This window comes from Cornus florida, unplaced genomic scaffold (genome assembly GCF_030987335.1).
Source record: "Cornus florida cultivar Cherokee Brave unplaced genomic scaffold, ASM3098733v1 CherokeeBrave_3.0.0_Hap2_Chr01, whole genome shotgun sequence".
Lineage (NCBI taxonomy): Eukaryota > Viridiplantae > Streptophyta > Magnoliopsida > Cornales > Cornaceae > Cornus > Cornus florida.
The window spans coordinates 111,197,358-111,341,536 of NW_026775571.1; the positions used below are offsets into that span (position 1 = coordinate 111,197,358).

Consider the following 144,179-nt stretch of genomic DNA (forward strand, 5'->3'; position numbering starts at 1 on the left):
TGCAAATCTAAGGGGTGAATTTTAAAAGAAATTCTATGGTGTGAACCTATGTTTGGGAGTATCGAATCCGTAAATTTGAAATTGGGAGCAACATAGGATATCATTGAATTGCAACTGGGAATAGACATGTTTTCTATCATTACCAAATTTTTTGATGGATTCTAGCAATGAACACTCTTGTAGCCGGCTTCAAGCTTTCACACCTCTAACTCCTAATCTAACGTTCTTATCATGAAAATAATAATAATAAAAATATTTTTATGTGTAGGGATAAAATTTTTGAAGCAAAAACACTCAGCATAAAATTTTGTTGTGGAACCAACATCACTGTGATCTGAAATTTATGTTGTTTGGATAGAATTGTTATCAAAATTAGTAAGTTTTAATGTGTTGAATGGATTCAGCTATTTGTTACAGACCACAATCAGGCCCAATAACAACCCGTATAAAGCCAATAGTCCAGGGGTTATATTTTTGTCTTGGATTGTAAAAACTACTCCCTTTACTTTCGGAAAAAGAGATTGTAAAACTATTATATTAGCTATTCGAATTTAATTAATTGATCAAGTAAATTATAAATATCATAGGTGACATTTATTAATTAAGTAACATTTTAGATATATAAATTTTAATTTTAAGCTAGTCAGTTAATCAAACTATTGAATAGAAGTAAATTTAATCTGTGTAATTAAGGAGTGAAGTGGAAGAAGAAAAGCGAGAAGAAAGTTGTACTTTAGTCTGAAATATACTCCAGTATTTTCTTCAAATTACAAGGTAAAATTAATCCTAGGGACTAGGAGATATTTTTTCTCATAGACAATCAGTTTCATTTTCGCTAGTTTTTAATTAGATGAAATTGTGAAAAATAATAATTTTAGAAAAATTAAAGTTCAATATTATAGGCCCATAGTTACTAAAATCGTTGAAAGAAATAAGAATAAATTGTTCAAAGCTATACAATGATATTAATTTCTGGCAATATCACATATAAACCTTATATTGTTGTTTATAAACCATTGAAGGAATAGTGCATGTTAATTAGCAAAACCAATTCCACTGGTTTGATTACAGATCCAGTTTGCGCTTTAAATGAAATTATATGTCATGCAAAAACATTTCAATAGAACAAGTTAATTTTACATTTCGGCTTCGTTTGTTTCGGTTTAAAATATTTTTTTAAAAAAATATATATATTTTTACGTAAAATATATATTTTTTATTTTTACTTATTCGGTGTTCGACAGAAGTTTAGATCAAGGTTGAGGTCAAGTCTATGGGACTTCTCAGGTCAAGGCTGAGGTCAAGTCTATCGGACGAGAAGTGTAAAATAACTTGTTAAAAATTGATGGATAAATTATATTTATTAAATTTTAATATATTTTTTTTCGTAAATTTTTATGACAATCAAATATCAAAAAAAAAATGAATGCTCCGTTGTTTGGATGTAAAATAATTTATTTATTTATTTATTTTTTTTGTCAATTTCACATGACGTGATTTTATATTTAAAACTCAACCCTTGTGAAATAAAAATTTGCTATCTTGCCATTTTTTGGACCCAAAACTAATCTACATTACTAATTTTTTATTTAATTTTTTTGAAAAAATTATTATTTTTATCTACATTACTTTTATAAGAGTGTGAGTGTCCAATTAAAAAACGTGTTCATTTTTTTTTTTTTAAAGGTAACGTCTTGTTGTTTTATTCGTGTCTTGTTGACTCGGAAACAATTAGAAAAAAGCATACGCTTTCATATCACAAGACTTGTCAAAAAAAAAAAAAAAAAATCTGGATTGATAATATGATTGGGGATAAGACTTGAGCTCCAATGCATCAGAGTGGCTTCTGCTACTTCCAATGGCCACCATACCTTCCACAATAATTACTAGTATTTAACAATATAAATTGGCGGGACACATCATTATTTGTACGGACTAACTTAATTTGTTACATTTAAATACAATTTATTATTTTAAATGTCGTTATATCCTTTATTTTTTAAATTAATTAGTTATACATATGGCCAACAAAAGCAACTCTGTTAAAAAGTATTCCAATGGTTGGATGAGTAAGTGGGAGTGAGTTCTCACTCAATTCGACAATTGGGTGGTGGAGAAGACCTTTTTAATCTTAAATCCCTTTATTTGGGGCCTTATTGCCATTGTTTTGAAATCCTGAAAAATTGATAAAAGTATGAATATATGTCATTCAGTGAAGTAAACACGTAACAACGACAGGTTCTAAATTTACAAAAAAATTTATTAGATATTATTTATTAGAGTTGTAAAAATCATTATTCTATAATACTTCTATAAAAATATAGCGTAACGTAGATCAAAGACTGAGTCTAATTTTAATATTAATTGTAAAGGAGACGGATGTTTCGTGATTCTACCAAAAAACTTGAACGTGAGACTGTATCGAGTCTAATTTTAATATTGGGATAAAGTACATAGATACCCCTTGAGGTTTGGGGTACGACCATGCAAATAAAAGTTTGCCTATTTTTTGACAACGACACCCTCTTAGAAAATTTATCTTCCAAACAGAGCATTAAACATGTAAAAAGTCCACTTTACCCTTCACTATTTTATTAATTTTAATTTTAAAATATCAAAATATTTAAAAGACTAAATTATCCTTTTCATCTCTTTCTCTCTCCCTATATATATATATATATATATATATATATATATATATATATACACATAAACAACCACAGTCACCACCACCCCCAACCTCCATAATCACCATCTACTAAAGAAGACGCTGAAGAGGAGCTCTGCCACCACCACCTCCTCGGCCTCAGACAAGCCAGGTTTGACTTGGATTATGGAGTTTTTTGAGGTGGCGATAACTGATCACCGGCGGTGGAGCCGTGAGCAAGAATCGGCGTTACGCATGGAACGGATGGATTTCCAGCGTGAAATGGACGGATCAGTGATGAGAATGATCTATGGTGAGCACTGATTTTCGGTCTGAAGCAAATGGATGAAGGATTGACACTCCCTACGCCGGCGTCTTTGATTATTGATGGTGGTAAAGAGTTGATGAGCCTGCAGCGACGCTTTGAGGATGAGATTGATGGTTCTACCATCATCAAATCTAAATATGGACAGTTAATGATGAGATCGGTGGTCTGCCGTCGATAATGAAGCGACGGGCTGGGGGAGGTTGAGGTCTGATGATGAGGTAGTGGCGGCTAAATAATCGACGACAATCACGACGATTGTCACCATTGTCGCAATCATCACCGCCACCCCTACTGTCACAACCATCACCACAATCTCTTTCCTATCTTCTTCTTCTCTTTCTTCTTCACCTTATCTCTTAAACTACGACCGCTCCTCTTTTCCCCCTCTCTCTGCACCCACAATTGCAGCCACAACCACCATCCATCTCATCTCCTTTCCTCTTCTCTCCGTTCTCTCTTCTCTCCACCCACCACCACCGCCATAAATACATAAATATATATACATAGTGGTGAACTGTATATATACACACAGATGGGTTTATGGTCGGGTTAGGGTTTGAGATGGGTTTGGGTTAAGGTTTAATCCAAGGGTATTTAAGTTAATTAAAATATTAATTTTATTTCAAAGGGTAATAAGGTCAATTCACCATCTTCAGGGGTCTCTTTGTCCATTTTTCAAACTTGAAGGGGCGTTCAAACTTTCATCTACATGGCCTTATTTATTGCCCCAAACCTCTAAGGGCATCTCTATACTTTACCCTTAATACTAACTGTAAGGGGGTCGGATGTTTCGCAATTCAATTAAAAAACTTAAGCGTGAGACTAACACTTTGATATAGGACATAATTATGAACCGTCACACTTCTATACAACCAAAAAAAAAAAAAAAAAAAAACTCTATAAATGTCTTATAATTCTTTTACAACAATGAATTTGTTTAATCACTTTTTAAATTTGATTTAATATTGAGGCATAATTGAAAATATAAAAAGGTAAAAATAATGATGAGTGTAAATGTGTAATATATATACATGCATTATTACAACAACAAATAATATATATTAATGCTACCATATTCTTATGACAATTATGTTATTAGGTTATTGATATTTGTATTATATCAATAGTTAAAACACACATATATGGATATTTTGTTTACATTTTTTATTGTAAAATTCTATTTGTACTTTTAAGAAAAAAAAATTGTGCCATACTTGTGAGTATTGATTGCATTTCTCTTATTTTACTATTTGTGCACGTCTGTCTCCTAAAATAATTGTGTCATATGTAATTTTATATATAAGCAATACCTATCTTTCTACATTAGTTGGGAATGTTCTCCTTAGGCCCTATTTGGGAAGTGTTTTGTAATGTTCCCGGCCCGTTACAGTAGCCCATTTTTAGTCCAAAACATATTTGGCCCGCCTTGTTTTGTTTTCAACAGTACCAGAACACTCCAGGATTTCAGGCCAAAATTAAGTTGAAACACCATTTTGGTGTTCTCGTTTGTTCCGTATTTTTTTGGGCTACACAAGTCACTGTAGCAGAAGGAACACATTGGGCCAACCCAGCACAGGTACAACATGAAAGTTGCAACAAATGGTAGGGTTTGTTCTGCGCTCTCGTGTGGCGATTCTGGAGGTGATTCCACTGTTCGTGCTTCAAATCGATGATGTTTTCCTACACAGTGCATAATGTCGGGCTTCAACTCGACGAAAACCAAACTGGGCTTGAAATCGACGAAGCTTTCCTACACAATCGTTTTTTTGTCACTGCTATGGGCTTGAAATCGACCACAACGAAATAAATCTGAAGCTTTCCTTGAGAGCGTCTTCTTCTCATTGGTGAGCTCCTCTGCTTCTTCTTCTCAACATAGTTATCCTTGTTTTCTGTCTAAAATTTTGAAGCTGTTTGAAGTTCGGGCTTCAAATCGACCACTGTGTATGAAGATCTGAAGAGAAACTCCCTCTGTCTCACCTCTGCGTTTTCCAGCAAACCTAAGTTTTGCCGCTGCCTTTTGTCACTCCGGTGAGTTCTTCGCGAAGGGGCCGAGCTCTCTCTTCATCGCGTCTCTCTCCACTCTCGAATTCTCTTCTCTCTGTCCAGAATCTCCCTATGCTCTCTCTTTATTTCCTTATCTCTCTCATCTCGGTATGTTAATACTTCGACTAATCCACCCATTATTAACCAAGCCCCCTCACACCATGTAGCCATACATAACTCATTTGAAATTATTGATTTAGTTGAGTTACACGTTCATGAGATCAGTTCCTCTCCTGAACTTTGTGGTATGAAACCAAAGAATGAAAGTTTTGCCTCCACAATAAGCGATGTCATGCGTGAAATGAAAGACACTGCTAACATGAAATGTGATCGAATTGAAAAGGTTATAAAAAAAGCTTCATCATCTAATATGAAAACAGTCCATGAAGAATGTTAGGTTGAAGTAAAATCTCCGGACAAGACAAAAGGTGATTTTAAGTTACGTTGCAATAATTTGAATAAGTTGGAGGACGTTGATATGAAACAATATGCTAAGGTCACCCAGATGTTACGTAATGATGAAGTTTGAAGGGATTTCTTTCTGAATGTCCTTCCTGATGATAAGAGGGTTGGTTGGATCATGAATCTTTGATTTGGTGTGTTGCTTTTATTATGACTTTGGATGACTGTGCTATTAAGTATACTTTATTTGGTGTGTTGCTTTTAATTCTTATTTAGTTTTATTATGACTTTGGATGATTGCAACATTAATTACACTAGTATTTATGTTATTGGGATAATTGCAATAATGACAATATCAGTATTTGGCTTGGGATGATTTTATTTGTTGTCTTGCTTTTATTTCTTATTTAGTATTTTGCTTGGGATAATTATAATTTATGTTGTTTCTTACATTTTGTATTATACAGATGGATATTAGGACAATAATTGAGTTGTATGGTGATGATGATGATGACGAGAATGAATGTGTCATCATAATGGCATGTATGTTGGATTATTATACGAAACATTACCATAAACAACCTTATAAGGATTCACTTTTAAGCAGGGAAGCATATATAATGGAGATCTTGCACGGACATGGAAGTATATGTTTTGAAAACTTCAAGATGTCCACCCTTATTTTTTTGAAGTTGTGTGGGGAGCTTAGGTCATTAGGGTTGAAAGACTCTACAGGTGTAAATGTTTATGAACAAGTTAATATTCTTACTTACTTTAGCTCACAATGAAATGAATCGTGTGGTAGAAGAAAGATTTCAACACTCTACCTATACAATTTCAAAACACTTCCATTCGGTTTTACAAAAAAGAGTGTGATTTAGGAAAAAAGATTATTGTCTTCCCATATTTAACCAAAGTTCCTAACCATATAAGGAAGTCAAAAAAGTACTACCCTTTGTTTAAGAATTGCATAGGGGTAATTGATAGAACTCATATCCATGCGAACGTACCTATGGACCAGCAAATACCATTTCGTGGTAAGAAAGGGGATACCACATAAAATGTAATGGTTATTTGTGATTTTGATATGATGCTTACGTACGTTATAGCAGGATGGGAAGGGTCTGCTAATGATTCCAAGATATTGAACGAGACCATTAATAATGAGGATATGCATTTCCCACAACCTCTAGACGGTAAATGTCATACTTCCTACAATTTTGTAATAGTTATTTTAAATATCATGGTACAATTGTTTATAGTTTGTAAAATGACAGGAAAATATTATTTGGTAGACTCCAGGTATACTAATCAACCGGATTTCTTGGCTCCCTACAAGGGTCAACGGTACCACTTCCAAGAGTACCGTAGAACTTCTTGGCAACCCCGAGGTAAAGAGAAATTTACAATCACAGGCACTCGTCTTTGCAAAATATCATTGAACGTTGTTTTGGGATTCCCCATATAGAAGCAAATGCCCCTATATAAATTTGAAGTTCAGGTTGCTATTGTTTTAGCCTCCTACACACTTAACAACTTTATAAGAAATGAGGCGCAAGTAGATGCAATATTTGATGATGCAACTGTGGAGACAATGATAGATAAAATATTTGAAGATGATAATAATGATGTTCAGGTTAATGTGTCGCGGTCTCGCTCGCGATCGACCAATTGATATTTTAGGTAATCATATTGCTAATACTATATGGAATACAATTCAGCACCCTTTAAATTGCATTTAGATGTTTATCATGTTTGGATAACTGTAATAACTACTTTATTTTAATTATTTGTTAGGATTTGGATAACTGTAATAATTACTTTATTTTAATTATTTGTTAGGATTTGGATAACTGTAATAACTACTTTATTTTAACTATCTTTTATGATTTCGATAAATGTAATAACTTGTGTTAACTATATTTTAACTTTTTTTTTTTTTTTTTATGATTTGGATAAATGTAGTAACTTGTATATGTAGTCATGTATGAGATACAGGGTGACGAGCCATCTTGTACATGTGGAAGGGGTCGAATGAATCTTTATATGGTTAGAACTTCAAAAAATTATGGACGTTCATTCTATAGATGTCCAATTTGGGAGTATACAATTTTTTTTGCATTAATAATTTTTTATACGTACATCTTATTGTCACATAGGCATTATAATAATATACAAGTCTTTCATGTTTTAGTCACATGCTCGTGCATTTATATGGTTAGATGACATGCACCAACGTCTGCAAGTGGGTGGTTATGTGGAACAAGAGTTGGAGGATATATTTACTGTTATGCAAGCTCAACAAAATCGGCAAAACTACATTATCTATGGTGGCTGTTGTTGTCTTATTATAACTATATTATTTATGTTATTGCTTGTGTTGTTGTTATTGTTGGTTATTGTGATTGTTGATAAATAATGTAATATATTAGTTCAATTTTACTTTATGAACTTTTATTGTGCCTGTTGACAAATGATGTAATATTTATGAAACTTATGTCTGTAATATCTTTAAACTTATGTAATATGTAATATGTTAAAAGTTTATTTCAGTTCGATATTTAAAAAATGTGTTCTACAATTATCAAAACCATATGCAACATTCAAAGGTTTTACAATTTAGAATATATTTTATTGGTTTTTATAGATTAGTTAATAAACTAACATAAACAATATATATATATATATATATATATATATATATATATATATTAAAATTTATATCAATTATATACTAAAATTATACAATAATTAAATTTTACTTTATATTTAATAAAGTTATAAATAATGTATTGATGAAAACATTATTTAAAAACACTTTTTACCAAATATATTTCATACTTTTGTTTTACTGATTTTGGTTACACTTTCAGTCAGCCAAATATGTTTTGATCTCATATTTCTTGAAACGAAATACCTTGTTAAACATTATCTATCATATTTCTGTTCTAAAATTCTCACTGCAATTTTTCATCACCAAACATATTTTGTTCTGTTTTAGAGCAAAACATGACAAAACACTTATTGTGTTCTAAACTAAAATAAAATACTACAAAACACAACACAACGAGGCCTTAGCATTGACATAATGACATACATTAATGATACGCTTGATTCATAATAAAATGGGTCAAACAATTTGAAATGATTTTGACACATGTAAAAATAAATTAACGGTTCTGCTATTATTTTTAATTTACTTTTTAATATTATAAAAGAATATATGATACAATTATATTATCATCACACACTTACATGTAAAAAGAGAGGTTTTTGGTGAAACGGACATGTTTAAGGTGATAAACGGCGCTGTGTCTGTCCTTTCCCGATAGGCCCGGTGGTGGTGTGCTCGAATGGGGAAGGCGTAGGCCATAGAACAGTCTCTCTCTCCTCTCTTAATTTCCTCTCTCTGTCTTTCTCTAATTTCGGATATTACTACCAAAAACTGATTATTTTTTCAGAAAAGATAAACCCTAACATTCACCTCCTTTTCATCACTTTCTCTCTCTACAAATCAGCCTCTAGAGAGAGAAACACCTTTCCCCGTCGGTGAATTCAAGGTCCATTAACGGCGGTTTGCTGCCTAGGTTTTAGAATGCTTCCATGACTTGCAGTAAACGGCCGGAAGTGGAAAAAGAGAAAAAAAAAAAAAAGTGGTTTGTTTTCTCAATACGGTGACTGCTTCAGTATACTTTGGGGGTTAGACTTTTAGAGAGAGTGAGAGACATATACATATCTCGAGAACTTGAGGAAGCAACATCACAGGAACCAAACTCCGAAGTAGGTCTTCTAGATCTTACCTCCTCCTCTTTGATTTTGTTTTTTTTTTTTTTTGGATCCATCTCCACATTGTTGGTAGTCTTTCTCTTCAATTCGTTTAAAGTTTTTGAAATGGAAAAGTTAAATTTTGTTCGATTCAGGAACTGATAGCGGTTCTTGTAATTGTGAATATTTTGTTGATTCTCCTAAACTTTTCAATGGAGATGAAAACATTTTCTTATTTGTTTGCAGTAGAGTTTTTGAATTTATCATTGTGGTCATTGGCTTCTGAATATAATTAATTTATCAAACTTAAAGTTGAGTGCTTTTCTGCTAAAATAGTTTGATTTATTTTTGTTTCACTCAGAAACTCATCCATCTGGCAACCACTAAATGTTCTGGAAGGAGCTGAACACATATTTGTTAGCTAGCTTCGGGTGAGTTGTTTGTCCGTATACTTGAATTCTGTGAACAACCAATACTTGGTGATTAATTAGTACTCTCTACATGTGTGTGTGTGTGTATATAGTTATTCAGGACCATTCGTTTTTTTGATGGTTGATGATCTTTAAACGAAGTGATGTATTAATATCTGCAAATCTTGGTCAGCAAAGCTTTAAATACAGGCTTAAAAGGGCACTGATGGGCAACTTCTTGTACGCAATTACTGCTGCATAACTTTTGTCAACCACAGCAGAATTGGATCAGATCAAAGGGAAGTAAGCAATAATACTAATCTCTCTTTCTTCATTTTTATTTTTCCTTTTTCGTTTCCCCAAACTATATCATCTTCAAAAAGCTTGAGGTTAGGGTTTAAAGTGCTATACTTAGCATACAAAAAAATCACTAATTTTCTAGTTTATGAGGTACTAATTGATGAGCCAGTGTAAAAGCTGTGTACGTCACTCAGCATCTGATTTTTTTATTTTCTTCACATGCTTAGACTTATAGAGAGAATCTGAGCAAATTCGCAGGCTTTGCGTTTGAAATTACTGCAAAAGGCTTAAACGGTGCCTTGCTTCTGACAATAGCGGGCTGTGGATGAACGTGATATATCGAAGCGCAAAAAGAGTCCTTTATATGTCACTAGAAAAGCCAAAGTACTGTGTGTAATCGTCATCAATGCAAAGGAGACCACCCACACATTATACAGTTGCCCCCACCTGCACAAGCACCCACTTCTCTCTCTCCTCCTCCTCCAACTCCAAACCCTCTTTCAGATCCCAAAAATCCCAGTCTCTCTCTCCATCCACTTTCTCTCTCTAAAAACTGGGTCTTTTTCTTGGTTTTGTTTTGTTGAGAAAGGCATGAAAGTGGTACGGAGGTGGACGAGATTCAAATGCAGGGATGTAACAAGATGAGTCGGCAAAAGGGGGATGAGCTATACCCAGATGATGAAGAAGATGGAGAGGTCAAACGGATGAGGGGAGCAATTGACGGCGGAAGCGCTGGCCTTGGCCGGCTCTGTGGGTGGCCGACATCGCGGATTGTTAGGGTTTCTCGGGCATCGGGAGGGAAAGATCGGCACAGCAAGGTTTGGACCTCCAAAGGGCTTCGGGACCGTCGAGTCCGTCTCTCAGTTCACACGGCAATACAGTTCTATGATCTTCAAGATCGTCTCGGTTACGATCAGCCCAGCAAGGCCGTGGAATGGCTACTGAGTGCGGCTGCTAGTTCCATTGATGAGCTACCTTCAATTAACACTTCGTTTCTGGACACTCCTAAGCAAATGAATGATATAAAGAGGTTTGATTTAGCTGATGCAGAATTAGATGGTGGTGAGCAAAATTATCAGCAGCAACAACATATTTCTTTATCGAAATCGGCTTGTAGTAGCACTTCGGAAACTAGCAAAGGCTCATCTTTGTCCCTTGCTCGATCTGAAAATCGCATAAAAGCTCGAGAGCGAGCAAGAGAGAGGGCAGCGAAGGAGAAGGAGAAAGAAAATGAGTCTTGTGTCATCAATCATCCCAATGTGAACCCCATTTCTCAGACCTCTTTCACTGAGCTTCTCACCGGTGGCATAGGCAGTATTGGTAACAGCAATACGAGTCCCAGTGGATCAGCTCAACAAAACCATCGTGGTGGCGAGTCTAATATGTTCCACAAGTCAACAAGGCAGTGGTCTTCAGCTCCCATGGATTATTTCGCCTCCGAACTTCTTGATCCGTCTTCGTCCCGAACACATCATTCTTCTTCTGGGTTTCCCGGCCAAATTCATTTGGGGAATTCCCTCCCACAGTCCATGACCATTCCACCTTTCAGCGTTGGAGACCACCACCCAGAGCAGCAGCATTTCTCTTTCGTCCCGGACCACCTGGTCTCGGTGGCAGCCCCAGCTGGTGGGGGCGACTATAACCTCAACTTCACAATCTCTTCCGGCCTTACTGCTGGTTTCAACAGGGGGACCCTTCAGTCCAATTCGCCGTCTCTGATGCCTTACCTTCAGAGGTTTTCTTCTGTAGACGGATCAAATGTGCCCTTCTTCATTGGCACTGCGGCTTCAAATGCTGCAGCTATGGAGAATAATCATCACTTCCCACCTGGACTTGATGGCCGCTTGCAACTCTACTATCGTGACTCCGGCCAGCATTCCGACCAGAAGGGGAAAGGAAAGAACTGAGTTTCTTCAATGGCTAGTTCCTCCTGGCACATCTTCGAACTCTGGTAAGTGGTGGTATTGAGTAGTACTAGTATAATTTTATTTGCAAGAAGCTTTTTGTGCTTATTTGTTTGTTGCTCTTTCTTCACATGGGCTTCATTCAGTCTGCTATACTGTTCTATAGGTTATTTTATTTTATTTTTTATATTAATTATTTTTAAATTGCTATTTTGCATCAGAGTTATGGTACCATCAATGGTTTGATTTCTTGATATTCTAAAAAGCACCGCTATAGGGGATTAGTTATATATATACTGGTATTGTCTTTTGTGAAACCTGTGCGTGGATTGTCTCATTGTTTGTTCTCTTCTTGGTTCCCCTTCTTTCTGGCATATCTTGGCCAAGCCAGGTGTTGGTCACTATGTGGAAAGAACGCAATTTTCAGATTCCAATGCACAATTTTAAAATCCCAAACACTTGTGTGCCCTAGCTTCATTTCAATTAATTCCATTTGAATTTCAGTTGCACCATAGCCATTCCCCGACACTTGTCAATGGAACGGTGGATTGTTAAGCTCTAGCAGCGTTTCCTATATGGTTTGGGTAGTTTTTGGTTGCTGGTCAAAATGAGGGACTACCTAAAACCTAATTGGTCAAAACCATGCACGTAGGTAGGTCTACTTTTTTGGACTTTCACAATGGGTGTCATAAAAGAGGCTTAAATTTTCTCCTCTTTTTCTTTGTTTCACTTCAATGAAGTTAAGAAACTTTAATGGAGATGACATTTTCATTGGAGGAAAAAACTGTTTGTGCACCCCGTTCCTTAAATTAATTCACATTTAAATTTCTCTTAGAGGTTCATGTCATTTTACAGTTTTTATTGCATTGAAAAGATTGGAAAGTAAAGGCTGTTTGTTATTGATTTGAAGAATTCACTTTCAACAGGTAGTTTTCATTTCCTGAATAAGTTTTGAAAAGTACTAGTCTTGTAGATTAATTTTCTGAAAATGATTTTCAAAAATTTTGAAAACAGAATGCTTTTCAGAGAATTACAAAAGATAATTTTCAATATTCATACCTTTTCTTAACTCAATTTCATATAACAATTTTAGATAACTGTTAACCAGAAAAAGAAAAAGAAAAATTTCTGATGTATTTTTTTGTTTTCTAATTCTATGAAAATAAAAGAGTATTATCAGAAAATTGAATCAGACCGTTAATATATTTTTTAAAAAAAATTCTTTATTACAATTTCTAGTGATTACCAATGTCTTTCTTCACCATATGTTTCCCTGTTTTCTATTTTGAACAACAAACCTTAGTTTTAGAGAACACTACTGAACAAGAAATGTCTGAGTCATTTAACCACTTAGAATTTTCTTGGTCAATGGGAATGAAATTTAGGCTCATTTTGTTAGGAAGAAAATAATATTTGAGAGTTGAAAGTACAAAGCAAAGTGAACGAAAAGAAAATAACCAGTATGAAATTGAACTTAGGGTTATTCAGTTGTGTTGATGAGGGGTATTACCGTAGTAGTGACCGAGTTAACTAAATTATAAAACAAGGTGATGATATGATAAAATAATGCATGCTTGATGGTAGAGAGAAGATTCTTTCATTGCAGTGATTTTTCTTAAATTGTTAATTAAAATATAATTTTTAGTTATAATTTGTTTGTCAAGTTATAGTGACCCCATAAGAAAGAGGAAAGGAAAATATAGATGAGATGGAAGGTAAGGCATTGAAACAGTCTTGTCCACTTAAACTGTCTTCTTCTGTCCTTGAAGTCTTTGAAGTATCCAAATTCTCTAGACTAGATGGCAAAATAACCTTTTTCCTGTATAAACCTGGTATGAATAATTATAGACTTGATCATCTGAACTGAGTTATGATATTCTTCCAACTTTTAAAAAGAAATTCCTAATCTCAGACGGAGAAGAATGACTCTGAGTGACCTTGCGACCCTTAATAAGGGCAAATGGTTTTACAAGTTGTGTGTGCCATCATCTTGGAAAAGCTGCCTTTCAGTTGAATCATTTTTTCAGTCTTGAGTGTACATTCAATGGTGAGAAATGGAATCTTGCACTTAGCAGAAGATCTAGTATCTTCCTCCTCAATGCCAAATTTTTGCAGGACCTGGAAATCCCACTATCTTATGTACATCTAGCCCTCTCCAACCCCGCAATGGCAGAAGCCTCATGCAGTAAGTTTGCCTTTGCCCACTAGCTTTTGTGTAGTCTAGATGCTGGTGGCCTGGTCAGAATAGTGATCAGCATCTAAAGAAGGGTTTTCAAGCCATGGATACTAAATGGATGTTCACCTGTTATATATTTAGTTTTGAAGAATTAGGGTAAGGACAGTTTAAGTATATCAAACAAATTAGGTTGCTGGTGTAATTATATAGTAAACCATGTTGAGGTCCTAGCTTCAGTGGCTCTTGGACTCTCTCTCTATGAGCCATTCTCTTGTGGAATTCACAATATCAATTATCAAAATTGTTCCCTTACGACCTCCTTACTTATCAAGTAGGTTCTGCGTGTAATGGTCTTGTGTTGACAAAATGGTTTTTATGTAAGTAGGTTTTGTCATTGTCCTTATTTTGGGGGTGATATAGATTAATAAATCTATTTGAACTGCCTTAAAATGATTTTTTTTTTTTTTTTTTTTTTTTTTTTTTTTTTTTTTTTTTTTTTTTTTTTCCTACTTCAACAACAATTGGGTTTGAGTGTTTATTTTTCCATCTTTCAAATAAAACCTATATTTTTTTGGGAAAGGTTTGGTTTCCAAATTTCTGCTACCTTGATTACAAGATTGTGCATTACTAACAAAATAAAAAAGACAATGTTATGTCCTATCTTCATCAGTACAATGTTTGTAATGGAAAATGAAGATTCTTTTGAAAGAACCTTACTCTATAACCTTTTAGCTTTTGCAGATGGTTTAAATTAATTTCATGCAATATATATATATATATATATTTAATCAATTTTCGGTTTTGAGTTACTTTTGTATTTTCTCTTTGAGATGAGGTGTGAACTTGGGCCACTTAACAGGCTATTTGCAACATTCTAGATAGTCTTATGCCTCCATAAACACAAGCTCCAACCCTTGGTTTTGACCAATCTGGTGGATAACTATCTCATTAGTGCTGTTTATAGTTGCCCTTATTTCAATTAATTTATATGATTACTGATGCTTTTGGTTTTGGCATTTTATAAATTTTATATGCAATTTTTTTTCTGTCCTTTTAAAGGTTCCTAGTTACCGAATTCCACAGCCATGTTGCATGTCTCACTTCACGTTCTTCAGTTAAGCTTTTTGAGAATTTCCTTTTGTTTGACCCTATTAATTTCCAGTAACACGTGGATCTTCTATCTTATGAGTGCATTGCTTCCAAACAAGGACAACAGGGTTAGTACAAGTTTCACTAGGAGAAGATGCATGACCATCCTAGTCTAAATTTCTTAGTCTTAATTATTTCAAGTAGGATAGCTTTTGGAGTCAAATCAAGGTCAAATTTTGTATATGCAATATATATAAGTGGCGGAAGTAGGTAAAGATTACATGCTATCCTCCCATTCATCTTGTGATGATAGTAAACAAATTAGCAAGAATTGCGATATTTAGGATATAAAGGGGGGCGGTCCATTGAGTTATTATTGTATTATATCAGAAAATAGACCAAGGTTATATTTTATCTGATTAGGGAGCTGGATAATACAGATGCCTTAGCCTTCAATTCAGACTGTGCAGCGGCTCTATTGATCTTGTTTTTCAATTTAGTATGAGTTAAGTTTGTTCCAATGATGGTTTGGGAATTTATTGTGATTTCATCAGGAAACATTTACAAGATGGGAAGTAGGCTAGTCACCAAGGGTGAGATGTTTCTGGAACAACTGGTTTAGACTGCCATCTTCCCTTTATCCTTTATTCAATGGCACAAATGGTGGAGAAGCCCGCTGGAATAATTTATATATGGAGGTGCATGAGAGTCTAATTAGCATTTTGTATTTGGTTTACACACATTCACCGGGAAGTTCATAAGATGCATATCACTAATCTTAAAAGTACACATACAACAGTTGGATTTACAGCTGCTATTGGTTCATAATATGAGAGGTATAAATGACTTTGTACAAAATACTGATTAAGGTGTGATATGACTTTTTTTTTTTTTTTTTTCCTTCGTCTTCAAACTTCATATGGTTTATATGTGTAAATGAAAAGCATTTAGCATTTTATTTTTTATTCTGATGTGCTTGAAGCGAAGATCCAAGTTTTATGATTTTATAAAGTTTCGACTTGTCCAGTATGTTTCTCAAACAAATGCAATTATATGTATGATTCTTTAAGAAAAATGTGTTGTGACAGTTTCAAATTCTCTGACCTCTTGATATGGTTGTGATTTCATTCATTGAAACAAAAAATCTCTACTTATGGAGAGCAACAATTTCTATTACGTGATCTCTAGATATAATGTGTCTTGAAATAGTTTCCTTGAGCAGTTTGAAAAGCTTCTTGTAGTTTTGAAAGGACCATAATCATAGTTTCATCTATCATGGGCATATATAAAAGATTTATAAACCCCCTCAACTAATAGATTAATTATGGAAATATATGTATATATATATAAGCTATTGATGCAATAAAAAGGATATAAGAATAGTTATAACGTACCTATAATTATTCTTTTTCTCCTCTTTAGTTGGTGTTTATTTCCCCTTCCTCCCATAAACAGCCACAGGGCAGTTAAAGTTACACTTCAACGATACAATATTATTTGGAACTGGCTTTTTTCCCTCACTCTCTCTTCCTTTTGGAGCCCTGAGAAATCATAATGAAAGCCATAACATTATCTTGGTATCCAGCTCCTGGCACAGCATGATTCAAATATTACTTGCCCATATTTGGTAAGATGACACTTCAACTGCATTTAAAACGTTTAACCTAGTGTAGTTAGCCTCTTTAAGCCATTACTAACAGTTGAATGTTCTTATCTTGTTTGTTCACCAAAAGTAATATATTGAAACAGGAGACTATAATAAAAGATCTAAACTTCTGGTTACATTAACAATGCTATTTTAACCATGAATTTGATTGGTGTCTCTAAAACAAAAATGGATGCAGCTTTTTTACCTTGAAAAGTGTAGAAGTAAATAATATAGTACATTATTTGAATTTTCTAAATAATTATTGCTTTGCTTTTCCTTCTTCAGGATGAGCTTTCAATTTTCATTTCGTGTTGATATTACTTCTAAGGGGTTTCCATTGTCATTTTAATAGCTTCATATTTATATGTATACAGTGATACATATATTTTTTTCCTCTTCATTTTCGAGTAAATTATACTGTGATACCCTTACTATTGCTGACAAAATACGAGGCACATAAACTATATTGGCAATGTTTGATGCAGGTGTCTGAAGAAGTAGTAGCAAGTTGCGAGTGAAATCATGCCTTCCCTACCTTCAGTTGTATGTTATAATTGTGCTTCTGATATTGTTTGTTCTGCGTTTTCCATTTTGAAATCATTCAGCTGGCATTAACCTAGCTAAATATTTTTATCTATGCATACAAGGTGGCGTTTCCATGAGATATAACAGAATTGATTTGAATCGCTTCCTCAATTTCTATAATGCCCATTCTTAGCAGCTTTCTTTTCGCAATATTTTGAATGTTTGTTTTCTTTTGTTGGCTATGATCTTTTTTTTTTTTTTTTTTTTTTTTAAAAGGTAAATGTTGTTGGCTATGATCTTAATCCTGAGAACAGTTAACTAAAGAATGGAAGTCAGCTTAGTTCATCATCTAAAATCATTATCTTCGGTTAAGAACTCAACATACATTTGTGTTGCTTGTGCAGTACTCCCTGTAATTTTGCATTTATACATCAGATACTCATCACTTTTATTTTTCAGTTAAATTCCACGTGCCACGGATTAGATTTCTTCCAGTTCTTAGAATTCACATTTGTTGTAGCCTTCCTTTGATTCCTCGACTACTACTGATCATAGTATGCTTAAGTCATGGATGAACTTAAAATGTTTTGATACGTATTAGTCATTTGATCAGATAGCTTGATAAGTGCAACCAATTTAAAATCTAGAGATGACCAAAATAAACATTGTGCCTGTCGTGCCTTTAATGTTTTTCCCTGGGCTTGGTGTGCTACTTCAACTTGTTCCGAAAACGTTTAAACAAATTAGTGAAAATGACAGTGAGTGATTTCTTCCGGCAAAATATCGCATCCAAGCTCTCCGATTTAAAACTTTGGTACTTTGTTTTTTCTCCCTACCCTCAAGGAGGAGGTGGGCTATATATAGTATTTAGGACTTACCGATCAACACGGCTCTAACACTATGCTTAACTATACATATTATAAACAAATTTATATTTAAGTTTCAAAATAATTATCTAATCTTGTGTCTTATAATTTACTCTTTCGTAAACTAAGACTATTTGGTAATTTGGTTGGATTGAAACTTATATTTTTTTTTAAATATTTATTGTTTGATTGAGGATTATTAATAATTTAAATAATATAATTTTTTATTTTAAACAGGTTGGGTCAGTGTTAATGGTTCCTGAACTTGTTTAATAAACAGATTGAGTTAGTGTTAAGGGTTCCTAACACGAATACTAAATAGGTTGAGTTATTTAGTAAAATATTCTTATATCAACACAAGACAATTATGATTAGCGAATACAATTTGCCACCCCTAGTCAATAGTAGTACCTTATTTCAGTTTCCATATGAAGAGATACACCAATGCATGTAGCAAGTTAGCATCGTGACAAAATTTGAGAATTATAGCACTAAGATGCTATGAAAAATAAATGTCAATTGAGAGAATAAGGACACTATGCTTATATATTAAGGGTACGTATTTGTTTTCTTTTAAGAATAGATGGTACTATCAATGAAGACAAACGTCGGCTTCTACAGGAGTGCTATCACAAAGTATATTTTGAAGATGAACAGAAAAACAAAACAAACCTAAGAGCAATCTGGACTGGGCTGACCCTAATTTTGGGCTTCCCTAACTGCCCCAAATGTATAAGAAAATGTTGATGAATGTCTTGAAAAACTTCAAAGTTAAGATACAATAAAGGGCTTCTTTCAATAGGCATTGATGATTCAACAGCTTCACACATTGAATACGACTCAAAAACAGAATGGAAGTCATAATCAAAATGCTACAGTAATTTATTTAAAAACAAATGCATGAATTTCACCAAGAGTGGGGGGACATGGGCAGCCATTATTGGAGTAATCTTATTAAATGCACCTCGAGAGTCAACACCCACTCAGCTTTTACCTTCATCATCATCATCGGCACTCAAACATAATTAAAGTCTTCTCGTGGTGGTTAACAGCAGCATGATTTGATGCCACCAACTGCTAATAAAACAAGTAATTCTGCTTCAGTTATTATTGCCTTGGTTTTAGTAGTATTTCTTATCAAAATCTCTGCTCATCTACCAAAGGGTGCATCATAATCAGCCAGGTCCTAGCAGCAAGCCCCCATCCAAATCACTAGCAGATAGTCCATGTGCAAATCAAGTCATTGTGGTACCCTCTTTGCTCATTTAAAACCATCTTTTTTTCCTTTTTTTTACTACAAAGAATGAGAAAACCCCACGAGTTTGATGAATCACAACGCCACCCACCAGTAAAAGGGTCCTTACCTCATCTTGGTCCTGCATACCCAAACTACCAAGATAAATAGTGATCCAGAGGAAGCTAAAAAGGTTCGAATGAACAACTACATTGAAATCGCAATGTTGAAGAGAAAATTGCACATCAATCTCCTGATAATTGAATTAATTAACTACGCTCTTACATACAGTATATGCATATTTACAAGGAAATGAAACCGTCCTACATCTGATCGACGGACCACAAATTAACATTATTTTGATGCTAAATAACTGTCTTGACACTCAAACTACATGCTGAGATAGATATCATTCTGAACAATATTCTGAATGGCGGAACATGTTCTTTTAGATTGCAGAACTAAGGAATCAAAGCATCCACACAACGGAGTAGTAGATTCTCCTAAACCATTTCCTTGACCAACTCGAGACCAAAGTGATTTGAAAGATTTTTCTAGCTAAAATTGGAGGGGGGCAGAAAAGTGATTGCGAGGAGAAAGAAAGATGCTTCATCCAATAATTGTGAAGGCATCTGCAAAATTAGTACCAGAGCAAGCATGACAAGTTTCAAGAGTTGATTTTCTACAAGGAACCAAACTAACATTGATGCACTTAAGAAACACGAGTCACAGCTTCTGAGGCACAAACATGCTATCCTAAAAACTTTTGAGAAGAGGGAAGAAAAAAGAAAAGAAAAGGAAGCACTCTACCTAGTCAAGTACATCCCATATCATCTATTCAACTCTTTTAGGGCAACCAATGCCATGAAATAAGTTCCTTGGGGCTAATAATTATGATAATGTAACTAATGAAATTTCCATAACATTGACAGCAAGCAGTGCAACAACAAATAGTATTAGCCATTTGTGTAGTATATGCAAAGTACACTGTTAACTGCATTTAATAATTGCATCAAATAAGCATAACAAATTCATAACTACAATATTCACATATTTAAGAAATGAAAAAGTCTACAAACTCAAAGGCTCACATCTCTTACAGCATCAATCTAGTTGCATTATGTGCAATTCTTACAAGCATATGCCTGAAATAAAACAAAAAGAAGCCGCATTTCATCCATCAGTCAAGCAAAGAAGTTAATAGATTTGCACCGAATAATCAACCAAGCTGACGTTTCAGGTGCAAGCAGGACGCAATATTTGGCTTGACGGAGCACTGTCATCAAATTAAGCTTCGTGCAAACAAAATTGTATGCTTTCTACACTCTCCTTAAAGAACTGTCCTTTCCCTGAAGATCCCATAAAAGTTCAACACATTAAGAGTGATCAAGCAATTCTGAATAATTAATGAAGAGTTGCATAAATCATAGAGATGCATACATCAGAGAGATAACAGGGCAGGTCCCAGGCTAAAAAACAGTGAAGGAAATGCACATGACACGACTCCCAGCTATACTTTTTTTTTTATAAGTGACTCCCAGCCATACTCTAACCTCAAGTCCAATTATTTGAGCAGCTCGATGTCATAATAAGTCTATCTAAGCCATCTTTTACCCAAGGGCCAAGAGGCACCTAATTTGATGAAAAAGGACTTCCAGTTAAATTAAATATAATATGAAAAAACTAAAGCGTGTGTGTGTGTGTGTGTGTGTGTGTGTGTATATTTTGTGAAACAAAGGGTTTAAAATTTTAGATTGATTACTTCCATTAACCCACTGTTTACTGGATTCGGGGAGTTCTACTAAAGCAGATGCATATCTAATAGGATCTTTCTACTATGCCACATAGACAACGAAGACATTTATAAAAACTTCAACTTGTGTTGCAAATTACATTGCAGATTCAATAATTTGAGTGATCCCACCACGAAAGAGCAACTGACAAGCAATTTTTTAATAATATATATGTATTATCAGAGACAAAAGGGAAGATCCAAAGCTAAACTACAGAGAAACAAATGTACAGATACAACCCAGCTCAAATATTATTAGGGTGCCTTCTAGCAATGATACGTAGCATAAATATTAATTCATGGCACATAAGCAAGTGCGTGGCCTGTAATTTTGTATATTGTTCACAATTTTCCTAATGTAGAATCAAAAGACACCAAATTACCTCAGCCATGCATTGCCCTCAGAAGGAATTCATCTCAAGACAATAGGTTCTTCTTTTCACCAACATCTTTGCTGCCGTCCCGTATGGCTCCTCAAAAGCAGTCGAAACCCAAGACCCATCCGACGCCTCCTTCTTTGCTACCAATTGCTCGCTAGGCTTGATTGCAACCAATGTTGCCCCCTTCAGCACAGTCCCATCAGGCAATTCCAAGTGTGGGGCATACCACAGCCTCATGTTCAGAGCCGGAACAAGGGTCCTCTTTGATGCCGATGATGCGGACAACGGCTTCACCCTCAACTCCTCCAACTGATCCCTGTTCATACACAACACCCCCTGCCCATCAGCATCGGTCAAAACCAAGTTATTCAATGTCTTGTGCTCTGCAATTATCGGCTGAAGCAAGTAGTGCCTCGCTGACGCAGCTATCAACGAACTAATTGTCCAAACAACCCGCAATTTCAAGCCCCCATTCGTGTAAAAGGACTCAGGTATGCTCCCATTATCGTCTCCACTGCCACCACAATTCATATTACCACAAAACCCATCAACATTTCCGTCTTGTGAGAGCAAGCACTTAGTAGGTCCTGGATAAATCACTGAAGAAGCACCAAGGATCACACAATTATCGAGTGTTGACCCGAAATCGGCCCTCCATTTTAACAAAGCACCGTCATCTATGCCCAATTCACCACTAGGAAGCTCAATTCTGAGAAATTTGATCTCGTCAAAATTCTTCAACACTTGGGTAGGCGAATGGTGGGTCACCCCACCCTGGTCAATATCGTCATCGACGCCAACCGCGGACCCACGGCCAACAGCGAGGGAGGACGAACCGGAGTTCGACCTTTTTGGGCCCAGAAATTGACCAAGGGCTTGGAGGGGTTTCACGATTCCACCGAATACAAGCCGGAAAAGGTTGGAGACCGCACCGCGTGATTTATCTGACGACCCAGATGCAGAGGAAGCGTCGTCGTCGGAGATGACGCAATCAACGCGGACCACCACGTTCTCCACCTGAGGTACCAAGCTGTGGAAGCGCCGCGAAACAACGCCGCATCGACCTAGGGCTTTGACGTCTCCAATCATGTTAAAGACCAGGAGGAGCAGAGAATCCGGCAATCGATCGAAATGGTCCATGCCGGCGACGGAAGTGTAGGGTTCCGGGTAGATTCTGGTTGTCAGATCTGGGCGAAGAGAAGACATCGGAAGAAAATAAATATGAATATATAGATAAGTTTGTGTGTCTATATATCTATATATATAGAGAGAGGAGGGAGCTCTGAAAGTGGTCAAATTTGAGGTGGGGTAGGGCGTGTGGAACTGAGGAAAGCTTCGTTTTGATAGAGAGAGAAGGAAGCCCTAAAGGAGAGTATGAGTATCGATTTGGGGTTAGATCTAACGATTCTCAGTTTATCATTTTACAGGGTGAAAGAAGATCGATCTAACCCCGATAAAAACATATGAAATTGGGGAAATGGTTATACAGGAGTTTTAGAGAGATACCTGTTCTGCCTCTGGACAGTTTTACTGAGCAGAGAGAGGGAGAAAGGTGAATGGTGAGATAGATCCACGGTTTTGTCTTACAGAGGCGCGTTGTGAGAGAGAGAGAGAGAGAGAGAGAGAGAGAGTAGCGTGTGTGTGGGTGTGTGTGTGTGAGAGAGAGAGAGAGAGAGAGAGAGATGGAGTTGGATATAAAATGCGCGTAAAAGTACAAACGATTTGGTGGAGATTAGGCTTGCAAATATTGATTTGTTTTTTAGTTGGGCAAGTTGGGTTCTAGTATTGAGGGTCGGCCCAATTGAGACCACTAACATTGACTTTAGAGTACCATGGGCAAGGCCCACCCACACATTACTCGCCATAAAACTTGACCAACCTCTACATAAACACCTACATATTATTCATACGCTGTTTGTTGGATTGAGGGATATATATATATATATGAGTGAGTTTCTGAGGTTGGGGATGCCAAAACCCTGCAATTTTGTGAGTGTTGCTCGAGTAGTTAGATTAATCCCTATATTAGGGAGCTCTTGTTTAACATTCTTGTCATAAAAAATAAAAATAAAAAAAACCTGTAATTTTGTATTTGAAGGACATTTGTACTATTAGATTTCCTTTTAAAAATATTTTTTATTCAGAATGAAATTTTCAAAAAAATAAAAAATTCAGATACCTAATTCAATTGACAACTCAAAATGAGCATTTTCCAAACAATATTTGCCTTCGTAAAATGCATTGAATACATTTTAGTTTTTATGATCAAATTTTTATCTGAATTCGAGATGTGATAAAAGCAATGTATATGACATACTAATTAGAGCAGAGAAAACTTTTCGTCGTATTTTATTATAAATTATCTTGTTATTGTCATTATATATATATGTTGATGTTATATGAATTGCCGTCAAGCATAAGTATGTGATTAAGAAGCTAATACATTAGCTAAGCTAAGGGTTTGAGATAAAGAATATTGGAGCTGCAAGAAAGACCTTATAATGGAGTTCTATAGAGATTGACAATCACACTACACCATATGATTATGGAGTGAACCATATTCAAGACATATATTAATTATTTTAAAATTCAAATTAAATAATACTAATAATAATAATAATAATAATTGTGGTTGGCATGCTGATAGCTATAGACCACCAAAATTAGTGCAAATAAGATCTTAAGAGTGCATGAAATATAAAAATAGATGCTGAAGATAAAAATCGATGAGATATATGTCTCATATTTGTTTTACTCTCCAAAAAAAGTTGCATGGAGGTCTATTTTGTGAGTTACAATGTCGATAAGTCCTAAGACTAAGCTAGGTTTGATGCATTCATTATTTTTTATTTTATTAAAATAGATCTACAAAAATAAAATAAAAATCATGGAAGTTCAATTATATTGGATTTCACGATATGATGGCATGTGGTTATATTTAGAGGCCCATCCAAAATTTTCAGAAGTTTCAAGTAAATGACGGACCATACGGTGCCATGCAGTCTGTACTAAAATATAAAAATAACGTTGCATCAACTATACACAAACACAAATGACTTGAACCTAAATAAATAAATAACAATAACCCTAAATTTACACAAATTGGTAGTTCATAATTAATAAATGTAATTTTGGTCAACCATGATTGCACTCTACTAGCAACCCAAATTTAAAATCCACTATACCATATTAATTTTTCTAATTTTATACTCGGATAGATCTTGAATTTTTTACATCCATTTAGCGACATCAAACAAGAGATGTACATGTTACATTTTAGATCCATACTAATTAATTTTTGAGTAATTATAAGCAACATGAAAGAGAAAAACCTATCTAGGCCAAGTTAGAGTTAAAAAATAAAGATTACTCTCTTATATAGTATAATTGAAAGGGCAAAAAGATTAAGGAAAAAAAAAATTAAAAACTCTCCAAAATTGGAGGGAGAGAACAAAAGAAAATAATCACATATCGAAGAATGCTTCTTGTATTCTATATTTTAGCACTTTTATTTTGAAAAATTACATTTAGATGTATCTGGTAACTATGAAAAACGCTTTTAATGGTTACCAAATTTAACTTAGAGCTTTTGAATAAAGTTAGGATTTAGAGCTTTTAAAACTGCGTATGAGTGGAGGTTGAATATTTTTAGGTAACTTTTTTTTATTAGTCAATTATGTCATTTTTATTTTTTATAAAGATAATTATACATATTTCTTAATAAATTTATTATTGTAAAATTAGCAATAGAAATGTTTAAAAATATATTGTTAAAAAATAAATTAAAAAATAATTAATTATGAAAAATACTTATTATAATGTGTCACCAAGCAAATTTTTGACAACTCTACTAATAAAAGTTTTTTTTTTTTTTATTCACAAAGTAAAAATTCATAAAACTATAATCATTTTAAGAGTAAGTCAAAACTTCCTTAACTACTAATTTTAACCAAAATACACACATTTAATTACTAGTGTTGAAATTTTCATTAATCCATATTTTACTATGTATTACAATTTAGTACTTCAGTAATCTTTTTTACTCATTTATACTTTGCTATGTATTCAGATTTAGGATTTTGGTAATGGATAAGAGAAAGAGTTTTTAGTTTCCGGTTTGTGTGACGAAAGAGGAAGCACCGTATTTTTTATTTTTTTCTATATATTTTGCGTTTTTTCTTTTCTACCTTTTCTCTTTAATAAAATCCAACTCCGTGTTAAAACCACGCATGTATATTATTTAAACCACCTAGGTATTACCGTATTAGGCTAGTTTTTGTTTTTGGTGGGAAACCTTCAATTATTTTGGAATAAACAGCATGCATGAGATCAAATCCTACGACAGTTTCTTGGTTAGTAGGGTTGAGATATTGCCCACTGAGTTCGCACTAGCTAGGTTTATTTAAATTTAAAATATAACCTATGTACGGATATACAATTATATTTTCTTGCTTGTGATGTAATATTTAAAAGAGAACTTGATTATATTTTCTCATAGGTCAGGTCACATTGTCACATGACCTCATGTAATGGATAACATTAACTATTTTGTAGTAGATCTAGCTGGTTCATTCTTCCAAATTTATAAACTCCCGTTTTACATAAGGGAATTACAATATACAGTTTATCAAATTGACCTCATATATATATATATATATATATACACACACACACACATATACAAATACATATAGTTTTGGAAATGTAACATAACAAGAATATATCTAGCTAGCAAGGGATTTTGTGCCCTATAACTTGAACACTGGGAGGGGAGGCAACCCAAAGAACAATTATAAATTAGGGTTTGTTTGGTTCGTAATTCTGAAAATAGTTCTCAAGAATTTAGAGAATTGAAAATAGTTTTCAGAGAACATTAATAGACAATTCTCTAAAAACAAACTTTTTTATAACTGAGTTTTTTGAAAATAATTTTTATAAAACTGAATCAAGAGAGTTTTTTATACAGTTTTCTATTTTCAGTTTTATGTTTTCAGCAAACTATTCTCATGGTTACAAATCAAGTAACACCTAAACTTTTAATCAATCTCTCAAGTGGCGATGAATTCACATATCTTTAAAATAAAATTTTATTTACCAAAGTCAAAATTCATTTCAAATTTTTTTAACCCAAAAGCAAGATATTATTAAGGTACCAAAAGATGAAACAAGAAAGTTCGGCAAAATTTGAGTAAGGGTAACAAACTGTATCACAATGTTAAAATGTCATCCATGGTAATCTACAAAGAGAGCAAGAGAGGGTCTTTTAGAATTGAATGTGTAAAGATCGTGGACAAATATATCCATTCGAATCCAATAAAAGGAAGACAAAGTGCCCTTCCAGAGCCCACATGCCCTAAAACTTAAGGGCTCTGTTGCTGGAGCGTGCAACCCACGTGTGAAATACAACCCATCACTGATTGAAGATAGTGTAATACACATACACGCGCGCAAATGATGGGCTTGTTGAAAGGAATTCGATCAATTCATGATCACAACAGTTTGAGTTGGGATATAGAAGTCATTATCAAGCCAAGAACTGTATTTGCCAATAACCCATAGCATATGAAGGCTAGAGACCAAAAGAATCATATAGGTTACCCTTAAAATTGATAACCTTAATTGGCACATGCATGGCCAATGGTTTGCCATTAAAATGACCCACAACCACTCATGGCCATGGACCCCCATCTTTTGTAAGGTATAGTAACCTTGGCCACTCATTACATCCTTAAATGAGAAGGACAACGTGAATAATGCCTTGTTACATCAATTCATCATAACATGATTAATGATTTGTTTTTGTATTATCTAAATATAGGTTGTGGCCCATCCCATCTTTGATGTTGGATCCACAAACGACCCTTTATATATATATATATATATAATTCATTGGTTGAATAGTAGTTATATATGAAATGTGTGCTTGTTGGCTTTGGTGAATATGTGTTCATTTGAGAATTCCATCAATGGGAAAGAATGCATTGTTGGAAGCAAAACCATCCTTCGTGAATTTCAGTCTTTCAAACAAATCACATGATATTAGTTCTCTGTCTACAAACTTTAACATTTGAGAGGATCTCACATGCATGTGCGATCTTTGAGTATTTTTATTTGACAATTTCAAAAATTAGATTCTATCTTGTAAGGTCGGCATCACTCTCATACATCATGAGTTGTATATACATGTATTGTTATTTGATTTCTTTTGATAAATTTAACAGGAATATTTTCTTGATGTCCAAAATGCGACTTTTTATTTTAGTATGTAAGGTGGAAAAAATGTCCTAAGAGTTATTTATTTATTTTTTTGGGCCTACAATTGATTTGCAGAGAGGAACACAGATGAACTTTGTTTACCTTTGATAATAAACTACGAACACACTTAAAAGTTTTTTTGAGAAATATAGTCATTGCATTGTTGAAACCAATATATTGATCACAAACTCTACTGTCACGGGACACCATTTAAATTTGGTTCAGCTAAAAGGGAGGTTTGGTAGATCATTAGGTTATTAGAAGGCTAATTCAAGCTGATTTATGATGCAGTCAACAAATGGTTAATCATTCATTGTATATAACCAAATTTTGCATTTCTTCGTATCTAGAAAAGAGCTCAATACTATTTCAATTTGTAACAACAACAAATTAGTATTGATTGGAGTACGTCTTCTAAGATATTACAATTCACCTACACCATATCTAAGTCAAATATTAGAGTCTGTTTAGAATTGTTTCTCTACTATTTAAAAGTACTTTATTTTAAAAAATTGGGTTTAGATATGTTTGGTAACCATTAAAAACACTACTTTTTGAGTAAGTTGACTACTTTAGGTAATTCTTTTTTATTAGTCAATTATGTTCTTTTTTTTATTTTTTATAAAGACAATTACGCTCATTCTTTAATAAAGGTGCTATTATCAAATATAATAACTTCCTATTAAAGGACATTATTGTAAAATTAGCAATAGAAATGTTTTGAAAAATATAGTTACAAAATAAATTTAAAAAAAAAAATTGATTATGAAAGGTACTTATTATAATGTATCACCATACACCTAACATGCTTTTTACTTATTGTAATTTTTTTGGCAACTTTATTAATAAAAACATTTTTTTTATTCCAACAGTAACCCCAAACGGGCTTTAATGATAAATTTTGTACATATTACTATTGTGGCGTCCTATTTGCAGGAGGCAAAACGCTAGCGCTGAGAATAACTACATTTACATGACATGAGTAAAGTTTGGGTTTTAGAGTCTTTAGATTTGTTGTCATCAGTAGAGTTGGGTTTTAAAGTCTTCCAGTACTCCACATTTGTGTAGAGAGGACTCCTTGTAGAATGGTGAAAGATTCATTAAAGAGTTTGAATAAGATGGTAGAGAATTTCTGAAATAGTAGAGCATTTTCTGAAATATTGTAAATATCAAGAATATTTATGTAAACAATTCTAAATTGTAGAGGACTTGTTTAGTATTGTAGAATGGTGAAAGGTTCGTTAAAGAGCTTGAAGAAGATAGCAGATTGTTGAATTTTATGAAATAATAGAGAATTTTGCAGAGTTGTAAATATCAAGAATATTTATGTAGACAATTCTAAAAGATATCTCACATCATTGATTGTAATGCATCACAGTTGTCCTTGTGGAGGTGGAAGTCTATAAATAAGTAGGGGTCGTCTTAGAACACGACCTACTAAGATTAAGGTGAGTCACTCTAGTAAACCATGAGTAAATAATGGAATTGTATTATTTCACTTGCAAACAAAGTGACCAAACGTAAAATATAAAATAAGGATTACAAGGTAAATTTTTAAGGGTTCACCTTAAAAAATGTTGTGGAATTTCATGACATAGGAATTAGAGGTACAATTTGGAAAAGTACAATCCAGCCCGATCTCGAGATGGGTTGGATAGACTTGGTGTTAAATAAGTAATCTAAATCTAAATGTTTTTGGGTGGGAAGGCTAAGTTGTTCAATATATATATATACAAATTACATTTGTTTCTTTTCTCAATTTGAAACATTAAATTTTTTTAAAAAATTTTTAATTTATGTGGTCAAATGGTTAGTATTATGACTGAAGTATTCAATTTTTTTTTTTTTTTTTTTTTTTTCCGACTTCCCACTCTAATTCTATTTATTTTATTTTATTTTAAATATAAAAATAAATAAAATTATTTGTTATTAAATAATTTTTATTTTAAAATTATTATAAAAAAAACCCCTAAACCAATACACATGGGAGTAAACCCTAACACAAGTCGCCGCCGTTGGAGACCAAATCAAGAAAGGAGAGATGAGGAAAAGCAGCGACTATTTCGCTGCTATTTCAACAACAAGATGCTGCAAGAAACGCGACTCTTTTGGTCGCTTCCTTACATCAACTATTATCTTTATTCTTCGACGACTATTCGGTGCAGCGTTCGGTCACTGCAATAAAAAAGTAATAACGGTTATGCAACACATTCATATTGAAGACACAACATCCATGCAACATATATATATATGTGTGTTGCAAATTTGCAACATCAAGTAAAAATTTGAGAACAAGTTATAAGTCCTAAATAACAAAATGCTCTATTTTTAAAGTTTATTTTCACTTTGGTTGAATTAAGCAAAATATTTACTTATGAATTGAGAATCATTGTTCAGGTCCAAAATATCCAAAATAAGTCCTAAATAACAAAATGCTCTATTTTTAAAGTTTATTTTCACTTTGGTTGAATTAAGCAAAATAATTAATTATGAATTAAGAATCATTGTTCAGGTCCAAAATATCCTCCATGTTCTTACTATTATCCTTCTTAAATTAAATAATTCATTCACTCAATTTAACAAAATGTGGAACCCATTCTAGAACTCAGTTTAGTTTCTGAAAAAGTCGTATGAATACAGAAGAAGTTGTATGAATACAGAAGAAACCCACACCCGTGAAATATTAGTTTCTTTGGAAACAATACCAAATTCCACTTTTTTCTTAAGAACCAAACAGAGGGAAGATGTTAATTATTAACACTTCTTTGTTGTTTAATTTTTTATCTGTTTATCTTATTGATTCATAGTATAAACAATTAAATGGGGTGTGCTCTCTTAGGTCTCCATCCATAATTTTCTTAATTTCATATTGAGTCCCTGCAAAACAATATCAATTTCCTAGCATGCATTAGCAAGTTGTTTAGAATCGAGGTCATTCACTGATCACTTTACTATATTTAGAGATAAAAAGAGATTGTGACATAAAACTATTCCCATCACAACATAATATATCATCTACTAGTAATATTTTTATCACAAGTCAGAACTCAAAATTGTCCAATTTTCTTCCTGGTTCTCTAAAATCCACGATACAATGCCTAATTAATTGAATGTGTATACCTTAGATTTTGTGGGTGTGAAAAGAGCTAAGCAGAGAACCAAACTACATGACACTGAGAGCAGCCTCCCGAAAGAAACAGCCGTTCAAGCTCAACAAATTGTTGTCAAATTATCATATGTAATTACTTTGCTTAATTCAACTAACATCAAAATTAAATTTTTATAATAGTCCAATTTGTTATTTAAGGAAAAAAAAAAAAGAAAAAAAAAAAGGGTGAGATAAAGATAGAAATTTTTTGGGCCATTATTAAATCTCATTTAGTCACGTCCTTACTGTTGATGTGAACCAATAAAAATGGCATGTCTTTTTTCATTATCAAATACCATATCTAATTTAGTAAATGAAGATGTACCTATCATATCTGATTTGATAATTAAAGATATGTATTTATTTTTTATTGATCCACATTAGCAGTGAGGACGGTGTACATCCTCAGCCTAAGTATTGCCCATAAAAAAATATATATATATATTTGAGGCCTTTCTATTAGGCAGAGTTTAATAATGGGAAGAAAATAAAAATTTAGGAAGGTTATAATATAAATAAATAAATAATTTTGAAAGTTTTAATATAAGGAAATACAAATTTTGGGACCTTTCTATTGACTAGTGTTTGATAAAAGGAATGAAATAAAAAATTTAAGAAGCTATAGTATAAAGAAAAAAAAAAAAAAAAAAAAAAAATTGAAGCCTCCCCATTGACTGGGCCTTAACCGACTAGCTAAGTCACCTAAGGGTGGACTAGTGGAACCGGCTTGAGTGTAGTTTTTCCTTTATTTAACACATTTATATTAATAATTATGCAGTACATTTATATCAAATATACAATACCTATGCAACATACAATACCTATGCAAAATATTATATCGTGTGTGTTGCAATATTATAATAATATTAAATAAAAAATTTAACATATTTATATAGTTGTTGCATTGTTATTTAAAAGTTGTTGCATTAAATTTGTTGTGTTCTATTCCATAAGACCAAAATGACGTAGGAAGGGGATATTCCATTGGATTAAGAAGGAGTGATAAAAAAAAATAATAATAATGAAAGCTGTTCTTGATAATTCCAGAAGAGGGAAATTTTGAGAAATATCTAGGCTTTTTCAAAGATATTAAAGATATATATATATATATATATATATATATATATATATATATATTTTACAAAAAATCTACTTTTGCAAATCTAATAAAGATGAGAGAAGTCCTTTAAAAAAAATCTAGCCTTTGTAAGTATTTTAAAGAAAGGGTAAATTGGTGAATAAATTATAATTTTTATTGTAAGAATTGAGAAATCTATAGAAACTATAGAGATGTCTCCTATAATTTTTAGTATCATATTTTTCAATCATAACTATATTGTTGAATTTGTTGTAGGCATGTTTGAAATGGGTGAAACTACCTTCAAGCATGTGAAACTAAAATAATAATTTTTAATTGTTAAGATATCCCTAAAACAAAAAATTCAATTTTTTATTCATGTGGTTATATGGGAGATGCGGGTAGAAACTAGGGGGGAAAATACCATTCCCATTGTAGAAAGTAACTCATTTCACTCTTCAAAAATATTTTTAAAAATTTTAGGGCATCTCACCGATATGTTAAAATATATTTTTTTTATAAAACAACGAGTTTATTTATTTATTTATTTTTTTCTCCAGTAATATGTTAAGATATACTGTAATATTTTCTATGTATAAAATTATTGTGTATTTTACACAACTCTTTTATAGAGCTATATCAGCATATTTCTTTTCTCCTCCATCTTTCTCATTTCATTAACAAATCACCCCTATATTAAGTAGGATGTGAGTCATGGCATGACACATGGTTGTTATTGGGCAGATATATTTTTTTAACAAAATAATAATTTCTGATTGATTTAAAATAAATAAAAACTAAGAGTATCTCCAATTGTTATATATATATATTGTAAATCTGATATGTCATAGATTTACACAAAAATATAAAGCAAGCTAAAAATGAGTAGTCAAAATTTTTTGTGTAAATCTATGACATATTAGATTTACACAATATATATATATATATATATATATATATATATATATATATATATATATATATATAACTGTTGGAGATGCTCTTATTTATTTTAAATCAATCAGAAATTATTATTTTGTTAAAAAAAATAATAGTAAATTTAAAATTAAAATATTACATTAAATGTATAGTGGTACGAGCTTTTAATAAAATTTGAACAATACTTAATCCTCATCGTGAAAATGTATATCATCGTGATCGTTGATGTAGACTAATAACAAATGGACATGTATTATTTTAATTACCAAATCAAACAAAGTAATTAATTCACCATGTCTGATTTGGTAATTAAAGAGAACATGTTCATATGTTATTGGTCTCCATCGACAGACAATATGTTGTGCATGACAAGAACCTAAGTATTGTCTATAAAATTTTAAGAATAATAATACGGCAACCGAATTTAATCATCGAATAACACCCGAAATTGCCACATCACTCACTCATTCATTAAATGGAAAATTCTACCATTTTAAAAAAACTACTTTACCCTCAAAAAATCATCCAAACCCTTCCACGTTTTCTCTCTCTCAAATAATCATTCAAACCTTTCCTTATTTCATCCAAACCCTTCCTTATTTTTCTCTCAAAATTCCTCCATCTCTGTCACTGTCCTACCCTCCTCTCCACCTCCACCGCCACCATATTTCTGTTCAGTGTCCTATCCACCCCTCCACCGCCACCATCTCTGTGTTGCCCCCAATCCTCCACTGCCACAATCCCTTAGCTTTACATTTCTCCCTAAAAGACTTTCAAATTTGTTCATTCTCAATGACCTATCAAACTTTTCAAATTATTTATTCATTTCTACTGTCTTCTTCATTCAAAGAAGACCCAAATTAACAGTACACCATGACATAGATGAGTAAAGCCATTTTCCTTCACAAAGCCCTAATGAAATTAGAGATTAGGGCATAGATGTGAGAGATGCTGTGGAGGGAAAAAAACTCCCTCCAATAAGAAGCGTACACGTCATCACTACACATATTTACATTCCAAGGACATATAAGGCCCATCATGCTCAAGCCCAAATTGAGGATATATTTAGCCCAAGACCATTGTTATTTGTCTTCCAACCTCCATCAAGGCCGAATCAAGAGGTCATCAGCCCAACTTGTTAATATTTAACATCTGGTCCGTTACTCAAGCCCAGCCGGATCAAAGTATGTTCAGCCCAGTTATTCAAGAATGCACAAGTCCTACCAGTTGAAGGATTTACCGTAGAAGGAAAATTCTGAGATAGGAAGTTCTGTACAAGGCAGGTTCTATGTATGGAAAATTAGACAATGGAAAAATATACTTAGATGTAAAGAATGTTTATATAGAAAGAATTGGAGGACAAGTAACGCGAGTCCTACCATAATTTTACCATCTTTTGTATATAAATAGAGGCTTAGACCTCCAATAAAGGGATCAAGCAATTCTACGCTTCGACATATATTGTACTTGTTTATTTTTACTATTGATTGAGTGAGTTGTTTTATTTTTCTTAATCATTATTGGTTGAGCGAAATTTTGCACCTACACTTTGGCGCCGTCTGTGGGAAACGTATAAAAATATACTCCCACTTGTTCTTCAAATCAAATCCTTAGTTGTGTCTGGAATGTCAAACGGAGAGTCAGCTATGAATCAACAGATAGAATTGATGCAAAAGATGCGAGAGGAGTTCTTGCACCAATTTGTGACACTCCGGCAAGCAAACGATACGAATGTGGCCCAGATAGCTGCGCTTCAACAGCAAACTCATACGCTGCACACGGCAATGGCCAGGCTAACGCCACAACCACCACCAGGCGATGCTGCAGTACCACCCCCCACCCAGAATTTACCTCCAGTTCACGAGCCTCCGGCCAACGGGACACCACCCAACGGGGCTCGACCTAATGAGGTTCAGCAACAGTAAGGGACGAGGTCCGAGGCGGTTGCTTCGGATAATCTCCTGCGTCGCACACAGGACGAACAGGCCGAGTCCAGCCATAGGCTTACGGTATGGTCCAATGGCGTTCCCGATGGCGCACGCGTACAAGATGCCTTCGACGAAAAGAAGCTATTAAGAGTTCAGACACCAGCCGAGATAGCTAGAGAGCACAAGAACTCTTTGGTCAAGACCCCCTTTACTGACGATGTGTACCTTGTGGAGAGACCAAGGAAGTTCACTATGCCATCCTTCACCCAGTTCGATGGGGCAGGAGACCCCTCTCGGCATCTCGATCATTATGCGCAAAAGATGGCACTGGACGATCATAACGATCCATGGATGTGTAAGGTTTTTCCTACCAGTTTAACCGGAACAGCGTTAGAATGGTTCAGGAATAGGCCACACAAGTCTATCCCTGATTATGAGACCTTGTGCACTATGTTCTTAGCCCAATATTGCGGAAATAAGAAGTAGAAGAAAAGTATCGCCAGCCTTTTCACCATAAGGCAAAGGAAGGGAGAAACTCTGCAAGATTTCTTATCCAGGTTTTACATGGAAGCCTCGGAGATAGCAGATTGCCACCCTACCACGGCAATCGAAACATTTAAGTTGGCAATGATCCAGGGAACCAAGTTTCACACATCCTTGATCAAATATTCTCCCCCCCCCCCCCGGATATGCAGACTCTGAACGCTAGGGCACAAATCTACATTCGGTTGGAGGAAAACGTAGCCCACCGTGCACAGCACGCTACCCTCGTCACAGTGGAAAACAAGTCTCGAGAGAAAGCTGCAAGCACAAAGATGCAGAAGGTTCCTCATGCCGCCACACAAGTCACCCAAGCGCCTGAGAAGAGGCAAAGGACAGAGGACAGACTTACCCCTCTCCGTACTACCTTAGCGCGACTATTCCAAGAGAATAAGACGAGGTTCGCAACTCCTCAGCCCATGAAACAACCCTTGGAGCAGAGGGACAAAAGCAAACATTGTGCCTACCATAAAGACTATGGGCATACCACCAATGACTGCAAGTCCCTTCAGCGACAGGTAGAAAGCATGATAGCGAGAGGAGAGTTGATGGAGTATCTCGCCTCGAAGGAGTACGTAAAACCTCGGGAGGTTAACCCTCGATGGGTAGAGGGCGGTCAGGTAAAGGTTATCCATGCCATACACGGAAGGTCAGAGGATGATGAAGAGTCTGAAGAGTTGTACAGATCCAGGCTGAGAGAGGCTCATAAGTTACGAAGATTGTCTTCGGTAAACACGGTTACACCAGGCAGCATCAACATTGGATTCGGTAACAATGATCTGTCTAGAGTCCAGCGCTCGCATGAGGACCCATTGGTCATAAGCCTCCTAGTAGCGAATTATATGATCAGGAGGGTGCTGATAGATCCGGGAAGTAGCGCCAACATCATTACAAAAGCAGCCTTCGATCAGCTGGGGGTTTCACCATCGTCCATCAGGCCAACTTCCAGCCCCCTAATGAGGTTTGATGGTACTAAGGTGAATCCGCTTGGGGTGATCGATCTATCCGTTACTGCAGCAAAGAGGACTCTGAAGGAGAACTTTGTCGTGACGGAGATTCATCCATCTTATAACCTCATTATGGGGAGAGGTTGGATCCATCGTATGAACGGAGTCCCCTCTACCCTTCATCAAGTAATGAGGTGTTTATCCCCAGATGGCAGGGAGGTCATCGACCTCTGGGGAGACCAGGTTGCTGCAAAAGAATGTTACATGCTAACGCTATATGAAGCAAAGAAGGCGTCGAAATCACCTCAGTTAGAGGCGAATCCCAAAGACGCAATCAAATAGCAGTTACAGTATCCTCTGCCCAAGTATCTCAAGGCAGAGGAAGAAGCCGAGGCTGAAGCACCTACCGAGGAGTCCCTCGAAGCTATAGAGGTAGTCCTCGGAGACCCTCAGAAGGTCACCTACATTGGCTCATCTTGCACAGCCGAAGAGAAGGAAGCATTGATCAGGGTCATTCGGTACAATTCGGATGTCTTTGCCTGGGATCACTCGGACATGGTAGGGATCGATCCTACGGTCTCATGCCATAGTTTGAGGGTTAACCCAGAATTCAGGCCAGTCAAGCAGAGGCACCGACGGTTCGCACCTGAACGGAATCGCATAATAGCCGAGGAAGTAAATAAACTATTACAAGCAGGATTCATTCGAGAGGTGCAATACCCATAATGGCTCTCAAATGTAGTAGTCGTTCAAAAGAAGAATGGGAAATGGAGGGTATGCGTAGATTATACCAACCTTAACAAAGCTTGCCCAAAAGATAGCTTCCTTCTGCCCAAGATTGATCAAATGGTGGATGCTACAACAGGTTATGAGAGGCTCACATTCCTCGATGCATACTCCGGCTATAATCAGATTCCCATGAATCCTGAAGATGAGGAGAAAACCGCTTTCATCACAGAGACGGGCACTTACTGCTACAGAGTAATACCCTTCGGTCTAAAGAATGCCGGAGCCACCTACCAGCGACTTGTCAATAAAATTTTCAATAATCTACTGGGGAATACAGTTGAAACCTATATCGATGACATGGTGGTCAAAAGTATACGGAAAGAGGATCACCCGAAGCACCTCCAGGAGGTCTTTGATACTCTCAAGAGGTACAATATGAAGCTGAACCCCACCAAGTGCTCCTTCGCCGTCTCTTCAGGACAGTTCCTCGGGCACATTGTAAATAAAAGAGGAATAGAAGTAAGCCCAGCTCAGGCAAAGGCACTCATACAGAATCAAGAGCCAAAAACCCGCAGGGAAGTGCAAGTTCTAACTGGCCGAGTTGCGGCCCTCAGCCGGTTCATATCCCGATTATCTGATAAGTATAAACCTTTCTTTGACGCTATTCGATCCAAAAACAAAGATATGTGGGGACCTCAGCAGCAGGAAGCTCTCAATCAATTGAAAAGCTACATGACAAAACCCCCAATCCTTTCTGCTCCAACGCCTGGAGACACTCTCATCCTGTACTTGGCAGTATCAGCTGTAGCAACAAGCGCAATGTTGATCAAAGAAGGAGGCAAGGTTCAGCACCCAATCTTTTACACAAGCAAAACGATGACGGATGCCGAGACACGGTACAACAAGACGGAAAAGATAATCCTGGCGTTAATTTATGCCAAGAGGAAACTTCGACATTACTTCGAATCTCACAGCATAGTGGTACTTACAAATCACCCTATACGGGCTATCCTAGCTAAACCAGACTTGTCTGGTCGAATTACAAAATGGGCTATTGAACTTAGCTTTTTTGATATCACCTATGCACCAAAGGTATCTCACAAGGGGCAGTCAGTAGCGGATTTCCTACTAGAGTATGAAGATCAATCTGAGGAGCCGACACTTCAAGAGCCGTACTGGGAGTTACGGGTTGATGGCTCTTCCAACCAGAAAAGGGCAGGGGCCGGGATTGACATCACAACACCCGAGGGTACGAAGCTGCAGCAGTCAATTTGGCTAGATTTCCCCGCTACTAATAACGAGGCCGAGTATGAGGCGTTGCTTGCCGGACTTCGGCTAGCTAAACAGCTACAGGTACGGTGTTTAAAAGTTTTTAGTGACTCACAGCTTGTGATCAATCAAGTGACAGGGCACTATTATCCCAAGGAGGAACGTATGAAGTCATACAAAGATGCTGTAGAGAGTGCCATCCGGGAGTTCGATCAAATCGAATTCCATCAGGTACCACGAGATGAAAATGCCGAAGCAGATCGATTGGCCGCAGCCGCATCATCTTCAGACGAAGAGTTGATTCGGCTTGTTCCAATCGATGTCCTCGAAGAACCTAGCATTAATCCCCGACAAGAGGTGATGGTGATCCCGGAAGTTCCACGCGAGCCATGCTGGATTGATCCAATCGAGGCCTACCTCAAGGAGGGAGTTCTCCCAAATCAAAAAGCTGAGGCAAGGAAGCTTAGGCTTACCGCGGCTAAGTACTCAATCATCAATAACCAGTTATACCGAAGGTCATTCTCCGGTCCTTATCTCAAGTGTTTAACCCCTACTGAGGCTCTCACAATTCTAAAACAAATTCATGAAGGAGATTGTGGAAATCACTCGGGAGGAAGATCCCTTGCACACAAAATTCTAACCCAAGGTTATTTTTGGCCATACTTGGCTCGGAATGCCGAAGAATACTCAAGAAGATGTGACAAGTGTCAGCGCCATGGTCCAATAAAGCATCAACCTACCGAAGGTTTGCACGCCATGGCTAATCCATGGCCGTTCGCCCAATGGGGGATTGATGTAGTAGGACCGTTACCCAAAACCGTGGAAAAAAAAGGAGCATGTGCTTCTGGCTACGGATTACTTCACCAAGTGGGTGGAAGCTGTAGCCTTCTCTAGCGTCACCCACGAAGAAGTAAAGCATTTCGTTTGGAGCAACATTATTTGCCGGTTTGGGGTACCAAAAGTCATCGTAATAGACAATGGTAAGAACCTCGATAATAGAAGTACAAGAAAGTTCTTTAACGAACATGGAATCCTGCAAAAATTGGCTGCAGTTAGTCATCCACAAGGCAATGGGCAAGCTGAAATAACTAATCGCACGATATTTGGGTGCTTAAAGAAAAAATTGGAGAAATTGAAGACAAAATGGTACGAGAATCTCCCTCAAGTGCTCTGGGCCTATCGAACCACTCTAAGACGACCCACGGGAGAAAGCCCATTTGCTATGGCATATGGATTCGAAGCTGTTATTCCTACCCAGTCCATAATCCCAACCCTTCGGACATCCTTGGTACTGGAAGGGAACAATGAGCAATAACTCGAACATAGCCTTGATCTTGTGGACGAAAGGAGAGATGCAGCAGCAATTCGGCTCGCGGCATACCAACAGCAGGTGTGTAACAGTTATAACAAACGCGTCAGATTCAGGAGCTTTGTGGTAGGCGATTGGGTTTTGAAGCAAGAGACAGCTCATGTAAAGAAACTGGAACCTAATTGGACCGGACCCTACAGGGTTACCGAAGTAGTGGGGAAATGAGCATATCGTTTGGCCGAAGCTGGCGGACGTCCCATTGCGTGTCCTTGGAACGCAATACACCTTAAAAGGTATTTCCATTAGATAAGTTTGTCAATTTTGCTACAAATTCTTCACAAATAAGGCTGAGTATGTCCACAGTCAGCCAAACTTTTCTTTATTTTGCTTCTATATTCAGTACAATTCTACTCTATTTATTTCTTTCTATAAAAATGGGGGCCATACTACTCTATGATTATACAACTTTTATACATGCAACTTTTATGTATGCGTCGCATTAGGCAATTTTAATGCATGCTAAGTCGCACTATGCAAAGCAATGTTAGAAGCAAGCTGTTAAAAAGCATTCGTCACAATGATTTTTAAGAAAAAAAACATGAGTTATGGCCTATGGTTAAAACTTTCTATCCCACATCGACAAAAAAGTATGTGCTACATTCTGCTATATATGGGAATATTCAAATGAGGGCCCACTGGTATTTAAGGCTGTCAAGCTCAATACCAGAGGCATTCCTTACACCGACCTTTTTGACAAAATTTAGTCTATATCCCACATCGGATAGAAATAGAAAAGAAATGCGGTTAATATATGCATAGTCCACTACATTTGGTTGCCAAGAAGGGAGTATCAATGGAGGAGGAAAGTCTCCAAAGTCAACAAATAGGAAACTTCACAGCCACTGTTACTCGCTTTCTTGGCCTCTTATCATTTTTGAATCATCGGCCTTATGATAAGTTGTTTGAGAGAAAATATAAACAAACTTCCCCTCAGGCTCAGCGCCGGGGAGTAGTTCATTCGCCTCGGACCCTAAGTGTCCGGCTTGGCAAAACCTCCCCTCAGGCTCAGCGGCGGGGAGTAATTCATTTAACCTCGAACCCTAAGTGTCCGGCTCGGCAAAAATCTCGCCTCAGATCCTAAGTGTCCGGCTCGGCAAAGCCTCCCCTCAGGCTCAGCGCCGGGGAGTAGTTAATTCGCATCGGATCCTAAGTGTTCGAGACAGCTTCGGACCCTAAGTGTCCTATTCAGCAATATTCCTCCATGACTCAGTGCCGAGGAACAATACGCCTCGGATCCTAAGTGTCCGAGATAGCTTCGGACCCTAAGTGTCCTATTCAGCAATATTCCTCCACGACTCAGTGCCGAGGAACAATACGCCTCGGATCCTAAGTGTCCGAGACAGCTTCGGACCCTAAGTGTCCTATTCAGCAATATTTCTCCACGACTCAGTGCCGAGGAACAATTCGCCTCGGATCCTAAGTGTCCGAGACAGCTTCGGACCCTAAGTGTCCTATTCAGCAATATTCCTCCACACTCAGTGCCGAGGAACAATTCGCTTCAGACCTCTGGTGGCCGAATCAGAACTTTTTCCTCCGGACTCCAAGTGTTTAATACCCTGTGGATGTGGATATATCATAAGTTCATCATGATCCACCCCATATCAGGAACATACGAGAAAGAAAGAGTATGTATACGTCTACTGCAGGCAAGTCAAATGCAAGAAGAGTTCACTTAACAGCTAGATCATTGTCCATATGAATCATCCTGAGATATCAATTAAACTGTTAAAAGGATCTCCTTCTTCCCATCATCCTTGCTTTTTCTCGGATAGCATAAATCCAAAGCATAAAGACAATGTGTTTTGTTTGTCATAAAAACATTACCAGTCAGAAAAGTATGAACAATATCAAAAGCATACAGCAAAAACAAATCAGGTATTAAAAGCCGAAAACAAAAATTATATTTATTATCCCAAACATACTGTCAATAAAAACAAAATATATGGTTCTACTTCCTCTTCGGATCGAAGGGAGTAGATTCAAAAGCATCCACTACAGTAGGACTTGGGGTAGGAGGAATTGAAGCCGCAGGGGCAGAAGAGTTAGGAGTACCCTTCAGGTGCGCCTTCACCATCTCGGCAAAGCGGATTTCAGCTTCCAAAGCCTGTGGCCCTTCATCATATGGGAAGTGCACCCCCACCTGCTTGTCAAAAGCGTCCGGATCCATCGTCCTAGGGCCTGAGCCCTGATTATAGCCAGACCGGAACGCTTTAGCACTAGCCAGGTATGCCAAACAGGAGTAGCGCCCCTGCATTTGCTTCCCCGCCTTGAAGCAAGTAGTAAGAGCCTCGGTCAGGCATTGAATTTCGGCCTGAAGAGAATCCACCTTAGCCTCAGAGGCAGCCAACTGCCTCTTATACACATCCTTCGCTTCAGTAGCTATCTTCAGATTGGTAGAGGCAGTGGTGGCTCTCTTCACTGCATTGTCAAAATCCTTCTCCAGCTTCTTGATGGAGAGGGATTGGGCTTCAGCAGTGGCGCAGAGGGCCATGGTGTGGTATAGACTCTGTATAACAGAGGAACAAATATGAGCATAAATGGAAACATAAGTAAGCAAGAGTAACATAATTCTGAAGGAGCAATACGAACCTCTATGGCCCGGACCGGGGCAGAGGGGAGTAGTTGTTCCAACCCCATTTGGCTGATGGCTTCCTCGTTCTTTGGGAGCCACATCCCTCGGGCCACAGCCAGTGCAGCTGAAGGGTCTGTGATCACAGAATCCCCTGAATGCAGGACTGACTTGTCAGCCCTGGTAAAGGAAGGAGTCCAAGGAGCCCCAGTTTCAGCCAGAACAAATACCCTGACTTCATCTTCAGGTTCGGCCTCTCCAGCCTTTTTCCCTCTACTTTTAGAAGGGATCTTGCCCTTGCCAGAGGATGGGGTGTTGAGGTAAGATTTCTTCATTGGTGGTTCCTCAGCTTCCACCTCACCCTCAGTAGACCTAATAACGACCAAGGGTTGGGCATCTTCAGCTTTCTTTTTTAAAGCCTCAGCCCTCCGTATCTCCTCCTCAGTCATGGGGAAACTATCGAAGGATGGTAGAGACAGATCCATGAGGTCTGCATCAACAGCACTGGAGGCAATATCCTTGAGGTTTGAAAAAGTTAGCAGGTCCTCGATAGGCGAAGGGTCACTCCAGACTCGTTCCTCAAGAAAAGAAAGTCTGTTCCTAGCTGCGGAGGATGGGAATGTAGCTAAATAAACACCAAGAAACTCATAAGTACGGCGAAACATTAAGACTTGGCAAGGAAAACAGCCAGAACACTTGGTATGAAGGGAGGTTAAGTATTCTATACCTAACTTCCCGAATTTGCGCGGGATGGGGAGCGTAATTGATTGGGGCACGAACCATTTTCCTTTAACTCTAACCATCCTTTCTTTCCACTTCTTCTCGGATGAAGGAAGGTTCGTGCATATCCTCTGATGAAGGGGAGAGGTAAAAAAAAAGCGATCAGGCTCGGTCCCATGCTTAGATATATTATAAGTAAGCAGAAGGTCGGCAAAGGTCAAATCCAGAGCCTCTAATTTCCGGCGCACCAACAGTGCCGAAAGGATGCGAAAGAAATTAGGATTTACCTGAAGGGGGGCAAGACCTAACTTGTTGAAACTAAATGATAGAAGGGGTGAAGAGGGAACCGGAGGGTGCTAAGATGCCCTACCGAAAAAAGCAACTCACTCTCTTCAATTCCCTCGCCGGAGGTAAAATCGGCACCCTCGGGATATTCTGCAATTTCTACTCCCTCAGGAATATCAAATTCTTCCATTACCGAAGCAATAGAGAACTTGATGCGGCAAATAAAGATGATTGCTTTCCTCTCTTCATGAGTAAGAACATTATCAAAGCCTGAGGTGGATGTCTCGGCTGGAAGAGGGGAAGTACTTAATTGATTCAACGAAAGACGATCTGTAGAAACCCTAGGAGGGGGAGCCCTAATGCGAACGGGGGAAGATGAAGGTGTGGATTCAGAATCCCCAATGTCTATGCGTTCGGGAGTAGATGAAGTACTCATAATGAAAGATTGAAGAGAAAGATGCGAAAAAAACTAACCTGACAAGGCGATGTAGTGAAGAACGCAGGAGTGCAGCTAGGGCGAATGTAACTCTTGCAGAATCTTGTACGACGGAGTAATAATGAAAGTCCTCGAACCGTCTCTGAAGTAAAGTAAAAAACCGGTTTCAATTCCCTCTTTAATGGGAGCCGTCACTCAATTAAAAATGAAATTTGGGGCAAAGTGTGGAGGGAAAAAAACTCCCTCCAATAAGAAGCGTACACGTCATCACTACACATATCTACATTCCAAGGACATATAAGGCTCATCATGCTCAAGCCCAAATTGAGGGTATTTTTAGCCCAAGACCATTGTTATTTGTCTTCCAACCTCCATCAAGGCCGAATCAAGAGGTCATCAGCCCAACTTGTTAATATTTAACATCTGGTCCGTTACTCAAGCCCAGCCGGATCAAAGTATGTTCAGCCCAGTTATTCAAGAATGCACAAGTCCTACCAGTTGAAGGATTTACCGTAGAAGGAAAATTATGAGATAGGAAGTTCTGTACAAGGCAGGTTCTATGTATGGAAAATTAGACAATGGAAAAATATACTTGGATGTAAAGAATGTTTATATAGAAAGAATTGGAGGACAAGCAACGCGAGTTCTACCATAATTTTACAATCTTTTGTATATAAATAAAGGCTTAGACCTCCAATAAAGGGATCAAACAATTCTACGCTTCGACATATATTGTGCTTGTTTATTTTTACTATTGATTGAGTGAGTTGTTTTATTTTTCTTAATCATTATTGGTTGAGCGAAATTTTGCACCTACAGATGCGAAATTGGAGAGAGAGAGAGAGAGTCAGAATCGGAGAGAGAAAAGAGAAGAAAAATTATGATTTATTTGTTGGTTTGATGAGTCACCGTTAATTTTTCTAGTGAATTGTTAAATTGAATGTTGGATGATGATACAGCATTCCTTGTTCATCACTTGACCCAATCGGATTAACTAAAGATTGTAGATCATGGAGGGGAATTGCATACTTATTGATGAGACGATGAGATTGTGGTTGATATATATATATATATATATAGAGAGAGAGAGAAAGAAAGAGAGAGAGAGTCATTTTGAGCACAAAGACTGGATGATTATTTTGATCGAGAAAACGTGGAAGGGTTGGGATGATATTTTGAGGGGTAAAGTAGTCTTTTAAAAATGATAGAATTTTTCATTTAATGAATGAGTGAGTGATGTGGTAATTTTGAATCTTAATCGGTGATTAAATTTTCAAGAAGCGTTTCTCCTTTCATATACATACATTGAGAGAAAAAAAAAATAACATAGTTTTAAATTTACATAAGTTATCTTTAATGGTGAAAAGAAGTTGAAAAAAATAAAATATTTCATTAATTGTACATGAATACACGTCATAAAAAAAGTGGAACTTTTTGAGCTTGTTTTAATAATTATTTTTTACAAATACAATTGGTTGAATTAAAATTGTTAAAAAATATTTAAAGAGGCAAAGGTCCCACCGGGAGTCGAACCCAGGTCGCTGGATTCAAAGTCCAGAGTGCTAACCACTACACCATGGAACCAATGCGTTAATTGAAAGCGTTTGTCAAAAGCGGGATATTTAGTTTTATTTTTTCACCCTTTGCCCTATCTACCCTCAAAAACACTTCGCTCTTCTTAATGTCTACTGCTAATCTGCCGTACTAGTATGTCATTGTGAGAAGAAAAGAGGACGACGGCCTCCAAAAACGCATTCCCATTCAACAAGAGTGTGTTCTAATCTCTTGAAAACCTAATTTTATCAACCCAAGCGGTCGATCCACTCGCCGGAACCCTAAACTCGACATAAAGTGCCGGAGTTTATTGACGGTGACAAAGACGATGACGACCATCGCAAAGTGAAGAAGGTCAAGCTCGTCGTTCGTTTGCCCTCTTTCAATCAAATTCATCAGCCAATTCTCACCCACTCAATTCAGTTTATTATGGTTCTAATTCAATGCTTTCGCTAGCGGATCTGGTGAAATATCAGGTGATGAATAAATATATACATATATTTGTTAGCAAATAAACATTCTACTGAACTAGTGATTTTTTTTTTCAATGATTTATTTTGTTTTAGTTAACTTTGGAAATCCCAAAAAGTCTTCTTCTTTCTAATTGTTGCTCTATTAACATTGGTATGACTGAAAGTTGTCATTGCAATATCATTGAGCTTTGTGATGATAATTAGCTGAACATATATATATATATATATATATATATATATATATATATAGCGGGGTGGGGCTAGCAAGCAGTTAACTTCCTCTCCGATGAATGGAAATTTGGATGAATCCACATCAAATAGAGGAATATGAATTATTCTTTTCACATGATAAGAGCATCCTTTTCACAAGAACTTATATTGCCTCTTTAGCTCCTTAGTAATATTTGAGAAGAAGAATTTTATAAACCCTCTCCTAGAATGATTTGGTCGATTCTGAAAATGCCAACAGTGATCAAAGGGACTATAATATTAGGATGCTTCGGTTTTTGACATCTGTCTAGCCTGGTAAAGGAATCTAAAGAAGAGACTTGTAACTTTCATCTGGCTGAACCACAAATGCTACCTTGTGTAGAAATTTGGATCTACATCATAGGTCCAAAAGGGCATCAAATTAGAGTCTTCGAATGCTAACTTAGTTGAAAGATAGTTAACACTTGATATCTTCAGTGCTCTGTAGGACAGGTGTCAATCCCTTCAAGAAAACTAGGACACAAAAAATTGGTGAAAACTTTGATACTGTGACAACAGACATGGAATTGAGGTGGAACTGTGAGGTGCTCCTTGAGAAATATTTGGTGCTGTAGACATAATAAATTGATATCAACTTGTCTAGTGCATTTGATGGCTAACCGGATTTTACCAAGTTTGAGATGCTCCATGAGGGTTAGGTTTATTTAGTTTCTCTGCGTAAGAACTCTGCAGCGTTAACAGGTTGTAATCTGATTGTTGTTAATCTTCTTAATCAATAATGTGATAATTTAAGTCATCACCTTAATGCTCTTGTTGTATAAAAATAATATCCCCTTAAAAGGAGAGTCCCACTGTTTTTAAATTTGTCACACCCCATACCCAAGGGTGTGATTAACAAGGATTTAAAGGAAATAGAACTGCAGTAGTAAAGTTTAAAAGAAAATTGATATATTTTTCTTGAGTCCCACATGCGTGTCAAAATCCAAATAAACCTTTCAGTGTATTCACTAATTGATGCTGAGAATATACCTATTAAAGTACTTATCAAAAAATATATATATATATTTACTTATTTAAGGATTAAATTTAAATTTGTTAATATTTCGAACCATGAAACTTCTACTAAATGAAACCTATGTTGGGTAAAAAAGAGCAACTTCACACTTGGCTTCCTCTAAGATCCTCCATGTCAAAATGACTGCTTCAACTGGGGTCCCTGCAGCATTGACTTTGTGTTATAGTTGAACTATGCTTTCTGCTAATGAGTCAAAGAGGGTAGGCATTTCATTCTGTGGGTAGGTGCTGGTATTTTTTTGTTTGCTGGGGCTTCTGTTTGTTGAATTTTGGGCACATATGATATTATTTTGACATGGTTTGATGCTAGTTAACTATTTAAACTGATTTCATATCATTAAGAAGAACAATAATTTTAGTGAGGATCCTGTTCTTTGCATGTCAGACTGATGTCTTGTCATGTTATTATGTTGACGTATGATGTCTGTAGCTGGTGAACATGCCATAACTTGGATTCTGCAAGCGGCACTTTGTGTACCACCTTTGGTTCTGGAATCACCGAAATTGTGCTCTTACATTTTTATCTCGTCGTATAAATCAAAAGTAGTGAAAACCATTGGAAGGAGGGCATCAAAGCAGTGCACCCTAAACTAATCCTTTTGGCATACTACATCCAGGTTCTTGTTTTGGTAGTGTAAGATGAAAAAAAGAACGTGAATTGTGCACCCTCTTCTTCACCTTTTTGTTCTTAATACGCGGCAAGGGGCACCACTCATCTTTTTCCTTGTCCCTGTTTGTGTCAATGTAACAGTGTTACAGATACCTATTGCTTAGGTCATGGTGGTTATGCTATTACAGTAGGTGCACGATTTTTAAGAAAAATATGTTTCAGTGCTCCTCATTAATTTAGGTATCTTTGATGGAATTCGGTCTCTCTCTCTCTCTCTCTCTCTCTCTCAGGCGCACACGCAGCATACACGTGTGGGCATTGGCCTCCTAGCACCATGAATAAGATTTTTTTTTTTAAACCAGAAGTTTGGAAATTTGGTGTAGGAATTTATTTTCTATGTTATATAATAAGTAAAGCTACCTCTCGATACTTTTGCAGTACTTTCTTTTTCTTTCTTTGATATCTGTCCTTGAATACATGCTGAAGAATTGTTTATGTAATTTTCTACAGGAGAAGAGTAGTTGCCAGCTGTAGGAAGGCTTTCGTTTGTGCTTCCAGTGATAGGGTAGAGGTGGTTGATTTTCTGTTTGCATTTTTGAGTTTGCAAATAACAGCAATCCTAAATATTTAGTTCATTGGCTTGGGTGTCATAATTTTAACCACATGGACACCGAAAAACAAGCAGAGACAACCTTAAATGAGGTGGGAAGCTCAGAGTGGTCTGACACAAACAACTCAAATGTTGTAGCGCGGGTCAGGAAGTTGCTGTTTCACCGGATGCTGGTGGGGGTAAATGATGGTCGGTTCTTCTTAGGCATGTTCTACTGCATGGATAAGCAAGGGAACATCATTCTCCAAGATGCAGTAGAGTACCGTAGCATGCGACGCTCCTCTCCTTCTCCAATGGAACAGCGGGGCCTTGGTCTCATTCTCATCCCTCGCTCTTGCCGGACATCTTGTCACGTGGATTGCTCCATTGAAGAGCAATTGTCACTGCTGTCACTTCAGGACTACCAGCAGTATCAGTTCCCAAGTGAATCAATTAAGACACCTCCCTGATTCACTATTATACAGTTATTGTTCTCAAATTATATACGTACTTGTTAGTGTTATTGCTTCAGGAAGAGTAAAAACAGTGTAGCTACCATCAACATTGTGCTTGAAATCTTTTGAGCATAATGAAACTACTTTTTTGAGAAAGAAAACAGAATAGTGACAATGGAATTGTTTATCTTGTGGTTGTTTATCCTGTTTAGTACGTTGAAATGATATGTCTACATTATGGTCGGACGATGAGAACTCTTATCCATCTATATTTTTGTTTGTTACTGAAAAGATTGGATCCTACTTATCAAGTTATACAGTTTGAAAAAAGACCCATCTTATTGATTTTGATTGCAATTGTAAAAAGTTTGTTTAAAAACAATTCTTGTGTATATCATTTGAGTTGTTGAGTTTGTTTTGCTTTACATTCAGTCAAATGCTAGCTAAAAAATAACACATACAATGCCACTTTAAGCGGATGCATCTTGTTTATCAACCACAGCCCACTGTTTACCTCATAAAATGATCCTAACATGAGGAGCTTGTGATTGTTGATCCTCTGTTGTGGTGCTTCAATAATACAAGTACTTGCGGAAGATCTCAGGAATTCTCAGAGAAGTCAGCTGGTTCTGGACATTAACCCTGTTCGGAGATCAATCCTGATCTTGATACACACAGGAACACCCATCAGTGGTTCTCTGGTTATACTTGAATATACTGATGAATACTCGTGACTGTATACAGTCTGCATATTAGTCCACATGGAGCATGTTTACCTTCACTCCAGCACAATATCATATTCCAATTATTATAAATCTTGCATAATTTCTGCATAAAACTTGATTTCTTTTGAAAGCCTCAAGAGGTTTGTGTTCTTTTCTTAGGGGGAAGAAAGAGGGAAAAAAAAAAGGTTTTGACATAGTCACATAAAATGAAAAATAAAATTAAAGAGAAAACTAAAGCAAGGCCTGCAAAATTTGGAAATCTATTACTGTTAAAATTAGCATGAAATAGATGAGTCGAACTATGACAATGACTCCTTTGCTGCAGAGCTATCCTCACAAAAATCCATTCACGATCAACTCATTTACCTAACAAATATATATATAATGGCATCCGTAGAAGAAGAAAAGAAAACATAACATAGTAGCATCAACTGAACTAGTTTCTTTTCCCCCCTCTTTTACACAGTATCTAGAACCAAATTCATCCCCATATTTTGGCATCCAATCACTAAATTTATACAAAGTCCAGAATGGACAACATCAAATGCTTAGTACCAAAAACAAGACTTGATTATGCATATCGCGCTAATATCTTATCTATTATGCACCCAAGATCATCAGAAAGCTTGAGAAAAAGTTAAAAGAGTTGAACATCAATGTTTCCTTCATTTCTTACCCTTCTTCATGTAAAACATTGACCTTGCCCCCAGTTCTATTCATTGGAGAAAATCACCTTTAATCATAGGATGAGTGCCAACAGAAGCATATGGTCAATCTGACTGACCGAAGTAACTAATACCTCTCACTGTAAGGTGTTCCGTAAACAATAAGGTTTGGAATAGTCCGCACAACAGTGTCAATTGGAATGGCAAAGTTGACACCAGAGGATACTCCTGTCCCTGCATCACAATGGAAATGAAGTGCAATTAAAACTTCAAAATGTATCTGTTAGCTACCTTTGGTTTTTCCTTGTTTCCGTTTCCTTATTAATATCTGGGCAAAAAAATTGGAAGAAATTTGAAACTCCAAACACTTGTGGCTCTCAATCTAAAAGCAACACTATGAATGTGCTGCTCATATAGTACCCATAACACCAGATGATAAAAAAATCTACAAGACTCTTTCTTTTCTCCAATTGCATGCAGAAAGTTTGAAATTTAGTATTGAGGCTAGGGCAAACGTGATGGTAATGATTGCAGGTTTTCATCTCTTGCACAGTTGCAGAAAATCTATAATTCCGTAAAATACATTAAAAAAATAGAATAAAGAAAATAAAGCTTTACCTTTGCGAGTGAAAGTGGCCGTATTAACCCCAATAACATGACCATGTGAATCAATCAAGGGGCCGCCTGAATTTCCTGCAGAAATTTCTATGCATCAAAACCTAAGACTTTTAGCTTCTGAATTTCTTCTAAAGGATGCTAGTCTAACAGAACTTCAAATGACAGAGCATAGTATTTCTAGCATGATCTTGAACAATAATTTTCCTACATTGAAGTTAGTGAAGTGCAACACGTATATGTTAATTCAGCAGCTGTTTGCTAAAGGATTGTTCATTTGATAACAGAGTGATCTTCACATCACTCAAATTGAAGAATTGCTACAGAGGCTATACAAAAATGCAATGATGGATTGAATAGAAGGTATTTAGATCCATTAGGTTCTTCGCGTTTCCATCATGTCTTTCCTACTGTCTACAGAAATGCAAAAATAAATTTGCAAGGAAGTTGAAATTTACCAGCATTAATAGCAGCATCTGTTTGTATAGCTCCACGGATGGCTCTTCCATTTGGTGAGGGTATATCCCTGCCTAATCCACTGACTACCTGATAGTAGATTATACATTAGACCAGTTTCATTCTCCTGAGTACTTGTTAATTTACCATCTCACATTGAAGCAGGTAATGTTTGCTGTGCTGTTGAAACTGAATTAAGCAGTTTATTCCCCATCAAAAACCAAGCCTAAGACAAACTATTCTTGAAAAAAAAAATTTAATTTCTCATTTGAGTAATCATAACACTCCAATACATGATTTTGTGTGTGAGATATTTTTCTATTGATAAAAGAAAATACCTACAACTGCTACTATAAAATTTAGTGATGGGCACAAGGAGCTGCAACTTGCTTTGGCCTAATAATGCAATGTACAACATATACTCATTATATTGAGAAGGTACCCCTATTGTTAGAGTGTCCTCATATCCATAAGGATTTCCAATGGCAAAGCAGCTCTGACCCACACGTAAATCACTGGACGTACCGAGAATGACTGGCTTTAATTCATTCCCTTCAACATCAACCTGCAAACAGCTCTAGGTCAAGGATTTTTTTATACATTTCTATATTTATACAGAAATTAACATAATGTAAGATGCTAACATGTACAAGTAATAAATTAAAAAAGGCTATACGGTAAACCATAAACAGTGTCTGAGTCAGTAGGTGATGCATATAATATAGAAAGGGTATGTGAGGCTTCTCTTTAAGACTACTTAAATATGCCAACACGTGTATGCGAGGCTTCTCTTTAAGCCAATTAGTCCATCATCATCTACACACAAAAATTAGGGTAGTTTGTGCAGAACAGCAACTAATACTGGGTTTTTTTGTCAGGATTGATATAAAGTTGCTATAACGCTCATAGATTACTAAAATAATAAGGATAAGAACCAAATTCAGAGTTCGTGACGCTCAGATGTTCTGCTGTGGAGAATGATCAGGAAGGATATGCTTTTGCTCAAATTAGAAGTCATACAGAAATGACACTACATGCATAAGCAAGTGTTCTGCAGAATAGTCGCTTTTTTCGTTCTGTATGTGCTCCTTTTGTTTGAATCAAGTTGAACTCATTAAAGCAACAAGTATTTATTTTTTTCAATATAGAATTAGCTTGGCAAGTGTTAAAGCAACAACTGCTTCAGAAAGTCTCATTTGCAGCTATTACAAGCCCTGGACAGGATTCTGTACAATGAGAACAGAAGAAATCGAAAGGGATTCACCAAGAACTTTGCTTTGGTACTTCATGAAGTGATCACCAAGGTTAAGTACCTAGGGAAGGATGCCAAAGCACTAAACTGTATTGAGATGCAAGACCTGGCAAGGGAAGCACACTTTTAAACAAAAACAATGGCCACTCAGGAGAAGGCCCTTCCAGTCTTGAGATCCCCCTTACTCTTTTGACCGATATCTATAACCACCTACTAGCGGAGGGGAGGACGGACAGGAAAGCAAACTCAGTCAGCGAGATAGGAGCACTTGATTTGTTAAGGGATCTCCTCTATCTAGCTTTCTCTAAACCGACAGGAGCTACCATTAAGAAAAGGAATAGAGCTATGGGTTGTAATTCATTATTTATTTCTCTAACCTATCTTACTAATAATAAAAAAGGGGAAGAACGCTACAATCCAATCTATTCCATTCTGTTCTTCTCCTTGCTATTCTTACTTTATAGTACCATGGGAAGACATTAAAAGAAAGCCATATGAGTCAATTCCCAATAGGCAAAGAAACACACAGGACGATCTAGGAGATACAACTAAAGGTACTTACATATCTAGAGCTAATCATAGGATGGAAGCTAGAGTCTGCCTGGTATGAAATCCAATTGTATTTGAGGAATTGAGTATTTGTCAGTAATTGAAGAAGACAAATCCAAACATGGTGCAGAAAAACCAAATTGCTAGAAATGGAATATGCATCCGGAACATGTTTTTCTCGGTCATCCAAGGGAACCACAACATTGCAACCCAAAACATTATTTTTGTGAGAAGCCCTTTAAAATGGCCTGTAATAGAGTCTACAACACTAGCCCCATGATTCCATGAAGAGTGGACAATTTCTACAAGAAATGTTTTTGTTCTACTGCATGTAAAAAATGACACTATTTTGATGCTCCTAGAAAATGATAAACACAATTCAAACATGTCTAGAAAAATTTCCAAAAGAATTCAATATCGTATATATGCCAGAGCATATAATTAAGCCAAATATAATAGGATAAATGGGCTGTGATAAAAATTAAAAATAAACAGGAAAAGAGAATTCATGGGGCAGACCCCATTCGTATGGGATTAAGGAAATGATGATGTATGCCAAAATAAGTGAAGCATGCAATGGACAATATAGAAAAGTAATACAGTTGTAAATAATTAAACACAATAAAGAAGTACTGATAGGTGTGTTCTTTGACTTCTTTGATCTTTTTCTTGATTTCAGCCGTTTATTCAGTCAATTCACAGTTACAGACGAGACGAAAGGACTTCTTTTGGATATTGCTTCGGGTTCCAATATATGAAATTATTAATGTCAAATTTTGAATTAATCAATCAACATTATATACTTGTCCCATACAAAATATACATCAAATATGGATTTATATATTTCCATATCCTCCCCATATCCAGTCCTGCTTTTTTCAACCTCTCTCTCTCATGTTATTTTAGTATTTTAGTTAAATGGGTGATAAATAAAGAAACTGATCCTGCTTTCAAAAACCCATTAAGGTTCTGTTTCATATTAGTGATTGGTTCAACATATAAAGAAATTCAGAGTTACTAGTTTACAATAGCATAGAAATGATCTAACTTTTTTTAGAATCAACTGTGTGAAAGTATGCAAAGCATACCTTGTTTAGATCTATAAAGAATGAAAAACAAAGAAATTCAGAGCTAGTTTCAATTATATACCTTCAGAACAGCCAGATCGTATGCTGGATCAAAACCAATAATCTTTGCTTCCCTCCAAAAGCTGTTGCCTCCTGCATCCTCTAGAAACACCTGTAAAAGAAAAGCACCTAATATTTTATTGCTATTTATCAAGCCATACTGAATGAAGAATGATCATGAGTTATCCACAGATCCATTCTTTTTTTTTGAAAGGGTATCTAAACATCCAGTTCATTGACCAGATAAAATAGAATGAAGGAGAAGGAAATAGAAAGTGATGGAAATAACAAATAAGAACAGAACCTTACAACGTTGTAGTCCACTGTTATCTGTGGCCAATTTGGCAACAACATGATAATTAGTGACCTGTCATACATAAAAAAGTTTCACTTAAAAATTTTAGAGTACACACCTCAAACCTACTAGAAGGATCAAACATAAAATAAATTTTTGTTTTAAAAAAAGGAAATGTAGTAAATTTTGATAGAAGTTTGGACATGGGTATCTTATAAAGGCAACAATTGCTAAAATATCACATTTGGAATTTGCAAAGAAGTTATTCCCTGTAAATTTATTAAAATAGAGTAAAAATAGAACCACATAGTGAAGACAAAGGACACCGAAAGAAAAGGGTAATCATGATCCAAAGTAACAACAGTTCTCATTATAGAAAAAATATCATTTTAATTTTGTGGAATATATAATGTATAAAAAGCATTAAAGCTCAAATGGTACTAAAAAAAATTGTAATCAATTGCAAGAATGACCAAAATCTATAGATAAAAGCTAAACCAAATACATACTTATGAAGATTTTTGATGATTTAAACATATAGTCAAGGAAACATTTGCACATAAATAAAATTTTTATTTATTTATTTAAAAGGTACATATAAATAAACTTATAATTTCAAATCTCTTATAAACAATTTTATGTTTCACAACCCAAAGTATTGCACAAATTTCTTGACCTGAAAAGATGGATATGAACAAATCATGCATGTTAGGGAGATTCAGTCTTGAACTCAGGAAAGAATGAAGTGAATCATCACTGCTAATTTTAGAGATCAAAGCACTACAGAAAGAAAAACTAAGCAAGATAAGTGTCTGTATATAACAATGCTTGAGGAATTTGAGCATGTATTTCAAAAAGGAAATGCCTACAATGTGACCAAATTTATCCCAAATGAAACCGGAACCTGTCCCTTCAACTTTTGCATTTTCATCTCCAGTCACGGTAACCTCGTTTGAGCTTTTGGGGCTTTTTAATAATTCAAGGTCTTTAATGAAGACAACAGATGGTGAAGTTTCCTACAGTCAATTTGGAAAGATCTGTTAGTACTTAGCATAAAACTGCAAGCATATCCATCCATGGCAAAGAAAGAAGATGTATCACATTCACTAGCATTGTTACCCTTGCCCTCCCCTTCCCTCAACAAAAAACAAGAGAAAATGAATATATAAATAAGTGTTTGTAGAAAAAAAGGAACTTTGAATATTTAACCCTATGATAGATAAGAAGAGTGAAGCAAGATGATAGGATCACAGACTTCGTAATATCATCACGTGAAAGTTTTTAGCAGGATGTACTTGTCCAGATATCTCTGGTAGGCAAAAAGATGCTCTTGTTGAGAGTTGAACTCAAGACCTCCCGCTTACTAAACGGGTGCTCTAACCAACTGAGCTACAAGAGCTCTTCCAAGAAGAAAAGTTCAACACTTTATCATTTAATTAACAAGTATTCTTAGACAATAGTAATTCTATTACGAAGAGCCAAAAAAGAAGACCAGATCGGAATCGGATGCATGTAGGCCATAATAGTTCGGTATCCCAAGGAAGAAACTTCTCTGACCCTAAAATAATCTCAGTGGCTCATAAGCATGACAAAGTTTAACTTCACGAATGAGTAATTAAGATAAAGTTAGAGGTATGAACACACTTCTTCCAGATAAGAAAATTTTCTAAATTGCTTCCTCCTAAATAATTTGGAAAGCAACTCTTAACAACTCACTTTTGCTTTGTGAGAAAGTGAAAAATAAAGTACAAACTTATTTTTCTTTTGGCGTTTAGAAAACTGATCCTGATAAAGTGAAAATAGAACCAGAAACCTCCATAATGTTGCCGTTCTCATAGTACAATACTAAAGGTATTTTGTTGAAACAATTTTTCCATTTTTCTTTGACATTCTTAAATATTGCTACCAATTTATGTTCTTAAGAAGCCAATATTGAGAAAATACTCTAGACATAGCCAACTTCATCCAGCATGCGTTGTGCAAAGTTTTTCAGTTACTTATTAGCTACCTCATCTATCAGAGAAAGCATATTTGTTTTCCTGATTTCCTTTTACTCCAAAGTAAATGTAGGCTTAAATTAAATTAATTACAAAATGTAAAATAAAATTTTAGGTGGAATTGATTCTTTCTTAAAGCTGCTCCTCGATACAAAATGATAAACCAATTATTATTGTAAACAAAATCCTCAAATCATCCCCAAATTCAGTCCCTTTTTTTTCTTCTTAAAAGTAATGAACGAAACTCAACTATATCCCCTAGCTTGATGCATAAAAGAATTAGTCTTCTGTAATACATGAGTTATGATAATATTTCTAACGGTAATACCTGTTTTTTTTATGTGATTATAAACATGCATTGCTTTAATTACTAGAAATTTCATCTTATATCTCATCCAAACTATTCAGAGTGTTTACCCAGATCACTTCCAAAATAAAAGTTATCCAAATGCCAAACAATTCCCTTTTTTATAACTGAAAATTTTATTACTAAATTTAGAGTTGTGCCAAAAAGTTAAAGCAGCTTAATTTTTAGTTTGGAAAAATTTAGGCAATTCAAATTAAAAAATTTTGAACTACTTTCAATGAGTATTTTTTGTACTCAATGAGATGTTATGTCTATCTAACTTTAGAATTAGAAACCCATTAAGTGGATTTTATATTCTTAAACAGGAGATACGTGTGCATTACCATATCTCCTTAATGAATGAATCACTGAAATTTTCAGTTTTCAGCACTTGATAAAATTATTAAACACCTCTAAAACAAAATTGCCTCATTATTTATACAAGATATGGAGTGCATAAACTGACTCTAGGAACAAAATGTAAAACGAATGATTAAGCTAAGCTATGTTTATTCAAAAAGTATATTAAAATATGTGCCAATAACATAAATTTAGCCCCAAAAAAACAATGTACCTGTTTTTATCAATTTCTTCCAATCACAGATTAGAAGCTAAAATGAGCCATAATTGAAAAAGAAAAGAAAAATAAATAATGATCCAACAACACTTTCCCCTTAACCCACTAAATACCCACCTTTATTGTTTTATTACAGAGTGAAATGAACACTACTTGGGTTGAGAAGAATAAGAAGAAAATTAGAATAGTAAATAGTAAAGTAGTGTGTGTTCGTGGCATGCATACACACACACACACACATATATATATATATTGAAAGAGAAGAGAGAGACCTGGAAGAGGTTAACGATGCGATCTTCATCTTTGTCAAATTCATCTTGTTGTGGCTGGGCAATCGCAGAATGAAATGAAGAAAGTGTTGAATTTGGTAGAGATTGGAGAAACCATGTGAAAACAGAGGCAGTAAAGACTATACTTTTTCGTCGTGAAATGACAAAACTCTTACTAGATGATGAATGAGATTTGGGTGGAATTAGAGTTGGGATGGGTTGCAGACAACTCCACACCATCACCATGACTTTCCAATCTTTCAAAAGTGTTTTAAAATTGTTTTTATTTTTTATGAATTATTGTGGATAAAGTTTGGCATGTAGATACGTGGCTCAAGGTTATTGGATGTTCTTGGACTTCCTATTTTTAAGACCTTTCATTACATCGGTTTTCAGACGCCACTAAAAAATAATTAAGTAATAATAATAAAAATACCTTTTTAAAAAGAAAAAAAAAAATCTTGTAAAAACTGGTAAACCATTTTTTTTTTTTTTATAATCATTCTCATTACTGATGTTGTATTGTTATGCAACAGCATTGCATCCTTTATGCAATAACAGTGTTTTCTTTTAACCTTTTTTTTTTTTTTTTTTCAAATTTTCTTTTAACGTTGAGTTGTATAGATTTTGTCCTTAGAATGTCAGGTATGAGAAAATATTTTATTTATCTTTGTTGTGAAAGGTTATATATATATATATATAATTTATTTTTTGACTTGGCACAGGTTAAAAGCTCAAAAACAATACAAACTCTATTACTGGGCTAGTACTATACCTGGGTGAAACGATGAAAGGTTGTATATTTGTAAGCAAAAATGTGATGCAAGTGTCACGAATAGAAACCTGATAACTTCCTATTAATGCTCGAATATGTATTTGTGTGACCAAGATTTTTTTTCCTTCCCTTTACAAATTGTTGTTAATTTAAATGAAAATCTATTTTAGGAAGAAAAAAAATGAAAATAATTTTTAAGCCGCTAGTAATTTGCTAAATTCAAAACTTTTGATTGAGCATATATGCAAAAATATAACAAAGTGGCAATCAAAAGTTAAAGGTAAAACAATTCAGTTTGACACTTCAATATTATGACTCAATTTAAATATAAGAGCAAATAAATGAGTGCACGTAATAACTAGATGAATCATGAATGTGGCCAATACGGGGAAAAAATATTGAGCTGTTGAGGTAAATTATTTTTATTTTTTTATTTATTTATTTTTCATTCTCATTACTTATGTTATATTGTTATGCAACAGCATTGCATCCTTTATGCAATAACAATGTTTTCTTTTAAACTTTTTTCATTTTTTTTTTTATATTTTTTTTTATTCAAAATTTCTTTTAACGTTGAGTTGTATGGATTTTGTCCTTAGAATGTCAGGTATGAGAAAATGTTTCATTTATCTTTGTTGTGAAAGGTTATATATATATATATATATATAATTTTATTTTATTTTTGACTTTGCGCATGCTAAGAGCCCCAAAACAATACATACTCTATCACTGGTTAGTAGTGTACATGCGTGAAATGTTATATTAAAAGGTTGTATATTTGTAAGCAAAAACGTGATGCAATCATGCAAGTGTGTAAAAGCTCGTGGTTGAACCTCTAAGAACTAACTCTTAACTCTTAACATTCTTGCCTTGAAAATATATATATATATATATATATATATATATATATATAGAAAAACGTGATAGTTTCCTATTAATGCTTGAATTTCTTTTGTATTTGTGTGACCGAGATTTTTTTTTCTTCCCTTTACAAAATTCTTGTTAATTTAAATGAAAAACTATTTTAGGAAAAAAAAAATGAAAAATAATTTTAAGCAGCTGGTAATTTTCTAAATCCAAAACTTTTGATTGAGCATATATGCAAAAATATAAAGAAGTGACAATCAAAAGTAAAAGGTGAAACAATTCAGTTTGACACTTCAATATTATGACTCAATTTAAATATAAGAGCAAAGAAATGAGTGCATATAATAACTAGATAAATCATAAATGTGGCCAATAGAGGGAAAAAATATTGAGCTGCCGAGGTTGAATAAGTGGCCAATTCAAGAAAAAATATATATTCAAAATTGAAGAGAAAACACTAAAAGCCAATTTAAATATTTTGATGGCAGAAATTTTGTTGAACTTTTTGGTAAATTTGGAAAGTGGATGAAACTCGAAAAAATAAAAAATGACATGGGCTGGGCTTGGGCAGCTCGGCTCAGGCTTAAGGCAGACTAGGCTCGGGCTGAAGATTTTTTATATGGGCTTAGCCCGAGATGAGTGCCAAACCTACCCAATCTACCCAGTTGCAACCCTAATTTAAGGTATTCTTATTGTCAAAGCAAAAGCTAATCTGTATTTGATTTGTTAAATCATTCTCTTCACTAACAATAATTTATTAGCTAATAATTCTACCACACAGAAGATCCATTTGTTTGCTTTGGGTTTCATCCATATCAACCTAAGCCCAGCCCAAATTGAATTCGGGCTCAAAATATATAGCTCAGTTCTAAACCGAAATTAGAAAAATATTGCCCAAGCCCACAAAATTTCGGACTGAACTCGGGTTATTTTGGGTTGGGCCCGCTCAAGTTGCAGCCCTACCTTAAACCTATGAGTTCATAGGTGCTCTAGACTCAGCTGGAGTGTAACATATGTTTCATGGCTCACTTTGTTAAGCCTAAAGTTGAGTTTGGGCTAGTCCCATGGCTAACTTTGTTAGGCCTAAAATAATAAAGGAGAGGATTAATTGTCTGGTCTAATTATATTTGCATGGGCAGGTCTAGGCCTTGTTTTTCAGGCCGGCTTGGTCCTGACATGATTGGGCCGGACATGGAGAAAAGTATATGACATATATGTCACACATGGTGGGCCAGGCTGATTTACCCACCTAGGGCTTGTGCAGCTGTGCTGCTTATGTTCTATCTAGTCTCCCCCTATAAAACTATGCGCATGTATGTGTCTTTCTCTCGTAACTAATCAACAATAATAAGGATTTAAGTATTGTCCATAACTATATATATATATATATATATATATATATATATTTTTGTGTTACAACTTACAAGTTTATAGTGTGAGCTTGTATGTGATTATTGTTCTGAAACTACTTTGCAGAGCGTATAAACTGAATATCGAATAAGGAGCTATCATTAGAATGAGGAAGAAGGTGAGTTCTATTCCAAACGCCAGCAATAATTGACTGCTGTTAGGGGAAAATTAATTCTTCTCAATAATTTTTAATTTTTTTAAGTTCAAATTTCATTTGTTAACTATCTTGCTTTTTTTTAATTCCACCCAGATGGGTGGTTGAGGTTTGAGTCCTATTGTCTAACTCCTAACAGTGCTTATTTCTTAGGCACTGTTTCATAAAACTGAAAATTTTAGAAGTGCTTGTAAGATTGTAAGTGAGAGTTAAAAGTTAGATTTTTTTTTTTTCAAATTTTAACTTATATGATATGTGAAGTTACAGTATTCCTAAATACAACATTAATATATTTGGAATTAAAAATATATAGTGAATTGAATTATCAAACAATATTTTACATATTAAAAGAAAAATCGTTGTTTATATGACCTATGGTAAACTCTAATGATGTTGTTTAATTTTGGACAATCAAGTCAGGATTCCTTGAAAAGGAACATTTTTATTTTTATTTTTTTAACATAGGGAGTATATAAAATTAAAATATCTGTCAAAATTTTTAAGTTTTATATATTTTAAATTGCTAAAGGTCACATGCCATCAGTATTAGTACCATATCAGATCAATGAGCATTAATTTGGAGAAAACTCCTTGTTAACGTGTGAAAGCAAGTATCTATGTATTACTTTCCAAAAAGCAGGTATCTTTATGTACCAAGTTTGAAAGTAGATGTGACCATTTCTTAGATGGTTTGTTGCATCTCATCCCCATTTGAAGGCTCAAGGTTTTTTCCATCAGATTATAAGTTGACAAATGGAAAGTATGAGTAAAAGTGCAATATCATTTGACCCGGAATGCCAACGTGTCTTACTCTTTCCCTAATTGATTAAATCACAGTCGTAATTTTCATGTGTGTCCTATCACTTGTTTGGCCACAAGACATTGATTTTCATATATTCAAAGTACCTTTCCTATGGTCGGTCCATGCAAGAGTTATGTGGAACTAAAAGTATCTTTCCTACCTCAATGTAAAGCATTGAGAATCATAAAGGAATAAAGCGAGACATATCAATATAATGGGAGACGTGGCTCTTCGTTTAAAGTTGTTAGGGCGCTTGTTCATTTATTTAAAAGTTTAAATTATTAGGTAGTGCAACATATTCACTTATTTATATCCAATTATTTTTTTATCCGAATCTGATGTGGGACAAATGACCTTGTTACATCTTAGTTCAGTCAGCCGGTTATGATGCTAGTTAGGCTAGTTATTTTTATATTTTAATTTGTTTTAATTTTAATTTGTTGTGTGAAGCCTGTTATGTGTCCAGCTCCACACGACCTACCTTCTCTGTCAAACAAGGCTTCGGCTTGCTACAAAATAACGATCCTATATACTCTAAAGAAGAGAGTTTTGTGACGAGTGACTTTTGACAAAGAAAAGTGGATTTTAATTAAAAGGACAATTTATAATATGAAAACAATTCAAACTATTTATTTATTTATTCATTCCACACGGCTTGGAGTACTGAATCATACAATATGAACTAATTAATATTCATTGGTTTATCTGCGGTAATTGATAGGTTGTAAACAAATTTTGTTAAACCAAAAAATAATCAGAGAATGACTTCTAAACTATCCATTTGGATAGCAATTATCCAATAAATATCTTATATGAGTCACAAGTGTGTCTTCAAGAGACTTATTGTTGCTAATAATAATCAAATTGCCAAGGTCTCTTTCATGACCGCCCTATGCGTGCCAAGTGCCAAGTTATAATGGGTATGACCATGTCCAACTGCTTTCTTCGCGCTTAAGAATGCGAAGTGATGTTGAAATTAACTGTAGACAAATGTTCTCACCCTCTTTTTTTATTTTTTTTTTGTTTTGGTCCCCTAAATTCATCACCTCTCTTTAGTAATTTCTTTTGCTTGGCTTTAGGAATATGGAATCCCGGGGAAAAATAAAAAATAAAAATAAAGTGGAATTCCTTTGGTTGTCCCGGTCTTTCCTTTGTGAGGCAAATCTACTCATCACACAAAACAAGTCTTGGCATTATAAATAAAACATGCTATCATTTTTAAGTACTCAATGATGAAAAACACTAGTGTTATAGGTTACTTCATCTCATCAGGGAGGAAAACAAAACCATATATATGAAAGCATATTTTTCAAAAAAAAACTAGTCATTGAATCTTATTTCAAAAGATAAAGTTGTCAGTTTTTATACAAATTTAGCATTCCTTGTTTCCGTATCAACTACATATATATTTAATTAAATAAATATTCACACACATATTTTATAAATTATTCATTATGAAACAAGAAGTTATATCAATGGACCATCCACATAACCTATCCTAAAAACTAAAACTTAAAATACAAATTATCATGTTTGTATAAATCATTCCAAGTAAAATGCTTTATTTTAGACATTACATAGTAACCTAATGGTTGACTGCTCAGCCAGTGTTATGTTCAAGTCTTCCTCCCATAAAACAAAAAAACAAAAAAAAAACAAAAGTACTTTCTTTATTTTCAATGGAATCTATTTTTTTTTTTTTTCTTCTTCTTTTGGCAACTACTCTGATACTCCACGTGTTCGAGAAGGTGCGCGGACAGATTGATATGGCTAGTGCCTAGGGGCGGTGACAGAAAATCTAGGATCGACCGTCCACGTGTTCGATATCTTTGCGATAGGGCAATTGGATATTGTTTTTTGCGGCGGAGAATGATGGCCCAATCATTTACCTAAAACTATTTCAACTACGTGGCAGGTACCCATTTACTGGATTTTTTCGTACACGAAATTTCTCCAAACCACAATTAATTTAGCTCTTTCATGCTATATATTACACACACGAATTATTTTTCAAAGCTAAAAGAAAAAAAAATTGGAAACATCTCCCCAAAACATGGATGGACCCAAAAAAAAATTATGTGAGGGGACTCTTTTAAAAACAGAAAGATTAAAAATGATATTGGGACAATAATGATGTTTTTCTGTAGTTACAATTTAAAATTGTTAAACATATAAAAAAAATAAGTAGCTATACTAAAATAAATAAATAAAATTAGATCCGCGCCTGCACCCATATCAAAGTTATGTTCGGTCATGTATCATGATTAAAACTTGAACTCCTAAGGGTGAGGATGGAAGCTCATTTTAAAATACATAAGTTAATATTTGTTAATTTTTTCCTTGTTTTTACTCAACATACATCATAGATATTTTTTTGGGTAATTAATAGACATCATATATATTACTAGCAAGTAATGGTATTACGGTATTTTTTTGCCATTGTATTCCTGTTACTCTTTTTTCAATAAACAGTGATAGGCATCATAGCTCACTGAATTGCCGAGTTGAATTACAATGTTAAAATTTTGTCATTCGTTGTGAGACCTACACAGTTGTCTTATAACATCTCGGATTGTTTAGAAAAGTTGGATCCTATAATTCGACTCGCTAATGTAGTGCATGGTTTATCGGACTCACCCAATTTTTTTTTAAATTTAACGAAAGTTGATGTATAAGTGGTGTGTATGTTTATTGCCTATTTAAAAAAATAATAATAATAAATAAATACTTTGAAACCTTAGACTTAGTCCAACATGGTTGATTATTGTGTTCATCATCATCATAATAATATCAGCAACAGTAATCAAGATGTTACCATTTCCTTATTAATCATTTAATGCGCATTTACATGGTTTAAAATTGTGATGTGCCACAACTTTCAGCATACGAGAAAACTAAAAACGAGGTTGTGTATCTTATTGTGTTTTTCATCAATAACATGCTGTGGATGAAAACAAGGTTCATTAATTTATCATTAGATTGAAAGAGCGAGAGAGAGAGAGAGAGAGAGAGAGATAAAAAAAAACTTGCCTGACAAAAGTATAAAACATTTACACTCAACTACTAAAATATATACAAAGTAGAAGACAAGATTTAACTAAAACAAAAACATAAGAAAGGAGACATCAAATATCTCCTCATTTTCTTAATTTTGTGGATTTTTTAAATTTGGTGGAATTTTCTTTCTGCTGCTTGAAGTCGGATCTGTCTGTTAAATCTTTGAATAAACTCCTCAACTCTTTTATTAAGTTCTTCATCTGACATTTCTGAAAATTCATCTTCTGATTTCTCATTTGGTTCGCGCTTTTCAGTTTCCGACCTTCGAAGAACAATGTGATTATCATTTTCTTTGACAGGAATAGCTTTATCAGACACACTTCGAACAAACCTTGTTTCATTCTTCTTCTTTTCACGAGCTTCATTGTCGATTTTTGGTGCCATTTCTGAATTTGAGTTTTCCAATAATTCGCCATTTTTTTCCGGGGATTCTCTCTCGTGAACAGCAATGATCTCTTTCTTCTCTTGTGAATTTTCAATTGCAATTAGCTCCTTTTGTGGAATAATATTGCTTTTCTCGACGATTTCAGGGTACTGGGATTCGAATGAAGAAGAGCTGCTTACTCGACTGTGACTGTGCTTCACATACTCCTCGTAGAGGCCTTGATTTTTGGATGAAGAGAAGGCACCGGAATCCGCGGCGATGATGAGAATGAGAGTGTTGGAAATGAAGAACCAGAATTTGGTGGTGTTGAATAGGGTGGAAGGAGAGAGATTGAAGAAATAGAATATGGAAATATAGATGAAAATGGATAGAAGAAATGATCTGGATATCCCATTCGCCTTTTGTGGATAGTCTTTGAATTTGTTGGATTTGATTGGATTCTCTGCTAAATAAGGTGTTGCCATTTTGAGAGGAAGGGGAAGGAAGTTGAGGGAGGAAGGGGAAGGAAGTTGAGAGGTGGCTTTGGTGAGGAGGAGGGTGGTTGTTTTCAGTTTTGTAGAGAGGAGGACGACTTTGATTTTAAAAAGTAGTTGGTGGAAGTTCCAAGTGAGGAGGGAATTTATAGGGGTTCCAAATGGAAAAGGATTACTGGGTCAGTCTTTGAATCTAGCTAGATCCAGGTGGCTAATAATTGAGATTGTGCAATTACAAATAGCCCCTTGCCAATTTCAGCCTTTTACCAATTTGGTCCTTAACATTTGAACCCTTCAGGTTCAGCTGAACACATTAATTTTATTTTATTTTATTTTTTTCAAAAAAAGGAAAAAAAATAATTGACATTACCAAACCCTATGTGATGTTTTAATAATGAGATTAGATCATTTTTAACACAAGTCTCATTTCTCAAACTTAACACATGTCTTGTACTCGCTAACAAAAATGATTAATCTGTAATTTAGATTATTGGATTGGTCTCAATGTCTCATAAACAAAATACAGCCTAATTCATTCTTGGTCTTATTTTTTAACTATAATTTAGTGATTAGACCTTAAAAAAAAAATGTTATTCAAGAATCATGATCACTGAAAAACAATAAAAATGATCAATGTGGCACATTTAGTAATTGTTAGATTAATTAGAGTTCTCTGACCTTAGCTTTTGAATTTAGAGTTTGACATATCTTAATTCAATTCATGAAGTGATGTCACTTCATGGTGCAAGTATTCATTTTTTTTTTGGAGAAATTTGGCTAAAATCACCATAACACGAAAAGTTGGGGAAAACGTGGCGCATTTCCTCAACCACCTTCCTTTTTTTTCCTTTTTCTTTTTCCATATACATTCCGTAGCTACTTAGTACTAAGTATTTTCCTTTTTGTAGCACCAATTTTATAGTAATCCATTGTGCCACCTAATCATCCAGATGATACACCTGTTTTTTTAACAAATGATTGATTCCACGTGTCACTTCCTAAGTTATGGAACTTCCATCATTCATATGCCTTTCATCTAAATTCATGTCTAACATCATCTTTTAGAATTATATATCAATTCAATAATTCATGCTTGATCATACATTATAAGATCAACCATAGAATGCATCTATATACACATAAACACACCCACCACACACATATATGAAAGGTAGACTAAAAGCATATTTGGTATTCGCATTTCAACCACTCAGAAGCATTTTTATTTTTAAAAATGTGTTTAAATATATTTGATAAATATTAAAATGTTTTTAATAATTAAAGATTTTGAATGAAAATAAAATTTGTAATTTTTAAAATTGACTTTTGAATAGAAAATTCATATTTTAGGTAATTGAATTATTTTTTTTTAGACAATTTTATCCTTTATATATTTTTTATAAAGACAATTCTTTCTTTCTTTTTTATAAACTCGTGTAATTGTTAATTATAATAATATGATGTTAAAAAATATTATTGTAAAATTAGTAATAGAAGTGTCTAAAGTAAATTTTATTACCAAACATATTAAAAAGTACTCTACTTTATATGTATTGCATTACTAAACACCTAAACTCTACCAATAAAAGAACTCATTTAAACGGTACTAAGTTCAACTTTTATGCCGGTGTAAAATGTAACATAACCAAATAATTTTTAATTAATTATTTATATTAAATACAAATAAGTGGATGGTTCAATTTCCTTTTTTGTTGCATATACCAAATATAACTAAGTAGAGAATTTCACTTCCTTATTTATTGCAAAATTAACCTATTAAAATAATAAATTTAGCAATTCACGGTTTAAAAATTATTTTCCTTTATATATATATATATATATATATATATTAATAAAAGTTACATGTTTGTGATTAAGAAGGCTTGAGAGAGTATTGTAATTCTTCTGGCTAGCTGTATATTTATATCAAGAAGGTTCCTTTCATGACAGAAATCAAAATCCAAAATAGAGGATAACAGTAATCTTGAACACCATCCTGATTTTATGCATATAATGATGGGTTGTGGGCCAATTTGTTTTTGCCAACAGCTCTTTTGTTTTCTAACCCATTGTCACACGTGTACCCGTATAACTTTTTAAATTGAGGCCCATAATCCGCCACATCATATGGGTTCAAACCGGCTCAGATCATGCCACGTGCACCCACCGTTGATAATTTTTTTTTTTTTTTAATTTTCTGTTCTTTTCTTGAACGTTGAGATCAGAGCATCTAATTTAACAATTAAATATTTATTGTTATTATAATATATATATATATAATAATAATTACTATTTGAATTTTGTTGTCATCTTACCACGGACACACACGTAGTATATATTAGTAATTATAATAATTGGATATTTATTCTTAGAATTTCAAACTATCATTCTGTAATTTGAATGTACATGAGTTCGTGGTTATCTCTGGTGTTATGAACATTTTGTGGTGCATGGTGAATTTCAACTTTTTTAACAAGCTTCCAAGGAAAATAACCGGGTGGCGTTAGAATTGCTGATTGCTTACTTGTCGGATTGTGTTAAGTGATGGGGATCAACTAATTTAATATTTAATCATGTTTATAGAGAAGATGTTTGTGGTAATCACAATTGACAGCAAGGCTCCAAAAGACAGCACGACAACGATTAGTCAATCAGTTCTCAATCACTGAGACAATGCCATGAATCATGGTGCATCGTGTCCGTATCTTGGTTCGACCATGTCATTTTCTGAGGCCGCGTTTTATCAAAATCAAATGAATCCATTGTGTTTCATGCATGACAATTAACTTAAATTTGGGTGTTCTCACCTCATTTAAGCATGAAAGTTTGTTTTTTTCTTCTTTTTTTTTTCTTCAGTGAATTGTACAAGAAAGTTGTCACACCTTGAATTTCTAATTTTCTAATTTACAGTAGTAAAAATCGAATTCTTGTTCCTAAGTTCCTAACCTTCCCTTTTGACTTTTGAAAATTGTTGTTTGATTTATTCAATTTGTTTTTCGAACTTTCTACTGGAAATTTATATATTTTTGGTAAGGTCATAATTATTTATTTATTTATTTATTCATTATTTTATTTTACTTTTTTTCAATACAAAAAAAATAATAATACTACTTCAGTTCCAAATTAAATATCCACCTTTACATTTTTCATTGTTCCAAAATAAATGTCACATTCGAAAATTAAAGTACTATTTTTTATAATATTATCAATTTAACCTTACATTAAACTTATATAGTAAATTACAATGACATCCCTGAGGTTTGAAACAATGACATCTATATACAAGTTGAGTGTTTTTTTAACAATGACAAACCTTGTCCGAATTTTGTTTCAAACAACGCCTTAAAAGCTTGAAAAACATGGCATTGCCCCTTACACCAAATCAAGGATAAAATAATACGATATTTAGAGCTCTCTTACTCAAGGCATAAACAACTTTATTTTAATATCAATAAGGTGAACTTCAATATTAAAGACATTTCAGTAAAGATATTCGATATATCATAAAACATGTTGCGGCTTGTGTTACATAATAAATTTACAATGAGGTTTGAGTTAGCGACCATTAACTAAGTGAATATTTAGTGTGCTCGGCGCACTGACTAATCTGAACCGCGTAGTTCAGATTAGCCGATACACGATGCACCGAACGCACTAAATATCTGCTCGGGATAGGTAATGCCAATTTAAATTGACTACCCGTTGCCAATGGACAAACAAAATTTAAAAAGTATTAGATGATCATCACTTGCCTGGTATAATCTTTTGTGTCAAACTCAGAGGATGGAAAAACCTAGCCATGATTCACCTGATTATCTATGATAGAAAAGAAGATGGAATTTCGAACTGAATTTGCAGAGGAAGTTGTACCTCTAAAGGTTCGATTGTTCCTAGCCTCTCGGACATCAAATGTTCATTCCTAAATGGATTGTTATTTGTCCCTGTGAGAATAATATATATTGTGGAAAGTACTAGTTTGATGATCAATTAATCCAAATTTTTGATGAACTATGATGGGGGATTCCGCATTCATTATTCGTTAAGATTCCTTAATTATTAATTCTAAACGAGTATTTGCCATTGTCGTGGAAGAATAAAATGACAAGATGTATATCAATCACAGAAGAAGAAAAGACATGTCTCTCTTAAGAATTAATTTGAAATGCTTTTGAATTTGAAAATTTACATTGATGATAACATAGAGCCTACTCATTCCTTGAGTAAGAGAACTTCGAATACTCAATAGTATCATTGTATTCTTGTTCTGACTTACTTTGGTCATTTTCTCTTCCGTCACGCGTTTGTCAGGTAAAGTCGAGAAGCTTTGAAAAGTACATATTTGGTTGCTTCGTGAACCCCTTCTAATTTTTGTAACAATTTATTTTATTTCTTATGCATATTATTTATGTTGAATAATTTATCTTTTTGCCATGACAATAAATATATAAATAAATATTTGTAGTAGAAAAAGTAAATTTTATAAAAAAAATAAAGTTTATAGTGAAAATGGTTGTTATGATATTATAAAAATGAGAGATGACAAATTAATGAGTTGATGGGCCTTTTTGCCATTTTGTTTGAAAGAAAAGGGGATGTGAGGTACCTAGGGCTGATCACGGATCAGATCGATTAGATTTGGGGATAAAGTTCAATCTAATTCGGTCTCCACAGATTGATGAAATTTGAAACCGAACCGATTGGTAGGGACCTTCAATCTGAACCAAATCGAACTGTGAAATAACGAATCAGATCGGTTCGGTTTCTACGGATCGGGCTTTTCAAACAGTCCAATATGATTACACTTTATGGCTCATTAAAATCTCAAATTAGTAATTAAAAACTGTAAATAAATTTTTAACATATATCACCACAAACTTAAATTACCTACTAATAAAATAGAGTTGTAAATAATCCAAAAGTAAAAAATCTTAAATAATGAATAAAAAAAATAGAAATACACTAAGTCTATTGTGTGTGTGTGTGTGTGTGTATATAATTAAGGTAACGGATCATATCTGTTCGGTTAGCTGAGTGGATCAGTTTTTTCAGGGCTCAATCTGTTAATCGAACCGCGAATAGCGAATTACTTTTTTTCTAAACCATCACCGAATCATGAGATCTGAAAACCGAACCGAACCACACGAATCAGATTGGTTCGGACCGAATTGACGAATTATTTACTCACCCCTAGAGGTACCATCAGAGAAAAAGAGATTGTGAGTATCACCTCCCTTATATATTTTAGTGTTAATTACAGTGACAGCCCCTGCGGCTTGCCCTATTGACAGCTAGATAAAACTTGGCCTTTTTTAGACAATGATACCCGTTACTAAAGTTAACAATGACACCGTTGTTAATGTTAATTGACCTTTATGCCTTTTGACTTGTGAATTAACTTACTTGAATCCTAAAATTACCATTTGAACCTTTATATATTCATAGATACATATATAGATAGACAGACACATATACACACTAAGGCGCGAATCATCTGATGTGATTATCCCTGCAGTCCACTGTCTTGAGGCCTTGGTTTGGCCACGTATTTCTTCATAAAACAGACACTAAGACCGCATTTGGCAATTTCATCACCATTTATAAATAACATTTCACCATCATTTATAAGTAACATTACACGAGTCTAAAAAGTAACATCACCATTTGTAAGAAGGTAACATCACCACTTAAAAAGTAAGGTTGTTGACAGCCAAATAACTCATAACCCACTTCAAAATCCTCTTTAAATTAACAAAATAGACCATCTTCACCCTCAAAATAAGTATGCACATAATGCAGACAAAGTAATTTCTTAACAACACTTTAACATGTTAATTTAAAGAATTTAAACCAAAATTAAAGTTACTTAGATTAACTTTAGACAACAAACAAAACACTTGATGCTTCCAAAAATAATGAAAAGAGACATATCTTATCTTTTCTTTTTCTTCTTCCAAATATTAAAAAACATACACTTAGGTATAAATTATTTAACATATCTTTGAAATTTTTTTGGCAAAATTTAATATTTATTGCCACACTTACCACCTTCACCATTAAAACAAGGTATTCACATAGTGCTGAAAAACTAATAATCATACATAAATCTAACTTAATTCAACATATTATTTACATATTTTTTAAGTTAAATTTTATCATAAAAAATAGAACATCTAAAAAAATAGTCACATGTCAATTTAAAGAGGATTTTGAAGGGGATTGTGAGGTATTTGACCGTCAACAATCTTTACTTTTTAAGTGGTGATGTTACTCTCTTACAAATGGTAATGTTATTTTTTAGACTCATGTGATGTTACTTATAAATGGTGGTAAAATATTACTTATAAATGGTGGTGTAATTGCCAAACGCGATCTGATGAGCTATTTTATGAAGAAATACGTGGCCAAACTAAGGCCTCAAGTCAGTGGACAGCAAATGACTACAGGGACAATCAAATCAGAGGATTCCCGCCCATACACACTATAACTAGCCAACGATTGATTAACATTTGAAATATAATCAATATAGCTCTTCAAAATCGCTAATTGCTTTCAAAAATATATACATACATAGTTTTTACAATAAAAAGAATCAAATAGGGGTGTGTATATATGTGTATCAGTGTGAATTTTTGTGCGTGTGTGTTGGTGTGTATTTGGATTTTGTTCCCCGTAAATGTGTGTGTGTGTATATATATATATGTATATACGTTGATGTGTTTTGTTCTCTAATGAATATTATAGTTAATATTAAAACTATATATATACACACACACACACACATACCGATTAAGGTTTAAAAAACCAAAACAAAAAAAACAAGGGCAAACTACAATGACCTCCCCTGAGGTTTGGACTATATACATCTAAACCTGAGGTTTGGCATTTTGTTGCAAAGACCTCCCCATGTCAAATTTTGCAGTAAATTTACTTATCTACCCTTACTATTATATTATTAAAAAATTAAAATATCTAGAAATAGCAAATGACCCTTTTGTCCACTAACAAATGATTGCTCAGCACTGCAAACTCCTTTCCCTTCACCGAACCGGCCTCTATCGCCTAGACTAGCGCTGGAATCCCCCCTTCCTCCACAATCGCCGCCCTCCCCTCCCGAATCGCCGCCAAGTTGCTTAAAACCAACATCGCTTTCTCCGCCATTCCCGTCCCCAAAAGGTGCATAAACACCCACAAACCACCACCTCTGTAATCAATCAAACCAACCAAATCTTACGCGGTTACACCCAATCACAACCCCACAATCAACACCCCAATTCACAAAATCGTACAAACTTTTGACACCCACTTCACCGGAGGAAAAGAAGATGACAACCGCACCCACAGTCGACGGCGCAGCAACCCACGATCGGAGAAGAACACAATTCTAGCACCGAACCTGCAAGCGATGTAAAACAGAGACCAACAAACCGTGGCCGGAGAAGAATGCTACCCGCGACGCCCGACAGACCCAATCAACCGTCGCCGGAGAAGAATCCGGAACCTGGTATCGTACCCCGTCGCCGGAATTGGACAACAGAAAGGTGAGGAACCTGGATTCGCACCCAGTCGTCGAAATTGATCTACACGCGCCGATCGACATCTTGTTGTCGTCGATCAAAGACAAGCTCAGCAAAGCGCACGCAGCATTTTGAGAGATTGACTAGAGCAGTCACGGCGTGTTCTTGCGTCCACGGATCGGTACACCAGAGGAGTGGAATCAGTGTTGGAACGGCACCGGATTCACCGATCAAAGCTGGAACGGCACCGGATTCACCGATCAGAGCTCGATTATCGAACCGGTTTTTCGCCAGGAGTCGCAGTTTCGCCGCAGCCAATCTCTTTACCGTGATCGATGACGATTGGAGACTGTCGATGCAGATTTTGACCGTCGGTTGAAAGTCCTTTGGCGATATGTTCTCGATTATCTCCGTCGAGAAGTTCTCGCGTTGCAGAAACCCCAACCTCAGGGACCGTCTTGATTGGCGAGTGGTTTCTCTCTCTCTCCCCTTTCTCTCTGAAAGCACACGGCGGTTCGCAGAAGGGATGGTGGCAGTGAATTGGTTTAAGGGTAGTTTGGTCCATTTAAAATGAATTTTATTGTCATTTTTTTTACATTACAAGGATAATAGTGTCTTTTTATGTTATTGATGGGCATTTTAGTCGCTTTAAACTAATTTTCTGATAAAAAACATTATTTTCTGTATGGAGGGGAGGTCATTGCAGAATGGAGAAAATATCAGGGGGTCACACTGCAACAAAATAGCAAACCTCTAGTTTAGTTGTCTATATCCAAACCTCAGGGGAGGTCATTTTAGTTTGTTCAAAATACAAAGGTTTCCAACTGAAATCACAAGCGAAGTGAGAAAAGGGAGAGAGGCAATAAATAAATCTCCTCCATGTTCTTCAATTTAAACAAAAATAATAATTAATTCATTCAAATTCAAGCTATATTATAAATAATAATACATCAACAACTCACAAAACAGATTCTTGATTGGTTATTTCTGTGGTTGTCAGCAGCATTAAAGAGATTAGGAATTTATTTGAAGATATAAGGCCATTGGATATATCAAATTACCGAAACTTGATACGAGATTAATGATGAGAAGTTTGAATTCTTGACAACCTTAACACGTGATTCATAATCGCCACAGCAGCCCAGATTCTCACTCTCCGCCGCCGATCTCCTCCTTACACTACCCCTCTGCACCCTACATGCTCGTCGCCCTCAGCAGCCTATTAGGCCTCCCACCGGAAAAATAATGCATCACGGACATGGAAGATATGTTAGAAATAGAGGGGAAACGGGTTTGTTTTTTCCAGGCTTTAATGATTTGGGCATTTAGGTCATTTAGTAAGTCTATTTTATATTAAAAATTAATTAAATATTAAGAGGCTAATTAGACATTTTACAATCCTTTTTATGTCAAAAAGTTGACAGGAATGTATTGTTTAAAAATGGACCAAGTTTTTTATTGCCTTATGAATAAGGCAAATCTCACATAGTGTTATTATGAGTAGAGAGTTTTCCTATTAATGTAGATTGTAGAGTCCTGAAAAGTGTTAAAGATTCTATAATATTTGACAGCTTTTTAGGGTAACAGTAAATATTTAGAGTGGATGTAGAGTATTTTAGGAAGCTGTATGTCTATAAATAGGAAAGGAGTCATTTGTAACCAACAAGCTCTAGATGTGAAATAGCTTCATACAATAGTAATAAAATTGTAGAAATTATTTTTGTAGAAAACGAAATTGGGCAAGTGTGCTTTACTGTAAGGTATGGAAGCCCCTTGTTGTGACTAAAAATAATAGGATCTGACAACTTATGTTCGATATCAATCTGGCCTTAAAGATAAAAATTATAGTATCTGACTATTGATATTCAAAATCAATTTTGAGCAGCCGCTACACTAATTTTGTAATGTACAGTACATTTAAAACCGTAATGACTAATGATACAAGCATTTGACAATGGTGTAAAATAATAACATAATGTACGCCATGTTATTAATTAATTATTTTATTTTGTCATACAAGTAGAAATACTGACGTAACATGTTTTCTTCTTCTTTTAATTAGCAATTTATAATTTAGATGCATCATTGCGTCTTTTATTTGGATTTTTTGGGCCACTTATTTGTTTCTTGTAGTGGGCTTTTCAGTCCACGCACTAAGTCACGAGAAAGTATTAAATATTCGGGATATGATACCCGGGTCATCCCACCCTTTAGATGTGAGACTCACCACCACAATATTATACTCAAACATAAAATAATAATAATAATAATAATTGTAAACTTGTCAGTGGTGGCTATGGTTTTTATTTTTTCGGTTTGTTTGCACAGGTTAAGCTACTATGATTAAGATTTGGGTTAGGGATTGAAATGAGGATGCAAATAACTTGTGGTTCAAAATGACAAATTATATTAGGAATAAGGCGAAAAAGATTTTGGGCTAAACAAAAGGGAAATTGGACTGGATGTGAAATCTGAGACGAACTCAAACTGAGTTCCCAGCCCAGGTACCTTATACGTACCATTAGTCATGGGCCACCATCAAAATTGCGCCCAATGTTAAAAAAGAACCTAATTGACTACTCCAGGCCCAACTCTGAGGAGTGAAGACCAAGTAATTATTTCTAAGCATCAGCATGAACCAATTTTTAGTTTGCATTTGCATGCAAACTAACACTGTCCTTCTCAGGCTTATAAATATGGCAAGCAGTGCGTGTGGCGGACAACTTAGGTTTCTATGCAGTCTTATACTGACACCGATCCATAATAAGAGCTACATGATATATCTAATGGATATTCGTGTTCTTTCCGCCATGAAAAACATTGTATACACACCTTTATATCTATATATATATATATATATATATATAAGCGTTTGTTCATATGTGTATATATTTATATGTACTTCCATATCTTTGTTTTACAAGTCTTATGTAGTTCCAAACTTTCATTTGTTCTTTCATGGCTTCTGATTCTCTTCTTGTATGGTGGTAAAATGGTGATGCATGGAACAAAAAGGACTCTTTGTTTTTTGTTTTCGTGGCAAGAAACACGATCAATGTCAGTTTGACAAAGGACACCATCCAATCTTTCATGTAACAAAGGTCCAGCCGTGATATTCAAGGCGGAGTTAGGATTGCAAAGTGAGGGGCTAAAGATATAAAAATTTAAAAATGAACACAATAATTTTTATAACAAAGATATGTTATATATATTCAAAAATAGCAAAAAAAATTAATAATAATAATAAAATAAGTGATGGCCTTGTAGGTTTGGTTACACTAAAAGAGCTATTTGAATGGAATGAATATTCTCTTATAAGATAAGTGAGATTTCGTCAACCTGTTACTTCTTTCTTTTTGTTCAAGGAGTTGCTCATTGCAGAGCTGGGCCATTTGCTATTTTTGTTTTATTATGGATTGGGCATGGGCTGGGCTATGACTGATTGGGTTGAGTTATGGATGATAGGACGTAGTAGTACTAATTTTTTTTTTTTAAGACCTGGGCTATAGCCCAGGTTAGCCCACGCTAAGTTACGCCCTTGCTGATATTGTAACCCCATTAGGGGCGGAGTTGGTGTGTGCCATATCCCTGGCCTGCCAAGTATAAAATTTGTTTATTTTATTTTATTTGTATATTTATAAGAAAAAATTCTATATAATTCTCCTTAATATTTTAATCTCTAAAATTAGTTCCTAAAGTTTTCTTTATTTTCTCTTTTGCTCTTAAATTTTCTTAAAAAAAAAGGTTAAATTTTTCTTCTTCAATCAAAGTCTAATTTTTTTTTCCTTTTTTTTTTTTTGACTTACTAATAATGTATATAGTATGAAAATTTTTTTTTCCCCTTTCGTTCTTATTTGAATTTATTACCATAATTTATGAAGTTAATGGTGTGATTTTCATGCATCGCTTTCAAAATATAAAGACCTACAACTATATTTAAAAAAAATAATAATAAATAAATAATACTTAGTTCTTATATTGCCAAGTACTTATATTTTGTACCGTAAATTACACTGACACCCCTTGAGATTATGTCATATCTCATCTAGATGAAAATTTTGGTTTTTCACTTACATCCTAATTTACTTTTTGGCATCTGACATATATGAATGGACCTTTTTACCTTCAATTTTTTAATACAAAATATCTATAACCTTAAATGACAAAAAGACCCATTAACCTTAAATGACAAAAAGACCCATTATGGGTCTTTTTGTCATTTAAGGTTATAGATATTTTGTAATAAAAAATTGAAGGTAAAATGGTATATATATATTATATATTCAAGCACTGTTTGTACAGGCCCAAATCATGTTTGGGACGTCTTGATCGCGACCGTTGTTAAAGAAAAGCTGTCGTTAGTGATGGTTGACGTTTGTTTGCGGCCATCGCATATTTACGAAATTGGACCACCAACACAACAAAATCCACCTCTACAAGCAATAACTCAACAACTTGTGGTCACCAAAATCCTATCGGCCTCTTGCCATAGCAAACAACAACTCTTCACCATAGGAGATCGAGGAATCGAGCTTATCGCCTCCGAGAACTTCACCTCTTTCACCATCGACATCGAAGCCCTCGACATAGCACTCACCAATAAGTACTCCGAGGGCATGCCCAGCAACCATTTTAGATCTTAACCTCTTTCGTCGTCGACATCAAAGCCCTCGGCATCGAGCTTGTGATTCATCATTTTCAGATCTCACAAGTTTGTTTCTAACACGTATAGTTAAATGAGTATAAACCGATTATACGGATTGAACCACCTCAACCCAAATATAACACGATTAATTAAATGGATTAACCGGGTTGATCCGTTCACGACCCAAACCCATTTACGATCGACCCGAACCCATTGAACTCGTATCATGTTGGTGGGTCGTGTCAAACTTTGTCACTTCAACATCTAAAATATATGTGTGTGTATATACACATATTGAAATAAAAATCCTTTAAAGGATTAAATTACAAGCAATCAAAATTTTGAGATAAGAAACAAAATAATAATAATAATAATAATAATAATAATAATAACTAATCATCGAGAGATAGAACTAACACTTAATTTTCCCCAAATTTAGCATTTTGTCAATATCTAATTTACAGCCCTCTCAAGTCGCAAAATCTCATTCTCTATGACGTATTCCTACAAGATTGTTCCCCCTTCCAAATGAATCAAATAAACAAAATAAGCCATTTGAATAAGTGATTTTTGACTAGTAAGGAGACACTGCTTGGATTCGATTCTTTCGCTTTTGAAGGAATTGTTGCAATGATCTCTTCACAGAAAGGGCAGTAGGACTGCACAGTTGAGATTGTAGCAATGGTGAAGAGGGCTCCCAACTAGTTGGGCTCTTCAATTTTTCCTCCATTTCTCGACTTGCAAGCATTATGATGGCTCTAGCCTGCAATTTATATTATTTTATGAAATATTAGTATATCAATTACATATAAACAATATGGATAATGTACTTTGAGACATGGTTCGCCGTATTGACCGATACGCGACCCTTGAATTTTAAAAAATTATTTCTTTATATATTGTTATCTTCTTACATTTTTAAGACTCTTAAATCTATCTAAGTATAATTTTTCCTTCTTTCTTTTTTAGCACATGTATTTCACGGGTTTTTTTTTTTATCTTCTCTATCATTGCACCAACTTTATTTATTGTTGATATAAGATATTGAAAAAAAAAATACTTTGCTCAAAAAGGAAAGAATATGATTTTAAATAAAAACGGAAGACGATTTTAAATAAAAACTGCTATTTGATATTAATATATGACATTTAAAAGGTCATTTTGATATATTTAGCCTTACTACCTTAGCCTTCGTATTGTATCTAGCCATCTAGGCTATAATTTTCTCTATAGGCATGAAAGGTAAAATTGAAATCCTGCCAAGTCATCATTTTTATTGAGAATACTTTTCAAAAGTGATGTTATGGGTTTAAGAAAGAAAAATACACACACCCACACACACATATATATATAGCACCTAATTGAAAAATGGGGGCACTTTCAAATAGTGTAGATTGACTCATTGACATGCAATCCATGAAAAGTCTATGAAATTGCAGGTCAGTGTGTGTGTTTTTCACATATAGTAGACTATAGCTCCATCTAAAATTAATTCCCGAATTTCTTTTTAGTCATGAAGTGTCTGAGCCTTTTTGAATGGACAATTGCGTCTAAATTATACACTACATAACAAATATCAGTACGACCTGGATTCACGAAAATATGAATATGCATATGCATATAATTATCGACCTCCAAGTGTGACAAAAGGGATTCCTATGTACAACTAGAAATACCAGCTTGTGTGTGTGTGTATGTGTTGTGTGTGTGTGTGTGAGAGAGAGAGAGACACAAGAGGTGAAACACACCTGAAGCTCAGTTGCATCACAAACGCTGACCCTTCCTTTGTAGAAAATGGTTAGCTGTTTCTCCTCCGTTATGCTTTCAGTATTTCTAAAAACGCCCACCCTTCAAGAACAAAATGAAGAAAACAATCAGAATTATACAATTCGTATATATGTAAAAATAAGCATATATATATATATATATATATATATATATATATATAAGAGAGAGAGACTGACATAGGTTGTTGTTGTTGTTGATGGTGGGAATTGTAATCTGATGAATGTAGTAGATCAGAGGCCGTAGGTGGTACAAGTCGGAGTTCCAAATTACAATTCCTCCTCATTTTTAAGGCCACAATTTGAATTTCTGATGAAGAAACTAAGAGAGATCAAATTCTAAGATTTGAAGGTAATCAGAGAAAGGTGTGGCTATGTATATATATTTATATATATATAATTATATACATAAAGGTGAGCTTTTGGTCCTTCTGGATAACACGGAACGCACGCAACCTGAAATGACACTTGAAATTCGGCGGATGCTAATTGTGCCAAAATAAGCACGTGGAAAATGGTTTTTCAACGCACCAATAAAACCGCAACTTCAGTATTTCCTTTTCCTTTTTCTATTTATACACGTGGACAATTTAGCACGACTTTCTTTATTTTCCACCGGAAAAAAAGTTGGAAAGAAAATTCAAATTCAAATTAATCCTAAAAATTTTATTTTAATTTTATAAATTATTATATAGATGCATTTTTTTTTAATAAATGTAAGTGTGTTATTAGCGTGATTGAGTTATTTCCGTGTTGGTGTGTTGGAGTCTTGTAACATTCCTTTCTCCTATAGCCACTTTCTATCATCACTTGTAGCTTCATTTTTAATTGCATAGATGGCTCTACAATACCATTTTCTTTTAGTTGATTAAAATGCTATCTTTCTTTATTATTTTTTTATTTTGTGTGTGTGTCGGTAGTATTGATTGAAAATCATAAAACAAGACACTTTCATTTTTCATACGCTTCAATGGTTAGCCTTTTAAATTAGCCAATGGAGCACCAGCAAAAGTCAAATGTCATTCTTAATTTGATCACATTCATCCTAAAAAAAGTTGTTCTGGAATTTGTTTTTATTTATATTCTTTTAAGAATGTTTTAAAATAATAAATTTTACTAGGGAGACTAAAATATAGAATTGCAGTATAGATATATTATATAGGTTACCGTATATGTGTGTTGTGACTTGTGAGTAGTACTGCTTATTAATTTGTTAGTTGAGGTTGTAGTTGAGGTTGTAATGAAAAAGAAACATCACTACTAAAATAGTATAGAATTGCAGTATATTTATATTATATAGGTTACCGTGTGTGTGTGTGTGTGTGTGTTGTGGCTTGTGAGTAGTACTGCTTATTAATTTGTTACTTGAGGTTGCAGTGAAAACGAAACATCACTGTCTACTTTCAAGAATTCTACGACACCCTGGAATTACTTGCCCCAACAAGTCATTTTCATAATTAAAACAAACCAATTCATTGACGCAACCTAATTTTGGTTAAGTCCAAATTGCATTAAAAATCAATTTATATTGTCATGAAACTGACCTAAGTTTGTTTGGTTAAATCCAAACTTGCATTAAAAATCAATTCAATTTGTTATGGAACTGATGACATCAATAAGAATATGCGTGAAGTGCAAAAAAATATTTAAATAGTATGTTTATGGTGCATATTGCAAACTTTTCGTACAAAAAATACTCTTAAATTATGATATTTGGGCAAATAGACCTATTTATAAAAATTAAATTAAAATATCGTTAACAACACATTTTATAATATATATAAAAAAATATTTTGTAAAATGACTAAAAAGGGTTTGGCTTTCAACTTCATCATCTTGTACCGAAACCCCTTCAATGGACGCTGCTGCTCGGAGCTCGTCTGAACGGATCGCTCGTATCTCTGCACATGTCTTCATCTTCGGTTGGGCCAGTGATGCTCGGAGCTTCTCACCGGTGGCCACGGTTTGAATCGGGGTATGGAAAAATCAATATCCGGCAGTGGAGCTGTTGCTATCTGATATGGGTATGATTGTGGGTGCAGGAACAAAACAAACACAGTATAAATAATTAGGAAAAAAAAAAAAAAATCTATGCAACTATGCTGTTTTAAACAAACCCAGTACTTATTGTTAGAAAGATTTCAAAAAATTTAAGTTTTTAAGTATTTGAATGGACTGGTATAGCTTATTTAATCGATCATCAGATTCATTACAATAGAAAAAAATTTATAAGCTTTAATGGAGAAGTTGAATTGATTATAATACACCACTATAATATATATATATATATATATATATATATATATATATAATATCAATGAACTGTAACCCAACAGCTAATTGGATCTTTGATCCTTGGAGGTCACTTTCACACAAATCATGTAGTGTAAAAACACAAGTTTGATGAGTAAACCCAGTTCTCAAATTGAGGGTATGAAAACGGTAAGCTTTCTTGTTTCCTCCTTAAATTCGTAGTGGATGCATCACAGGGGAAGAAACTTACTACCATGTCGACTCCTTTAACATTTCTGATAATTTTTTCTGGCAACGAGGAAGGGGAATGGACGGCGGTAAATGAGTTTGCTTTATTTTTTTATTTTTATTTTTTTCGTTCTTCACGTTGAAGAAGATGATGACTAGAATGGAGAATTAAGGTATAGTAGGGGCTTTTTCTGGAAGAGAAAAAAGATAAAATGGGTATTATTTAAATTGAGGGGTGCTCACTGCTCACAAATTGAAAAGAATAGGGTATTTTTCGTACACCATTTTAAATAAGAGGTAAAAGCATTATGAAAGGTATACTTGGTGTGTTTCTTGCACTTATCCGTAAGAATATTTCTTAACTTTATAATAACATAAATGTAAATTCACATTAAATTTCTCAAATTTATTCGGAGAACTTTGTATCATTTACTAAAAAAATAAAAAAAAAAATTATTCAGAGACTTTGTATCATTATTCAAAAAAATATAGATATATAAATATAATTCGATCAGCATATAAATATATTGCACCGGATTTCCCATTCCATCCACTAATGTTATCCGATTGAATGATGAGTAAACCATTTCTTAGCTGTCTTCGTGTTTTCTGTACACATGCATGCAGCGGCCCTAAAAACGAACGACAATGCTTGGATCCTCCATTAAGGAGAATTCCATTTGATGTGATCTAATGACATAGAAACATGTGTCTAAAAATTAAAGAGGGACATTACCCATTCTTTATAGGTTAAACAGTGTTTTTTTTTTTTTTAACAAGATTATCCTCTATCGTTCTTCCTTCCTCTCTCCACAATAAAACATTTCTCTCTCTTTTTCTTCTTTTTCTTTTTTTGGTCTTACAGCCATGCAAATCTTAATTAACTAAATATAGAGAAAAAACAAAAATTCGAATTGGGTAGAAAATAGTAAATAAATAATCATTCATTGTCCAAACTTTTTCCATAAATAAATAATTATTTTCAACTCCAAAACAAAATAATCATTCACTTTTTAGTAAAGAGAAAAAAATATCAAAATTCTATAGAAATCATAGAAGAAATAATTATTCATTTTTTTTTTTTTTCGGCCATTATCATGTTTTGTAATGAATTTTATTAATTTTTTGTATTTATGATTGTCTATATGTAATATTAGATTGCTAGGTATACTGCCCCATGAATTGATAAAATTCCATAAGCATTGACTAAAACTTTTAGATTTTTAAAAGTAAATATATATAGTTTTATATTATAATGTTCCGTGTGAAATTATAAAAAATTTACACTTATTGAAGACCGTATACTTAGGGTTTTAGAGACTCATACTTAGGTTTTAAAGTGGAGGCAACCATAAACAGTGGTGGCAGCAAGCGTAGAAACTAGGGTTTCGGATAGATGTTAGATATGGAGATGGAAATGGAAATTTGTTTTGTTGTGAAGAGAGAGATGAAGATAGATATGTTGCCAAGGAAATTTGTTTTGTTGTGAAGAGAGAGATGAAGATAGATATGTTGCCAAAAAAAAAAAAAAAAAACGGCTTAATCCTTAAAAATGATTAATATCCATCTTTAATTTTTTAAACACATATTCTAATAACATTAAACCACATCAAAGACCTACACTATGGCAACCCCACCAGGCATATGAGTTGTTCCGTCGCATGGAAAAAAATATAAGCATTTATTTTTTTATTATTATCTTTTTTTTGGATAATGCTCGGTCGTCTAAATGCTTATATTTTTTTTCCATTTGACGGAACAACTCATATGCCTGGTGGGGTTGCCATAGGTCCGTAGGAGACTTGCTCATCTTCTTCGTGTTTCAGTCAGACTCGTGACCGTGATTGATGGTGTTAGCTTATGCCACGTGATTTTTTAAAGTCTTATAGTATATGTGTGTGCGTGTGTCAATGTGCATGTGCAAAGTTACAAGGCATGCAACATATATACTGAAAATAATAAAAAATTACACATGATAAATGCTCTAATATAATTATATTTTTATTGGGTCCAAAAATGCACTAATATTGAAACTACTAGTGTAATTTATGTACTTACCAAAAAAAAAAAAACTGTAATTAATTTTATCCTCAATCAACTGCGAGTAGTGGGCTGCTCAGGGCCTGTTGCTTCTGGTCAAGGAAGGCGACTACATGGAGCCATCAGGAAAATGATTACAATGATTCTTCTATTTTTGCCTTTCTCAATGCCATCCCAATTAAGCTTCATGTTATAAAATAAACAATAATAATTAAAATAGTCCTAACCTTAGTTTTTTCTTACCTTAGTTTCTAATCAAAATGTTAATCGTGCACAGAGAAATAAATAATAATTAAATAATGAAAGAAGAGCATGTGCAAAAGGAACAATTTCATTATTGACTAAAAATAGCTTCACGTTGAGTATCAAGTCAACTTCCCAACCTAACTTTACCTCCTGGAATTAGTCTTTATTTGATCTATTCCTTTTTATTTTTTAAAATTATTTTTGGTCTCTACTTAATTAACGCAACTCTTTTGACGGTCTATTATATAATTATATCTTCATTGGGTCCAAAAAATGCACTAATATAAAAACTAATACTCTAATTTATTTTACTCTCAGTCAGCCGCGAGTGGGCTGCTCAAGGTCTGTTCTTTCCGGTCAACGAAGGCGACTGCGTGGAAAATGGTTACAATGATTCTTCTATTTTTGCATTTCATAAGCTTGTTGTTATAAAACAAAAAATAATAATTAAAATAATCCTAACCTTAGTTTCTAATTTTTTTTTTTTTTTTTTTTTTTTTTTTTTTTTTTCTTACCATATTGTCTAATCAGAATGTTAATCGTGCACAGGAAAAATAATAATAATTAATCGTGCACAGGAAAAAAGAATAATGAAAGAACAACACGTGCAAATTTTTGGCTTCCCAAATCTAACTGGTATAAACAAACATCACAAAATAAAGGTGTCAAACCCATCATTTGTCTACAAAATTATAAAAAATTTGGTTCTCTTACTTCCAATTAAACAAAATCAAGTGCTACATTATTCGTGGTTTCTATTATACCTTTCATTTAATTAGTTTCTACTAATGCCTCATTCATTCTTCTCCTCTAATTTCTATCCATCTCTTCGCCAAACAAAAAATTTAAAATCATTATACTTTCTACATTTCTTTTAGATCACACACATAATTAGATGACTCTATAATACGCATAATTTATTAGAATGGGTCATTTTCATTAACTAAAATCATTATACTTTGCACACTTTTTTTTAGATTGAATGTATAATTAGATAACTCTAGAATCAGCATAATTGATTAAAATGAGCCATTTTAAGTAACTAAAATCTTTATTTTTTATGGATAATAATTGACCAAAATCAATTAAAAAAAAAAAAGGCATTTTCATTTTTTATCTGTTGGTTAGCTTTTAAAATTAGCCAATGACCACGATCTTACACTAAAATTCAAATGTTCTTCTTAAATTCATCCATTCATTCTAACAAATGTTGTTTTGGAATTTGTTTTAAAACCTATAATTTATCAATGATGGTCAACATCATTCGTTTTCTTTACATTCTTTCAGAAAAACCAAATTACACACACACATGTATATACCTTTCACTAGGATATAGCATTGCAATATATGTAATTATGTATCTACATAGGTTATTGTTGGGGTGGCGATTCATGTTGAAATATGACATGGTTATTCTACACATTTAGCTAAATGAGTCATTTTTTACATGAATATAATACGTTATATTAAAACATTTAGTTAATTGTGTCATAATCGTGTTTAAATGATCAAACACGAAAATAACACGTTTAGTTAGCGGGTCAATTTGTGTCGACACGAACACGATTAGTCCAAATCTAAACATTTTTATCTCGTGTTGTATTTGTGTCATATTAGCGTGTCATGTCAAATATTACCACACCTAAGTTATTAATAAGTATGTGTTGCGTACATGACCACAATACAAGCACACACACAAGGACGACAGACCCAAGTTGTACATGGACGGACATGTAATGCTAGAATCACTAAATAAATGTTTATTTATTTATTTATTTACAAGATATAATTGATTGATAATACTGATACCGCAATTGCTTCTCACCTGAAATTTTTATTTTTCACTATTATGCTCTTTATTTTTGTCATTTTGATATATATACTTATGAAATATTACCTTTGCATCCCTTATTTTTGTCATTTTGATATATTTTTCACTATTTTATTTTTTTAGGTAATTAAATAGAAGTTTGATTTCCCAACAAAATAATGCAAATTTGGAGTAACCAAAATAAAAATAACATCATGCTGAGCATCAAATCCCTTCCCAATCTAACTACCTCAAACAAACTTCAGAAATTTAAGATCGGTCTACTCCATCATACGGGAAAAAATATCTTAATATGTGGTTCCAATTCTACTCGGTAAAGTAAGCATAATGGAAGGTGGTTCACAGCTGATGATGACTCAGTGTAATTGCCGGGAAAATTAAGAAACGTTCACACTTCAATAAAAAAACTGGCCTAATTGTCTTTATGGTGTGCACGTTTTTAAGCTATCACGCATCAGATGTGAACCTCTTTAAAAATGACTTACTTTTTGATACAATACAAGGTGCTCCGTCCCATGAAAATATAATTGTTCTATTTTTGTTATTCGCATGACTAAAAGGAACAATGACTTAGAGCAACTTTAATGCTATTTCATTTGGACTGCCAAATTCAAAATTTGATAATTGTGTAAAAAGTATGCTCTTCAATGAGCTCTTATTTGAGCTCTCAAAAATTGAGAATCTCAAATCTGCTCTCAAATATAGGAGCTGTCAATTTTTTTTGGCAACTCTTTTAATTGCCCATAACAACGCCGTTTTCTTTATCTCCCTCAATCCCTTTTGTCCCGTTGCTTTCTATCTCTGTCGTTGGGTTGGGTTGCATTGCCCTGTCGTCTCTTTCTCCCTCTTAGCCGAGGCCGAGTTCATCCTCTCAAATCTCCGGCCACTCTTCTTCCCTCCAAGAAATAAAATGTAAATTACGGTAATTACCTGTACATTATTTTTAAAAACCCGTACATACAAGTTAAAAGTTGTAAAGAGAAAAGGGGGCAAGCTTGAGAGTTGAGAGATAGCGGCTGAAGCTTGTGAACGGCAAACCGGAACTAGAACAGCCGGCGATTGAAACTGAAAGATATGGGTTTTGATTTTTTGAACAATCTGAAATGATATGCCGATATGGGTTTTGAACTTTTGATTCTTGCAGACAGATAGATAAACTGAAATATATGGGTTTTGAACCTCTGATTCTTGTAGATTTTGTAGTTTGCAGTTGCAGAGAGAGAGAGGGGGCAAGTTCAAAGTCGAGAACGAGAATAAAGATGGAGTCGCTTGGGGAGGCTGAAATGATTTGCCCTAAAAATATTTTGTAGTTTGTTTTTTTATATGGGACAGAATGCAATGAATGGTTAAGATGGGAAAGTGATGTCAAAATCAACGGTACTCAAGAGTTAGTGTTAAAGTAGGATTGGGGAAGCTAGAAGTGGGTTAGGCTTGGTTCAATGGAGGCAGAGAATTGCTAAAATATAGCATTTTGGAAGAAATGCACCATTGAAACAGAATTACTAAAATATAGTATTTTGACACTGTACCTCCTCTCAAAATATAAATTTGGAATGTAAAAATGATATTTTACATTGGAGATGGTCTTACGAGCTAGAAGAAAATTTAGAATGCCAGTCAATTTACTAATTTACATGCAAGTAACAAGGACATTTTGCTGGATTGATAGACATATGAAAATTAGCCCCTTTTGAACAACGACGCCCCTTAAGTTTGTTGCATTTGACAAAAAGACTCCCGAACACTCTCACACGTGATAAAATGATTAAAATACTATTTGACTTGTCAAATTGACCTATTAAAATGTCAAAATTACCAATTTAACCTTTTAACTAGTTTAAAAATACCAAACTAACTTATTCAACTAGATTTGAATAGATTTCACTAGTAGATATTGACCAGATTCCAAAAATTAATTCTATATTTCATTGTATATGTTGTGTTTGGGCTAGTCCATGGCTGACTTTGATAGCCCTTGATCTTGCAATCTAATTATATATCCGAGGACAAGTCTGGGCCTTGTGCTGATTTTTCAGGCCTGGTTTGTTCTGACAGGTTTGGGCCCCACTTGGAGAAATGTATAGAACAGACATGACTCATATGATAGGCCAGCTGATTTACCCTTCTAAGCCCATCATTATACCCACTAATCCATTGGGATGAAAAACAAAGAAAAATTTACATAAAAGTGGTGGTAGCAGAAGTATATTACCAATTCATAAACATAGTTTACGTATTTATTATATCATGAAAGTCAAGATCTTTTATTTGAACCCCTTATTAAGCTAAAATTATATTTTCACTGCTAAAGTTTATTTTATGCACAGCTTATCCAAAGAACAACTTGTGCAAGTCCTAAAATTTTATCAAACAGCACTTAAATACTGTTACATCACATGAAAATTAGGAGACACAACCCGCAACCTACAATGAAGGATAGAAGAACTTAGATCTAGAATTATTTTAATATAGAATATTTTAGAAGCTAGAAGGCAAAGATTTTAGCTAGGTTTATGAGTAGAATAGACTTTAATAACTTAGATAACTCTATAAAAAGACTTGGAGAAAATTTTGATTATATTAAAGAACAAGTAGCACAATATTCTAGTCCGAAGAACTTAGATCTAGAATTATTTTAATATAGAATATTTTAGAAGCTAGAAGGTAAAGATTTTAGCTAGGTTTATGAGTAGAATAGACTTTAATAACTTAGATAACTCTATAAAAAGACTTGGAGAAAATCTTGATTATATTAAAGAACAAGTAGCACAATATTCTAGTCCGAATAATTTAGATAATAAAATAATATTAGTTGCCATTAAGGATATAAATAGCGATATTAAAAATATTTCTGAAAATCAAAAAATAATTATAGACTATTTAAAATCTCTTAAAACTGATATTCAAAAGCTATTACAATAGTTTTATGAGCACTAGTAATCTTGATTATCTAACAGTTTTAGCCGAACTCAAGGAAATTGACAAAGACCCAGTATGATTTACAAGTTTTAAAACAGACGTACAATCAACTAATATAAGTATTAGACAAAACAACTTTTTAATCCAGTTATTACTCCAATTATCTGAAAAAGTTAATAAATTGGAAGAAAAATTAGAAATAATACAAGAAAGTATTCCTAGAAAATCTTCTAAGGAATTATCTGAATTATCAGATAAAATAAAGGATTTAAAGTTATCAACTAATCCGTTCTCGCCTGTACCCACCAAGCGTGTAAATTTATTACAACCACATAGACAATGGCCATTATCCGTAGAAAAGCCAAAGAAATTATGAGAGTAGAAGATCTGTATGATAATGAGTATGACGCTAAAAAATATATAGAACAAAGAATAAAAAAAGTAAAAAATAAAGTCAACCTTTATTCCAATAATTTAATAGATTTACAGAGCAAGTTATATAATCATTTTAGCCAGAGGAAAATAAGTGTAGTAAACAATCAGATTATTTTAGATCTAATAAGACCAGAGGCTTGTCAAGAGTTAAATGATAATAATTTAGAACTTATGCATTTAGGTGTTATAATGATAGGATTAGTAGGATTAAACAGAGCAAAAACAGAAACTAGAGCATTGTTTATATTTATGACGATCGATGGAATAACCATCAACAAGCACAAATAGCTAACGCTGAAATAGATCTAGCAGATAACGCAGCCATCATATGATGTATTCCCAATTATAAGATGACTACTATAGAATTCAGTAAACATATCAAGATAGCTATATCTACAAAAAGATATAATATGACAGGACAATTTGAAAACCTATTAGTTAATACTTTATTTATGGGAAAAGTAGTTAATCAATATAACCTAAAATTTAAAGCCCAATTCAGTGAAATAGTTAAACCTATTAGTAGTAAATATGTCCAGATGATAGAAGGTAGAAAAGTAAGCAGCATTACCCATGAAGGAACAGAATGGCAATTACCTAACCTTACTGCTACGAGTAAAAAGATCCTTAAAAGTAATATGATATATGTAAAAAATAGCGGAGAAGCTAGCATAAGGTTTAGTAATTATAAAAGACATAATAATTTAGTAGATGATATCCAAGAAGACTTTTTAACTACACTAATAGAATTAAAATCTCCCGAAGAAATAAATGTCCTTTATGATAGACTAGAAGATGAAATTCTAGATAAAATAATGTACGATTTTGATAATTTGGAATTAGAAGCCTTGCAGGACAAGTATCCAGAACCTTTATAGAAAGTATTTACTTAGGACACGGAAATAATGATGATATTAAGAAAAATATTCTAAACGTAGGATTTAAATCCTTCTATACAGTAGCGGAGTTAAACATAGTAAAAGAAGAGTTAAATGTAATAGAACATAGAGAATGAAAAGAACCACAAGAATCAGCATCTCAGTCAGTTGACCAAGAAATGACTGACCAAAGAAAGACAAATGCCTCAGGTAGTAATACCATAAATGAAGACTATACTACTGGACAAAGGTTAAATCCCTCACAAGAAACTTACGTAGAAAATAGTAATATACCAGATATGTACACATTGACACAATATCGTAGACATTATGATAATATACTAGCACAACAAGCAAGAACAATATTAGACATAGCAAGACATGATCCCCAAGATTAGTCAAAAGTAATCGAAAATTGGGAACAAGATTGTATTAGACAATCTATTTTAATCAACTTTAACAATAAAACTCAAGCCCTAACCTATTGTGAAACTTTATTAAGGGGAAATTATCCATGACTGGTGGCAATCTTACAAAGTAACTTATCCCAATTATTATGCTCTCTTATGAGATAATTTTACAATTCAAGGATTTACTAGCCCAATAAAAAAGGTGTTAGTTGGCGAAGACAAATTATTAGACGAAACCTTAATAAAGCAAAACGAAGCTTTACGTAATTTAGAATTATTACAGATTTGTGATTTTAGATACATAAGAGATTATGCTAATAAGTTTTTCGAGTATTTTGCAACCACTGGTAAAACAGGATATAGAACATTGCTCGATAGATATCTTCAGAAATTACCCGGAAGTGTAGGAACTAAAATATGAGAAAAATTATTAGAAAATTCTAAACGCGATAGGCTAACCATAGGAGATAGAGTTAATCATGTGTATAATATATTAAAAGCAGAATGTAGACAGCGTAAAGAATCCAAACAAATCAAAAAAATAATTTTATTATACGTGTAGACAAATAGATTTTCCACCGCAATATGGTTGTATGCCTCAGAAAAATTATAATTATAAGCGTAACAAATCCAAAAATATAATCTACGCAAGAGTAAGACCTACAAGAACTATCGTAATAAAAAATCTTATTTCAAAAATAACCCTAGACAATTCAGAAAGAGGCCTTGGTATAAAAATCAAAAAATAAAAAAAGATAATAAGGATAACAAAGAAAATAAAATAAACACATTACCCACAAAATAAAGAAATTGTAAATGTTTTATTTGTGGAGATTCAGGACATATACGACCAAATTGCCCTTATAGATACAAACAGAATCTTATCAAAAGAATACAAAAAAAAAAAAAAAAATCAATATACTTGAAGATATTGAAAAACATATAGAAGAATTATATGAACTAGAAAGTATTTATGATTCCGACAACGATAATGAAAGTATATATAGTATCGAAATTTAGATAGCAACTTTAATGATGATGAAGACTTTGAACAAGAACTTCATTCAATGGAAGATTTTGTTTACACTATAAGCAATCCATCATGTCAATATAGTTTAGTTAATTTTCATGTTTCATCCTACAATTGTAAACAATGTAATACATCTATTAAAGAAGGTCATTACTGTGAAGACCATTGTAAAACCTTATTATATCATGATTGCTATACAAAATATGAAGATAAACAAGAAGATATTCTAGTTGAATTTATAAATTCAATATATAAACCATCTAGTCTAATCCAATTCCCGGTAACATTAGAGTTAAGAGAAAAATTAGTTCAAACATCTGCTATGTTAGATACTGGAGTATCTAAAACCATAATTCAAAAACATTTAGTACCAGACGAAGCCTTAGTAAAGTTAAACTATAATGTTAGTATGAGCCAGTATAATAATGAAAAACTTCCAATAACTCATTGTGTTCAAAACATTCCTATATTAATTAATAATGAAAAGTTTGTTTTACCTCAAACTTATGTAGTTAATAATGTTCCCAGTACTTACGATTTTATTTTAGGATTGAATTTTATAAATTCACTCACTGGAGGATTCATATATACACCCATGGGTTTACAGTTCTTTAAAAAAGGAACATTTATTCCATCCAACCCTCCTTTTATTCCTCAAAAAGAAAATGGAGCTATTACTTATATTAATATTTTATCTATGATAGAAGAAACTATAGAAAATTTATTTGATGTAACCGAATTCTTAGAAGACATTTCTGAAGCCTTAATATTTTTTAGTCACTTTTATGAATCAAAGATTTTCCTTAATAATAAAGTTATATTAAAAAACCCCAAATTAAACATTGATAATCTTATAAGACTAGTTGACACCACTGAGATTCTAGGAGAAGATCCCCAGAAACACTGGTATAAAAATAAAATTGAAGCAAAATTAAACATAATAAATCCTTTTATAACTGTTAAGATACAAGATAATCCTCATACCCTAGATGATCAAGAAGAATTCCAAAAACAAATAAAAGAACTTTTATTACTAATAAAAAAAAAAAAGTAATAATAGACATAGAAGTCCAGCTTTTATGGTTAGAAATCATGCCGAAATAAAAAGAGGAAAAGCTCGTATGGTTAAATGATAACACCTACGATGACAGTTATAAAATTCCCAATAAAGATGTTTTAATAAATCGAATACAAGATATAAAATGGTTTTCTAAATTTGACTGTAAATCAGGATTTTGACAAATCCGTATGGCTAATGAATCCATCGAATGGACTACCTTTACATGTCCCGAAAGACATTATGAATGATTTGTCATGCCTTTTGGATTAAAAAATGCATTACAAAAGTTCCAACGAAAAATGAATACCATATTCAATAAATACTTAAAATTCTGTTATGTTTACATATACAATATTCTAGTCTTCAGTCAGACTAAGGAAGAACATAGAAAACATCTTGAAGTTAGATCCAACGAATTTATAACACAGGAACTCATTATAAGTAATAAAGAGATGATATTAAAAAAACAAGACATTGAATTCTTGGACTTATACATAAATGACGAAAAGGTAGAATTACGATCACATATTGTTTAGAAGATTTTAGACTTTCCTGATAAATTAAAAGAAACCAAGTTACTACAAGCATTTTTAGGATTATTAAACTACGGTCGCAATTTTATCCCAAAATTAGGACAGTTAGTAGGACCATTATACTCAAAATCAGGAAAAAATGATCAAAAATATTTTAATACTCAAGACATAGAGCTAGTTAAGAAAATTAAATCGTTAGTCACTCAGTTAGAACCCTTACAACTCCCACTTGAAAATAGTCACAAAATAATCCAGACAGATGCATCAGCTCAAGGATAGGCAGGTTTACTTCTTCAAAGGCCTACAAAAGAATCTTCTCGAGACGAAGAACAAATTCATAGCCATGTTAGTGGAACTTTTAATAAGGCACAATCTACTTTACCCTTAACCGATTTAGAAATTTTAGGAGTAACCAACTCTATTGAAAAATTTCAAATATTCCTTGATAAAGAATTTCTTATAAGAACATATTGTGATAACATAGTCAAATTTGCCAACAAAGTAAAGCAATAGCGAATGTCTGCAAAAAGATGGATTTCCTTTATTGACTGTATTACGGGAAGAGGTTTTAAACCCATATTTGAACATGTCAAAAGAAAAAAAAGAATATTTAGCAGATATTCTATCTCGTTTACTAATTGATTGTTAAACTTTGTAGGAATGGAAACCAAGAGCAGCAACAGCTATAGCCTTATACCAAGCACTTCTAATCCTCTGTTGATTATCCAAAACCCAGCTCAACAGTTCCGCGCTACATATAATCTTTTTCCTAACCAAAAACTTATTTTAGATAATATATGGTTTTCGAGAAATAATCCCGACAGAACCCTTATTAGAAATTTAAATACTTTAAGTGAATATTTTGTAGCATCTAACAAAGCCTATAGCACTCTACAACAGGAACATGAGACACTTATATCTCATTTTAAAAAGTTGAATTTAGCTTATCAAAAAACAACAGCAAATCCCACAGAGCTAACTATTTCTGAGCAAAGGCCTTATGAAGACGAAAATCTTCAGAAAGTTCAATTTTTGCAGGTACAAACTAAGTATGTCAAGTTATTAACCATTTGCTCGCCAACTTACCGAGAAATCTTAAGACAATAAGTCGAGCTTTTTCCTAAAGACATCAAAGAACTTATCCTTGAAGAAGTTAAGTCAGATGGTCTCAAAAAATGAGTTGATATCCAGAACTACCTCAGGAATAACAGTCCACCGAAAGGAACCCGATATAATTATTATTTTTTGTGCTTTATACAAACAGGCAACTACATACCTACCATCATCTTATTAGACTTAGATATTGTCTTTTTCTACCCTTTTGAAATAATCAGAAAAACCTGTTTCTCTACAAGAACTACCACCTGTTACTTAAGCAAGCTCTTAGAATTAGGAATGGTCAACAGCATTTCCATACCAAAACCTCATCCAATCGATTGAACCAAGCCATTGTTTTTGAACAAAAGCTGACTCAAAACCTCATGCCAGAACGTCCAATTCTCCTTCAAATCTATAGTACTCCTCCAGAATGGGTAAAAGATGGAGCTATAATTCTTAGACAATATCAAATCTACATTCATTCTGATCCCACAGAAGTCCAAGTACTTACCAGACACATCGATTTTGTAAATAGCTTTCGTAATGAGATAGAACCAGCTACCTTTAACCATTTGATGTACTATAAATCTTATCGACAAGTTAACCCAAGCTATAACCCTGGTCGCAGACTTTACGACTATAATATAAATATGGAAATTTTCATCAAAGCCAGAATTCCCCATGTCATTAAATTTCCTCTAAAGATTGAGATATTTCCTGAAGTTGAAGATGTAATAAATGAAGAAAATATGTTGTTGGAACAGTTCGAAATCGCCTATAGAAATGAAGAAACCAGCTCACCAGATAGCAATGATGCATACTTGGCCCGCAGGCATGAAAGAGATAACAACCCACCAGATAGCAATACCGACAGAAATTTGTCCAATTTGCTAGAATTGTAAAAGTATCTAAGAAAAAATAGATTTGCCATAGTGTACAAATAAAAACAGATTCAACATCCAAGAAAAGCAGGTTCGCAACAGTGTACAGATAAAAGCAGATCCACCGAAAGGAGATTCTCAACAATAAAAGTTGATAAGATTCTCCAGACGTAAACATCAATATAATTCAAGCCATCCTATCTCTAAAGCATCTTGCATCTCAACCGTCTATGAAGCATCTGCAATCTCAGCCGAAGATTCATCTCCCATTTTTCCTATAAAAGGAGCCATTCTACTCATAGCAAGGATCATCGAGTTCTAGATCAATTAAGTAAAAAGCCATTAAGCATTCCAGCCTTTAGCTATAGTTTCCTAGTGTGCTTTCTTTATTTCAGAGTAATTCCTTTCTGTAAAATATTGTGTGAGAGTGTATCCATGTATAAACAGTGTGTATCCATGTATATATTTTTCATGAAATAAATCATTCAGTTTGCTCCTATTTAAAAATCATTTTTTCCTTATTTAGTATTTTCAGCACTTTTGGGCAAAAGACTTTTGTCGAAAAAAAGATCAAAAATATAAATTTTATTTAGTCAGACAGTGCAGATCATAGAATTTTCTTGAATCCAACCAGTACAAGCAGCCTTAGTTTTAATTGAACAATTTTTTCTGTGAGTTGACTCGAGCTATTGGCTTGTTAGCCTATTCTTGTCGGTGTTCAAGTATTTTTATAGGGCGTTATCAGAGTGTTATCAGGTTCGACAGTCATTTCTGTGATTTAATTGTTAATTTTATCTTTATGTTATTTGCATGCTTCTATCTGATTAAATTGAACTTAATTTTGGTATCAGAGCATGTACTATTTCATTAAATTTAATTTATATATAAGATCTTTTATCTAAAGAAGTCTATAAATCTGTATTAATCTATTGTGGTATTTTAATATTTAACAATATTAAATAATTTGTTCAAGGATCTTTTCGTAAGCTTATTTCAAGTTCTAAGGTTCTTATGATATAATAGTAGTTGTTTGGAGTCATTATAATAATAGAGTTTGTTGTGGGGTATAAAACATAAAGTGGAGTTCATTATATAGAAATAATTTGGTGGTCCATCCATTTATTGAAACTTCATGACTTTGATATCATGAACATGTAGTATACACTCATTGAGTCCATGTATTGATAGTTTACCCAAAAATAAATTACCCCTGTGCTCCGTATATTATAAATTTATACCTATGATAAATTCCCGAATCCCAGATTCTCCTTGTTCGTCAGTCGTTGTTGTCCTTGTGTATATATATTATACTGTAGAACATACTCAACATAGTCATCAAGCTGATTACCCCCACCTGGGCTTGTGCCTATATAAATCTCTACGCATGTATGTTTTGTGTGAGTGTGTGTGTGTATATATATATGTATGTATGTATGTATGTATGTTTGTGTTATATAATACGGAGTATTAGCTTCAACTTTCGATTAAAAAAAAATGTCTGTGTATTAGGAGAAAGTGCATAAAACCCGCCCTAAACTATACTCTCTCCTTAAAAATCTCCCCTGAAGTTCTATTTTTACAGTTAACCCCCTAAAATTTTGCAAAAATCACCCACCAATAAAGTTTCGATTGAAATTTTCAGCTAAAAAGGCGAGTGACGTCACATCCTAGGTCTTTAAATTTATAATGACGAAGTTACCCTTATTACCATTATAAGCTATTAAATATTTCCTCCGTCTCACAAATACATAATATATAAAATAAAAATACCCAAATTGATACATTCCAAAAAAAATACTCCCCCTCTCCTAAAAAAAGATGTCCCCAAACAGATCTAATTTGGTACGGAGATAGTAAAAAATATCCAAATTGAAACCACCCCCAATTGAACCCCAAATCTATCTGTTGGAACCAAGATTCATTCTCTCCCAAATTGCCATCTCTCATTATGGATCTTCACCATTTGATTCTCTACAAGCCATTCAACAATCACAAACGAAACCCCAAGTTTCATTCGCACACCCTAATTTTTGTTCTATAGCTCAAATTTCTTCGATTTATAGCAAGAAAATGAAAGTTTTGTTGAACACTGGTTGTCCGAGGAAGTTGGGTTTCAGCAAAAAGAGAAGTCGATAGGATTTTGACAGTTTGATGTGAGAGACGAAACGATCTGATGGAAGCGTCAGCATGGAAGGTAGAGCGAGATGTTGAAGAACGAGTCAAATATAAGATGAATCGGGGTATAGTTCGGCGAGGGATGGTGTTAAGGAGGAGGTGGTTGTCGTCCTCATCACCGTTAACCCCCTGTGACCGTTACCAGAGGAACGCATTGAGGTACTAAGCTTCTTGGTCATCTCCTCCTGCTATGTATTTCTTCTCACACAAACACAATCACTGCTCACCGCCGTGTTTACTTGGCCTCAATGGTGGAGTAATCGACTAACAAACTAGTTAATGGCTTCACTAGAGCAGCACTGTCGCACTGGTCGCATTTGGAGATCGAGAGGTGTTGCGTGCTAGAATTAGCTTTGGTTTGGTTTTGTGTTTTTTGGGGAAGGTGAGAAATCAAAATTAGGTGATGTGTTGTCCAATCCTTATTGGCCTTTGAGTGTTTTTTTTTTTTACACCTCAGCAACAAAAGTTAATAAAGAATCCAAAAAGGCCCTTCAACTAAAGGGTAAATTAGTAACTTTCTTTTTTAGGGCTGGAGATATCACCTGCTGTCCTTAAATGTAACTTTATCATAGTTCGGGGAGCATTTATTAATTCAGGGGGTTTGTACAATTGACTGAAAGTTTAAGTAAATAAGGGGAAGATCTTTGAATATATATATATATATATATACTTTTTGTATGCGAAAGGAAATAAGGGGAAGATCTCTGAATGAATCAAGCAAGCAAGCAGATCTAAATTATCTTCTTCAGCTTATCTGAATTTGTATTTAGAGCAAAAAGTTTGTCTTTTGATTACCAAAGAAATAAAAAGTCTTTCTTTTAAATTTGAAAGAGAACAGTGAAGGTAATTATGCCATGAATTTTCTCTCTCCCTTTCACTCTCTTACTCATGAATCTGATAAAAATAAATTTTTGCCGCAATTATTATAAATATTCTATTCATATATCTAGTATAGATCAATCTCACGCCTGCATCCCTGCTTTTTGCTAATGTGATGAGACACCTCTCATAGTTTTTTTTTTCACTGTGATTTGGTACAAGTTTATAGTCTCAGCTTGTGTGTGATTGTTGTTGTGAAACTACTTCGCAGCTTGTAAACTGAATATCGAATAAGGAACTTCCTAGACAACTGTTTCATTAAGATGAGGAAGACAGCTCGGTGTCCCTATTCTTTTAAGAAGCAGAAACAGAAACAGAAGGTGAGTTCTACTCGAAATGCCGCAAAAGTTATAATTGATTCTTGTCAAGAATTTTTTATTTTTTTATTTTTTCTAGTTCAAATTTGATTTATAATTATCCAGCTTTCAACTCCACTGCTATCAATTCATCCTCCCAATTGGCCTATTTCTTAGGTGCTGTTTTATAACGTTGAAAATTAAGTACAGAAAATTTTATAAGTTAAAATTTAAGTGCTGAAGTTTGTAGGTGCTAGTTTAAAGTTAACGTCTTTTGATATCTGTTTTTGAATTTTAGGTTATAGGTTAAGTTGCTGCATATAAAACACTTATATTGCATTTGGGAGCACCGAATTGATGCTTTGGATTTGGGGTTAATCAATTCCATAATGAGTACTCTTTTACCCACTCCAGCTCCTCGGAAGAGTCCAATTTTTCCTCCACGTCGATAAGGGGCTAAAAGATCTACTACTTTAATTCCTATTTGAAAAATAGATAATTTTGTATCTAATTGTATAGTTCAACTTTGAACTAAATTTCCTTCAATTCGAAATTCAAGGTGTCGATTCGGTGCTCTCAACCGCAATAATGTTAACTAGTGTATTCAGTTATTAAACACCACCTTATAGACAAGAAGAAAATTCATTGCTTACGTCAATGACTCTTATGATGTTCTTTTGGTTATTGTTAATGTGGTGGTTATTAAATATGGAAAACTAGAAGTTCATTAAAAAGACGGTGGTGGATGAGCATTTAAATCACCACCATGAAATGTAAAAACAAGTTCATTTGTTAATTTTCTTAAAATCCTTTTAGAAAATTATCTAGAAAAAGAAAGTTTCTTATTGTATTAGATACAACTGGCTTCAACCAAATCTTCTCGTGTAAACCAACCGTTATTCTAGCTTCTAATTTGTTTTTGCTGATTGTTCTTTTTATTTTATGTTATCTTCTTGTGTAAACAAGTTTTTATTTATCTTCCTCTATGGCAGTTGTTTATATATCCTCTCGACGAGGAATCACTGGAGTTTCAACGGAAGATTTACCGGTACTGGAAATTACAAATTTGTACTGGTTATCTGTGTGTTCCCTCCCACCCCCAACAAATGGTCCAAGAGTTTGCTATATACTTAACCTTGTCTGTAAATAATGATGCCTTTCTCTTGTGGTGCTGGCAGTTAATATCCTTTGATGGGAGTGCATACACAGAGGTTATGAGAGAGGCGACTAAATGTCATCATCAATGCCTTCAGGTGGTGGAATTGGTTGGGTTTGGTGGGAGTACTAGCCACCTTGTTTTGCACTTGCTTGAGATTGCCGCATCATTGGATAAGATAATTATTGACACCCCCCCCGGGTGTTTTATTGCAAAACTCCCGAGGAGATGGAAGCTTCTAGAATGCGTGCCAGGCAGCTAAAAAGAAGATTACCTGCAACTGCGGAATTAGTGATTCTTTAGTTTGAAATTATTGTTGTCCTCCATGTAGGGATGATATTCTTTGTGGACACATCCAGTCAGTCAGTAGTATGCACTCTGAATGGTATTTATAATCTATATTTATTCCTGTTTAATGTTTAAAATCTATATTTATTACTGTTGTGAATGTTTTAGTATACAATTGCTTCAATTTCCAGGAAAGTATATATATATATATATATATATATATATATATATCTCAATACCACGCTGTTAAGTTTAATATTGTTTTCGTTATTTCTTAATCAATAACTCTCTGTTAAGTTTGATTTGAAAGGAATTGGAAGTTTGATTTGGTGGAAAGAAATTGATGTGGAAAAGTGGGTAACCAAGTGAGCTTTGTCTGCTAATTTTAAAAACAACGACGATTAAGTAGTGCGTTGTGAATGTTGCATAATCGTAGAAGGCTATTCAACTATATATTGGGACAATCGGATGATAAAGAATTAGGATTGTTCTTTGAGCATTTATGGTTGAGCAGGTCTTTTATGTCCCACAATTATGAATCAACTTAAGAGTATGTAAGTGCAAAACTTTTATTTTTCCCCATTTGTATTTGCGCCACAAGTTGCGTTGGAGCACTTTTATCTCCAAAGTGGACTAATAGTCATGTTTTAAAAGTTGCCCAACACAAAAGTTCACAAAGGCTCCGTTCGTTAGGAAAGAAGTAAATTGGATAGAAGGGAGAGAAGAAGGGAAGGATGAGACATCCCTAAGAAAGAGATTATAGATTTTTCTCGTTTTGTTCGGTTGGATGAAAGAGAAGAGAAGAACCTACCAAATTCTTTTGTTCATTGCGGCGAGAGAAGGGAAGAGAGAATTTAAAATTATTTTTATCATTATACCTTTCATTATTTTTTTTCCCTGGTAAATAGCCATCATATTTACTACTCATTTAAACAATACCATTAATTTTACTCTAATTTATTGTTTGCTTTATATATATATATATATATATATATATATATATATATAATCATATTTCATTATGAAAAATAATAATATAAAAAAAATGTATCCCATTATCTACATACTTCGTTGATAAATATTATCCTAGTAGAGTCATGTCAAACTAAAATTCTTATTTTCAACCATTTGCGTTGAACACTCAAAATTATTTGCACCACTAGTTATAGTCTTACAATATATGACAATACTAGTGAAGTAACTACTGTTTTTAGAACTAGGTATGAACATGGAGTTTTTTTTTTTGGGTTCTAAATATGTTCTAAAAAAATGCTTTATGGTGTATTTTTTCTTCTGAATCCTCTTTTTTACTAATAAGGAAATTATATAACAAACAATCCACACACACATATAACACATGAATCATTCCTTGATAGGGTTTTTTTTTTTTTTTTTTTTTTTTGCTCGAGATGAGATGTGTAGGGTTTAATTTTTAATATTTGAAAAGGATAATATTGTAATTTAATAGTTTGATAATAGCTACACTTGTTTTCTCTCCTGTCTTCCGTCCAAATTTGGACGGATGAAATTTTGTAAAGGAGGGATAAGACATCCCTCCTATTATCCTTTCCCTCCGTGTCTCTTTCCTACCGAGTGAAGGAATTTTGTTCTTTCCATCATATTTTCTTTTCACCCCTCTTTCTTCCTTCCTACGGAACAGAACATTAGTTTTGATCGAAAATTGGGACTAGCAAACATCACTAATAAATTTAGTCCCTAATTTGCCAATTATTCAGAATGGTTTTATTGCCAATCACGTAGTTAATACAACCACAAAAATGCTCTTAAATATTTTTAGTAAAATTAGCTTTCAGATGGTTTTTAGGTCGGCAATCTTTGAAAATTTTTGGCAATTAAAGCATTATGACTTTTCCCTGAACCAAATCTTTGTCAACATGGCTTCTTCTTTTGTAAACTTCCTTTAAGTATTTGGTCTTCTATCCTAGTTGATCTACCTCTCCTCCTCAATAAATTTCTATGGTTTGACATGTTATGATATTGATATTTAATTTTGGGCGCATATCATGTTTAGGACTATTGATATTGGTTTCGAATAGTTCATAACATACCAGATTTTTTGGCCCAAACTCATATCACCAAATTTGTGATATTGTGTATTTTGGTACTGTAACGAAAGAACTAAAACAAATTTCCCAAAACAAATTTTGGTTACCAAACATGGTTTCGATTTCTACCTAAAACACTCCTACAAACTCCTACAACAAAACGATTGTTATACATCGCATGCCAAACAAGCCCTTAATGAAGATATGTCTTTTGTTTCTTCAATAATACTAACAATTAAATATATTTTCCTGGTAAACTTAGAATTTTCTAAACAATTCTTTTGTCATCTATCTTCTCACCCTAAGACTTAAAATTTTTTTTTTTGGTAAGTCAGCTTATGAACCAAAAAGAAAGAACCAACTAGCCCACAAAACACAGAGAGCCCAACCCACAAAGCCCAAAGGTAAGATATAGAAAAAGGCGAACAATACGATACGTGTAAACTGAGAAGTGGTAAAAAAAAAAAATTATTACCAAAAAATTAAATAATTTTTCTCGAGCAAATTTTTTTTAATGAAATATAATAAAAAGAATTGTATTATCTTAAATAAACAAGATCTTGCAAGCTTTGGTATAGCAAGATAACTAGGAACAAAATAGAAAAGTACTAAAGATTAGCTATAAAATTTGCCATTGGACAAGTGACAACTAATTAAATTAGCATATATAATTTTGAATATTTTTTTTGCATGTCTGTTAAGGGAGGTTCATGTATTTTAAAATATTATACATGTGTATATTATATGTAAATATAAATATAGTAAATATAAATATAGTAATTATTTATAGTAATTACAAAAGGCTTATTTATTGGCCTTAATTATAGTGAAATTATAGTAAAATTGGAAATATATAACTACAACTTATATTCTTTTGAATTTAATAAAAATTATTTAATATATATATAGTATATAGTAATATATGTTACAGGAACCACCAAAATAATGAACTTACAAATTTGTTTCAGAAGATTTGGACTTAAGACGTAAGGTTAGAAAGATTTAATTAAAATTTTATGAAATTCAAAAGAATATAAGCTTGAGAAGTCTCCTCCAATTCCAAGAGCTAAGCTAACATGCATCAATTGTAAACCATTCTTTATAAGTGGAACTACTTTATGATAAAATACAAGGGCTCTGTCCCATGCAAATGAAATTGTTCTATTTTTGTTATTCACATGATTGGAAGGAACAAGTCCATCCTTCAAATGGTCAATAAAAATCACAGTATATGTGAACATCCGGGTCAGGAAAATAAAAAAAAAATATATATATATATATATAGATAAATGATTGATGTGCATAGTATTGCTATAAACAGATTCATCCAATCGTAAGAATAATATGAGTACAAAACTATCGTAGTGGAGTTACCTAAAATTTATAAAGGAAATAATTCTAATGTGTGTGAATTCCTTTCCTTGTTTTAGGTAATTGAGTGGCAGACCCTCATAGTTAATAATCCCAATGAAATGATAGAAACGAATCTCATTTCCATGGAATTGCTTACTGCAAGGCCCACAAATGCACATACAAGTTCTCGTGGGATTATATAACTGAAAAATACCATATTGAGGCTACTACCAACATTAAAACAAATGGCAACAGAGACTTACTGTTCATATTCAGCACCAGGGCCACTTAGCATCTCTCCATGTGAACCCATGGTCCCTCCCATTGATGCTCGTTATAACATCAGAATCACTTCTTTCAACTAAAAGACGGTGCTGTGTGTCTCTTGCAAATGCCTTACAGCATTGAAGATTCCCGTCTCGTATCAATGCTTCTTCCCTATATGCAGGGCTGTGATATCTTGGATGCTGGATGAATTGCACATTTTTCCACCAGAGCTTGACAGCCTACAAGAACAAATTGTGGAAAAGAAAAAAGTTGAAGCACCAGGAAATATATTAGAAATGGAGCCAAACAAAGGTTTATGCCCCGTGTCAGAAATTTACATGTGAACAACCTTTTGCACCTCTTCACAAACTTGAAACTCAGAGATTTGACATAATTCAAATTTTTGGTTGAACATGCTGAATTGCATAGTAACTTGTGAAGAGGCTTATGCAATTTGAATTGCATAATTCAAATTGCATAGTAACTTGCCAAAAAAAGTTCATTTCCATGGTATATATTGCCCATAGTTAACATTACTGTTAGAATGTTATATATATATATATGTTGGGCCATTATGTAATTACATTATATTAGTAGGCCCTTGTGTTATTAAGGAGGCTTGTATCCCTTATATAAGCCTATATAGGCTTATTTGGTAGTGTGTCGGTGAAATATATATACATTTGTTCTCTTTGTTCTCTCTGTTCTCTCTATCTCTCATGATAAACAACATGGTATCAGAGCGGGTTGTAGTTGTGATTGCATCTGGGTTGGGTTGTTCTTCTACAAATCAAAATCAAGATCGAAGCCAACTCTGTTCTTCGCTAAAGATTTGTTCGTCGTTCTCAGATCTGACTCGCTGAAGATTTGTTCGTCGTTCTCAAATCTGACGCCTTTCGTTTTGCTAGTCGAGGCTTCCTTGGCTGTCGCAAGTTGCAGAAGCTCCATCATCGCGATCCCTCTCCGCTCCGTTGTTAGATCGCTTTTTTTTTCTGTTGTTGTTGGGTTGTCGTCACCGCTGCAAGGGCTAGGGTGTGTACTAGCCTTGTTTTTCCATTGCGAATCTCGGGTGCTGGAATTTCTTGTCGGTGGCAGAGTTCTGGTTCTCGCCGGCGCTGATTGTGAAGGAGAAGGGTGGTGTTTGGCTGCAGGAGTGAGGCTATTCCAACCCTTGTTTACTAAAACTGGGATAGTTATTCCAACCCTGGTTTCGTAAACCCGGAATAGCCCAGATTCGGCCCGTTTGACCAGATCCGATCCGAGGTCCGATCTGTTTGTCCAGATCCGACCCGTATCCGGTATCCGGACCCGCTCGTCCAGATCTGACCCGTTATCCGGATCCGACCCGTTTGCCCAGGTTCGGCCCGAATACCAATTCTGCTTCATATTTTCTTCTCTGTTTTGCTGGGTAAGACATGGCCTCCACTTCAGATTTGTTTTCTCCCACTTCTGGTCTTCATTCTTCCATGACTTCTGTTAAACTCAATGGGAAGAACTATATACTGTGGGCTAAATCAGTTAAAAATTTTCTCAAAGGTAGAGGCCTTGGTAATCATCTGACTAAAGAGAAACTCAAGGAAACTGATGCTTCTTTTGATGCATGGGAAAAGGAAGATGCTCAGATCATTTCTGTGATGATAAACAGTATTGAACCACAAATTAGTACAACTTTACTTTATTTGGATACTGCAAAGGAGATATGGGACAGATTGCAGCAACTGTATTCTGGGACAGGTAATATCACTCGTGTTTATGAGCTTTGTAAGCAGTATTTTCATCTTGAACAAGGTAGTCACAGTATAGAAGAGTATTATTCCAAAGTTATGGGCATTTGTGAGGAGCTGAATATGTATCAGCCCATTACTGCTGATGTTCGCAGTATGCAACAACAACGTGAGGACTTTAATGTTGTTCGTTTTCTTACTGGTTTGTCCTCAGTTTATGAGTCTTTTCGTTCACAAATTATGGGCACTCCCACACTTCCATCTCTTGCTGATGTGTTTTCTAGACTTCAGCGCGCTACACTTGTCAGTGATACCTCCACTTTGAATACTGGGCAGAGTGGTGAGCGTTCAGCATTGATTGTTTCAAAGGGTGAAAATACTGTTTTCCGTGGAGGTCGTGGGGGACGCTCCACACGTGGTGGTCGTGATTCACGGGGAAGACGTGGCCATGGCAGGGAATCACGAAAATGTACTCATTGTGGTCTTTCTAATCATACTGTGAATTTTTGTTGGGACCTTCATGGCAAACCATCTAGTTATGCAAATCAAGTTTCCTCCTCTCCGAATGATGTTGCTTCTGGATCTCATAATGTAGCTAAATCAGATACGGTCCCTGTCTCACGTGATGAGTATACTCAGTTTTTGTCTTATAAGCAAGCATCTAATTCATCTTCCACGGCTACCTTTGCCCAGTCAGGTACTGCACCCACATGTCTATTGTCTTCCACTCGCAGTCCTTGGATCATAGACACTGGAGCATCCGATCATATGACTGGATGTTTTTCTCTTCTATCTGATTTTAATTATGTACCTCTTTCTCAAAGAGTTACCCTTGCTAACGGTTCCTCCGCTAAGGTTTCAGGTTTGGGGACAACTCAACTTAGTGATTCCTTGTCTCTCTCATCTGTTTTATATGTTCCTCAGTTTCCCTTTAATTTAATGTCTGTCAGTAAGCTTACTAAATCTCTTTAGTGCTCTGTTACATTTTATCCTACTTTTTGTGTGTTTCAGGATCTCAAGACGAAGAAGACAATTGGTACGGGGAATGAAGCTGGTGGCTTATATTACTTTGATGTGGCACCTTATCCTATGGCTCTTCAGTCTTCTCTGTCTCCATTCCAGTGGCACTGTCGTCTTGGACACCCGTCACTTCAAGTTTTGTAGCGTCAAGTTCCTAGTCTTAGTAATTTGAAATTCTTGTCATGTGAGGTTTGTCAACTTAGTAAGCACCATCGTGTGTCTTTCAAGTCTCGGGTTAATAATCGTGTCTCTAGTCCTTTTCATTTGGTTCATTCAGATGTATGGGGTCCAATAAAGCATTCTTCAATCAATAAATTTCATTATTTTGTGACATTTGTGGATGATTATTCTCGCCTGACTTGGTTGTTTTTAATGAAAGATCGTTCTGAGTTATTTTTAATTTTTCAAAAATTTCGAAAAGAAATCAAAACTCAGTTTGGCTGTCCAATTCGTATTTTACGTTCTGATAATGCTAAGGAATATTTTGCAACCCCTTTTGATACCTATCTTAGTGATAAAGGAATTATTCATCAAAATTCATGTGTTTATACTCCTCAACAAAATAGAGTTGCAGAACGTAAGAATCAACACCTCTTAGAAGTAACCCGTGCTCTTTTGTTTCATATGTGCATGCCTAAACGGTTTTGGGGTGATGCTGTTCTTACTGCCTGTCATCTTATTAACCGTATGCCGTCATCTGTATTAGATGGCAAATCTCCACATTCTATTTTATTTCCTGATTCTCCTTTGTTTTCTCTTACTCCTCGAGTTTTTGGCTGTGTCTGTTATGTCCACAATCTTGGTCCTGGTTTTAATAAACTTGACCCACATGCCACAAAGTGTGTATTTCTTGGATACTCTCGTTCTTATAAAGGTTATCGTTGTTATAGTCCTGTTTCTCAACGGTACTTTATTAGCGTGGATGTGACCTTTTGTGAGTCCGTCCCATATTTTTCAGATAGTGATTCAATTCTTGATATTACTTCTGAGTCGCTTCTTCCTGCGATTCCACTTCCCTCACTTTCTCTTCAGCCTAGATCTCCTTTGCCTGCCCCATTACAGGTGTACACTCGAAGACCAAAGCCATCTGCTGTCGTGCCTCCTCCGTCGTCTTCAGAGTCTTTGGATCCAACACCTTCCACTGTGTCTGAATCCTTGCCTATTGCACTACGTAAAGCTCCTCGCTCCTGTGTTACTAAACATCCCATTGCTCAGTATGTCTCTTATAATTCCTTATCGCCATCTTTCTCATGTTTTTCCTCTCAATTGTCTACTACATTTGTTCCTAAGACTGTGCATGATGCTTTGTCTGATTCGGGCTGGAGGAAAGCCATGCAAGATGAAATTGATGCTTTGCATCAGAATGACACGTGGAATCTTGTTCCTTTATCTCCAGGTGTCAAACCAGTTGGTTGTCGCTGGGTCTACACTGTGAAGTATCTTCCAGATGGGTCCGTTGAGCGGTTAAAAGCTCGTCTTGTTGCCAAAGGTTATACCCAGACTTATGGTATTGACTATGATGAGACGTTTGCCCCTGTTGCTAAGATTTCTTCTATTCGTGTTTTGATTTCTCTTGCTGCTAATAGACATTGGCCTCTATTTCAGTTAGACGTTAAAAATGCTTTTTTGCATGGTGACTTAGTCGAAGAGGTTTATATGGAGCAACCACCTGGGTTTGTTGCTCAGGGGGAGTCTCTTCACACTGTTTGTCGCCTTAAAAAGGCCTTATATGGATTGAAACAATCTCCACGGGCTTGGTTTGGAAAATTCTCTGAGGCAGCATTAAAATTTGGTCTTAACAGATGTCAGACTGACCATTCGGTATTTCCCCAGTGCACTAAAGCTGGCTTCATCTTTCTTGTTGTATATGTAGATGATATTGTGATCACAGGTGATGATTCTGAAGGCATTGCTAAGTTGAAGTTGTTTCTGCAATATCAATTCCACACTAAAGACTTGGGTAAACTTAGGTATTTCTTGGGTATTGAAGTTGCTAGATCCAAGAAGGGTATAAGTTTATCACAACGAAAATATGTGTTGGATTTATTAGAAGAAACAGGTATGTTGGGTGGTCACCCGGTTGATGCTCCTATGGATTCGAATACAAAACTTGTGTCTGATGAGGGTGATCTATTTAATGATCCGGACAAATTTCGTCGTCTAGTTGGGAAATTAATTTATCTCACTATCACTCGACCTGATATTTCATATGCAGTTAGTGTTGTAAGTCAGTTTATGGGAGCTCCTAGAATGCCACATTGGATTGCTGTTCTTCGGATTATCCGATATCTCAAGCAAGCTCCAGGTGTTGGGTTACTATATAAATCAAATGGTCATCTCAGGGTGGAAGGTTTTACAGATGCCGATTGGGCTGGTTCTCCTTCAGATAGGAGATCTACTACAGGCTACTGCACATTTGTAGGAGGCAATCTTGTTACATGGCGAAGTAAAAAGCAAACGGTGGTAGCTCGATCTAGTGCTGAAGCTGAGTATAGGGCAATGGCTCATACTACTAGTGAGTTGACCTGGATACAACATTTTCTAAAAGAACTTGGGTTGACAGTTGAAGTTCCTACTCCATTGTTCTGTGATAATCAAGCAGCAGTTCACATTGCCTCAAATCCTGTGTTTCATGAGAGGACCAAACATATTGAAGTTGATTGTCACTTCATTCGAGAAAAGATATTGCTTGGGAGCATCTCTACTCCATTCGTGAAGTCTGAAGATCAATTAGCTGATATGTTTACCAAAGCATTGGGTCATAACCGGTTAAGAACTATCTGTTCCAATCTAGGATTATTTGATATATATTCTCCAGCTTGAGGGGGAGTGTTAAAATGTTATATATATATAAATGTTGGGCCATTATGTAATTACATTATATTAGTAGGCCCTTGTGTTATTAAGGAGGCTTGTATCCCTTATATAAGCCTATATAGGCTTATTTGGTAGTGTGTCGGTGAAATATATATACATTTGTTCTCTCTGTTCTCTCTATCTCTCATGATAAACAACAATTACAAAATGGCTTATGTATGATATTGGCACCAAAAGACTTATTAGTCATTAGGTACCTGACTAATTATTCAAGATTAAAAGAGTTCATTGTTTATGTGGGTATGTTGTACAAAATTGTCGTCCAATATTTGAAAAGAAGAATCACAAGCGATTTTTCAAACCACTCACTCTCTAGAGATTATTATATAAATATTTTGTTCCAAATTAGCATCCGGCTCTCTCGATATTATTATATAACTATTTTATTCTAAAATAGCCACCAGATAATTATTGTTTGATTAGAGAAAGACAATCATGACTTTTTTATTGGTAACATTAGACATAAATTGAAAAAAAAAAAAAACAACTTATTTATGTTATGCTGGACATGAATTCAAGGCATTTGCACTAACAAAAGACGATTCAACAAGATGAGCTTAATGTTGAACCGGACAGACAACTTATTCGTGGATTTGTATAGATTTCACTGGCATATGTTGACCATATTTCATTCAGATCAATGTTCTGAATATGACCTAGAATCACAGGCAATTAGATACAGGTCCCTCAATGGCACATTGCATGTTTGACTAATCAGTAATAACAGTTTCAAGGTACAATTATTGATACCAGAGTGATTACATATTTCCCAAGTTTGAATGACTCCCGTGGAGTTAAGTTACCCTGAACTTTTTGCTCTTCCTGTGGTCTGAGTTACCCTTTTTCATTGGTTCGCAGAAATTTAGAGTATCATTATATCTTAAGGTGTAAGCTATCATAGCAAGGAGTAATAAGCAGCGTCTCAAAATTTAAAAACACTTACATGCCAGTAAATCCAAACTGCAACTTTATGGGGCATCAACCAGAAGAACACAGCATGGTTATCGACCAATGAGGAGTGAACTTTTTTGGCTGTCAAGGTAGCTGTAAAATAGTCCCCAAGCTTGGGATGTTGAACAGATATTGCTACTAACAGCTCATCTCCAGGTGCATTTGTTTTGATTCTCCAATCGCCTAGCATATCCTGCAATTAATTCTCATTAATGTTTAAATTAGGAATGGAGAATTTGTACAATGCTGAGGATGAAGATAGAACAGCAAATCAAGTAGTGCAGATAAATACACTTAAAACAGAACCTTCAAATATGCAATGACATTTCAGTATATGTATATATTTTGTGCAGCTTGTGCACTTTCAAGACCTTAAGTGCCTGAATCCAACAAGTTATTTTTGTTACTGAAGTTCCTACTTCTTCAGGCCTTGCTGTTTCAAATAGCATACCATCTTCCATTTAAGAACCAAAAACTTGAGAACATTAATATGTATAATGAAAGAATAACTATCACCATTTGTAACTTTATCACGTGAGTGGTATTCACACCACATAAGCCATCACATGCACATGGCGCTTGGAACATACAGAATTCTGATGTGTAGTGCACAACGGGTACCATGGATCAAGAGCTTAAACTATTTTACCTAATTCTTATTCTCTCGTATTAAACTCTCTTGCTTCTGTAAAGTTGATTTGTTGGTGGTTCAAATAATTTGAACATGGCTGCTTGCATTTCATTGCTATTGAAGGGCCATGCCAAATTCTTGGTAATATTATTTTTTCCCTTCCCAAAGCATGCGCCTCTTTTCTCCTATAATTTTTCTTCTTATCCATAAAATCATGAAGTTTCAAGGCCAGAGATGTGGTGATGTCATAATTTTTGAACTGGTCAGATTTTTATGTTTCTGAAAATTGGTTGGTTTTGCCAAGTCCTTTGCCCCTGCAGACATTGGATTCTTATCCATTATTTCCTGTTGCTTACAGATTTTTTTTTCTTTCCTGGAAGTTCAAGCAATTACACACACACACCCAATATATATATTATGCCTCCGCCGAGGCTCAAACACTCAACCTCCCATTTGGGGAGGAGACCATCTGGGCTAGTTCCCGTTGGTCCTGTTGCTCACAGATGTTAACTCAGCTTCATACTTTTATTTGCTGTTTATATATTCTTGAAACTTGGGGCTACATTAATTTTGATTGGATAAAAAAAATAAATAAATAAATAAATAATGATTGGATGAAGTTCATTTAATGAACTGATCTTGGCTCAATTTGAATCTTCCTTTCTGTTTGGTGTTGATGCAAGCTAAATATTAGTAAGTTTAATTTGTTTCGAATAAGTTCTTCATAATTTCCTGAAATATTAAGTGATGTAAGATGCAATAGCATTGATTACCCAAATTAAAACCATTAACAAGATCATAGACTATTGTAGCATAATTTTTAAGAGGAGTAAATAAGCAATCACACAAAGAAAACGAAAAATCAGAATAAGAAGAGAAAAGTGCAAATTGAATCCAAAAAGAAATAAGAAGAGGCAAAATTTCAGCGTTTCATTGTGTTATAAATTACTTGGAGGGGGGGTGTGAGTACCAATTAGGGAAAAAAAATTACTTAATAAAAATGGACCAAGGAAGGAAATAAAGGGTAAACAAGCAAAGCAATTTATTGGACTTACCATAAAAGGACTGACATGTAGTGGCTTTGCAACTAAATCAAAGTTTGGATTGAACAAAAATGATACTCTTTCACCCCATGGTGTATTGGTTACCTAAACCAGAAAAAGTAAGTCCTGTCAGCCGATGGCAAGTTAGATTGGAACTTAGTACAGATTACAGAAACAAGAAATGTTATAATTTAAACTCAGTGTGAAATACTTGCAGAGTGACTGATGAAATTGAGCAGATGATCCGTGTACTTTAAAAAGCTTTGCAAATTGAACCTTACATGTAAGTGGCAATAAGCCTATAACTATGGGGACTACACACCTCAGCAATGCAATTCTTCAACTTCAGGGCTGATTCGTCTAGATCATAGCAATAATACAAACTCAATGGATTTTGTTCATATCCCACACTAGGAGGTATTGTCAAGAGGAAACTGTGCAAGGAAGCAAATTATCAATTTGTAGAAAAACTGAACACATCACAGTAAAAATAACAAAACGAGAAAAGAAAACTACAAAGTTTTTTAAGAGCCTAACAAACATCTAATCATGATTAACCAAGTAAGGCCGAGAGAATTAACATAATTTACTTCTTTTGATACCGTAAATTTTGTAAAAATACTTAGTGAAAAAAAAGAAAAGAAAAGAAGGGGGGTGGTGGAATTCATTAAAGAAGCACCAAAACAAGGATACAACCGTGCAACATATTGTACATGGGGACACATATATGAAAAGAACGAAGAAGGTCAAGATAAAAAGTACGCATATCATGCAAACTCCATAAAAGAATTTACAATCACTGAGGATATAAATTGAGCCATAGAAAATAAAAGAGCTAAAGACCAAAAATTTTATCTTCCAAGATTTGAGGGAACGACAAATGAAAAAATCCATTTTTTTATAAGCATAAAAACGCTACTATACTTACCAGAAAAAATAAAAATAAATAGATAAAAACACCACTATCAATATTAACAATCAAAACCTTACAGTTACAAATTTCACAATTTTGCCTTGTGTTTATGCAACTGATCCAATATACCCCCACATTTCTTCTTATGTTGCATTATACCCAAGCATGTAAAGTTGAAATCTTAATGGGGGTAGGAGCCATGGAATCTCCTGGCAACAAGAAGAACACCTGTTTCGGGTGTGATAGGTGCAAACTAATTTGAGAGATAAAGTTTATGCTTTTGTGATACATTCACATGACGATGATATCAAAAGAAACCGGTTACCTGAAAGCTAAATTGCTTCTAATGAAAATGTTAAGCAACTCTAGTCTATGGAGGTCAAGTAGCTCTAATTGTTACAAATTACTGAAGGTAAAATGAGATAAAACTCAGATAAAAAATGGTGCGGTTATGTGCAATGAAAGATCAATACCAGCATCAATTTTGGTGAAACATGATTTACATTAGCTGACTCAAACTAGGTGCGAGTTAAGTTGACATACCAGCGACATCATAAAATTGGCATATAACCAATTTTTTTTCTTTCTTCATATAACCAATTTCACAAACCACAGTTCAACAAATGAGCCAGAAAATTGTTATTTAAACATCTATTCGTATCAATGTCTATATATATCCCATAACAATAGATATATATGTATATTTTTAGTACACATGAATGATAATTAATATAATAATTGGAAATAATGCCTAAAAGCTACTATGACATGTTTTATATAGTAACGAGTGTATATATAATGAACACCATATAGAATTATAGTCTTATCTTTAATTATTTGTCTAGAGCTACCAAGACAAAAAAATAAAACAATAACAATAATAAAATGGAACATCCACATAATCAATTTGATCAGCGAGCTTAGATTTATAGAAAGAAATTCCAAATTCGAGTCAACAAAATCCAGAAAATTGAATTGTACAATTGACAATAAAATGAGAGCGAGTGATTACACGGGACCGGTGGTTGTGGCCACTCGACGAGCTTCGTCGGCGGAGAGGTGGCTGGAGAGAGCGTAGGGCGCGTGGTCGAGGTCAATGAGCGCGTACCGGGCAGAGTATCGGAAAGAATGGTGAACGGGACGGCGTCGTTCGTGCCAGACGACGCCTTGGTACAGAGACACCGGTTCAGCTCCGTCGGCGGAGGAGGGAGGGGCGGCTCGTGGGATGAAAAACCACCGGAGGAGGGATTTGTAGGCGAGGAGAAGAGATAAAACAAGGGTTGTGAAGGAGGTGGAAATGATGGAGCACAGAAGATAAAGTAACTCCATTATCTCTGTCGATGGAAAGACGCTGTTGATAGCTCCATTAAGTTCAACGAAATACATGAAAAATATAGGGTTAATTTCACCTACACCCCTGACGTTTGTTTATATTTCACTTACACCCCCTCTATGTTTTATAATTCCATCTACCTCCTTTCAGGTTTTGATTTATGTAGCAACTTACCCTGCCGTTAGGCAACGGATGGTGTTAACATGAACAAATCAGTATAAGGTCAATTTTGTAAGTCGTACGCAGCAGAATGTATACAGGAAAGTTTTTATTTGTTTTATAAAACAGATCTGTGTCGTTACTAACTTTACTTATTTTAGCAATTAAATAGTTAATCACATGCAGATAAAATAAAACAAAGTATAAAGGTAAAGATGACACCAGGATTTTAGCGAGGAAAATCCAATTGATAAAATACGTCAACTGTTATGGGAAAAACCTCGTGGACTTGTGCAGTCCAAAGTAAACCAATCCACTATGCTTGAAACAAAGTATACCGAACTTTGACTCTGGCTCACGCCCTATCGTTCTACACCACACCAACCGCTGACGATCCTCTGGCTTTGCGACTCCCCGTCCAACAGCAACTTGATCTCAGGCTTACACTTGATATTTGTAGAAGAGTAGCAGATAGAGCAGACAACACTCCACAAATGCTCCAACCCTTTCAAAGTGTGACTGCGTTTACTTCTGTTCTTCAATCGTCTGAATAATGTAGAAGAATATCTGCTTTGTCTGATCGATGTAAATACAACTGTATGATAACGATCAGGATTCGAACACCACAACTCTAAACTAAGTGTTTATGTGTATATGTTCTAGAAAGATATCAGAAAAAATCAACTCTGATTTTCTGCAAAAATAATCTTCTTAAGTCTTTGAATAATATCTGAATAATAATGTAAAAGCCCTTTCTCAACCAATGTATATGACATGGTTTATATAGAGTTTAGAATGACCTAATCCCTCTGAAAGTAAGATAAAATTCGTGCATAGGATTTGGTACAATTCTAAACCAACTAGGAGAGAAATCTGAAACAGGAAACTAAACTTTCCATAGGTTATCAGGACTCTTGAACCTGTTGAAAGAATTGGGAACCGGTTCAAAAATGGCAGAATGTATTTCGAGGCCAATGTTGAAAACTTGAACCTGTTCAAAAAATTGGGAACAGGTTCAAGAATGGCAGAATGATTTCTAGACGAAATTCTAATGGTTTGAACATGTTCCAAGAATCATGAATAGGTTCAAATCTACCAGACTTGAAATTACCAAATATGGAATGTGTCCTGACCTTTTTGGATTTCTTCCTAACACGGTGTTCTTCTTTTTCTGTGATGATCACAAGTATAGCATCTTTGAACAATCTTCTAAATCCATAGTCTCTGTCGATCTTGATAACTTGCATTACAAGTAACTTAAATTACAACTCGATATGAACTTATTATGTCTACGACAATTGCCAAAAATAATTAATATCTCACAATCTCCCTCTTTGGCAATTTCGTGACAAAATCCTAAAAATAATTTTTCGCAATCTACCCAAGCAGAAAAGTAAATTACATTCATTGTTAAAAGGCAAAAATACGGAATAGGAATACTGTTCTTCTTGGATGCAAAGCTTGACCTGTTTCCTGCACACTATCAAGCAACAACTACCAGTGAAGTGTAATAAATAAAAATTTATAAACTCCCCCTTAAGTAAATATCCAAGATTTTTACTATTTTATTTCCCCCTTAACATCACATTTGGTCTCCCCCTTTTTGTAACAAATTGACAAAGCATTGAGATAAATACAAGAAATAGTAAGACAGAGATATAAAGCAAATTCTAAAACAAAGCATATTCAAGTCATTGAAAGCATATTCCAGGAATATCCAAAACAAAATGACTATGTGAGAACGTGTATGATGCTATGATGCATGATAAACAGAAAAGTCAGTTTCATTATCAATCACTATGTCAGAAAACAATTATCAGCTTCAATCATCTCCACTATCCTCTTCAATCTCCTCATTTTCCTCATCCTCATCCCCATTGAAATAGTCATCCTCACCGTTAGCTCGCATAGATGGATCTGGAAGAGCAGGCCGATAAACATCCTCAATAGGAACCTCTGACTGCTGGTCTCTCATCTGTCTTACCTCAAGTTTGAGATGTCTAAGGTCAGCCATCATCAACTCTTGGTTCCGAAGAATACTTTGCTGATTCTGAAGTAGAAGAGAATACAACAGGTTTGCATCTGCTCTAGAAAAATTTCCTTTGGGAGGAAATAATCGAGTAATGTCTGGAGTTTGAGAATACCCTTCATTAGCAACTCTCTTAGCCTTTCTAGCATTTTCTCTGGCTGATTATGACTTATTCAGTGCACAAGCATCTAACTCAGTCATAATACGCTGATGATATGCTCTTGGAGGAATCACAACATTCTTCAATTTGTAAAACGCCATAATAATCATAGGAAAAGGTGAAGAATTTCAGCGCGAGATTTTCTTGGAATGAGCCATCATTAATTGCACAATTGATGTTGCAAGAATAATAGTCTCATTTCTAGCTAGAAAATATAGAACCTGTGCTCTCTCAAGAGCGATCTTGTCCTTTTTTCCAAAATAGCCGAGGTTAGCCATAGCGAACAAATTAAAGAATGCAGCCTCGTTGGTTAGAAATCGAGCTGGAATGTAATCATCATACCTTGGAGAATTTGGAACATAAATCTTATTTGCAATCACTGATAATTCAGGACATGTGACTTCTAACGGTAGAACTTGTCCAGTCAGCTGATTTGTATCAGGAAGGTCCAAGATAGATTGAATAGCTTTTTCATCAACCATATAATCAATCCCAAAAAGTGTAACGATGAAGTGCGTATCCTTACATTCACGAATATTAGCATAAAAATAGTGTACCATATCTGGAGAAAAGAAACTCCTGCCAAGCTTGGTAAAGAACAACCATTTGTTAGTTTCAATATATGTCACAAGCTGTTGTCCGGCAATGTCATGAAGCTGGTCTAAATTGACATTCCTTTCAGTTTTGATTGGACCATCTTTGTAGCAGTCAATATAGGCATTCCAAGCATGTTCATTGTAGAAGTGATTTTATTCGAATTCAATCTTTCCTGTTGATGACATAGATGGATGCCCAGATGGCATCTCTCGAGAAGACGAACTGTTTGATCTAGAAGTTGATGTCCTTCTTCTGGAAACAGTTGAACCTCCTTGGGATTCTTGAATGTCAATGCTTGTTCTGGACCTCTTGGGAGGTTGTGGATGTGCAATACCTTTACCTTTAACCTCTTTGGAAATTTTAGGAGCCATTTGATTCACACAACTTTTGGTTTTAAAGCTTACAAACTCTTTCTGGAATTTTCTTAAACACCTAGTGTGCAACCCCAAAGGTGTTTATAGAGAAAGTTTGATATGATCTCCAATTCTCCCAAAAACTCAACCACAATGTAAGACTATGATCCCAAGCACAATTCAAAGCTTCAACCACTCCAAGAATTAAAACAATTAACCAATCCTCTAAGTTGTTCAAACCCACACTCCAACTTCAATAAACCCATTTTTCAACTCAATCTTCACCATTAGGTAGTTGTTCTTCAATTTGCAATGAATATGTATGCAAGATATGTTATGGAATGATGAACAAAATATATAAATGATGTATAGATATGTGGGTATATGAGAGTTGTTAAATGTGAGGAAAAAGCAGGCAAAATTCGCAACACAAGAGAAAGAGTCAAGTTCCCTTTAGCGTGCACATGCCAGGCCTTAAAAGCCTTTTCCCGAAGCCTTGAACCTGTTGGAACAAGTTCCAAACAAACAGTCCACTTTGGCTTTGAGCCAGTGGATATCTTGACCCGGAGTGTTGTTGTTTTTTTTTTCCTTTTTAAAACAATATTTCATTTACCCAAAACTTGTTCTAACACACTGGTGATTAAAAAACAAATCCACAAATTAAAATTCTAAAAACCTAAAAATCAAAATCTTTTTAGATTTTTTAAACTTTTTAAAAAAAAAAAAAAAAAAAAAACCACCAATCATTAAAATCAACCGGTCAACACACAATTCAAAACCCTTTCAGAGAATTTTAAAAAAAATATCTCAGAGAACAAATATTTGACTCCACAGATTTTTCAAATAAATTCAAATCTCAGAAAGTAATCACAACATGAAATCAAACTTGAAAATTTTACTGAAAAATTTAGAAATTAATCTAGCAAGTTCATGTGTGTGTGTGAAATCCAATCTAATCCATCTTCAGTTGAATTTCAACAGATTATTATCTAAATCTTATTGATCGAAAAGTATCAAGATAAAATTGTTTTGAGCAATTTTTCTAAGCAAGGCGGCTTTCACTCTAAAGAGTAGTCAGCAATTCCCCAACTCAACTTATCTCCACTTTTCACTTCAATTCACAGTTTAATGGGAGTTTTCGATCAAATCTCAATAGGTAGCCTTTTCCTTAGCAATTTATTCAGCATTTTTTTCTTTTTATTTTCAAGCTGAATATGTTTTTTTTTCAATCTTTTTATTTTTAGCTTCTATTTTTTAAACAATAACCTTTATAACTTTTGTGAACAATAAACCCTAGTCAATAGATCAGAAGATTTTCAACCAAATTTATTAAATATGGACTAGTGCACAAAAGTCTATGAACTTAAGAGATTCAAATCTAAAAATCCCTTAAACAATGTAAATCATCTCTCACTGTATAGATTACAAATCAAGAATCTATTTTTATTCAAATTATCATGTGTCTCAATCTGCATTCAAAGATAGATCATAAATTCTTCAAAAGAATTTTTACATGCATATTAAGAAGATTATGATCAGAAAATCAAACTCTAACCAAACCCTAACAAGTGATCCAATGGCAACAAATTTTTCTTTTAAACACAAGCCATGATCACTGAATTTTATAGGACTCAGTTTAAAGGTGAAGTCCTCTTGGAAACTTGTTCCAAGGACTCAACAGGCACATAATTGATCAAATCAGACTTTTTGATCCACATTGTCTTTACTCTTACTTCCTGAAATTCTCTCTCATTCTTTACCTCTTTCTTAGGCAAATTTACAGCTTTAGAAAACTTAGGTGGCACAAAATTCTTTTTCTTTTTAGTAAACACCTTTTTCTTAGCATGAATATCATGAGAATGAATTTTAGAAAAATTTCTCTTTTTCCTGTTTGAATTCCTTTTAGTACGAAAATTTCTAGGTTTATTCCAATTTTGCTTTCTAACATGAAACTTATCTTGTGCAAAGGAATTATAACCATGGAAATCATAAAAAAAATTATCCCTTTTCTTTTTATAACAATAGTGTTGACTATGTCCAGTTCTATCACAATAAGAACAATAAAGCACCTTGGACACATTCTTAGCATGCATAGGCTCAACACAAACTTTAGGCTTAGGCACATTCAAGTTCATAGGTTTAACCAAAATAGTTTGACCCTTTTTTCTAGATGAAGCCTCATTACAACCTAATCCAGTTTTATCACTTACATGCTTACCAACACTTATCATTTTCTCACGCTTAATCTGCCCAGAAGTAAAAACAATTAATTTCTCTTGAGAAATTTTCAAATCAAGTTCAAGAAAATTAAATTTGGCAATAATAGATTCTCTAGCAGAATTAGCTTGACATACCTCGCTCGCAAGGAATTTTACCTTGTCATGAAGATTTTTAATTTCAGATTTGTTCTCCTCAAGCAATTTCTGTTTTTGCTCATTTTCCTTCTTTAAGGAATCATTCTCCATCTTTAAAGTATCTTTTTCCTTTTTCAAGGCATCATTCATGCTTTCTATTTCTCTCAATTTCTTAAATTGCTCCTTGACATCCTTGCTCAATAACTCAAGTTGGGTAAGATTTCCTACACACAAAGAAAAATTATTAGCAGTATCATTATCAACATGCGCAATAAAAGCAATAGAAGTATCTTTATTGTTTTCCTTATCTTTCAATTTAGAAGGATCTCCTTTATTACAATTTATATTCTTTCTAGTTTTAAGGAATCTTTTAGAATTTTTAGACATGATGAAAACAATTTTTGAAAAGAAAAAAACAAATCAAAACTTTCCAGCAAGGATCAACTCAGTGTATAGAGATCGGCTCTGATACCAAATTGTGAGTCATACGCAGCAGAATGTATACATGAAAGTTTTTATTTGTTTTATAAAACAGATTTGTGTCATTACCAACTTTACTTATTTTAGCAATTAAACAGTTAATCACATACAGATAAAATAAAACAAAGTATAAAGGTAGAGATGACACCAGGATTTTAGCGAGGAAACCCCAGTTGATAAAATACGTCAATTGTTATGGGAAAAACCTCGTGAACTTGTGCAGTCCAAAGTAAACCAATCCACTATGCTTGAAACAATGTATACCGAACTTTGACTCTGGCTCACACCCTATCGTTCTACATCACACCAACCGCTGACGATCATCTGGCTTTGCGACTCCCGTCCAACAGCAACTTGATCTCAGGTTTACACTTAACATTTGTAGAAGAGTAGCAGGTAGATCAGACAACACTCCACGAATGCTCCAACCCTTTTAAAGTGTGACTGCATTTATTTCTATTCTTCAATCGTCTGAATGATGTAAAAGAAAATCTGCTTTGTCTAATCGATGTAAATACGACTGTGTGATCACGATCAGGATTCGAACACCACAACTCTAAACTAAGTGTTTATATGTATATGTTCTAGAAAGATATCAGAAAAAATCAACTCTGATTTTCTGCAAAAATAATCTTCCGAAGGCTTTGAATAATATCTGAATAATAATGTAAAAGCCCTTTCTCAACCAATGTATATGACATGGTTTACATAGAGTTTAGAATGACCTAATCCCTCTAAAAATAAGATAAAATTCATGCATAGGATTTGGTACAATTCTAAACCAACTAGGAGAGAAATCTGAAATAGGAAACTAAAATTTCCATAGGCTATCAGGACCTTGAACCTATTCAAAGAATTGGGAACCGGTTCAAAAATGGCAGAATGTATTTCGAGGCTAATGTTGAAAACTTGAACCTGTTCAAAGAATTGGGAACAGGTTCAAGAATGGCAAAATGATTTTTAGACGAAATTCTAATGGCTTGAATCTGTTTCAAGAATCATGAACAGATTCAAATCTACCAGACTTGAAATTACCAAATATGGAATGTGTCCTAACCTTTTTGGATTTATTCCTAACATGGTGTTCTTCCTTTTCTGTGATGATCACAATTATAGCATCTTTGAACAACCTTCCAAATCTATAGTCTCCGTCGATCTTGATAACTTGCATTACAAGTAACTTAAATTACAACTCGACATGGACTTGTTATGTCTACGACAATTGCCAAAAATAATTAATATCTCACAAATTTTACCCTTTCAATACTTGAAATGACATTTTTAACCTTATTGACCAATGCAAATTACAAAATTACCCTTAATTGATCACAACCTACACCCATCTTCGATTATTCTGCTTGTGGCGGGACTGTTCGACGAGAATGAAATGTCCGGCGAGTCCATGGCCGTCTTGTACTACATCCAAACCTCCAATAACATCATCCGCAATCACCCTTTGTAAACACCACCACTTTCAAACCCAATATCCAATTAAAACAAAAAACAAAAAACCATGTAATTGCAGGTTCTGTCTGGGAGAGCATAATGAAAATTGATGAAGTCGAAGGAGGTATCTTAGTCTTCAACCTAAAATTTGAATCTTGTGAGGAGGTTGTATCGGCAGCAATAAGATCGGACCCGATGGCGGTGAACGTATCAGCAACAAGATCGGCGAGAGATACCGGTCATCTCTAAAACCTCTCCATGCCTATGCAATAATGAAATCGCGAGAAAGCTTAATATATATATATATATACAGACCACCGTCGCCGTAATTTAGATGCTCCATCGACGACGAAACCACCATTAAAGCTGGCAAAAACAAATAAAAAGCTCCAAACTATAACAAACAGTTCAAGCAAATGAAACCCACTTCGGTGAACATCCAGCGAGTTACACTTCCATGCATGTGTATTCAGTGAGCTTCAAAGCAGCAACTGAACGCCAGTGAACTCCATAACCAACAACGAGCTCCACGACTTATATGCTCTGATGAAGATGACAAATCATTGAGCTTCGGTGTATGTCTGGTCCCGTGACCTGCATTCAAAAAGCCAGTGACACACGGCATGTTTCAGTCACTGCTCCTATGAGCTATACACCGGTATGTTTCATTTCCCTAGATGGCAATAAAGAACAAGCTTATGAGACCTACTTGGATGACAAACTGCAAAACTCAAAATTGATTCTAGCGAGTGAGCTATGACGTTGCGACGACTGAATTAAGAGCAACCTAATTTCAGTTCGGCAACGTCCCAAGAAAACTCAACCCACTTCGGTAACATCGCTTATCCAACGGGAAAGCACACGTACTTCAACTAGCTTTCAAGCAATTGTGTTGGTTACGGTGACTATGCTTAAGTCGCAAGCATTAACAGTGATGGGGACTATGCTTAAGTCGCAAACATCAACAGTGATAGGGACTGTGCTTGAGTCGCAAGCATCGGCAGTGATGGTGTCTTCGTCTCTTCATCTCTTTTTCCGGGCCCGGGAGTAAGAAAAAAGACATCTAGAGGCGGCGGATGCTCACCGAACTGAACTGGGTTTAATTGGTCGAAGAGGACGGTAGAGTTACGACAAGATTTAGTGTCGTAGGAGTCATCATCGTCAGAGCTTCCTGTCGTGTTGTCTCCAGTATTCACCAAAACTACATTGCACTGCTGTAAGTTTTCCTTATTATATAGAACATTTAAGACTAATTATTGATATACGTGCCACGACGTTTGCTTAAATGGCACCATCTCTGAAAATAAGCACACCTGGCCAGTACTTATCTGGCGTGTTCCTGAAATGACAGTATCCTCGAGCTATTCGTCCTATAATTGAACTCATTGGCCGAGGAAGGGGTCACTATCTTTCCTCTTATGTGGACGCGCCCCACTCTAGTCGGATAGGCCCCTCCTCCCCTCTTTTCTGAGGTTGCTTCCTGCAGGCGTAACCTCGGGCATTTTTCTCTCGAGCTCCCTTTAACTGTAAGGACCTCAAGACACTAAGGTAGGAGAGAGCCTGCGGGGCCGAGAAGGCGGAACCCCGAGGAAGGCTATTTCCCTATCTTCAGTTATGGGAATCTGAGTATCAGTGGTTAGGTCACTAAGTTTCAAGGAATCGCCTCACTTCGAGGTCTACACAAGGGGGAAAGAATGTTTAACACCCAATAGCTGAGCTCGAGTAATAGACCACATAATACTCTAAATGTATATCTCACAGAATTACTATTGGATAAAGAAAGAGCTACCATCATAACCAAGGGTCTTTACCTAGGTAAAGCAACCATTGGATAAAGAGGAAGTTAGCTCTCATGGCCAACGGTCCTTACCCAAATGAAGTAATATAAATAGGGCTTAACCCTCACCATTTAAAAGGGCTGAAAATACATATACACCACCCTAACTATAACCATAAGTAATGATCTCTTAGGACTCACGCTACCATGGGTGTTAAGCAAATCTGTTTTCTCTCTCTTAATCTCCTCAATGGAGAATCCCTTGTGCTAGCTTGGACGTAGAATGATCTCCTCATCCTATTCACGAACTATCATCAACATTTTGACGACTTTACTGGGGAGGAGTATTCCATCAATGTTGAGCTTGCAAGAGATTGGCCGTTTATTAATATGAAAGAAGTCTTCTATGACCGGTGATTTCGCTCCAAACTCATTTTCTTGTTGCTTGCTCTTAAATTTCAAACTGACATGCTCAGTCTTTAATTTTTTATTTCATCTATACTGATATACCATGTTTTGTCATTTACATTCAGCAATATGATATTCATGTCATGACTTGTCTCTTCTATTTCTTTAAAACTCAATTTTTTTCTTTTATTTTATTGTCTGTTCATGCCGATTCATCAACTGTTTCAGGCACACCATCTGCTTAAAGAAAAAAAAAATTACTTCATTTCAAGGCATACAAGTATCGGCTCTTCTAGCTCTCAAACATTTCATCATGTTGACTTCACCTCGTGTAGGAGCATCTCATATGTCTGTCCCTTGTTTCTTCTTTGTAATACATTTCTTATTTACCTATCACTCTAGAATGGAGACCCAACATATCTAGTCCTAACTTTTGATCCTTTTGACACATGTTTCCCTCGAGAGATCACTCTTGTTTGATATCTCAGATGAAATCTTGTACCTGTCATATTTTCATCTTTTTATGTCTTTATATCATTATTATAAATAGTAATTAAAATAAAAGCTGACAACCGTGAAGTGAGGGCAAGTTATTACACCATGTAGCTGGCTATATCAAATATTGTGCACACCTCAGCTTTGTTTGTTAACCTTACAGTTAGTGCTTCCTTCCCTGCTACAGCATAATAGTTAAAGTAATAAATAAATAAATAATTATTGAGTTGACTATATATATTTCGGTATAAGTATATATAATTACTGACTTGACAATATATATTTCGGTATGTAACACCGTAGTGTATGTCACTTATGTTTAGAAAGGACAAAGTTATAATCTTCAGCTCATGAAGGATCATTTTTAATTAATTTATTTATTTTTTATATCAAATTTATGGTTGCTGAAAAAAAAAAAAAATGGAAGTTTTTGTCAAGGACTGGAGCTTTTCATCTCTCGGACGGATTGTAAAGCAATGGAGATTGTAAATTGATTGAGTTGGTTTTTTTTTATTAAGTGACTAGTTTTTATATGCTAAATTATTAAGAAAATTGAATGGAAAGGATGTCCTTTCATTTTATTTGTTTTGATACACCCTATTACTAATTTACACATTGAAACTTGGGTAGCATTCATTAATTTATTTTTATATCATTATCCAATGATCTTTTTTTTGTTATTGTCGTTTCCAAGGCACCATCAACTTTGTCACCTTTATTTTTGAGTTATCACATCTTTACATCTTCTCACTCTTTTTTAGTTTTTTATACGTACTGACATTGTTTGGTCAGAACCTTATTCTAGCTTCTTCTTTAATAAGTCTATACTAAAGTGGGAGATGACATGCTAAATGGACATATATTATTACATTTAAATAATAATATTACAGCCTATAAAGTGTGCCTACTATTGCACCTTGGGTAGCCTGTTTTTCTACTAGCCTACAGGTAGAACAGCTTTCTATAGTACTTTACTGGGACCCATGTGCTATAGTCTACCAATTCCTACATAAAAAGCAATGTACTGACAGTATCATGTGGGCTAACTCTTGTAATAGAATTGACCTTTTCCCTTCACATCTTACGAACCATGAAGCATGTAGACTACACACAATATTAGCACACATCTGTTGTATACCTTCGCACATTTAACTTGGTAGCTCGACTTCAGCTCGAGGACTACCAACTTGCAAGAACTCTCGAACATGAATTTCTGTGCATCCTCAAGTCCCCATTGTCTCCCTCTTCAATTAAATCAATACATGTATCTTACTCTTACATGCCATCTCTTCTCTTACGACATATACACATACAACACGAGCTCGCACTTATTGCACACCTCGACACTCCCCTCAAAGAAGCACTATCCTCTCACCTTTCCCTTGAACAAGATATATGTCAATATATTGTTTCATAAACCATACTTGTAGGTGCTACTAGAACTCACGCTTTCACCTGTTAACCCCCCCGAACCATCGATTTCTCAAGAATTCTGCAACCTCCTCGAGGTCATTTGTCTTTGCCTCTAATGCTCGAGTGATGCTCTAGATCAGTGTGCCATCACAGCTCGAAAGCTGATGCGGGTCAGCTCCTTTTGTTGCTCGAGCGCCGCTTTGGGCTAGCACTTCCTCACGGCTTGAACATAGTTCCTGGAGTTGTTTCAACAAAAGTATATAGTAGTAATAATTACAAAATAATCTTACAAATGTTACCAATGATTGGAGGACTCCTTTTTTGTATTTTTTTTTTTTTTTCTTCTTCTTTCTTTGTGACCCTGGATTTATAACTTTATTTTCTTTCCTCCTGGTTCCTTCTTGGCTCAAAGTTGATCGAGAGACCCATTTGGACCAACAAAGCAAACTTTTTTTAATTTCCTTGCTTGTGTTTGCAAATAACAGATAGCCTTGCCTCTCAGTAAGTTCGACCCACCCTTCTGGAAGTGAGATCTCGCACCTCACATCCAACTAAAAGTGTTGCTAAAATCATTTAGAACATTCGATTAAACTGTCTAAGCCAAAATTAAGAACACCGCCGGACTCTTTTCGAACTCAAGCCTGGAGCTTGACACCACTTCAAAACCCCCAAAAAAAAACCATCCTCTTACCCTCCTTAACATACCTTTTGCTTCTCATTACACTCGGTACATGTACCCATATCTCGCTGGTCCACTAAGGCTCCCAAAGACTTGGAACACTTGTAGCCTCATATATGCAACGACCCATCGCCGAGTCTTTCGCAACCACCTTCCTCGAGGTCCTCAGGGTAATCACTACCATAACATTGACTCAACATTGCATCTCCCTAGAACAAACGCTTAGTCAGCCGTACTGCATCACGTTCATAAAGTCATCACACTCCAAGTTGTTCGTTCCATGATCTTTTTTTTTTTTTTTTTACCATGCAACTCTAGTTACTAATACACAATACCAATATTAATAAACACGAGCTTGACTTTATCAACCTCTTTTCAAAACTGAATATTCCAGTAGCGCGAAGTCTTTACTCCTTTGGATGATGGTCCACTCATCGTCATTAGACTTGCTAAGTTTCTTTCAGGACGATCTCACCGTAAACCTTTTGTTCATGGGGTCACTTTAAGATTTGGATCCTCTCTTGAAAAATATACCCCATCCTTTGTTTTATAGTCCTCTACTTGCACTCGGTATCTCCCTCGACCTCCCTCATACTTGGGATTTTTCTTGTGCTCAGTTCATTTTTCCCGTGCTTAAATAATCCATGTACTAAGGGCCTCAGAGCCTCCTGTTTCGCCAGTTGTTCTTGCGAGGCCGGGTCTTTTCCTCGTATTCAAATTCCCCCTCAAACATAGCCCTCGTCATGCCAGCTTTAAAAAAAAAAAATCCGTATAGTCTATTTTCTTCTACTTTAAGAGACAAATATTATCTTTTATCTGCTAGAAGCCGTTGCGTCATCACTTCTACCAGCTAGGGGGGCAGAAGGCTAAGACTTATTGTCAATCGTCCCAAGATTGTTTTCTTTTCTCTCAAGTATCTCTTCCATGGCCTTGTTTTTAAAAAAAAATGAGAGAGAGAATATATTATTACTTGTTTGATTATTGCTTATGTGGCTCAGGACAACACCTCTCATTTCTTGAACTGCTCACCAGTGCTTCCTTGTGGCACATCTGATGCGCCCCAATATATCTATACTCTATGCTCAGTTCCCTTTATTTAATTTATTCTCACTGTCAGTTCCTTTTATCAATAAATTTTGTTTAAAAAAAAAAAAATCATTCTAGCTACCAATACTGTTATATATATATATATATATATATATATATAAACTGCATCTCGCACTATTTCATGACTTTACTAAGTGATGCAAATTACACCACATAACCTGAATTGGAATCAAGATAGAATTAATTTATTAATTATTACATTCCACTACAATCTATTTTATAACAATATGATTTTGTTGTGTGAGGAATATCTCAACTTGGATAAAATGTACTTAGTACATTGACTCGGGGTGCACCTATATATAATAAAGGCTGAAGTTCCATGGGATCCCTGCGCCATCCAGAGGGAACTTTAAGCACACAGACACTTATGTATATATAATAATAATAATTGACAGCTGAGCACTGATAAGTCTCGGTTCTGGCTAAAAGAAAAAAGGAACGAGGAGTTCCTTTATACGGATAAACCTCAATGAATTGATTGAGATCCTCTCTACAAATATTTTCCTTTTACATGCAGTCTTTTGCTCGAGCTCCCTCATCGCGACCTCGAGCAGGGGGCAAAATGTTGATATTGCCACGATGTCTGCTTGAGTGGCACCATCTTTAAAAATAAGCACACCTGGCCAGTACTTATCTGGCGTGCTCCTGAAAGGACTAAGTATTCTCAAGCTACTCGTCCTATAATTGACCTCACTGGTTAAGGAAGGGGTCGCTACCCTTCCTCTCCTGTGGATGCGCCCAGCTCCAATCGGATGGGCCACTCCTCCTTTATTTTCTGAGGTTGCTCCCTGCAGGCGTAACCTCGGGCATCTTTCTCTTGAGCTCCTTTTAATTGTAAGGACCTCGAGACGCAGAGCTCGGCTAGCTCACATTTATGAAACTGACTTTTCTACTGAGCTCCACTCTGATAGCTCATATTTATGAAGCTGACTTTTTTACCGAGCTCCACTCTGATAGCTCACATTTATGAAGCTGACCTTTTTACTGAGCTCCCTTTTGATAGCTCATATTTACCAAACTGACTTTTCTATTGAGCTCCCTTCGGCTAGCTCACATTTATGAAACTGACTTTTCTACTGAGCTCTCTTCGATTAACTCACATTTACAAAACTAGCTCTTTGGGGAGCTCCCTTCGATTAACCAATTCTTCATAAAGCTGACCACTCTGTCGAGTTCCATTCGTTTTACCTCATTTACAAAAACTGACTTCTTTACGAACTCCTTTCAGTGAGTTCATTTCTTCACAAAGTTGAGTTCTCTAGCAAACTCATCTTCATAAGGATAATTTATTGAGAGCATTCCTCTTAGTCATCTCGCCCTCTACAAGATTCTTTTCTCGAGAGAGCTTCCCTCTATGACCTCATTTTCATAAAGTTAATTTAGAGCCTTTTTTTTCGATCAGCGCGCCCTTTGCGTAAATCTCCTTACTTTTATATGACTCGCTTTTGTAAAACGCCTATCTCTGATGAGCTCTCCTTAAGAGAGCTCATCTCCTCAAATTTAACTTCCTTGGCAAATTTATTTCTGTTAGACAAAACTTGTCCCTCTAATGAGCTCTCCTCGATGAGTTCATTTCCATACTTCTTTAAAGAGTTCATTTAGCTTACCTTTGTGAACTCATCTATTTTATAAGCTTTCCTCGATGAGTTCATTCTCATACTCTCATAGGGAACTCAGTTAGCTCACTTATATCTTTAAAGAATTCCTTTCTCTACCTCAGTCTTTTGCTCGAGCTCCCTCTTTGAAGCCTTAAGCTCCCTCATTGCGACCTCGAGCAGGGGGGCAAAATGTTGATATACGTGCCACGACGTTTGCTTAAGTGGCACCATCTCTGAAAATAAGCACACCTGGCCAGTACTTATCTGGCGTGCTTTTGAAAGGACAATATCCTCGAGCTACTCGTCCTATAACTGAACTTACTGGCCGAGGAAGGGGTCGCTACCCGTCCTCTTCTGTGGACGCGCCCCGCTCCAGTCGGACGGGCCCCTCATCCCCTCTTTTCTGAGGTTGCTTCCTACAGGCATGACCTCGGACATTTTTCTCTCGAGCTCCCTTTAACTGTAAGGACCTCGAGACACTGAGCTAGGATAGAGCATGCGGGGCCGAGAAAGTGAAGCCCCGAGGAAGGCTCTTTCCCTATCTTCAGTTGCGGGAATTTGAGTATCAGTGGTTAGGTGGCTGAGTTCCAAGGAATCGCCTCACTTCGAGGTCTACACAAGGGGGAGAGAATGTTTAACACCCAATAGCTGAGCTCGAGTAATAGACTACATAATACTTTAAATGTATATCTCACATAATTACTATTGGATAAAGAAAGAACTACCATCATAACCAAGGGTCCTTACCTAGGTAAAACGACCATTGGATAAAGAGGAAGTTAGCTCTCATGACCAACGGTCCTTACCCAAATGAAGTAGTATAAATAAGGCTTAACCCTCACCATTTAAGGGGGCTGAAAATACATATACACCACCCTAACTATAACCATAAGTAATGGTCACCTAGGACTCGTGCCACCATGGGTGTTAAGCAAATCTGCCTTCTCCTCTTAATCTCCTCTATGGAGAATCCCTTGTGCTAGCTTGGAGCTCCACTCAGTCTCTGATCTCAGCATCCACGACAGACGTGGAATGATCTCCTCATCCTATTCATGAACTACCATCAACACTAATCATTTAGATGAAATTATTCCATGGCAATTTGCTTAATGCCTGATCTATCGGTGAATGCTTGGTTTAATTGAAGTAAAAAGCTTCTCAATTTTCTAATCATTCATCATCTAGCTTTTGCTTTGTTTAAAAAATACTGAGATGTAATATTCCTAGCATTTTTTTTCTTTTACTGCTTAAGCTAGTTATTACCATAGAATGAGTCAAATATTGGTTTATGCTACAATTAGAGACTTCAATGGAAACAAGTTGCAGTTCAAATTCATCATTAGTTAGAGCTTATAGATTTTGATTTTTACTGAATTAAAAGAAATGTTAGCCTGGGTTGAAAATTTCGTGTGGAGACATTTTGTCGGTTTTCAAATTGACGATGTGCAGCCATGGACGATACGGGTTCTTATCATAGTCGCCGTCCTCCGTTACGAGCTTCGCTTGACTGAACTAAACTTCACTGGACTTGGGATCGCCATTCGACTTGGGTGAAACAATCTTCGACAAGTTACAGAGGTGAAGAGATCTCCGCCGTCCAACTTGGTCACCAGCGTTTACATCATGTGTCTGTGTGTAGAGAGAAATATATAGGGTGTTTAAGTCTTTTTATTTACGTTATAATTTTAATATATAATTTATCGGCAAAAAAGTAAAATCACACATTTCTATTAGAAAACTAAATGGTGGTTACTGACAGGGGGTGTAGGTGGAATTATGAAACGTAGAGGGGGTATAAGTGGAATATAAGCAAACGTCAGGGGGTGTAAGTGGAATTAACCCAAATATATATATATATATATATATATATATATATTCAAGCTAAGGGCCTACTAAACACATGCATGTGTTTTGGCCCAAAAAAAATTATTTTCAATTAAAAAGGGCCTAAACACATGCATGTGTTTTGGCCTAATATTCGATTAAGGCAGGTGTGTTAAAGCCTGCAAATACTGGACCGTACATATCTAATGAGGATTCCAATGAGCCGTTGATCGGAAGGGTTTTATTTTTTTATAAAAATTCACTTGAGGTACTAACCTACTGGACTATCGAGGTATTTGCTGTAATTAAATCATAATCAGTTGGTTTATAAACAATATCATCTAAAATATTTTAATAAAAAAATATGTACTTTTTCACAATGTGAAAGGTATTTTGTCAAATGAGATTAGAACATTTTTCTCGTGTAATGCATAGTATAATAACATAGAGTTGTGATTGAAACACATGCCAATGTGTTTTTGTGTTTTTCTTAATCATAACCCTTTATTCTTCAATAAATGAGACAAGTGGATGTGATCGATAGGAATGGCAAAATGGGTCACAAACTATCAACCCGTCAAAAATGGGTTGGGTAATTTTTAACTACTTAATTTGGGGGTTAAGATGGATTGAATATGGTTACCCATATTCAACTCATATTTCACTCATCACATAATAGACACACAACACACATCTATTCTATATTGCACTAAACTCATTTCTCTCTCTTATGAAGGGCTACAAGTTGGGCTGGCTTAAGCAAGCCTAGTTCTAACCCATATTTTAGGCTGGTCGTGCGGGTTTCACAGGTCATTTTTTTTTTTTTTTTTTACAAATATACAAATTATATTTTTCTTTTCCATGTTTGTAAAAATCATTATTTTGGACGGGTCAACCGGGTTTCACAAGTCAATTTTTTATTTATTTTTATTTTTTTTCAAATATGCAAATTACATTTTCTTTTTTCATGTTTGTAAACATCAAAATTTTTTAAAAAAATTTATTTTTTAAACATCAATATTTTAGGCCGGTCGGTCGGGTTTTACGGGTCTTTTTATTTATTTATTTTAACAAATATACAAATTACATTTTCCTTTTTCATGTTTGTAAATATCAAAATTTTTAAGAAAAATTTATTTTTTAAACATCAATATTTTGAGCGGGTCGGACGAGTATCACGGGTCTTTTTTTATTTTTATTTTATTATTTACAAATATGCAAATTACATTTTCCTTTTCCATGTTTGTAAATATCGAAATTTTTAAGAAAATTCTATTTTTTAAACAACAATATGGGTCTTAACAGGTTGATCCTATACATTTTTTTAGATATAATTAAAAATAAAAAAATAATAATTAATGAGTCCACGGGTCATAACGGGTTAATCGTATACATTTTTGACCCATTCATTTTCAACCTGTTTTGAGCGAGTTGAATATGGGTCTTGATCTATATTTAACCCGTTCATTTTCAACTCAATCTAAATTCGGCCCAACTTGCCCACTTACCACCCTAATCACCCAACTGTATTTGTCAATATATATATACTTGCAAATTTGTAAATTTTTTTTATTTGTGATCTTTCCTTGAGCTATAGTCTCATCTTAAACCATAGATTACCAGTAACTCAACTATAGTCAAGCTTTTTCTTCAGCGGCGGGTTGCCGTTTATAATATACCTGTTCAAGTTGATAATCTTTTCTATCGCAAAAGGGTTTTTTAATAATAATAAAAAAATACATATTTTTGGAAATTCCAATAAGTATCCTGTAAAGTTGATAGTTCAAGATGCACTTTGATTATTCATGTGTTGATGCTTGAGGAACAAATGATTGGCAATTAATATACAGTAATACAGGCATATTCCATAGCTCTATAGTTCTACCCGTTTTACATCTGTAAGTTCTTGGCTATAGTTCAGCTTTATCAACTATAGCTTTTACTTTCAAATTAGATAATAGAAACTATTTAGAATGACTCAATATTCATTGTTATGCTTGGGCGCACCCTTAAATTTAGAATTTGTTCAAATTCAAGGAGGGATTCGGTTCTCCGAGAATCAAATTTTGTATATTGATTAATCTATTTGCTTTTACTGCAAATTATATTTTCGAATAAAGCCTTTATTTGAAGGATGCAACAAATTCATGCAAGAAAATTGATCACTCATGCTCTCCAAGAGAATTGATCATTCACGCTACATCAATTTAGTTTTATCCTGTATAATCAAATAGTTACCCCCCCACTAAATTAGAATAGGAAAGGAAAATTTCCTTCTAAAGGAGAGGAATGGTAGACTAGAGAATTGATGCAGCAAATCTCAAATCACTGAAAATTTTGTTTTTATTTTAGAGAGTGGGTGTAATTAAAGTTATTGCTTCTCATAATTAAAAATAATAAAAAAGTACATAAGTTCAAATAAACTTCCATTTTCTGTATATAGAATAAATTGAAATTGAAGATACTAATATAGGAGTCAAATTGCGTAAACTGCACATTTTAGTTTATTAAATTCTATATTTTAATGAAATTTGACCCATTTTTTTGTGAGATTTAAAAATACTAAATTTTCAAAATTAAAATACCATCAAATCTAATCACGAATCTAATTTTACTCATTTCAAACACTATTTATCATTAATCAACACCAGACTAATAATATAAGGCTTGTAGTGACATGATCCACAAAGAAATCTTTAATTGTTTAGTTTTTTATAATGTGGTAAGATAATTTGTCGAAATTTGATAAATAAGTTATTTTTATTAAATTTTAATTTTTTTTTCTTTGTAAATATTTTACAACAATCAAACATCAAAAAATTAAAAAAAATCCAAACAAACCAACCTCAAGGTGAAACCAACCTCAAGGTGAATCCAAATATTCCAACCGAGAGAGGAGATGCAAATATTCCTACCGAGAGAGGAGATTTGTTACTCCATTGTTACCTTACGGGTTCAAAATCGGAAACACTATTATGTGAAAGTGATGCTCGGAGTAAAAGATTGATACACTGTATTAGCTTTTTATTTTTCTTTTATTATTATTTTTTTTTCAAGTATTTCAATCTTAAATTATAATGAGAAATTATTAAATAGTGCAAGACAATTTGGATCAGAATTCTTATTTATTTATTTATTTTTCAAATCTGATTCACAAGATACCATTCCAAAACATTAATTAGCTGCTTGTTACGGTTAGGGTTTTAGGCTTGGTAGGTGAACCAACTAAAGAATATCATAACCACAATTCACCACAGAGGAGTCAACTACATCGCTTCTACCCAATAACATCACAAAAACGAGTTGGATAAAACGGACATTTTGAAAAGGTTTAGAAGCACTATGGTAATTAGGTCTACTAGAAAACTTGTGAAATGACACAGTTGCCCCTACGTAAAATACTCCGTAACCACGTTGCTTGGTTTCATTTGCAGAGCACCATAACTCCACTGAGGGCAACCGTACCAGAGCCGGCGAAGAACACGAAGTGCAAATGAAGAAACTGGTTGTTAATGTGCGTGGCGTGGCGCTCACTCTCTCAATTAAATCGCCGAAACTGGATAGAGGAACTAGCAACGCCATCTTCCTCAATCTCTCCGCCCACTTTCTCTCTCTAAAACTCTCTCTCTCTCTCACTCCATATAAGTTCATATCATTCTCTCACTTTTCCCATCTCTCTATTTGATTCTTTCTATTCGTTCGATTTTTGAAACCACAGCTTTTCTCCAAGAGAATGGCTGCGATTTTCCAAGGAATCGGAGCTACCACAGCTCTCTCATCCATCAATTCCTCCGATTCCAAGAGATTTCAATTATCAGCTCGCAGATCGTTATCAGGTTCGGTGTAGTTTGAATTTAATTTTCTTCAACTATGATCTGATTTGATTGATCTACTTTAAATTTGAATGAGGTCACTGAAATTGAGTTCAATTGAGTATACAACTTGCTTGGATTTGTTTCAGGGAGAAAAGCAAGGTTCTTTGTGGTTAGATCCGATGGAAACTCTAACCCTGGTTCCAACCCAAGAGGTTGCAGAGCTGAACGATTGATTACCAATGCCGTTGCAGTTAATCTCTCTCCTTCTATCTGTCCATTTATATACATACACACACCTCACTAAACATAAATTCTTGTTTATTGGCACTTAAATTTTAATCTTAATCTTAATCTTAATCTTAATCTTGCTTCTATTGTGTAGACCAAGGCTGATAGTTCGACAGCTTCTACGGCATCCAAACCAGGGTATGCTTAATTTCTCTTCTATGCATGCAGTGCTGGGCTGTTCTGATCATTCTTACTGTTTTGTTCAACTTCAATATGTTAATTTTCACCTCTATGAAAATTCTAATTATAAGAAATGCATCCCCAAACAGTAACTTTGGGTGGACTCTAAAATTATTTGTTACTTACTTAATTGTATCCACTTTTTGATTGCCAAGAAAGCTGAGGAAAGTGAAGGAGCAAAAATTTCATGTTTGTTTGTCTTGTGTCTCCGTAACAAACGGTCCATTTATGGATGGGCGAACGACGCGGGATTGAACCCGCGCGTGGTGGATTCACAATCCACTGCCGTCATTTACTATTTCTTAGTTCTGTGAAAGAAAAAGAACTAAACTTGAACAAATGATTATAGCTCTGCATATTATCAATCGACCTGTTAACACATTATAAACAGTCAAGATGTAGAAGCTTTATATTCTGAATATTTGAATATTTGTTTTACTTGTAAAGTGAAAATTTTTATGGAATTTGAAGTAGGAGTGTATAGAAATCTTAGGGATATTTAGCAGATGTAATGCAGTTTTTCGTTAACTACTACTTTTGTGAAAGGCCCAGAAAATATGCAACACGATGGATGGTTCATGAAGGTATAGAAAATGATGTATATATTTTTCATGAATTGTTAATCTTGCTTAGATAAGGTGTATCACGATTCTTTGAAATATGTTTATCTGATAGTCCAATAGATACTATGGTTTCCTTGGAGCCATTTGGTTGATTGCATGTTACGAAGTAGCACTTGTGTTAGATGATTCTCAATTAGCTACTAGAAATTTATATGTAAAGATATCTGTGTTTTTAGAGTTTGCAAGCTTGCGGCTTCAAAAGTACTTCCTACGTAGATTATGTTGCTGTTTGTCACATACTTAGCATTATTTGACAAGCAAAGTTTATGAAATACATTGCTGAATTTGCTTAGATATTATACATTTCTAGCCACTTTGCTTTGACTGAGAATTCTTCTGTGTTTATGTGGGACATTGTGATTGATGCAGGCGGTCAAAATGATTGCTTATTTAAATGGAGAGTATGAGATGGTATTGGCTTACTGTCAAGGTTTAATATTTAAACATTGAAGTAATTATCAGTTGCGCTTCCTCAATTGTTAGTTCCTTAAGTTCCATTGTCACCTTTTTTTAGTACATGTTTCTTGAGATGCTGCGCATGTTAGCAGATGTGATGGTTAAGTGGTGTAGGCTGGGGCCATGGCCCCCTATAGTCTGGAGAAAAACAGAATACTCGTAGAGAACTGTGAGTCGAGGGTTTAAAATCAATACATCCCAAAACTTCCCCCAAGCTTTTTGGCAAACCTGCATTGACCTTGCACCTTAGCTTGTCACTAACACACTAACCCTCGTGTGCAAGTTTTCTTATTTCTGAAGAGTAGACCTGTCCCTAGGTCTAGTTCCCAAACTGGTCCTGCACATCAGAAAATGATCCATTCTGAAGGTCGTATAATTATGCAGTGGCCCCCAACTTTTCCCCCCTTTCTGATAGCCTTGTCAAGTTCTCCAATACTGGGCCCAGGGCCCTTTAGGTCTCTCAACATTCATGATAAAACCAAAAGTAGGTAAATTTAGATAACATTTAATTATTGGTTTTTTGACAGTGATAAGAATTGAAACTTTAACCGTCCTTCAGATGCCATGGCATCACTTTCACCACTGCTACAAGTTGCCTGCAATCTAATTACTGGTTGACATTACAAGAAAATTTTAATACCTTATTTAAGAATTTAGTTAATAGCTTTATAATAATTCTGTGTACCTTTTGTCAATATTTTTGTAATTAAAATATTAGATTTATAAGGATTTACTTTTAAATACGATAGTCTTGTAAGATAATACCTAATTTCATTATATTTTAAAATATCATTATATAATAAAAAATAATTAAAAAAACTACTGATGAGACCAAATTCATCGCCATGGCAAGAAACCCTTTTTAGGACCCAAAGGGACATTCCTGGATCCATCATTGGCTGAATAAATGATCAGCATAACTTTCTCTTTGATATGATTATAATATCTTCCGACATGAATTTGGAAGTTGTCTTCTATAGTAGGCAGTAGTTACTTATCAAAAAAAAAAAAAAAAACGTAGGCAGTAGTTCACTAATAGATTAAACAGCATACACCTGTATCATATATTGTCAGATGTGTGTCAGACCTCTGCTTTTGTCTCTGCAATTATTTTAATGACAACTACATGATGAAAAAAAGAATGTCATGTTTGCCTCGTACACATAATGTTATACATGGAAAAGCACGGTAAGAACCACATAAACTGCATTGAACTGCAGGTCCTTATTTTTCATTATTTTTGTCATTCTCATGGCTTCCCTTTTTAGAGTAGGATACAGTTAATAAAATTGTCTCTATCATCAGGCACGAGCTTTTACTTTTTGAAGCTCTCCGTGAAGGCCTAGAAGAAGAAATGGAAAGAGATTCCACTGTGTGCGTAGTGGGTGAAGATGTGGGTCACTATGGAGGCTCATACAAGGTGACAAAAGGCCTGGCCCCAAAGTATGGCGATCTCAGGGTTCTTGACACCCCCATTGCCGAGAACTCTTTCACAGGCATGGCCATCGGAGCTGCCATGACTGGACTTCGGCCAATTATAGAGGGAATGAACATGGGATTTCTCCTTCTTGCATACAACCAGATTTCCAACAACTGTGGCATGCTCCATTACACATCTGGTGGCCAATTTAAAATACCAGTGGTCATCAGGGGACCTGGTGGAGTTGGCCGGCAGCTTGGGGCTGAGCACTCACAGCGCCTTGAATCATATTTCCAATCAATCCCTGGTATCCAAATGGTTGCATGTTCGACCCCTTATAATGCCAAGGGGTTGATGAAAGCTGCTATCCGAAGTGACAACCCAGTTATACTTTTTGAGCACGTCCTGCTTTACAACCTCAAGGAGAGGATTCCGGATGAAGAGTACGTGTTGAATCTTGAGGAAGCAGAGATGGTTAGGCCAGGGGAGCATGTCACTATTTTAACGTATTCCCGGATGAGATATCACGTGATGCAGGCTGCCAAGACTTTGGTGAACAAGGGTTATGATCCTGAAGTTATTGATATCAGGTCACTGAAACCATTTGATCTTCACACGATTGGGAATTCAGTAAAAAAGACGCATCGGGTGCTGATTGTTGAGGAGTGCATGCGTACAGGTGGAATCGGTGCTAGTCTGACAGCAGCTATTAGTGAGAATTTCCATGATTATCTGGATGCCCCAATTGTATGTTTGTCATCACAGGATGTGCCAACACCATATGCTGGGACATTGGAGGAATGGACTGTGGTTCAGCCTGCCCAGATTGTGACCGCGGTCGAGCAACTCTGCCAGTAGTAGAAGCAGCAGCAGCAACAGCAACAGCTAGTTTTGGCGATCTGGTAGTGCTGTCGTCTTGCTATTTATGCTAGGTCAAGGTTTTCAGCTTGCCTTACAATTGTCTTTGATTTCAGGTCCTCTTAGTGATAATGTGTTATAGACTGCAATTGTTCATTGAGTTGAGGCTTTTTATTTTGCTAAAGTCTGTCTTCACTTGAATGATGGATAGGATGTTGTTTATGCTTTAAGTACAGGTAGAACGTTTGGGGTTGACATCGGAATTTGTTCTGCTTGTTCATTTGCCTGTTATTTGAGACACATAATCAATAAAATTTTGTGTAATGGAACAGAGATTGAAAATTAAAGATTTTTTTTTTCTTTTGTGGGAGATTGCGGTTTCATCGGATACTGGTGCGTGTCAATGCTAGTGTGTTAATCGGAAATACACATGAAAGTGCAATTTTAGACTAATCTAAATCTGAGCAGTGACTTAATGTTATGGTGCTTTGAATGAAAATGGGACAAATAAGAACTGCTCTGCAACCCATGAAAGTATATGAGAAGAGGGATGCTAATCACAGTCACTCCCGTGACTGTAGAATCTCAGTAGTTAGTTGATGGGTTGACGCCTGTAGAATCTCAGTAGTTAGTTGAGGGGTTGACGCGTGTGTTTTCTTTCCTAATAATTTTGGGTCTCTCATTATATATAATTATTATAATAGCCTCCTAACCGAGAAACTTCATAAATTTCCACGATTTCATCTCTTTAAAATTTTATTTTTGACAAAATTCCATATCTAAATGTTTGAAGTTCCAACACTAAATTTATTATTATTTTTTTTTACAAAAGTACATATCTAAATGTTTGAAGTTCAAATCTGAATTTTTTCAGATTCGTATTCTTTGTATTCGAAGTATTGCTCTGATTTTTCAGATTAAAAAAATAAAATAAAAAGAAAAAAGTACTATAAATTTTTTTTTAGATTATACTTTTTTTTTTTATTTGATTTGATTTTTTTTTATTTGAAAAACAACCGAATACTTCGAAACAGAGAATAAGGATCTGATAGTACTTTTTTCACTGATTTTTTATTTTATTTTATTTTTTAATCTAAAACCTCCGGTTCCATCTCACTTTAAAATTTTATTTTTTTATAAAATTCCATATCTAAATGTTTGAAGTTCCAACACTAAAATTTTCTTTATACAAAAGTCCATATCTTAATGTTTGAAGTTCAAATCTGAATTTTTTCAGATTCGTATACTTTGTATTCGGAGTATTGCTCTGATTTTTCAGATTAAAAAAAAAAAAAAAAAAAATCATAAAATAAAAAGAAAAAAGTACTATAATTTTTTTTTTTTAGATTATACATTTTTTTTTTCATCTGATTTTTTTTTTTATTTGAAAAACAACCGAATACTTAAAAATAGATAATAAGGATCTAAAAAAATCAGATAATTTTAGAGAGAGAACTAAATTATAGTACCTTTTTCATTGGTTTCTGAAAGCTAGTATAGTAATTATATATAATGAGAGACCCAAAAGGAAGTTAGTATAAAAATAGTAATTAATTATTGGAATTTTGTAAAAAATAAAATTTTAAAGTGAGATGGGAGCCGTGAGGTTTCTGAAATTTCTTAATTAAGAGGCTAGAAGAGTAATTATATATAATGAGAGACCCAAAAGAAAGTTAGCAGAAAAATAGTAATTAATTATTGAGAAAGAAAACACACGCGTCAACTCCTCAACTAGTGATTGAGATTCCACAGTTACGGGGCGATGTGATTAGCATCCCTCATATGAGAAATATGAGATGCAAAGTCTTTGCTGATGTTAAGGAAACAGCTGTATTTATTCATTTATATTGTCATCTTTTTTAAAATAAAGGACTAGATCAAGCACTGGAAACAGCCGTTTTAACAAAATCTATTTGGATTTCAATACTGTAATTTTTTATTTTGGCGGTAAATTTTTATCCCTTTGTCTTCTTCTTCTTTTTGGAAATCAGAAAATAATTTTTTACCATTTTTGCCAAATCATTATTTTTTAAAATAAAAAAAAACCCAAATGACATGGTGCAATAAATGGAAAATTGATAACTTAAAAAGGGCGATGCAATAGAATAATGGCAATGACAGAAAATGAAATTAGACACAACGATAAGCACGGAGGGACAAAGTGAGTGTGTGACAAATGTATGCGTTAAAAACATTTTACTCTCAATTACTTAAGGTATGTTTGGATTGATAGATTTGGAGGGATAGTGAGAGAAAGGAAAAAAAAAGGATATTGTAAATTGTGTTTGGGTAGGTTAAAATAAGAGAAAAGAAAGGATAGGGAGGGATAGCTTCCCTCCCTATCCCTCCTTTTCTATCTCTAAAAAATGAGAAGATAGGAAGAGAAATGATAGTGTTTAAGTAGTATTTTAATAATTCCGAAACTACTCTCAACAATTAAAAGAAAGAAATTATTATTCCACTCATATCCCATTTATTTTAAAGGATATGATGGTAATTTCATTGTTATCATTTCTCTTTTTTTTTTACTCTCTTTCATATCCAAACAAGAATACTATACTTTCTTTTCTATCTATCTAAACATAAATAGAAATTATTGCTATCCTTTCTTTTCTTTTTTTTTTCTCTCATAACTAATACTATCATTTCTTTTCTCTCCTACTTATCTAAACGCACCCTTAGATTTGTACAAGTCATATTATAAAGTATATAATCAACTTAAATATAACATATTATCCTATTTTATAAATAGGCTAATCAAATTTTTATTTATTAAAATTTTTTTTTTTAAATAGTTCAACTTGCGTGGGAGAAAATATTAAATACCATAAGAGATGGTACCCCGAAATCATTTCAATTCTTACATGTAATGGAACCCACCACTCCATCCATAATCTAACATTTCTCCCCTACCTTTTAAAAAGCATATGTTACTCTGTAAATACTAATGTTGATGGTAGTTCGTGAATAGGATGAGGAAATCGTTCCACGTAAGCCAAGAGATCTGAGATCAATATCCAAGTGGAGATCCAAGCAACACAAGGGATTCTTTAGGTATGGAGATTAAGAAAGGGAAGGCCGACCTCGGTACTATGTAACCTCGAGCTTGTCGGAAGATAAGTGTTAATGTGGTGGTTGTGTGTGTTTAAGGCTAATCAACACCCCTATTTATAGTGTTTTCCTCCTCGGTCAATGTCTTTTAGTCTTTTAGCTGAGCCCGCTCTTATCCACAGGTTAATGGTCTTTTCCTCTGACGGATGAGACATTGATGGATGGGCCGCGGAGCTTTGCCCCCCGGTCAAAGGAGGTAACGGCGCTCCCCAATTAATGCGGGTCTTATCAAATGTCTTTCGCAATTAATGCATTGCTTATCCTTTATCGCTCAAGCTTAGGTACCGGGTATCCTTTCCCCCTTGTGCTGGCCTCGGACTGAGGTGACCCCTTAGATCTCAGCCACCTATCCACATGTCCTCAGATTCCCGTGCTTCAGTGGGGATAGGTCCCTTTCGAGGTCCTGCCTTCATGACCTCGCAGGTTCCCATCCCAGTTCTATCTCGAGGTATTCTTTGCCAAGAAGGGAAACGTGTACACAGGTTAGTCGAGGTTGCTCTTTCTGAGAGCACCCTCGATCGAGCCGTGGGGGGGGAGGAGCCCATCTGACTGGAGCGGGGCGCGTCCACAGTAGAGGAAGGGTAGCGACCCCTCCCTCGACCAGTGTAATAACCCTAGTTTTCAAAAGGATAAGATTGGAATTTAAATTTGTTTCTATGTGTCAAATTGTTTATTGAATAGTGGTTTATTTTGTTTTACTTAAATGAATTATTTTTTTTTATTGTTTGTATTTTGTTTTAATTATTGTATTTAAATTGTGTGGTTTGTTTAATGATGTTATTTAAGTGTATTTTATTTCTTTTAATTGAACTACTTGTTTTAATTGTTTAAAATGGTTTACTGGTTTATTTAATGGAATTAATTCGGTTACATTAGTATTTATAATTGTAATATTAAATTAGGGTTTTAGTTTTATGGATCACGTTTTTGGCCGACTAGGATTTTAGTTGGGTTTTCGGTTTTCATTACATGTAGACTTAGGATTTATATTTGTCTATATATATACTGTTATAAGTTTACAAAGGGGTTTGGAGAACTCTGTTCGCGTACAGAGACATAGAGAAACAGAGAGGGAATTGTGAGAAACAGAGAGAGTTTAGTTAGGATTTCGGCTATGAACCAAAGCTGAATCAAGGAGAGGAAAAATGAGTGCTGCTTGTGGGTTGAACCTAGGGCAACAAAGGAGTGGACGACACTCAAGGGGTTGCCGGAAAGTCTAGACAAAGGATGGTTAAAGATTTCAAACTGAAACCTTAAGAGACAAGTTCTTCCTTTCTCTCTCCCGTTACCTGTGTTCTATGCATCCTTAGACTGTCTCTAGGGTTTAATTAATCAGTAACTGGGATTTATATGTTTACAATATGCTGTATTGATGATCTGTAAGTGTTGAATTAAATTCTATTACAGTTAGTGCATGTTTAGTTCAGTTCGTTTCTTTAAGCATGCTAAATTGGTATTGTTAGTGGTTATTGTAATTGCTTCTAATCACTGTAAACAAACCATGGGGATGATACTGGGATTAGATAAGACTCCTAAGTTCAGTATAGAAGAAGAACATAAGAGGTGGAAGCGACCGGAGACGAGGCAAAAGGCCGTAAAAGTTGCAGAAGTGCAGACGGCTCTCAAATGAGTGAGAGCCGGCTCTCTCCTTTGAGAGAGCCGGCTCTAGGGCAAAGAGAGCCGGCTCCCCTTGTGGGGAGCCGGCTCTAGGCTAGGGAGAGCTGGCTCCCTCTTGTGGGGAGCCGGCTCCATGCAAAAAAATGCACCTATAAGTGCAGTTCTGAGGTTTTTTTGAATTTTTGGGGCTGTGGGGCAAATCTGGAATTGTAATTGGGCTTCTATATAATTTTAAATAACATGTTTAAGTCTCAGGATGGTTAGTTTATTCAATTAAGCTAAATTGACATCATGAAATTTAAATTGCTTAATTGTATGTTGTCCATGGAAGTGAAGGATTTAACTGTAGGTTGCTGTTCTAGCAAGTATTACGGGTTGGTATGGTTATACTCTAAATGTAATTTAGTATAATATGCTCTGTTAGGTATCGGATTTGTAATATATCAGTCCCTGGATTGTTAGTTATTTAATCGCATACTGTAATCGGATATGGAATATTTAACTGCTTGTTGTGAGTTTAGCAAGTTAAAGGATTGGTATGATTGTACGCAAATATAACTGAATGTAATATGCGTGGTTGGTTTTGTAGTTTAAATTATATTATTCTCGAATTTATAAATTGACACTTTACTATTGATAATGTTGTCAACTGCTGGACTGTATTAGGGGTTAGTTGAACTTTAAGTTAGA

The 144,179-nt window shown here is 34.7% G+C and overlaps 8 protein-coding genes, 1 long non-coding RNA gene and 2 other non-coding genes across 15 annotated transcripts; 4 read left to right on the forward strand and 7 right to left on the reverse strand.

Moving 5' to 3' along the window:
- Positions 1-8,670: 8,670 nt before the first annotated feature.
- On the forward strand, positions 8,671-17,447 carry LOC132313918 (transcription factor TCP2-like). 5 transcript variants are annotated; one of them, XR_009483472.1, is made up of 6 exons: positions 8,671-9,200; positions 9,547-9,616; positions 9,789-9,898; positions 10,123-11,846; positions 15,619-15,900; positions 15,934-16,139. XR_009483472.1 is itself a non-coding variant. In XM_059812867.1 (5 exons), exon 4 carries the CDS (start codon positions 10,519-10,521, stop codon positions 11,800-11,802), a length of 1,284 nt encoding a protein of 427 aa, XP_059668850.1. In that variant the 5' UTR covers positions 8,671-9,200; positions 9,547-9,616; positions 9,709-9,898; positions 10,123-10,518; the 3' UTR covers positions 11,803-11,846; positions 17,198-17,447. The 5 variants fall into 5 exon arrangements, 4 of the variants coding, with proteins under 4 accessions (XP_059668850.1, XP_059668839.1, XP_059668845.1 ...); XM_059812867.1 differs by lacking the exons at positions 15,619-15,900; positions 15,934-16,139 and adding an exon at positions 17,198-17,447 and having other exon boundaries at positions 9,709-9,898; XM_059812856.1 differs by lacking the exons at positions 15,619-15,900; positions 15,934-16,139 and adding an exon at positions 17,198-17,447.
- A 2,873-nt stretch (positions 17,448-20,320) lies between these two features.
- Positions 20,321-23,180, reverse strand: LOC132313945 (F-box protein At5g46170-like). The gene is made up of 2 exons (XM_059812880.1): positions 21,513-23,180; positions 20,321-20,686 (listed from the first exon to the last, which is right to left on the reverse strand). Exon 1 carries the CDS (start codon positions 22,713-22,715, stop codon positions 21,531-21,533), a length of 1,185 nt encoding a protein of 394 aa, XP_059668863.1. The 5' UTR covers positions 22,716-23,180; the 3' UTR covers positions 20,321-20,686; positions 21,513-21,530.
- A 22,053-nt stretch (positions 23,181-45,233) lies between these two features.
- Positions 45,234-45,305, reverse strand: TRNAQ-UUG (transfer RNA glutamine (anticodon UUG)). The gene has a single exon. It is a non-coding gene; the product is annotated as a tRNA-Gln (tRNA).
- Positions 45,306-45,352: 47 nt separating this feature from the next.
- Positions 45,353-48,989, forward strand: LOC132313963 (uncharacterized). Its single transcript, XM_059812897.1, has 2 exons — positions 45,353-45,751; positions 48,153-48,989. The coding sequence occupies exon 2, from the start codon at positions 48,306-48,308 to the stop codon at positions 48,699-48,701; it is 396 nt and encodes a 131-aa protein (XP_059668880.1). The 5' UTR covers positions 45,353-45,751; positions 48,153-48,305; the 3' UTR covers positions 48,702-48,989.
- Positions 48,990-49,772: 783 nt separating this feature from the next.
- On the reverse strand, positions 49,773-57,831 carry LOC132313954 (protease Do-like 5, chloroplastic). Its single transcript, XM_059812889.1, has 8 exons — positions 57,563-57,831; positions 55,240-55,386; positions 54,380-54,442; positions 54,098-54,187; positions 51,590-51,712; positions 51,150-51,237; positions 50,695-50,769; positions 49,773-50,310 (listed from the first exon to the last, which is right to left on the reverse strand). The coding sequence occupies exons 1-8, from the start codon at positions 57,803-57,805 to the stop codon at positions 50,204-50,206; spliced, it is 936 nt and encodes a 311-aa protein (XP_059668872.1). The 5' UTR covers positions 57,806-57,831; the 3' UTR covers positions 49,773-50,203.
- TRNAT-AGU (transfer RNA threonine (anticodon AGU)) lies at positions 55,696-55,769 on the reverse strand. The gene has a single exon. It is a non-coding gene; the product is annotated as a tRNA-Thr (tRNA).
- Positions 57,832-64,465: 6,634 nt separating the features above from the next.
- On the reverse strand, positions 64,466-65,613 carry LOC132316365 (uncharacterized). The gene has a single exon (XM_059814875.1). The coding sequence runs from the start codon at positions 65,471-65,473 to the stop codon at positions 64,730-64,732; it is 744 nt and encodes a 247-aa protein (XP_059670858.1). The 5' UTR covers positions 65,474-65,613; the 3' UTR covers positions 64,466-64,729.
- Positions 65,614-77,988: 12,375 nt separating this feature from the next.
- Positions 77,989-79,808, reverse strand: LOC132316453 (protein TIFY 5A-like). Its single transcript, XM_059814952.1, has 3 exons — positions 79,606-79,808; positions 79,390-79,489; positions 77,989-78,404 (listed from the first exon to the last, which is right to left on the reverse strand). Exons 1-3 carry the CDS (start codon positions 79,710-79,712, stop codon positions 78,216-78,218), a joined length of 396 nt encoding a protein of 131 aa, XP_059670935.1. The 5' UTR covers positions 79,713-79,808; the 3' UTR covers positions 77,989-78,215.
- Positions 79,809-96,790: 16,982 nt separating this feature from the next.
- On the forward strand, positions 96,791-98,641 carry LOC132313978 (uncharacterized). The gene is made up of 2 exons (XR_009483473.1): positions 96,791-97,601; positions 98,533-98,641. It is a non-coding gene; the product is annotated as an uncharacterized LOC132313978 (long non-coding RNA).
- A 4,732-nt stretch (positions 98,642-103,373) lies between these two features.
- LOC132313969 (uncharacterized) lies at positions 103,374-114,270 on the reverse strand. The gene is made up of 5 exons (XM_059812904.1): positions 113,919-114,270; positions 112,316-112,427; positions 112,006-112,098; positions 110,312-110,512; positions 103,374-103,986 (listed from the first exon to the last, which is right to left on the reverse strand). Exons 1-5 carry the CDS (start codon positions 114,233-114,235, stop codon positions 103,753-103,755), a joined length of 957 nt encoding a protein of 318 aa, XP_059668887.1. The 5' UTR covers positions 114,236-114,270; the 3' UTR covers positions 103,374-103,752.
- Positions 114,271-134,624: 20,354 nt separating this feature from the next.
- LOC132313981 (pyruvate dehydrogenase E1 component subunit beta-3, chloroplastic-like) lies at positions 134,625-139,131 on the forward strand. Its single transcript, XM_059812912.1, has 4 exons — positions 134,625-134,957; positions 135,083-135,186; positions 135,319-135,362; positions 137,789-139,131. Exons 1-4 carry the CDS (start codon positions 134,855-134,857, stop codon positions 138,759-138,761), a joined length of 1,224 nt encoding a protein of 407 aa, XP_059668895.1. The 5' UTR covers positions 134,625-134,854; the 3' UTR covers positions 138,762-139,131.
- The last annotated feature ends 5,048 nt before the right edge of the window (positions 139,132-144,179 follow it).

Excerpts from the sequence above, each read along its gene's own strand:
- LOC132313918 (XM_059812867.1), top strand. The coding sequence starts at position 10,519 with ATGCAGGGATGTAACAAGATGAGTCGGCAAAAGGGGGATGAGCTATAC.
- LOC132313945 (XM_059812880.1), bottom strand. The coding sequence starts at position 22,715 with ATGTCTTCTCTTCGCCCAGATCTGACAACCAGAATCTACCCGGAACCC.
- LOC132313963 (XM_059812897.1), top strand. The coding sequence starts at position 48,306 with ATGGACACCGAAAAACAAGCAGAGACAACCTTAAATGAGGTGGGAAGC.
- LOC132313954 (XM_059812889.1), bottom strand. The coding sequence starts at position 57,805 with ATGGTGATGGTGTGGAGTTGTCTGCAACCCATCCCAACTCTAATTCCA. Across the intron at positions 55,387-57,562 it reads GCATCGTTAACCTCTTCCAG|GAAACTTCACCATCTGTTGT; the intron begins GTCTCTCTCTTC and ends AATTGACTGTAG. Across the intron at positions 50,311-50,694 it reads GGCCACTTTCACTCGCAAAG|GGACAGGAGTATCCTCTGGT; the intron begins GTAAAGCTTTAT and ends ATTGTGATGCAG.
- LOC132316365 (XM_059814875.1), bottom strand. The coding sequence starts at position 65,473 with ATGGCAACACCTTATTTAGCAGAGAATCCAATCAAATCCAACAAATTC.
- LOC132316453 (XM_059814952.1), bottom strand. The coding sequence starts at position 79,712 with ATGAGGAGGAATTGTAATTTGGAACTCCGACTTGTACCACCTACGGCC. Across the intron at positions 79,490-79,605 it reads CAACAACAACAACAACCTAT|GGTGGGCGTTTTTAGAAATA; the intron begins GTCAGTCTCTCT and ends TTGTTCTTGAAG. Across the intron at positions 78,405-79,389 it reads GTGATGCAACTGAGCTTCAG|GCTAGAGCCATCATAATGCT; the intron begins GTGTGTTTCACC and ends TATAAATTGCAG.
- LOC132313969 (XM_059812904.1), bottom strand. The coding sequence starts at position 114,235 with ATGGAGTTACTTTATCTTCTGTGCTCCATCATTTCCACCTCCTTCACA. Across the intron at positions 112,428-113,918 it reads GCCACAACCACCGGTCCCGT|TTTCCTCTTGACAATACCTC; the intron begins GTAATCACTCGC and ends TTCCTTGCACAG. Across the intron at positions 103,987-110,311 it reads CAGTTTGGATTTACTGGCAT|GCTGTCAAGCTCTGGTGGAA; the intron begins GTAAGTGTTTTT and ends TTGTTCTTGTAG.
- LOC132313981 (XM_059812912.1), top strand. The coding sequence starts at position 134,855 with ATGGCTGCGATTTTCCAAGGAATCGGAGCTACCACAGCTCTCTCATCC. Across the intron at positions 135,187-135,318 it reads TGATTACCAATGCCGTTGCA|ACCAAGGCTGATAGTTCGAC; the intron begins GTTAATCTCTCT and ends TCTATTGTGTAG. Across the intron at positions 135,363-137,788 it reads TCTACGGCATCCAAACCAGG|GCACGAGCTTTTACTTTTTG; the intron begins GTATGCTTAATT and ends CTCTATCATCAG.